The sequence below is a fragment of the Uloborus diversus genome, chromosome 5 (genome assembly GCF_026930045.1).
Source record: "Uloborus diversus isolate 005 chromosome 5, Udiv.v.3.1, whole genome shotgun sequence".
Taxonomy (NCBI): domain Eukaryota; kingdom Metazoa; phylum Arthropoda; class Arachnida; order Araneae; family Uloboridae; genus Uloborus; species Uloborus diversus.
This window is the reverse complement of record NC_072735.1, coordinates 57,092,830-57,237,008: the sequence shown is the minus strand read 5'-3', so window position 1 is coordinate 57,237,008 and position 144,179 is coordinate 57,092,830.

Below are 144,179 nucleotides of genomic sequence, written 5' to 3'. Positions count from 1 at the left end.
TGTCAAATGCGTCTCCATAAGTCTTCAAAATAAACATTCTGAGAAGTGTTCTGAGAACTGTTTCAGATGGTGTGCTTCAAAATGTTCTAAAAAGGGGAAAAGTGTCCGTGCTCAAAAATTAATAACAAGAAGTTCCGTCCAGAACTAGGCGTGCTTACTCGCCCGTATATCAATATCGTCTTTCTGGTATCTGATCAGTATTCTCAAAATTAGCTAAAATTGTAAATGTTTTCAAACATAGCTTATTAACATTTTAAGCTGATTTCTAGGAATAAAATATGCCATGCTCATCTAAAGAAATAGATGCGTAAAAAATAAATAAACGAATTAAAAAAGTAGTAGCGCTTTTCAAACATAGCAGCTTATTTTGCATTAAAAAAAACTTTAATCGCTTTCAAATAGAATTAAAAACAATAAGCTCATTACAATAAATACATTGTACTAAAAAGAAAAAAAAAACATCGTTTGTTTTTCCCCTGTTGCCAAAAAAAAAAAAATTAAAAAAAGTACTTAAAAAAAAGAAAAGAAAGAATTTTCATTATCAAAAAAAAAAAAAAAAAAAAAATCTTCTGCGCTAATTTTTTTGTTGAAACATAAAGGACTCCGAATTTCTCCGCCAAAAACTGAATACATAAATAAAATCTTTAGAGTGAAACTAAAAACAAATCATAGCAACAATACTTATTTCTCAGTAAAGACCATGGCTGTGGAGTCGGAATCGGAGTCCATCTCATTTTAGGATAAAAAGGTCGGAGTTGGAGCCGAAAACTTTAAAATTTCAAGAGTCGGAGTCCTTTTCCATTCGTGTCTAAATTTTTGCCAAAGTTACGGAGCCAGAGTCAGAGTCGGGGAATCTGAATCCGACTAATTTGCGGGTACAAGAGTCGGAGTTGGAGTCGGGACATGGTCATCAAGAGCTATTTCCAACAAAATTTGTTTGAAGCAAATTCGACTTTAAGTTTGGGATTTGTATTTGTCTAGAATTTCCTTGCAGGCGCTAATATTAAGTTTTTTGAACTGTTCAAAAGGGAACGAAGAATTGCTGATACTAAAAACTCAACTATGGGAATGAGGTGTCCTCGCAGAGAACTTCCGAACAAAAAAAAAAGTTGGTTCGAATAGGACAACTCACTCAAAAGTTGTTAGGGGGGGGGGATGGTAGAAGGACAGACCGACAAACACTTTTTCCCCATCTCAATATCCTACTTTCCAATTTTTAATTTTTCGGTACTTATTTAATAATTTTAATTGGCTTTTTTTTTTTTTTTTTTTGCGATATTTTTAAGATGCAGTAAGCCTTCTTTCAGGCTTTTTTTCTTCTGTTTCTGATTTTAACTGGGAAAGTAAGCTAAGAAGTATTTTAAGTTTTGCTGTATATTTATTCTTTTCCAAGCTCATTCACACCCTTATTATAATATAATGGATACCCTTCGTAGCAACAGCGATTTCCTTTTGTTTTTAAAAAAAATAATTTTACACATGTAGTTGTTGCTGATCCCCTTGGTCCAGTCTTCTAGACCAAGAGATCAATTGTACACACTTGATATCATTGATTTTCCGTGTTAAATATGAAAGAAACAGAGAGTTAGATCGCGGAAAAAATGGCATTTCATTTTTCTATACTGCAGGCAGAAATGCTCGCCATTGAGACCACCCTTCACTTATTATTATTCTATCGATAGACGCTATAAAAAAAAGCTCCTATTAATGTGTTAAGTACAGATTTAGTGATGTGATATCACGTCAACGCCTTGTCATTCTGCAAGTTGTTGCCAACTTCCCTCCCCACAGCTCGTTTGAAATCAACAGTTTAATTATAATGCCGCTATTATCAGTGTCAGCTCATCACAGGTGTTCGGAAAAGTGAAGGTTTCATATTTGGAAGATGACCAGTTTTGAGGTGTTATTACCACCTTGCTGAAGTCTTTTTAGAACAGCCGAACAAATTGTTGGAATTCAATAAACAGAACCACACATGTAATTTATATAGGAACAAGAACTCAATGATACAGCAGTTTTCTTTAAGATAATTGATACTAACCGATAGAGTGTTGAATTCAAACTTGTAGATTTTGTATTAATGGCTGTTTCTTTTGAAATGCCATCTAAAGTAGATGCTTTCAGTAGCTAATGATCTCTGTAATGATGGATATTGAAGAATTTAACGAAAAAAATGTTGGGTGATTAACCTTTGATACTTTCACTACATTGAGTTGAACACAATCCTATGAACACTAAGTATAATAAGCAAAGGATTATAAAAGACAGACGTGACGTATACGTATGTTCATTATTATTATTATGATTTTTTATGTTTTGTGCTAAAGGTTCAATTATGTAGTAGTTTCTGCAGAATGTGTAAAAATATCCTTGAAAAACACTGATACATATATCTTCACTTGTCCGCTTGCCTAGGAATGTAAATAAAAACTGTCATAATTTGCTTTAATTTTGGACAAACAGTCATGCATAAAATTGATTATGTGATGAAAAATATAAATAAATAAACAGATGGGAAGAAATTTAATTTTTATTATAGGAGTTTAATTTTAATTTCAAGGAAGGGGTCCGGACCCAGAGATCACTTAATTTCCTATGCCACTGCGTTGCAGCTTTACAAAGCTTAAATTTATTTCCGAGTAGAAAAAATGGTGGATTTGATTAGCGTCATGGTTTCCACACATGAAGCATTTATCCATTTGACTTTTTGAATGCATACTAACTAGAATATAAACAAACAAAAATAATAGACAAAGAAACAAAGCAAAAACCTTCTTGAACAACAGCTAACATTGAAGTGATTTTTAATTAAGGAGAAGCAACTTGTACGATTTCGAGTATTGTTTCGTGTTTTCGTTGCTTATAATCTATTTTCTTCATTAACATATGCAATTTTGTTGTGAATATGCCTAGAAATCTTGGTCGGGACTCGATCCAGGGTCCGAAGTTTAGCTCGCTGCCGATTAAGCCGCTTTGATTGTCAGTCAGATTGCGCTGTTTAGCAATATTAGCATGTGCACGAAATCTGTGTTGAAGGAAACCAGTGTCTTTACTTCAGACGTATAGTTTGATTGATGTTCGACTGTTTCAGTTAATAAAAGGAGAAGATTTCATTCGTTCACATTGAAAACAAGTTGGATATGAAAATTGGGTTCTGAAAATTAAATATTTCCCGAGGAGCTATGATTTATTTTAAGTAATAGTTACTTTGCTAGTTTTGCTGAAAGTGCCTTTTACTAAACGTTTCATCAGTTATTTTTACGATATAGCAATCAGTGACTATGATAAAGTGCAAGTACTTAAAATAACTCTGAAGTCAAAGCGCTCTCGGAGCTAAAATGGAGGATATGTATGCCAGTTCTCTGGAGGGGTTCTAGGACAAGTCATGGCTTATCGCGTTCGTCAAATTGACAGGCAATACAGCCCTTCCCCTAATTCAGTGCTTCCCTGCTATACAAAAGTTTCACCTCTATCGTGTGTCTTTACGACAGAATCTGTTCATTTTGTTTTTTTAAATATATATATTTTTTAATAATAGATACAGTAAATCTGTAGTTTTATTGAATATTAGACTACAAACGAGCTACAAAACAATGTTTAATGGGAATATTTGCTGTTCTGATTCTTCCAATTTTTCTCTTTGCTGGCGATTCCACGGGTAAATGACTGACATCTTCGATGCAAAAGCATAAGCATTTTGTCACATTCCTCTCAAAATACACATTATTTAAAAAATCTTTTCAGTGGTTTTTAAGCTAAATTTAATGGTGTAGTTAAATTTTGAAAATATCATCTGGTTGATTATTACAAAATAAATAAAAACATAGTAACTGACTGACAGTCAGTTATCATGTGTTTGACTATTTTTTTTAAAGGGCAGTTCTCAAAAGGTGGGAACAAAAAAGTTAACTTTGAGCAATTTCAAAAATTTTCGAATTTGACATCAATTTTGATTTTATTCTATATTATGCATACCTAGAACACAATATATGAACATGAAAAGACAGCAGGTATTTGTAAAAGTTGTTAATTAGCAAATTAAATCAGCAATCTGTAGGTAACAGATTTTGGACATTGTTTTCCTGTAGGTAACGGATTTTGGACATCATCATAACGTAAGTTTCACCATTTTTGACAATTGTTAATCTGATTTTTAACTTTTCCAATGAAAATTTTATTTACTACTTTTTAAATTTTGCAATTTAATAATAAAGAGGATATTAATGAAATACTTGAATGGCTATACATGCTGCTCCTTACATTTAATAAAGTTTTGGAATGATTTTGAAAAATTGATGCAAAGTTAAAAAAAAAGCTTCAAATTAAAAATAATACAATTGTAAAAAGTGACATCAGTTTTAATAATGAATATTTTTTCTAATGTCATAAGAATTAAAATGATGTCTAAAAAAATTATTGAAGAAAGAAATTCGTATTTCTATTTGGAGATCGTTAAATTATGTTTCCAAAAGAAAGAAGAGAAAAAGAATTCTAAAATAATAAAAGCGGAAAAAAAAAAAAAAAAAATGCTAGCGCAGGTGATAAAGTCGCCAAAACTGGTACAGCTGACGATAAACTACATTTGTCAAATTGGAATTCCCCTCTGGGAACCTTTAGCTTATCGTATACTGTGTTGTCGCCAACAGAGGTTTGCTTGGCGATTTTAGCGCAAAATGGCTTTCGGTTCGATCATAAGCAGCCATGTTTCTACTGTAATTTATGTATTGTTCAATGTGTAACATATTAATTATGCAGAATACCAATGGATTAAAGAAGATAACATTATAATAACGTTTTTTATTGAGGTTAGAAGACAGTAGATCATCAAAAATTATGAATAAATGGACAGAATTATCGGCGTCAAGATCGTAACGCCATTTGGACATCTCACATGTACGTTTAAAAAAAATTATTTTTCTTCTAAGATACTGCATAAAAGCTTATGAAAACACTTTTAAACAATTAAAAATTGATTCCGAGGCTCGATAAACACCTTTAAAATGAAAACATCATATACTTAGTTCTCAAAAAATAGCATTGTAAAGATCGTAAATTTTGGACATGCATCAAATTTGAAACTTACTATTTTCTAAAATCGTTTACAAAGTGAATAATCTGTCTTTACTTTTGTTATTTGTGTAAAATATTAACAAAAAATTATTCAGTGTAAGATTCATACCTTTAAATTTTTTTTGAAACGTATGGAAATAATTTTTAAAAAATTGTCTTTAATGGTACATTTGCTCAGTTAACGTTTTGGTATGTCCAAAATTGCGCCTTTTAGCAAAGAAAATATTTTTTTAAGGGCATTTAAAGAGCATTTTTTCCATAATTTATGTCAATTCTTGTCTCTATACAGTATTATAATTTAACTCAAACATTTTTGAGTTAATTAAAATGAAAGTTATTTGGTGTTGAAGCTTCAAAGTTGAGGTCTGTGTTTGCTCCCACCTTTTGAGAACTGCCCTAAAGCCAACTAAAAATATTTTCAAAACTAAATCATGCCATTAAATTCAGCTTAAAAGGAGCAATAAATCAGCTGAAAAGATGCTTAAAAAAATGTTTTTATTTTTATTTTTATTTATTTATTTTTTTACGTGGAATGTGAAAAAATGCTTATAATTTTGCTTCGGAGATGTCAGTCAATTGCCCGTGGAATTTCCCACAAACCAACATGAACATAGTCAGTACGTGTTTCTAATGACACATGTTTTTATTGATTAAATTTAGTAAGATTCTGGTTTAATTTGCATTCGAAAAGTTACCTAAAACCTCCCAATCTTTATTCACAGCAGTCCTTTCACATTTTTCTAGGATTTATGCTGGATTTAAGTAACAAATGGATAGATATGGAGAAAAAAAATAAACCTCATTTTTCAAATTGTTATGCTGATGGAAAGGATGTCATTATTGTTATACAGATTTTAGTATGACCACAATAGAGTGAAATAAATAAAATAAAAAAATATGTAATCACTTAGAGATACTTTATCTTCCTTATCCATTTCCGTTTCACGTAGTTTAAGTGCAGCGGTCAAATTTATGTCTTGTGAGGTGAGAGCGAAAAATTTTTAAATAATAAATATACAATGTGTAAAACTCCACCTGTATTTAAGTAGTTGCTCTTGCAGGGTCACGAGTTGACAGAATTTTTGAAAGATGTTCCGCCATACATCACTGCTAAGATCTTTCGCAACATGTGGCCTTTGTGACTTTATGTGCCATACATTGGCTACCAGAATGCTGATTCGCAACGCGTTTGCTGTTAATGGTTTATCGCCTCGAACGTTGGCTCAGTGTTGCTGTAGAGATAGGGTCGGAAGAGGCGAGGCACTTGATACGTATTCCCTCATCATTCTTTCATCATTCATTGTAAAAACTGTTATATTTCTAAGGACAAATGAACATTTTTACTTACAGCTTTTTTTGAAAGCAGTAATTTAGGGTCTGATCAGTGATTAAATAAATGTGTATACAGTCGAGCCCGCTTAATTAATAGACAATTTTCCTTAAAAATTATTCTAGCAAGCGATATACAGTTGAACTCGCTTATATCGAGAGAGAAGGGACCACGTTATTTGCTCCTTAAAACAAAGTGCTCGTAAAACGCGGGTTTACAAAAATATAATTAAATTTGTATTCTTGCTTTGTTTGTTTTCAATTTCTCTACAAGGCCAAAGAAGTTGGTAAATTTCTTTGAACTGTCTTTCTTTTTGTTGCGTTATTGATGTCTGTCGAGGAATATTCACTCCTCGGTAGACATCGCAAACATCAAACAACGATGGGCAAAACATCGTCATTTTCACCCCTGGCTTCGAAGAGCGGACGAAGCTTTTTTGCGTATTAAAAGACATTAAGTATTATGTTGGTGATAGTTCAGCTTCAAATTGTTCACAATTTTTGTTATCGTTGTCGCTTTCACTGACTTTTTTTGTTTGAACTTCTTAAATATGTCCTTCAATATAATCGGAAATAAGTATCTCGGAAGTAATAACATTGATGTCTACATATGTACAATTTTCAAATGCTTCTCTAACTACAAACAAAAAAAAACTGTCTTTAAGGAATTAAAGCTCATCATTTTGCTCCATGTCAATAGAAATTTTATGAATCACAAAAATATTGCTCGCTTTAAACGGGGTTTGCTCGTTGAAAGCGAGTTTTGCTCTCATAGACTTAACATTGTACCAGCCAAACGTTTCTAATTTCCTCGAAAAACCGAGATTTCGCTAAATCAGAGCTCGTTATAAACGAGCATTGCTCCTCGACGAGAACTCCTCGAAGGGAACATTGCTCCTCTAAAACATTGCTCTAAAAAGTGTAAAAGTGTTTTTACTGATTTTCGAGGACTTCAGTGACGAAGTGGTTGACAATGAGGAATTCCTTTCGACTAGGGGGAAGATAAAAGTAAACAAATGGGCATTCAAGACCGAAAATCAGGAAAAAAAACTTTTACACTTTTTGGAGCAATGTTATCCCTAGAGGAGCAATGTCCCCCCGTTTTACGGTACATTAAACTTACAACAATTTAATTGAAATGCCGTACGATTAATAGATTTTAAGATATCGCTCTTCAAAGATAGGTTATATTTTCGAAAATAAGAAAATCTTATGCTTTAAACTTGTTTTTGCCAAATATCGAAACAAACTCCTATTTTACAAGAAAAGTTATTATAATTTCGAGAAAGTAAATTTCGCTGGCTTTCATTTAAACTCACAATGAAGTCTGTAGGCTCAGTCGTTCTTTTTGTAATAACAAATAATTGGAAAATTCGATTTTGACCTCCTTTTCTCCTGCCAACCATAGTGGTACCTGCGATACGAATGGAATAAACTTATTCTTTTGATTGGGAAGCTAACAAACACGGTTCAGCTCCATATTAGGTGCTGTTTTGACGAACAACTGGAACCGAAGACTGTCACTGTGTATCATTGAATATATCCTCTCTAAACAGACCCACCAGTTCCATTTCTTCAGCTTATAGGCTACAGGGTTTTGTGACTGACCTCTGGAAGGAAAGCTATGGTGGTTAAGTCAACCCATCACCGGTTCGTTTGAAAAACACTGCACACATTTCTTTTTCGTTGCCAGACATGAGAAGATGTGGTGTGATATCCACTAGCTGCGTGAAGAAAGAATTTGAATCTAAGAGCAATTCCATTTTTCCTTCAAGTTGTAGAAAGCTGAATGCATATCGACTTTGTCTTGTCACTTTTTTGGAAGGATATATTTCTAATGTTTGAGCCCAAAGCGGCAGAAAAGAACAAGTAGGTTCACATTCTCTCCATCAACAATTACGTTCTATTGAGATGTAATTTTTTCGATGATGGTTCGAATGTTGCAGTCTGTTTCTGTCTAGAATATCGATAAAGTTTCGCACTTGAAAATCCCTTCTATTGCAATGGGATTGTTTCCTTCTGTCAAAAGTAGTACTTTTTGTCACTGAAATTTATAGAATAAGTAAAAAAAAAAAAAAAACATGGACTCAAAAAATACTTTCATTTTCTCAACAGTTTTTTTTTTAAAATTAATTTTTTAAAATGTCCGATTCTTCAAAGAAGGCGTGGTCTTTATGACGTCACAAATGATGCACTATGGCGCATCTTTCTACCGCATTTCCACGTTATTATAATCAAGAAGCTAATTACAATTGCGCTCTACGCTTGCTATCAATCATATCGTTGCCAATACACGTGAGTAAAGATGCGAATTAAATATTTTGGACCGTGAATGGCAACACTGAATGGCATTTCATCATTTGTGATGTCATCGGTGGAAGCGTTTAACGATGAAAGAGAACCGATTTAAGTAATTTTTTAAATGTATTAAACTTAAAGAAATTATTTAAAAAAATGGTCAGATTCTATGTTTTTAAGCATGCTCTTTCAGAAAAAAATACTTTTAAAATTTTGGAAACAACCCCATTGTGGAAAGGAATGGCAAGAAAAAGCAAAAATAAACACATATAATCTTGCTAGCCGTTGAATTTGTTTCTAGAGAAAGCCATGGGATGGCATTTTTTACACTTGTTGTTGAACGCATGGGAGACACGGGAGGTCACTGTGACCTTCAAAAAAATTTCCTTATTCAGGAAATTTTGTTTGACGTTTCGAGAAAATCATCATTCGGCAAAATGTGGAGTTCCATTCGACAAATGAACAATTTCAGCCCTCGAAAAGTTAATTTCGTTGCGCCCCTGATTGGACGAAGTGAAAACTGAAAATTTAAAATTGTTCCCACCTATGATTATATAAATATATCAAAAGCAACTCCTGTAATAAAATGCTTAGCTGTTATTTCTTCATTCTAACAACCTTTCTTCAACTTTTACGTTCACTTTATGAGCCAACGTCTCCCAATCTAAAACTAGTTGATGAAGACATGAAGATGTTAATTAAAATGTTTTCCACGATATCGAAAGAATTTCACGCAGTTGAAAATTCCTTATATCGCAATTGAGGAAAGGAATGGCGAGAAAAAGCAAAAAACAAACGCGTATAATCTCGCCAGTCGTTGATTTCATACGTGCCGAAGAACAGATTCGCTGTGCAGCGAGCATGAGATAGGCGTTAGGAATGACAGCTTTTGAAGGAATAGGCCAAGTTCAGGGTTCAAGTCGAATCAAGCGAGAACTGGGGATTGGTAACTAAATAATATACGATTGCATTTTTATCCCCTTGTGTGTAGAAACGACCAGAAGCGTGGTCCGAAATCGTAAATAGGCTCACAATGGAGCTAAGAGGTGTGGATCGGGACACATTTGAAAAACCGGGGTAGTAAATTTTCTTGTCACACTTCGTTTTCGCTACGAGAAGTTATGCCATCAATTGAATTCTGTTATATATTTTGTTACAGTATTGTGTTGATTTTTGCATGTGCTTATTTCGTTCTGAGATATCGGTTGAGATATTGTAATTAGGGGAGAGTAACTCTTCTGGGATACTTCATTACTACTTTTTTTTTGATAGTGATCAATTATTGTCAAAATTTTTACCTCGCATTCTTTTTACCTTTTCCTACACTTGAAAATAGATTTCAATCCCATTGCATCTATTATAAAAATCTTGTAACGAACAAAATATTTAGTAAACTCTCAACTTTGTCTCAAACTGCACTACACTGTTAAAAAAATTTCCTGAAAATAACGGATAAAGTACCGGCAGCAAAGTTGCCGTAATGTATTATGTTTCCGTTAAATTATTTTCCGTGACTTAACAGAAGTTCCATTTCTCATTTCTCCGTTTAGTTCTGTTCTTCCATTTATAAATTTTCCGTGATTTAACGAAAATTCCATTTCTCTTCTTTCCGTTGATCTATTTTTCCGTTTTTAAATTTTCTGTATCTTTACAGAACTTTCGGTTCTTGATTTTTCGTTGCGCTATTTTTTCGTTTCTCATTTTTACATATTTTACTGAAATTTCATTCTCGTTTTTCTATCCTATGTTTAAAATAATATATATTATAAAAAAAGTTAACCATTCAAAATCTATTATTTTTTTAATTTGTATTTATTACTTAAGTATATTTTAAGTGAAATTTTTGCTTGATAACTTACCTTTCAAGCATCTATCTTGAAATTTGCACCTTCAGATGAATAAAAATAATCGAAAAGTACCAGCAAGGAAATTAGTGGATTTGAATATAACACCAATTTTTGGTGCTGATACTGCTCGATATTTCCTTCCACATCTCCTCGTACATATTCTGGCATGGCATGGAAAAGCATACATGAGAAATAGAATTTTTTTTTTTGCAGAATAAGTCAAATAAAATACTATTAAAAACCGGTTGACTTTATCTTGGAATAATATACCTGATGGAGGGTACCGCATACCAATTTACTGTGTTTAAAAACAGAATCATTGACATACACGTGAAGAATTTTTTGCTCAGATGATGTATACCCCCCCCCTCCCGGTGATTTCTGCATTTTTCACTCATTGGAATAGCAATAAAGATTTTTAGTGCATAAGCATTATGATTAGGCTAAACATATCAATCAGTTCGTTTTACACGAAATGTTTTAACAAGAAACTTGCAATAATCTCAAATAAGTTGTTGGATGAGATCCTAAGGAAATAAATTAAATAATTTATATTTTTTATTATAAATGAAATCCCGAAAGGAGTAATGAATGTTTCTAGATTTCTAAGTAGTCAAGAAAACTTATTCTTGTCAAAATTGTAATTGTATTTTCGAAGATTAACAATCTGCTCTGCCTTTTCGCAAAAAATATAACAGCAATACATACTTTTATTTAGAGATTCAAAATGTTTACTTTCAATCTGTCAAAAAAAAAAAAAAAAAAAAACTGAGTGACTTTTTTCTGTCTTGCTCGCACACCACGATAATCTCCGGTTGATACGAAATGTTGGCATTTAACGTTTTAATGACTTTCAAGAATACAACGCGTTAGAGCAAAAACAGTAACTTTATAATAGTTCTATAAATTCTAAATCAGCTACCATCGGAATTCTATCAAATGCATATTAACAAGAAAAATACATTTGTACATTAACATGTACAAAGATATTCTACAATACTTACATGTGACCAGCGGTGCTAAGTTTAAATGTCTCCATTGCGTCTGTACACAAGTAATCCAATAGCCTTTATTTTAAATGGATAACACGAGATTCTAAAACTATTCTCACCGCTAGAACACACAATATGACTAACGAACAGAATTGTTCGAAATATTGAGCAAAATAATACACCGCAATAATATTCTAATACTGACTCAGTAAAACTCACATCAAATCACCAGGGCGATCAAAACACAGCTGCCTGTCTGAAAATGGCGCAAACATTTTTCCAAACTTACAAAGTCCAAAGGCGTAAAAACAATTTCGACATACATTACTTTCCAGACATGAAATAGCAAGCTATCTATTTTGTCTTCGACATCTGAGTTGTTATTCTAAATAAGCTTTTAATTAAAAAATGTAACAGTACGATTTAATAAGCACTATCAAAAAGCGATGTTTATCATAACTTGAAGGCTAATCAGGATACTAACAAAGTACAGCACAGCGGCAACCCTAGAAATGGAAAAATTCTGTTTTCGTTACTTCCTTTCGTGATATTTCTGTTTTTGGAAGGAAAAAATACGTTTTGAAGCATTACGGAAATATTCTGTTAAAATCAGTCAGAAAACTACCTGAACTTTCAGGTTTTTTTTTTAACAGTGTACCTGGTGAGACACCTTTGTACAGTTCAAATCAGAATTAAAATATAAATTCTATGGAATGTCTGTACAGGAAAAAAACGAGTATTTTGACATGCTTATAAAGTGATTAAGATCTAGTATAAATATTGTTACATTAAAGACAAGCTCCTTAGATTTGCAGCAAAAAATCATTATCAACTAAGGGGTGCACCCCCCCTCCCTCCGCTTGCTTCGTTAGCCAACCCACCTTTTTTGACGCAAAGTGATTGGTCCTCGTGCAAAAAGCGCCAACTGGGCTAGAAATTTCACCGTGTGGCAGAATATCCATCTGCAAAGTAGGTGGAAAATGTCCATTGCTCACCGAAATTCGCTAAATTTGGCAACTTTCTATAAAATTTTGGCAGACTTTAAAACCTCATATTTCGATAACGGGGACACGAGAGCAAATAATTTCTGCGTCAAAAACAAGTCTTACCATATCCTTTTGATTGCTACTTATTTAGATCTTTTCCATGATTACTCTATCGTATGATTTCCTGGTGAAAACACTCTCAATCAACTCACCTTTCGAACAAAAATTTTTTGATCAAAATCGTTTTATCCGTTTAGAAGCTACGATGCTAATCCACGGACTGACACACAAATACACAGACGCACCACGATTGTCAAACTTCTAATCCCTTCCACTTACGTCAGGGTTAAAACTTATTAATAGAATCAACAAGAGTATAAAACGTTAGCAACAACGAAGAAATGGTAGCAGTAGACGATTGTTTGTCACAGCGCTAAATTTTTGCGGTACGAACAGCTTTTTGAATTACTACGGTAAAAAAAGGGACATCGCTTATGATTTTTTTTCTAAGTCAGAAGCAGGGGCGGATCTAGAGGGGGGCCATGGCCCCTCCCAAAGCTTTGTGATTGTAAGAATTTTTTTAAGAAAAAAAAGAAAAAAATATTATGAGAAGATAACAAAATTTAACACATGCGTTTTACTGAAAAAGAAGTATAGGCCTTAATTGGGATATAAATTATATCCCTATCCTCAAAACAAAACTTTCATTTCCAAAATTTTTCTGCATCTTTTACATCATTTCTTGATTCCAACTACAGACACTTGGACGATCTCTAAATGCTGCTGTTCTCAGAGTATACTTATTGTTTACAAGACCAAAGAGAGCCTAAATTTTCGTTTTTATGGCTTTAATTTCGAAACTAGAGGGAGAACCCCCTTTTCCCATGCCCTTTCACAAATGCCTTGATAGGTAGCAAAAAATTGCATTTTAAGTCTTTTATTTGGAAAAAATGTCAACAGAAACTAACTTTTCCTGCCCTTATCATTAACTTGCTTAAAAGGCAACTTAAATGAAATTTTTTGGGATTTCAATTACAAATGATTTTTGATAGGACCTCCTCCCTCCCTAGTTTATATCGTGATGATAGCTTTAAAAGGAGGTTTTTGGATGAGCTCACGAATCTTCCATCCCTTTCTAAAATATGTATAAATATAGTTAAAAATCGAATTTTTAGAGACTCAAAGGCAAAATATTTCCAGGAAGGAAGGATTCTAAGCACCTTCACACTTCTTTTAATGAAAGCAAACATTACCTAAAGGTGCATTTTTTGGCTGGACAGCTGAAGAGCTAGAAGAGCACCCCTCCTCTTCTAACTTCTCAATGTATAATGACAGAATATTTTGGTTTCTAAGCTTTATTTTCCAAAAGTATTTTGGGGCCAACGTCCGAAACATGACCTTTCCCCGTATATCATCAAAAATAGACAAAATGCGTTATTAGTTTCCTAATTTTCAAAAATTACTCGGAAATTTAAATTTTGAAACATTTTCGAGGGAGATTCCTAAATCTACCTCCTCACCTAATGTCTCGATACCCCGAAAATTGAGTTTTTAAAACTTCATTTTAATAAAATTTCTGGGGAGTTATCAGGGCCCAATTTCTTAATCGGCAGAGTAGGCAGCTGCCTAGGGCGGCAAATTTGCTATTATAAAACACATTTTTTGAATGAAATTGTTATTCTTGAAAGTAAAATGTTAGCATTCCTTCATTTTCCACAGAGACAATATTTTCTTGTAATTTAATAATGATTACTTTCACACATCTTATGAAAGTCAAATGTTTTTCAATCATGGTATTTGCCGAATCGTCAGCACAATTTTGCGAATAAAAATTTTTTTTGGGAGATCACTGTGATCATTTCATCCGGGTGCCTCAGAATGTGAAACGTCATCATTTGTTCATATGTTTGACAGTTTGAATCTGGGGAACACTTTTTTACGTTTTTTTTGAGTCAAGGACATTTTGCTTCTTTTAGGAGTGGTAGGGGGTGGCAGATTTCAAATTTGCCTAGGGGTGGCATGGAGCTAAATTTTGCCTTGGGGAGTTTGTTCAAAAATTTCGGATTTCCCCCCTCCCAAAACAATCGGCTGGATCCGCCACTGGTCAGAAGCATATTTAAATTGCCTTTTATGAGAATAATTTAAAGTTTATCATCCCCTGCTTTTGTAAATGATTTTAACACTTGAGATAAGATGTTCATAACTTTTTGTCATGAATTTGAAATATATTGTTGTCAGAAGTAAAAAATTTAGGTCCGTAAAAACGGAACAAAAAGATTTACAGTAGAAAGGCAAAATCGTAGCCCATTACCTATTCTTCCTCTTCTCAGCATACAATTGCAATAAAATATCCTTCACCATTCCTTGAATATGGTATTTTTTTCTAAAATGCTCTACACTCACATTCACATTGATGAATAAAATGGTGAAATGATTTAGTGCCAATGGCACCCATCAACTGCGTTGCTGCTGCAGCAGTGCCTAAAAGAAAAAATAAATTACTCATATCAAATGTATACGTATTCATTACATTTGTTTTACATGGGATATAAATGTTGTTTTCGAGATATTCGACAAAGCAAATAAATAATCCGAAATGCAATCGATATCTAACTGTGCTGTAGTATTCCGACTTTAACTAGTTGGTCATAAATAAAACAGAACTTCATTACAGGCGAATGATGTGATGTTGCCTCAGATAGTGGAAATTAGCATCGCATGCTTTTCGTTATATTTATTGCAAAAGTAATATCTTATTCACCTGGCGAATTTCTTGTCGGTAGCACGAGTGTCAAGAGATCTCGTTTAGGTGGTGAGGAATTGGAAACGTGGGGGCTTTTCTTTTTCATTTTCTCTCATCGCAGCTGTGTAGATGCCTACTAAGACAGATTGCTAGACTTCTTAGTATTTTAATATCTTTAAATGCTTAGCAATTTTAAGCTAAATACATTCTTGGATTTTTTTTTTTTTTTTTTTTGAGTGGAAGGGACGTAAGTACAAATCACTATATAAGAAGTTTAGGTTTCTTCTTGCTAGCGTCGATTAAACCCTTGGCTTAAGTAGCGATACGTCCACCATCTTGGTGCTAATGCCGTTTTTTTTCCAATGTCTGCTATAATGAAGTAGCGCGTTTTGCATCTTGATTGTGGATTAACATGGAGTTAATAATAAACCACAATTAGGAAGCAAAACACGCTTTAATACTTCATTATAGGAGACATAGGAAGAAATCATTGTTTAGCCCCAAAATGGCGGTCGTGTCCACTACTTATTTTACGATACCGTTCATTGCTTTAGTGTCGATCTCATATTTTGTCATACAATGGTCTTGCAAAATAGTAATTCTCACTTGGGATCCTTCCGAATCCAAAACGGACCAAATACAACAGAAATAATATTTTAACGCCAATTTTTCTTTAAATAAAATAAGATGAATTAAAAAGTTTTCTTCAATGAATTTAATTACAACTATAAAAATGATATAGATTAATTTTCACTAGCTGTTCGCGGACCACATGAGAATTTCTCGCAGACCACTAGTTGTCTGTGGACTACAGGTTGAGAATCACTGGTGTATCTAGGAGAGGGTGGGACAGAGTGAGACGTGGAGGACAGTGAGACAAAGCTATTTTTGGATTTCTTAATTAAAATTGGTAAATAATGCTAGGTAACCATGAACTGCAGCAATTCGCCGGGTGGATTCTGGAATAAGAAGTTGGTTCATGTGTGAAGTTATAAACGGGGAAACTAATATTTTGCCAGATTATGCTGATAGGTGCGTAATTCTACCTTCTGGGGTTGAATAACTAGATCGGGAGATACTTGAGGAAGATACTTTGTTCTCAAAGAATTTGGCATCAAACAGAAATATTTTTACGCTGGAAATGTTTTAAAGGCAGCTGATAACGATGGAGAATTAGTTTTTTGCGAAGAAGTAAAACCAGTATGAATATTTTTATTTGACCATCTGTACCAGATGTTGTATCTGTTCCAACTAAAAACATTAAATTGTTGTTAACAGCTCTTATGAAAAGAAATAATACAAAGCGGAATCAATTTTTTTTGTGGTTCGAAAATTAAATTTTTATATTGATGTACGATGGAAAACAAACTTAAATTTTTGAAAACCATCTTAATTTTTTAAAATTAACTTGATAAACCATTAATAAGTGTCAATTTATAGTCTAGTGCACTGTCAATTTTTTGTACTTTACTTATCAAAGAATTGAAATGAAAACTATTTTGTAATTCTCCTACACTTATTATTCTCCTTCATGGAATGAAAATATAAAATTATTATTTTTTACATTGTATTTGTTCACTTTCCTTTTTAACCCCCGACACACAAAGAAAGGGGGTTATAAGTTTGACTTGTCTGTGTATCTGTGTGTCTGTCTGTAGCACTCTACACTGTTAAAAATTCAGGAAGATTTTCTGGTAATTGTTACTGTAAAATTGCATCGCCGACGCATCGCTGATTTTTACGGTAATTTATACCGGAGAAATAAGCGATCCCAGCGCCAACTGGTTGCTGTGGCCTACCGAGGAAACCGTAAAATTTTACAGTAACATTTGATTTTTACGGTAATAGTTACTGGCAACATGGATGCCAGTAACAATTACCGTAAATTTTCCGGAAAATTTTTAACAGTGTAGCGCCTAACGGATGGGCCGATTTCGAAGAAAAAAAAATTGTTCGAAAGGAGAGTGTTCTTAGCTAGGTTGCATCTTTGGATGACATTAATTAATGAAGATATTAATTTTAAAAATCTCTGAAAGGTTTTTCACGATTTTTGCAGTAAAAAAAAACATAGTTAAAATATTTAAAATTTAATACCAAAATAAAGAGAATTTTTTTCCGCGTCTGATAAATTGTGTTTGGAACTTTCATCTTTCATAGAATTCGAGTTATAACGTCTTTTTATAGCAGATTTTAATAACAGCTAAACCTTTATTCTCGCGATTGATAACCGAATTCATTGTTGGCCGACAAGGAAAAAACCCGCAAAGGTTTAAAATTTTTATATGTTGCCAGTTTCTATTTAATAGCAAAGAAAATACTTGTAATGGATTTTAATAGTACAAAGCTTTTAAAAAGATTTTCAATTTTCTCTTTGGATTATACGGTTGCGACTCAGTCAGGGTTTTTTAAAAATTTTAATTTTATCGTTGCTTGTTCTTCATGACACTTCCCTTCTCACAACTCTTTACGAAAATCATTAGGAAGTAAAAGCACCACCAACCATCAAAAACCACCAAAAAATTTCCAACATTAATTTCTATAAACCAACTTAATAAACCTTTTGCATTACTAGGCACTGTCAACTACTGGTCGAATTACTTTACTTATCAAAGAGCTGAAAACTATTTTACAATTCTTCAATACACATAATTCCTTTATATGGAATAAAAATACTAAATTATTTTTTACATTGTACATGCTCACTTTTCCTTTTGTTCTCGACACTTCCCTAGTCATAACTCCTTGCTAAATTCATTAGGAAGAAAAACCAACTTCGCACGATCATCTTTTGCACTTTCATTATCACATCTTGGAAAAAATTGCTTCTCATTGTTAGAGTTTATTTGATTTGTATTATTATTATCTTCATCTCTAGTCATTCTATTTCCGACAGCATCTTCTTGCCCTTGCCGACAACAGCAGACCAACGTGAGTAGAACTTCCAAAAGGGAACTGGAGGAGTTTCCGGTGAATGATTATTGCTCTCTGATGGCTCCTATGACAGTCCTCAGGATGTGAACGTCAGAATTTTCGCTGAACCCCCCATCTGGTGGCACTTTCACTTCACTCGGATGCATTGTAATTCTTAAAATTGCATTTAGTGCTTCATTCGAGAACCGCAGGAGTCCATCTTTTCATGTGGTTAAGTGACAATGGCTCTGATGTGCTATTGCGGGCGATGAGAGAGGTTGCGTGTTATTGGTGAGGAAAGAGGTTTATCTTTCTGAGCTGTTTCTTCAGAGAAAACAGAATGAGAAGTCTATTATTAATTTTAAGGTGTGAGAAAATCAAGAGCTCTCTTGATAAGGAAAGAGAGCTCTTTCTGAGTTGCTTCTTCAGAGAAAGCGGAATGAGAATTTTATTATTAATTTCAAGGTGTGAGAAAATCAAGCATGGGCGCCCATATGGAGGGACAGGTGGGGGTTCAAGGCCCCCCCTTGGAAATTAAAACTTCCTTGCTTTTAGTACTTTTTTCTTTGCAAAAATGTAAAAACGTTTCTTCTCCAGCCATTAACGAATAAGTCATTAAAAAAGTGTCAATTTTTAAAAACTCTAATCTGTACTGAAATCGGTTTCCATGGAGAAAATATCCTGCTAAACCATGGGGAAAATATCTGAGACCCAGCTCCTTAAAATTTTGCATATGGGCGCCGATGAAATCAAGAGTTCTCTTGGTAAGGAAAGAGGTTTATCTTTCTGAGTTGTTTCTTCAGAGAAAGCAGAATGAGAAGGCTATTAAAATTTTTAAATTGTGAGAAAACTTAGAGCTCTTTTGTATGTTCAAATCCTAATGTGTGCGCAATCTATAAATATCAAAGAGATATAGCATCATATCCCAAACAAACCCAAGTGATTCCCAGACTCAGTAAAAGTTGCTGCGGCGTCTCCGGAGAATCCATTCCTTTTCAAAGAAGTTGTTAGGTATTAAAAAAACTAAAGAATTAATGTGTTATTTATTAATATTGATACCTATATAAGGTGCACTAATTCTACTAAAATGTATACTAAAATTATTGTCATTATATCATGTCAAATGTTAGGTATTAAAAAAACTAAAGAATTAATGTGTTATTTATTAATATTGATACCTATATAAGGTGCACTAATTCTACTAAAATGTATACTAAAATTATTGTCATTATATCATGTCAAATGATCTGAGAAAACTTAAATAAAAGGTAGGGAAGAAAGAAATGTGCACTATTTTGATCCCCTAAAAGTATGGTGCCCAGATTAACGGACCGGTACGACCAAGCATTAATAAGGCCCTGGGAAGCATCACACAACCTAAAAATAGCACAATGAAGTCCAAAGATGTTATAGAAATTTATCATTGTTTGTGTTGATTGATCAGTGAATGATCACCCCCTCGCCTTCCTAGTGAATAAACAGTTTGTAATTTGTTTTGAAAAAATCGGTTGCATATGTCTTTTCTTTGTTGAAGTAGCAACCGTAATTTTCTTTTAATGTACTATTACATATAGAAAACGATCAGAAAATGCTGTATTTTTCTGTTGATTGGGAGCACTCATTTCTTGGGTTGGTACATTTTTTCTCTCGTTTGAACCCAACAAAAAAGAACGAAACAGAGTCATAAAAGTTATTTGCGTTTCGCTAATAGTTACACATCTCAATTGAAATGTTTTTAATAACATGTACCAAATAATGAAATTTTAAACGCTGTAATGTATTTCTGAACAAGAAATTATACTTGTGGTCACTAACTGGTCATACTATACTACCAGTGGCGGCTCGTAGGAGGGGCCAGAGTGGGCCCGGGTCCCCTCACTTTTTTAATTTTTTTTTCCGACAGTAGTTTATACCTTTTTATTTATTTTCCTTTTTCTTTTGTGCGTTCGTGCTTGAAATAAAAAAATGATTGTACCATATTTTACTGTGTACAATTCGCGGATTATCTGTACGACAACTCTCTATGTGTGTGTGTGTTTTGTTTTCCTCAACACCAACGCATTGAACCTCAATATTTGCAGTAGGATCCGCCGAGACCGTTACCCTGCCTGTATGTTGTTTATTTTACATAGCTTGAATCTTCTCCTTACGCAATTCAGGCTATGTAAAATAAACAACATACAGTAAAGGAAGATGTCTTTGTTTGCACAAGATAGCCCCTTCCTTAAAAAAAATCTCTCCTTCGAATGCCCTCCTCCAGCCAAAAACATTACGAAACATCTCAACTTTCATTTCTAGAGCTTCAATTTCGCAACGTTTCCAGGGAAAGTCTACGAATACCTTACAAAATCGCTTAAAATTGGGTTTTTGAGCATCAATTTCGAAAGATTGCTGTCTCTAATGTTATCAAATATGGCCCTACAATCGCGTTTTTAAGACTTTATTGTCAGAAAATATTTGGGAAAGAGCACACAAACTGCCTTCTTTTAATATCATCCAAGAATAAGTTTTTTAAACAGCCGCTTATGAAAAATTTAAGTTGAATTAGTCTCTGAACCCCTACTCATAATATCATAGAATATTAGGCATAAATTTTTAGGACTTCAATTTTGAAAAAAAATTCCAGAGGGAGCTCCAGAACCCCTTCCTGTAAAAATCTTTAAAGTTTGTCTACAATTGCGCTTTTGGAACTGTAATTTTGAAAGAATGAAGGGGGGAGGGATTGATTTATATTTATTTTTCAAAAAAAAAAAAAGAAAAAAAAATCGGGGACAGTCTCGCAGCTCCATCCCTTACCCTAACGTCAACAAATATGGCCTATAACTGTGTTTTAAGGCTTCAATTCCTACAAATTTCCGCGGAGTCCCTTGTACCGTTCTTTAACCTAACATCTCCAAAGACCATCTAAAATTGCGTTTTTAAAACGGCAATTTCAAAATTGAGAGATTTGATGAGCAAGTCAAATCAATCAAATTGATGAGATTTCTTTTTTCTATTTTGTTCCCCCCCCCTCTCCCCTTAAAAATTATTTTCTATTTGCGCCACTGTTGTGTTGTATGTAGGTGTGTACATATATCGTTAGAAGATAATACTTATTATTCAAAAAATGTCTTCCCATTGTTACACATAAATTATTACTTCTTTTAAATTACTGCTTATGTAGTTTTTAAGAAAATGTGGCAAGTTATCAATAATTTGAAGAAAACAAAAAATGTTCTATATTTTATTTTTCTGCGTCTAAAAATTCTGAATCTGGCCCAATGGTGCCAGCAGATTCATATGTAAAAGGGTACATCCGTATGTAAATAGCTAAAAAAAAAATTTTACTACTAGTTTTTTTAATTTATTTATTTTTAGTTTTTTTTTAAAAATTTGATTTATCTATTTTTATTTTATTTCTTTTAAAGCGAGTACTGAAATGCGTTTTCATCTTTGTTAAAGTTAATTAATTTATAATTTTTACATATTTCTCTGATCACAATATTTTTTGTACTTTTGTAATTTGGCCTTGCTTAGAATAAAATTAATTTTACTCATTCAAAATGGTTAGGTATCAAAAGATTAAAAATAATATTACTATTAACGCTATTAGATTAATACTGCTTTTTAAAATTTCTTTATTTATTTTGAAAAGCCAGGGAATGAAAGTGCCTCCTTTGTAGCCCCTTATCGGTGCTGCAAGGGAGGCGTACAGCAGCGCCGGAAAGCATACTGCATGTAAACGTGAGATTAATAATTTTTGTGATGTATTTTGTAGTTTTTCAATATCTGATTAATTTTATTTTTTAAAGTCAGGGTGTGAAAGTGCACCACCCTGTCTGCAATCATAAATATAAACATGAGATTAATATCTTTTCTGATTTACTTAAGAGTTAAAGTATTTTGTAGCTTGGCCTGTGTTTAAAATGAATTTAATTTTATTTCTTTTCACAAATAACTATTTTAAGACAGTTCAAACATTAAAAAAATATTCTAAAAATGTTTTAAACCGGGAGGGGGGGTGCGAGTACACCCTTGATCTGGCCCCCTCACTTTTTCAAGGCACGAGCCGCCACAGTATACTACAAAACTAAATGTGCGAACTTTGAACAAGCACGATCTAGAAACTTTTGGAATAAAATTATTAGTTCCTTAAAAAGCCAGTTTTAAAACTTCAACTAATTTCAAACATATTATAAAATCTGTTCTATGAAACAATCTTTGTACACAAAAAATTTTAGTCCTATGAAATTCCAAGTTAGTATCATTGGTTAAAGTTAAATGACCAAATGTAAATCTTCAACCAACAACAATTTCATTCTGAAGTATGCTCCATAAAACAATCCTTGTACACAAAAACATGCTGTCATATAAAATTCCAAATGGAGATCAGTTGATTGAAGTTTAATTGATTTAAGTTAAATAATTGAACATAAAACTTAAATCAACCACAAACCCTTTATAAAATCTGTTTTATGAACCGACTTTAGTACCCAAAAAATGTTTCGTCTTGCAAAATTTCCAACGAAGATTATATTTGAAATTCTGTAAATTGAATGACTGTTTCAGAAAGAAGGCATTCTGGAAAATTTTAGCAAACAGAATATCACATTTGAAGATCGTTGTGTTGTAAGATATTGTATCACATAACTAGTGCACCATAACATAACCTTTAGACCATGTTGAACATCTTCGTATTCATTTGCATATTATGAACAAATACGTTTATATCTGTTGTAGCAGAGAGTGATAGTTTGAAGAAATAAAAATCACGTCTAAAAAGTATCATGGGTCATTTTTCTCAAACTATTAAAGCTTTTGATAACTCACTCCCTAAATCCAATTTAATTTCCCTGACACTTGGGGATAACGATGACCGAATGAAGACTTCCAAAGTGCCCCAAACTTCGCGAATTTAATAGAGAAAACATGATAGATCAAGGTGCATAAAAAGAGTTCATAAATATACGCCGGTTTTGGGACGACACATTTTACAAAACTCACTGTAACTTTATTAGTTTTTAACCTAAAAATATAAAAAACGTTCGAACACTATTTTAATGCTCTTTCTGAATATGAAGCAAAACTAAGTGTCAGAGGTAGAAATCTCCCAGTTAAAAAAAAAAAAAAAAAAAAAAAAAAAAAACTACATCTTTCCAACATCAATAAAAAATGCTTTTTAATGGGATGTACGGAATGCTACAATTTTTAATCATATTAGGAATTTTTGTAAATAAAATGGTATTTAGTGTTCCTTCACTGTTCAGACTACCGTATTTTAAAACAATGACAAAACATTTTTTTCACCACTGCTTAGCTCCAAGATTTCTTTCTAATCCCTCTTGACCTGACATTTTAAACCACACTTCAATTTCTATCTCTTATTACTTCTCTAGAGCTTCCTGTCAGTAAACCCAGACGACATCTGGTTACTGAGCGGCATATAAAAAGGCCATAAATAATAAAACCAGGAGAGCATACTTAAAAAGGAAAAGTTTCGACCCTCCTGGCTTTTGTTGAAGGTACTTAATTGTGCACCTAACAAAGCTTGTTAGGCATCAAACGGCCATTGTGAGCGCCTTCAACGCGCCTGTCATGATAATTAGGGCTTTCAAAACGTGTTTCTAGTGACACATTAGGTGTCAACGTTACAACACCTGTTATGAACCTGTGCGGTAATTAGTTTTCTTCTCGCTTTGAGGATTCGGTTTCTGAATCATGGTTCTTCGGGGTTTTCTTTCGCTGTATCGCTGGCTGTATTGTTTGCTTTCGTATCTAAGACCTGCTTAGCACTAAATCAGTAGTCGAAGTGGATGTTGTACGATTAAACCAGGTTTACATTTTCAGTGGCACATTGGTTAATCTGAGAAAACGAAACAACACTTCTGTGGTAAGATCAACACATTTCCTGCTAATAAACGATGTGCATAAAATTACATGCTGTATATAATTGCATAATATGGATGAGTGATGTAGGCAGCACTGCATTGTGTGTAATACTGCTTACATAACAATATCGTGAGGCAGGCAGCTTTCTATTATGTAAGGTTGGGTGCGAGAAATAAGATCATGTCGACCAAAAAAGGCCCTTCCCCCTTTTTTTTCTATGCAGGTTAGTTTTCTCTAGATCGGGATTTTAAAGTCGTCAGAAAGCCCAACTGATGAAAAAGCGTTATCAACAAGCAGTTTGTTATCAACAGGTAAAAAGGCAGAAACAGTTACAGTGAAATCTGTGTAAATTGACCACTTGCGGTGTAGTCCTTTTGTGGTCAACTTTGAAAAGTGGTCAAGTTATGGATGTTGATATATATGATAGAGGTCTGATTCTGTACCTGACAATAGTAGTCAGCTTAGACAGGTGGTTAACTTACAGAGGGGGTCCACTTTACAGGTTTTACTGTACGTACTGCAAAAGAGTCTTGTCAAAACTGCCTGATCTTATTTTGCCGTAACTTTTGTTTCTTTCTGGTTAACTGTAATTTACTAATGAAAAAAAAAAAGATGTTAAGTGTTTCTAGAAAGTCATATTTATATATTATTTGACGGATTCAAAACTGAAAATGTCGCTGTATACCGCCTGTTTTCCTGTGGCTTGAAAATCCTAGAAAAGTAGACTGTAGCGAAAAATCGAGTGGAGAATATACAGGCGAGCCCCGACTTACGCGAGGGATGCGTCCCAACACTCCTCGCGTAAGTTGAAATTTCGCGTTATGGAAAAATATATGTGTAGAATTTTTTTAGAAGCATACCAAATTCTTTCAGACACTTATAAACACTCCTTAAACTGCTTTAAAGCATTCCTCAAATATACACTACAGTTTCTTACCTAAAGAACTGAACTTTTACTGTATTTAAAAAATGAAAAACTGTTTTATTCAACATGAAATACATACACAAAATGAAAGATCAATGGGAGGGAAAGACACAAAATAAAACAACACGGTACGCACACAATATGTAGTAATAATAAAATGCTGCACAATAATAGTACTATACAGTAGATACGGTAACATATTTATGAATTAAAAAATGAAGAAGATGATGATTTATGCTCTATGATCAGATTCGTATCTAATACATTTTTAAATACGGTTGCTTCGCCTTTTCTTTCATAACGTTTCAATTTGAGGCAACAGGCCCTCTTTCCGATTTCTTTGATCCATAGTAGAAGAGCAGCTTCCATTTTCATACTATTTACTTTGCTAGACCGTTCTGTAAGCTTAAATATTGAAACTAAGTTGTGAACTTTTACAGATATCTTTTTGTTTTGACTTTTAATTGTACGCATGGAAGATTCACTCATATTTATTGTCGCGCTATCATCGACGTTTTGTAGTTGTTCAAGCATCTCGAGAATCTTAGAATTTTTTTTTATCAGAAACTTTTTTTTTCTTCCTATCCTTACAAAGCTTAGATGAAGGTGCCACTAGGGTACCATTATATTTCATCAACTTTAATCTTTAGAAAGAAGAAAAATAAATAAATGAAGGATGCTGAGGGGTTATTTGATGCAATAACAACTCGATGCGTAGACTAGTTTAATGTGGGAACTTTCTCTGTCAGTGATGCTTAAAGGGATGTAATAACATTCACGAAACCAATATTTAGTAGCCAATAACGAAGCCGATACTTCTTTCTAAAGAATTCGTATTATGGACGAAAAATTCGCGTTAGTTCTAAAATTTGAAACTCGTGATAAATTCGCGTTATAGCCATTTCGCGTAGGTCAAATCTCGTTGTAGCGGGTGTCGACTGTAATCCAATGTTGTATATGCTGCACATATATATATGAAAAACAAAGAATATTTATGAAAAATTTCAACGTTGATAATGGTTGATATAATATAGATTAATGTGCTTCTTTGGAGGAAAATAAAATAAAAATATTACCACGGTTATAATATTGCAAGAAGAACAAAATTTAAAAAAAATCGGTTAGAACTAAAATGTAAAAATAATTGAACGTAGTTTAAATTTTGTGTTATGATTTTAAAATGGATAAAAGTGACAGTGAATATTACTATTATTTTTACTATGGATAATAATTTTTCAATTGTTTTAAAGTATGGACTTTAAAATATTGATACTTGTGATAAAAAATATTGATAATAGTATCGATTATTATTATTATTATTTTTTGGTATGGATTTTATAATTATATTAATAATGAAATAATAATAACAATTATTATTATTACTTCAAAATATGGGTTTCAAAATTTAAATAATAATAATAATAATAATAATAATAATAATAATAATAATAATAATAATAATAATAATAATAATAATAATAATAATAATAATAATAATAAGGATAATAATAATAATACCAAAAAGCCTCAAAATAAATACATCCCAAGTTTTTCTTAAAACAAACAAAGCTAACCAAGAACGGTTTAGAAAAAATATTGTAGCATTGTGCAGAATTTCTGTCATGAGGCAAAAATTTTCGTAGTTTAAATATACTGGGAAAACAAAGATAGAAAATTGCCCTAGCTTGATTTGTTTGGTTGACTTGGTTGTTTGTAACAGTTTTGAATTAAAAAGCAATATTTGACTTATTGTGACAAACATCCATTTCTATTATTTTTGTCATATGGCTCCCACTCCAGGAACTGATAAAAGCAGTCTTTGTATTTCAGAAAAAAAAGAACATATTTCTACCGTAGAATTATTTTTAACGCAACACTTTCTTTATTTTTATATTAGACAAACATACTGTCTAATTAATTCAAAAAAAAAAAAAAAAAAATCAAAAGAAATACAAGTCTCAATGGCTGGACGTTGTTTGCAACGATATTTTGTAAGAATTCTACCAGTGGATGGTGTAATTTTAGTAGATATACATCCCCCGAGACGGCAATATTTAAATCTAAACACCTCGGACCCTCTTCAAATGTGAGAAAGTGGACACGCCCTGTGCCAAAAACTGCAATTACAGACCGTGTTAGCAAAAGAGGAATAGGTTTTCAAAGATCCCTGTGTGAGTTTCGTTCTCAGTTTCATTTATTTTCTTTTACTTGGTCGTCACTTCTCTTCCCCCTTTTCCATCTCGTTCTACCACTCTTACACCGGCCTCTTGTTTCTCCTCCAGAAACCAATCTAAGTTGCAAAAGTGGCAGCTCCTAAAAGATATCAATCTGCCTTTATCCACTCTGACAATCAAGTAAACGTAATATTGGCACTAATTTAATACGAATTCGCCCTTCTCCATTTTGGAAAATGTTCACTTTTACAGCGCATGCGCGGGAAAAAATATCAAGTTTAGTAGAGATCAAATCTGATGTCGTTAATTATTGAGTTGATTTTTTTTTCTCTTTGCAAATTATGAAACCTGTTGCTCCTTTTCTTTCGATAATTGCTTGGTTTCCTGTTCGGTTCTTTGACGATTCGAAATGCCTTCAGTCGTGAATAGGTCAAATTAATTCTTTCCATTGTTTGTAAAACAATTGTAACGATACAAATGATGATCAATATGTACATTGTCGTTCTCTCTTGAAACCTTTTGTTGACAATAGCAATCGTTTTACAAATAAAAGAATAGCTTTTTGAAGGATAATTAAATTCGTTTGTGACGGCTAGACCTTTGCCTTAAGTATTAATCTTTTAGCTACTTTACGTATCAAATAGTATTTTAGTTTTAAAAATATTTTTCAGAACTAACTTTAAGTAATTTTACTTAGTTTCTGTTCCATCAAATTATAATGTTCTAATTTTGTTTTCAGTAAAATTTATTCATTGGCAGACTATTTTCTGTTGGCTATTTTTCAATTTTTGAAACAAATCTTTTTTCTGTTGCAGAGAGTCGCTATGCAACTGTAAACATTCTGATGGCAGTTAAATCAAAAATTTGGGTCGAAACTTGAAAATAAATACTGACAATGAATAAAATAGGGAAACATATATACATCGATAGAAGAACGTTTCAAACTAAAAGAAAATATAAGCAGGGTACTTTTATAATTAAATTTACCACTCATTTTTACTACGGAAAAACTTGCGGAAAACTTTGTAGAAGTGTGCACTGGGGCGTCATCTGTTTCGTATGGAGTGTTAATTTGGAACGTAATGCAGGTTGCAGACAGCCAAACTTTAAATTAAAATTTCAGTTTTTCCAATCAGGTTTCAGATTATGCATTACAATTATGGTTTCAAAAGTTTTCCTGTTTTATTAACGGATTTAACCAGCGTTTTAAATTTCTATACGTTTAGCAAGTTAAAATATCGTTAGTTTTGTGAGTTGAGAGGGCAGGTTCATTGGTTCGTTTTTTAGAACTAACTTTGCCTTAAGGTCTTAGCTTAAGGTCTATTTATTTTATGAAAAAGAAGCAAGTAAAATATAAAAAAATACAATCATATTTGCATCGATTCACGACATAAGCCAAAGGTGGCGCAATGCTGTGTTATTGCAGTGGAAAAAGAATGTAAGAGCTGTGCATTCTCTACAAAATATTTCCATTAATCTAAGTCTCAAATGTTTACATTTGAAAACGCTTTTAATGCAAAAGTTTTGAATGAGGAATAAGCTGTTTTTCCATTATTTATTTCCTACTACTCCTTCAAAACATTCAAAAGCCTTCTATCATTGGAATTTTGCATAAAGATCGTCCCATGTTCTGCAACAAAAAATGCGACCAATATTCAAAACATCTTTATAACAGTTTCAGACATTTCATTGACGATTGCACAAAAATGCTGTAAAATGTATTTTTTTAAAATATCGCTCTCAATTGATCAAGAGTATGATAAAGGACGTATAGCATGCAAACTTAGAAGGAAAAAAAAAAAAAAAACCCGACGATATCTGAATAATAAAGAATTGGCATTCTGCTGAGCGTTTTTGTGCCGCATCATTCTTTTTATACGTATTCTTTGTCGGAGCGCTGTCGCAAATTTTCGAATGGTTGTCTGACGTGATATTTTTTATACGTTTTATACTCAGCTTCGTAACATTCTTTTGTCTTTTTTTGAAATTTCAGTTTCTTTTCTTTTATTTCTTCATTTTGTATTTTTAAAATTGAAGCAAATGTATTAGGATTGAGTTGTTTCCGAAATTTTAAAGGTATTTTTTTTACATATAAAAGAGCGTGCTTAAAAGCACAGGATTTAATCATTTAAAAAACATTTTGACGAAGTTTAATGTTAAAAAAATATATATTTTAATTGGTGCGCAGGTTCAATTTCATTTTTACGCTTCCGCTCATGACATCATAACTGATGAAATGCCATTCACTGGCCACTCATGCCATTAGCCCAGAGCGCAATATTTTGGCATTAGATAAAGATAAAAAGATCAGATAAAGGTAAAAATACTATATCGCAATGAACAGTAATGAATTTCATGTTTGCTTCAGGAAAGCCTTCATTCAAAATTCTCGTTTGTATTGCTATTAATATTTTAATGTCAACCTTTTTTTTTTTTTTTAACAATGCCTAAACATTAAGGACGAAAATAGAGTTGTGCGCCAAAGTACGTCCCTTCTGAAGTCATAAAAACCTTTGCCTTTTGTAATTTACTATGAGTTCTAACGATGAAAATATAATTTCAGCATCTGCAGATGTTACTATTAATACAAACATATGATTTTCAAGGACTCGTTAAAACGGTCCTAAATAAATAATTGGAGCGAAATGATTTCCTAGGGTTGCCCAATTTTTCGTTCTTTGTGACGAACAAAAATTTTGGTTTTAAATTTCTTTCAAACCTAAAAAGAACCAAAAAAACATGTTTTGTCCCAGTTTTGTACATTTATTTCAAATTATGCGCTAACGCCCCCCCCCCAAATGCATTTAATTCGAGTTCTAGTTATAAAATATAAACAATATTTTATGCCGTTTCTCAAAAAAGTAAAAAAAAACTTCATACCCTTCTGTCGGGAAACTTGATGTCCCGCATTGATACCGATCTAAAACCACAAAATTTAGAGCTTCACTTTCCTTTTGTTCGATTGCAAACGAAAGGAATGGAATTCAGACAGGCAAAATTCACGACAGAATGAATGATTCTAAGAAATCATGAATGATGCTTTGGATTCGAATAAATATTCCTACATTGCCCCTTAAGACGGCCTATTCATCAAGACACATAGAACGAAGATCGGGAAACGCCGAAATAGATCACACTAGCAAAATAAACACAATAATTCTTCAATATCAGACGCCATTTCGACTGAGATTTTGGCTGGTAGAAATGGCAAGAGCCAACGACATCCATATTGATTTCTTGAACAATAGAAAGAGACATGTCAAACAAAAAAAGAAAGGAACGAGAATTTTTAGAAGCCGAAATATTTAAACAAAGGATAGCAATTCAGTTCTTCTATTTTTGCTTTTTGTCATTTTTTAAATTTTATTCTAATGAATATGCAGCTCATAACATTTAACGCGAAACGACTTTATGACAGCATTTTAAGAATATGCCTTGCTATTACTGCTAGAAAATTTATAGTTGAGTCTAATATTCATTATTTGCAAGCAATAACATTTTAATGTCATTAAATTTTATTACAATATGATTAAGACTGCGGTTGGTTGAAATATTAAATTCAGTTTTTTCCCCTGATCGCTCACAGATTGTTTCGTTCAGTAAATACCTATTAGTAACTTTCTACATAGAACTTCAAAAGGAACGTCCAAAACTATTATTGAACGAAAGATAATTTAGTGCTATTTGTTAATTGTTTAAAAAAGAAAATCCTCATTTTTGCCAAATTTTTAAAAACCTCTTCACATTTCCCTTATGAATTTCTAATGTTTATATGTATGAAAATATTTGACGTAGCGCTTTTTTTTTACTTTTTCGAAGATACCCTCCCTTCCCCCTTTTTTTCTGCTGTATTCTTTGCAGATCATGTTTCTTAATTGCGTCTGTCGAATTATGAAATTAAAGAGTCGATGATGGCATACGGAAAAGTAAGCTCGTTTAGTTTTAGACGCAACTCCTATTTAAATAGGAGTTGGATCGAATTAAAAGCAACTCAAAAAAAAAAACTTAAAAATTCATAAACTTGGGAAAGAATGATGAAAAAACTCCTAAAGGTTCAAAGAAGGTGCGAAGAAGAAGCTCTTGAACTTCAATTTGATTATCTTTTAACTTGCGATTCCTTGTTTAAACCCTTAACAATCGGTTTCGTATACTTTTGCAGCTTTGATATTCACTGGCTTTTTATTTTTGTTATTTCGCCATAAATACTCATGGCCCTCTTATCGCCCCTTCCGAATTATTGCCCCATTGAAGAACCTAATCGCCCTCACGTTGGGAATCACTGCTTTAGATGTCTTACAGAAATCTATTAGGGGAAACTAAATATATATTTTCCATTTTTTTTGTTGAATAGTTAAAACGAAATAAAAAATATGCATAAATAGTTTGTCATTTTGCGCATTATTATGGCCAAAAATAATAGCATAATTCTAAGGAGAAATAGTACAAAAAAAATTATATTCATCACGTCTGCAAATGGGTCAAGTGTCCCTAGAGCTAGGGACACTTGACTCAACACCTAGGGAGACATGACCCCCCGCATGAATGTAAGACGATTCAGAGATATTGAAATCAAAAACGCCGGTTTGATGGTGTTTTTTGCTTTAATAAGTGATACTTGAAGTGAATGAACAAATGTTCACTCTTTAGGTGAAGTGTTACAGATTTTTTAAAAATTAATCTTATTGCACATCAACAGAAAAGCAGAAGTCTAATTCAAAACTTTATCAGTTAAGACCTAAATAATATTTCTTTTATTATTATTATTATTAAGAAACAAATTATTGGGCTCAAAGATTATGCGTATTTTAGTTATTAATCAAATAAAAACAATTTATTAGACCAAAATATTTTAGTTATTCTTTAGGTAAAAAAAATTCCCCCTTCATATTCACAATATTAAAATTATTGCTAAAATAAAAACAAATCATTAAGGTCTAAACACAATATTTTAGCCTTTCATAAACAAAAACTCATTGAAAAAAAATCAAGTTGTTCGTTGGGTTGTCTCTCTAGTTAGCTTGAGTCAAAGCTCCCTAAACAGCTTTCTCTTGTTTACCTTAAATGTTTAGCAACTTAGATCAACAAAATCAAATCAGTAGGCCTAAATCACTATATGTTATCTAATCAAAAACTAGTATGTTGTGGCCCTCACGAAATTTTCCGGTATATCTTTCTTATAATTCTGATCCCTCTCCATGCTTGACGAAGAAGCAATATTCCCAACAAAAACAAAATTACACTCGCCAAAACTTGACGACAATCCAAATTCCCGATTTATCTCAAAAGCAAAGCAAAGAATGAAAATTGAAAGTTATTTTAAAAGGCTTGCATAAAATAATTACAAACATTTATTTGTTAACAAACACAAGAAGGCAACAGTTAAAAAGTTTAAATCATCACGATTTTCCATATACATTCTTTACTCTATGAAATAATTTCTTTACTCTATGCGATTTTCTGGTCATTTTACAACAATTAAAATCACGCGAAATACGCAGACGATAGTCTATTACAATTGATCTTTCTTAGTGTTACAATTATAAAGCTATTTTTATTCAAAAAAGCAGCCCCCCTCCCCATGGAGCGATTGGCGTCAAAATTGAACCAACGATGCCTGTTTACATATGGATTCACATTTATTCTAAATTTCAACCAGAACGTAGCATTACTTCTTGAAATATGGCACTCACAATGGAAAAAAAAAAGAACGTTCGATTGGGCCACCCCCCTTTTGCTGTTGACGAAAAAATACAATCAGCTCTTATATCCTCTAAGGGCTACTTGTTGAAAAGTTTTTGTTTGATTCCGTTCTTTATTTCTTGAGATACAGCAGTCACAATTGACGACAAAAACCGTTCTATAGCTCAACCCCCGTTTGAGCTATTGACACCAAAATTGAATCAGCACCTGTACCTGTTAGGGGAAACATATGGACCAAGTGAGGTTGATTCCGCCAGTTACTTCTTGGGGAATAGCAGGCACGCATAACTCAAGAAATGTCCCATTGCTCCACCCCCTTGGAGGAATTCGCGCCAAAAACCAATGGGCACAAGTTCCCATAAGGGCACATACCTGCACCAAATTTCGTTCGATTTCATGCGGTAGTTTTTGCTGCAGAGCGGCCACAAAAATCTGGTCACACACATACGTGACACAGAGACAGATAGACATTTTCCAACTAGTATGTTGTGGCCATCACCAAACTTTCTTCTATATCTTTTTTATAATTCTGATCCCTCCTCATGCTTGACGAGGAAGTAATATTCCTAACAAAAACAAAATTACACACGCTAAAGCTTGACGACCTTCCCGATTTATCGCAAAAGCAAAGCAAAGAGCGAAAATTGAAAGTTATTTTAAAAGCCTTGCTTGAATTAATTACAAATATTTTATTTGTTAACAAACTTAAGAAGTCAACAGTTAAAAATTTTAAATTATTGAGATAATATTTCTGATCATTTCCATGCAATTAAAATCACAAGTAATACGCAGACGATAGTTATTACGATTTATCTTTCTTATTGTTGCAATTACAAAACTATTTTTATTCACACACACACACACACAAAAAAAAAAAAAAAAAAAGAAATTAATTTGAATTTTGTCATCTTGAATTCAAATTATGCTTTTCGCAATCACGTGCGTGTGTGTGTATGTAGGCGTGTGTGTTTGTGTGTGTGGGGGGTATGTGTGTTTGTGTGTGGGGGTATATGTGTTTGTGTGTGGGAGTATGTGTGTTTGTGTGTAGGCGGTATGTGTGTGTGTAGGCATGCGTGTTTGTGTCTGTCTGCAGGCATGAGTGTTGGTAGTTGTGTGTATGAGTGAGTGTTTGTGTGCGTGGGGGCGGGGTATGTGTAAGTGTGTGTAGGCATATGTGTTTGTGTCTGTGTGCAAGCATGAATGTGTGGGTAATTGTGTATATGTGTATGTGTATGTGTTTGCGTGTCTGTATGTGTAGGTGTCTGTATGTATGCGCGTGTGTATGTGTTTGTGTGTGTATGTGTATGTGTGTGTAGATGTATGTGTATGTATGTGTTTGTGTGTGTGTTTGTGTGTGTGTGTGTTTGTGTGTGTGTGTGTGTGTTTGTGTGTGTGTGTGTTTGTGTGTGTGTGTGTGTGTTTGTGTGTGTGTGTGTTTGTGTGTGTGTGTAGTTGTGTATGTATGCGCTTGTGTGTATGGATGCAACCTGGAGGCGGTTTTCTCTGTAGGAGCAGCATCGTGAGGAGCCGGTCGACGGTGGTGCTGCAGAGGGTGCTGGTGGGAAAATAAAATGATAGCACATCGAAACAGTCAAATGAAAGCAATAAGCAATCGTTCACATTTATTCCAAATTTCATTCAGAACGTAGCATTACTTTTTGAGACATGGCACTCACAATGAAAAAAAAAAGAACGTTCGATTGCGTCACCCCCTTTTCAGCTGTTGACGCCAAAATAGAATCAGCTTTTGCACCCTTAAAGGGCTACTTGTCGACAATTTTTTGTTTGATTCCGTTCATTATTTCTTGAGATACAGCAGTCACAATTGACGACTAAAAACGTTCTATAAATCAATTCCCGTTTGAGATATTGAGACCAGAATTGAATCAGCACATGTACCTGTTAGAGGCAACATATGGACCAAATTTTGTTCGATTCCGCCTGTTACTTCTTGGGGAATAGCAGTCACGCATAGCTCAAGAAACGTCCCATTGCTCCATCCCCTTGGAGGAATTCACGCCAAAAACCAATGGGCACAAATTCACATAGGGGCACATATGTGTTCCAAATTTCGTTTGATTTTCTGCGGTAGTTTTTGCTGTATAGCGGTCACAAAAAACTGGTCACACACATACGTGACACACACACAGACAGACACACATTTTCCAAAAATATCGAAACGGACTCAGCACACCTCAAAACGTTCAAATCCATCAAAATTCGAAAATTTGCAGGAATTCAATACTTTCTTCTATATACACTAGTGTAAGAAATTAAGAGAATTTTCTGATTTGGTCGATTATTTTCAGAACTACTGGACCGATTTTAATCAAATTTGGTATGTACATACATTGAAACAATACAAAGCAAATAACAATCTAAAATTTAAAATATACGAGCATGATCATAAATAACACTCGTTACAGTCGGATGGTATGAAACAGCAATTGCAAAATTAAAGAAAGTGGGGGGTGTAGTAGAGGGTACGGTCCCCTCTAACAATCATAAGCCTCGCAATGCGCCTCAGTACTTGAAATGAAGCAGTTTACGGGATCCTGGAGCAATTGTTTCCACTCGTTCAACAACGTTGTAGTTGAAGGCTATCGAGAGTCCTCGGAGGGGTGTTGCGAGTTGCTATTGCCCTCCAAAGAGCGTCCCAGATATGCTCTGTAGAATTGGAGTCTAGAGTTCTACTTGGCCAATTCATCCAGTAAATAGCCTCCCCTTCAGGAAATTCGTCGACCGGAAGAGCTGTATGTGGTCTTGTGCTAACATCCATTAAAATTAACTCGGGGCTAACAGCGCCCCTCAAGAGGTTGTCATAGGGCTCCAAGATCACATCCCTAACCTCGCAATTGTCACAAAGCCTCTCTCAAAGGCACGGAGGGGTGTGCGGCCATCCAACATGATGTTAGCCCAGACCGTCAAACCTCCTCCTCCATAATGACCGACTTCGCGGATATTGGAAGGCAAATAGCGAGTCCCGGTTAAGCTTAAACGACTATTCTTGCCCTACGTTTACATGGATAGAAGCAGGGACCTGCTACCTACCCTCTAATATCGACAAAATCGACCATTATGGCGGTGGTGGTTTGACGGTCTGGCAGGCATCATGTTGGATGGCAGCACACCTCTCCATGTCTTTGAGAGAGGCTCTGTGACAATTGTGAGGTATAGGGATGTGGTCTTGGAGCCCTATGCTCACTTCTTGAGGCGCTGTTAGCCTCGAGTTAATTTTAATAGATGTTAACACAAGGCCGCAGACAGCTCTTCTGATCGACAAATATCTGGAAGGGGAGGTTATTCATTTGATGGATTGGCCAAGTAGATCTCTAGACTCCAACCCTTTAGAAAATGTCTGGGACGCTCTCGGGAGGGCAATTGCAACTCGCAACACTCATACGGGGACCATCTATACCCTGAGAACGGCGTTGTTGACCGAGGGGAAATAATTGCTTAAAGATCCCATGAACTGCTTCATTTCAAGTATGGAGTCACACTGCGAGGCCTATACGTCTGTTAGAGGGGACCATACGCCCTACTAACCTGTTTTTTTTTTGTTCAATTTTGCAACCGCTGTTTCATGCCATCCGACTCTAACGAGTGTTACTTATGATCATGCTTGTGTATTTTAAATTTTGGGGGGTTAATTGTTTTGTATTGTTTCCTTGTATGCGCATACCAATTTTTTTAAAAATCGGTCAAGTAGTTCTGGAGATAATTAACCAAATCTGAAAATTCTCTTAATTTCTTACACCAGTGTGTATTAGGTATAGAAGAAAGTAAAAAAAAATCATTGAAAAAACATCAAATTAAACAAAAACATGAAATTAGTCTTTGGGTCAAGTCTCTTTAGTTAGCCTGGTGTCAAAGCTCCCTAGTTAGATATCTTTTGTTTACCTTAAATTTTTAGCAACTTAGATTCAAGTTACATAAAACTACTGTACATCAATAGTTAGCTAGAAAGTGACTAAAACATGTAGGGTCTGGTGGGGGGAAGTGGTCAATGGGGTAAAGTGGTCACACGTCAAATAAATGGCTATAGCTGGGAAAAAAATGTTCGAATGAATGTGAAAATTTTATTTTAGAGTAGGGCGATTAGAAACTACATTTTGAATACAAAAGTTTGCACCTAGAAAAATGTTATTTGGTTAAAAAAAAATATTTTGTGGAACATGAAAAATTTTAAAATCTAAATACCTCTTTTAACTTCCTTGGGAAATTTTATTTGTTAGAATTATGAGCAAATTGGCTGCACGGGAAGCTTTTTACATGTCTCAAGAACACTTACTCATTAGCAGTTAGCTGAATCTATTTTGGATAATTTTTTACAGCAATTTAAGTAAGATGGGGTAAAGTGGTCATAATATTAAGCTTAACGAACATTGTTCTTCTATAATCACTTAATCTTTAAGTATAACGCAGATATAAATTATATATTAATTTTACTTAATATGTACTGTTTTTACAGTAAACGGAGTTAAATATACGAGTATATGCGTATGCATACGCATATACTCGTGTAGGCACGTATATACAGTGGCTCCCAAAAGTGTTCGTACACTTTGAAATTTTTTAGTAAAACCAAAATAACTCGAAACTGAATTCGAATATAAAATCCAATATTTTTTCACATCATTCCTATGTCATTCTAAATACAACCCATTGGTTTTTTCAAAATACTGACGGATCTTCTTTTTGAAATGGGTCAGAAAACGAAGAGACAGAGAAATAACACGCCGCAAAAGTCATCGTACACTCAACTATTTTCGAATAAATTCATGATTAAAATTGTCATATACCGTTTTATTTATATTTTTGTATTTTGTTTACCCTTATAAGCCATTTGGCTTTAATTTTTTGTTTATTTATTCCTTAATATTGTGCTTATTACTGTAAAATGGCTGGTATTCGTAAAAAACCGCAAACACCATTCAAAATTTGAATTTTTTCCCCACAGCAGTGGTAAATTGATTTGAAATGTCTCTAAATTAGTTAATTTATTTGTTTGTCTAGTAAAGTGCTTGATAAAATGCTTTAAAGAAAGAAATCGGATTGAAAACAAGGTAAGAAAAGGTCAACCAGCAAAGTTTACAAAACGTGACCGGAGATTTAAAGTTAAAAAAATTATGAAAATACACATTTGAGTGTTGTAAAAGTTTCTGTAGAGTTAAATGAAACATTTTACATTTAATTTTCACCTAAAATTGTTCGTCAAGTTCTCTGATTAGCTGGATTAAATGGGACCTCTTCCCGCAGAAATTTTCTTGGCCATGCGAAAAACAGAAAGCTTACGATTTTCGTCCCAAAAATCAATGATAAATAAGCTAAAAACGTTTTAGAATCACGTCTTACTTACAGATAAAAAGTAATTTAACATTTTTGGTTAAATTGTTGTATAACTGTAAGTAGAAGAAAAAATTAGGAATTTAATCTCAAGAACTTATTTGGATCAGTTAATCAGGACGGTGGAGGTGTTCTAGTGTGAGGGTGCATATCAGCATCAGGACTTGGTAGTTTGTAATTTTTTGATGAAATAATGAATCATGCTGTTCCTTTAAATATTTTAAAAACCAATTTTGAACTCTTAGCCAAAAATTTGGTTATTGGAAACAACTTTGTTTTTCTATCAAGATAACGCTAAGAAGCACACGGTTTTCAACGTTTGCGTCTAGTGCCTCGAAAATTGTCCTAAAGTTTAGAAAATACTCTCTCAATCTCCAGATTTTAACTTAATGTAACGTATTTAGAGATATCTGGAGACTAGATTACGAAAATTGGGCTTTAAAACGAAAATAAAGCTAGAAACAGTAAGACTCGAAGTGAGGGTGAACACTTACTCAGAAATTACGCAAAAAAAAAAAAAAAAAAGGAAAGAAAAAGAATGAAATATATTCCCAGACGTTTAAAAGGTGTTATGAATACTGTATGATATTCTACTAATTAATAACTTAATCAAAAGTTAGATTATTCAATAATACATAGACATTTTATAAAGTGTACGAAGACTTTTGTGAGATAAAATTTCCGGCACTTTTTGGTTTTTGATTTTTAAAAAATTAAGTTTTCATATTTTTTAAAAACTTGTCATGTAGTTTTGTTGAAAATTGATCATATAGCTTATAGTTAAATACCTATTAGTGAAATACCGATTCTAACCAATGGATTGGGGCCTATTTCGTTGAAAGTCGTAGGTGTACGAAGACTTTTGGGAGCCACTGTATACGTATTCACTTAAATGCATTAATAAATAGGCATATGGGTATCTGCAAATATTTTTTATCTATACAGATATACATTCGACTATGCACGTATGTACTCGCTTGTATTCGTATATACACGAACACTTATATACTCAGGTAGACACGTATATACGCATTTGTGCTCGAGTAGACACTTACATACAAGCATATGATATACATGCATACAGGGTGAATTTAAACTCTTAAAATTATTAAAAGTTGTTAGTGGGGATGATAAGAAGCGGGAATCACATAAGGAAAATATGGTCACAAACTTAATGCTGACGCGCTACATGCACGCCAAGCAAGAAACTGATGTACGCAAAACAGGTCACAAATTTATTACGTAAAGACAATTTTACACAACATTTTAAATCTTAAGAAAGTTTTAAAGCAACTGATGAAATTTACGGCCTGCAGCTGTAACACATGCGTCGCAATTACAAAGCACTCTCTGTTGCAATAACGAGACTTTTGAAAAACTCTCATCAGTCGCTGCGCCTTTGTTGCGATGCGTGTATTAGAGCTACTACAGGACGTAACTTTTAACAACCGGTCTGAATATTTCTTGAAAATGTTGGGTAAAATCATCTTTTGCGCAACAAATTTGTGACCTGTTATGCATCTATCACTTTCTGGCTTTGTGTGCATGTAATACGTCAGCGACCATAAATTCCTTATGATTCTTTGCTTCTTAGCCTGCCCTCTCACACCCCTTAGACTTGTGCCCAAGAGAATGGATTCACTCTGTAGGCATACCTGTATATAAGCGTATATACTCGTGTATACATACATGTACTGGTGTATACACGTAAATGTACGTTTTTTCTTCTATACAGGTACATACTAGTATTTACACGTATACATACGTATATGCTCGTGATTCCATACGTAGTAGACACGTAGAAACACGCACTGGATGTATCGACGAATTAACTCGTGTATACTCATATATGTATGTACACTTATATATGCGTATATACGTCTACTATACACATATATACTAAAGTATGCACGTATATACTCGTGATACAAGTGCATACACACGTATGATGTTCGTTTATACGCGTATATACTCGTTTATGCACTGGACACGTATATACACGTGATACGTATATGCTTGTGCAGACACGTGTAAACGCTTGTAGGTAATCACGTTTACATGCTTATATGCTTAGATACTCGTGCATACACGTATATACTTGAGTAGGCACGTGCATGCATGTATCTGATGTATACATGTATCTACTCACATAGGAACGTATTTACTCATGTATAAAACGACACATATATACTCCTGTATACTTTCATGTACTCGCGCATATACTTGGAACTCAGAAAACAACCGAAATATACTACAGGTACTAGGGATATTTATGATGGTTCTGCATCTATTTTTAACTATGACTACTTTACCCCATGCTATGACCACTTTCCCCCACCCTATGGGGTAAAGTGGTCATGAAAACATAGGGAAAAGAAAGTGCCATAAAACTACTAAAATCAATATTTTTTTCCTAAAATTCAATGTACCGTCTTCTTTAAGAATGCAATGTAAAATAACAACAAAAAACGTTGAAGTGTTTAAAGAATTTATTGTATTTATCATCCACCACAAAGTTGAAAGCCTACGATTTTATGACCACTTTACCCCACCAGACCCTATACTTTTAAAATTCATTACCCTCAAAACTGAAGGATATAATCTAAAAAATTCCAAAATCTTCAAAATTGTCTTGTTATGTGCAGTATCATTTAACACTGAATTTCTTGAAAGTCACTGATAATTCTGAAATGACTTGTCCCAGCCAAATACTGTTGTGTGACTGATCAACCAATAATACGACTAAAATTTTCCCTAAATATACTTTTCATGGAAAAAATCTTTACGGGTCAAGTCTCCCAAGTTTCCCCTACGCATGCGTGAAGTTTTGCTCTCACATTCGTTCTGCTTGCTAGTCAACCTCAAGAGTTTTGATAGTAAAATACAAACAAACATTCAATCTGGTGTCCTTTTAAGTTTTAAGCAAGTCTGTAGAAAATATTCTTTTTTTAGTAAGTTCACGTAATTACTTTTTTAGAAACTGGCTGTCCTACTGCCAGAGACTAACGAGAATACGTTAGGTGGACTTAAGCTATTAGTTCGTCAGAGTCAAAATGGCGTAGTTATTGAAAAACCACAAAACTTCACCTTAACGTTAGAACATTGTAATAGCTTTCAAACGCAACATGAACTGCTTTGAGCAGGAATGAAAATTTCAGATTGTGAAATCTGTTGGTTTGTGATTGAAATGAAACTTTTACACGGTTCTGCGTTAACAAGATTCGGTGACGATCGCAGCTGCACTTATGCCTGGATATCGTTTAGTTTTCAAACTGAAATGGTTCTAAAGGTGGCTAAGTAATACTAATGGCTAAACGCTGTTAATAGAAGCGTGATAGCTTAAAAATGCAAGGAGGAAACTTTTCAAGAAGAATACAACGTAATTGTTATTGACTGTTGATAGAAATGAAGTTAAAAACATATTTTCATCTATTCAAGTGTAAGGCTGTGTGTATCGACTTAAACGAGTCTCCTGGTATTAAGTTGGATGAGTTTTCAGCAGCACAAGGTAAGTGGATATTTTTCTACTGACATTAGACCGTTGTTTTTTGATCGCATTTCTTATTTTAATTATGAATGTAGACGTAATTTATAGTACTCTTCTTTGGAACGAGATTTTGTTGCGATTCTGTGTCATTGTGTTTATTTTCTGAGAATGTGGAACATAATTGAAATTACGATGGAACATTTTAACTATTTCAGGATTTTTCAAGTATTCAAAAATACTATTTGGAGAAAAATGGTTTGTCCTAAGTTATAATTTTTGTCCTACCTTAAAACTTGTAAAATTGGACAGGAAATTCTGGATTTATATCGTCGGTTGAACGAGGCAGGACTAGCGGACTATGTAACTGCAAATTTGGAAGTAATAGAATGTTCTACTTTCGCTGAAAATCTTTGTTCTTAAAAAGACATAAATACTTCGAATGGAATTAAATTTAGAAACAATAGTTCAGTGACATTTAAATCAGGTCTTCACTCTCCCCCAAAATCGGGTGAAACTTTAATGTGTTGTCTTGCTTGAAGGAGTATGGAAGCAATGGAATTATAAAGTTACCTTCTTGTAGCTGTATAAATATAATACGCGAGTGTATTTTCTGCAAAGCCTTTGCAACCCCCTTCACCGCCTCTAAGAATGTAATTTTAAACAGGAACACATTTCCTTATACTATTCATAGAAAATAAATAACTGATAATACAGTAAACCGGACTCGATTATATCGGATTTCGCTTAATCCGGTCACCATTTAGATGCACAAACAGCATAAATCAAAGGCGAGTCAGCACAATAAGGTATTTTGTAATGTACTTTTGCAATTTTCTATTATACAGTTTTAGTTTTCATTCTCTTGAATTTAAAATGCAATTTTTACTGTGTACAGTAGTTTGTTTATGCACCTTGGCTCAATTTTTAGGGGATTTTGTTGAATCCATACTCTTTTTTAAATTCTGTCGATCTGAATCTTCCATTAGTTTGGATTAATAAGGGCCAACTGTATTTACAACATGTAATGATAATTTGCAGTTCATTTCCGAGAACATGAATGAGAAAGTCCTGTTGATTAAATTTGACGCAACAGGAGTCGGATGCAAATTATTCTGTTTTGCTTTTAATGATCATTGAGGTTTAAGTAAGACTTCCCCATGGGAGGTCACCATGGCCTCCAAAAATATTTTCTTATTCGGCAAATTTTGACTGAAGACTAGAAAAATTTAAATAGAGTATTGCAATATTGGGGCAGTTTTTTAAAAATATTTTATTAGCCTAATGTATTTTTTCTTTAAATGTTGGTATCAATGGCGTTACATAGCAACCCCTAACCCCCGCGGTACGGTGGGGCGCAAAAGTATGAGGATTGAAAAAATAACTCTCCAAAAAAATAACAGCGTTAAATTAAAAAAAAAATCTTATGGAAGGGGGGGGGGCGAAATCTGTATACGATACTGGTTGGTGTGTTTGTTTGCGTGTACGTGCTTTTCTTTTTTTTTTACATTCGGTAAAATTCCGAATTTTATTCGACAAATTGAGAATTCCCCCCCCCCCCTCCCAAAAATGTAGGTTCCGGGCACCTTTGACTGTATGTTAATGTATTTGAGGCACAAATAAATGAATAGGGAGCATTTGAATTTAGCATGCTTGGAATTTATTTATAGGGTGGGATTATTCATTTCTGAGCAATTTTTACGATAAGTGAACTATTTCAGTAGTTTTGTAAACTGGAATTATGTACGATTAAATTAACTATCTTTCTACGTACATGGAAGCAGTTTATTCGTAAATTTCATTCTGTTTCTGATGGAATTTTTGATTTATTTTGAGAATATAGGTTTGCTTAATTAGTTACAGTAAAAATAATTAAAAGAACCAGATTGAGATCCAATGTTCTCAATTGCAGCTTATTATACACTCCAGTCATTATAATTGATGTAAAAGGTTCATGTGATATGAAATTATGGTAATAGAAATCGGTGTAATATTACTTTTTAGCTAAAATTTACGAGGTCTTAATTTGTTCGTATTATACTACGCAAAATTGAATGTGATTACTGCTAACTTTTCATAATAGAGTATTATTTCAAAATATGGTACAGCCAAGTTCATGTTAATGAATATGAGTGGAATTAAGATAAATAAATACCTTTGTGCTGAACAGTAAAGTAAGACAAAACAACGTAAGTAGAAGCACAAATTTGTAAATTACAGCAGACACGTGTTTCGGCGTTACAGGGAACGCCTTTTTCAATGCAAAAAATAATGAGCTTATGGATGAAAAGACATCCGACAAAAGCCAAGAGCAGATAAGCATGCAGCTTAAAAGATAAAAACAGCGGATTAGCCAAACACCAATGACAACGTTATAAACCGATCAGGAACCAATAGGAATGCAAGCAAAGGCCAAGGAACCCAGAAAGAAAGAATTCAATTGGACAAAGATTAAGCCGAAGCTTAAACAAAAAGAAAAGAAATTGTCAGTAACCGTGAACAGCAAGAAAGGAAAAGCTGAATGGAAAACCATGAAATAAAATAAACAGAAACAAAAAATATTCGGAAAAAGGAAAAATAAAGATAAATAGAAGAAAATTGGGGGGGGGGGGGGGGGGGGTTGTCAATGAAGACAAAAAGGTAAAAATAAACAAAGGAAGATAGATAAAAATGAATGGAAAAAAAGGGGGGAGGGAATGGGGAAAGGACAGTATTAAAGATATGGGAGCCAAATGTTAGAAAAATATGGAACTGCATTAAGATCGTTAACTAAGTTAGAACTGTTCCTTAAAATATGAAAGGATTCCCAAAAGTCAAGATCTGATGAATTGGGGCATTTTTGGATAATCTGATAAGAGTTAAAATCAAAAGAGGGATTCGAATCCCAACAGTGTTGAGCAATACTAGACATATTTAATTGTTGTTTTTTCACATAATTTTGATGCTCTTTCAAGCGAATTTAAAAAATATGTTCTCAGTTATTATAGTTTGTTCTAATCATTTGGAAAAGTTTATTAGAGTGACAAAAAAAAAAAAGTTCTGATAAAAACAAACTGAGATCGGCATGTTGCGACTTTAAAAGCAGAAAGCCAATACTTTATGCTTGTAACTTATAACTTGTAACTTATGTTATGGCACAGTTGAGTAGCTGTTGAAGCTGATTCTATCAGGGCGGATACCAGATACAAGGGGATGGTGGTCATACGGGTCATAAGCTCCCCCCCCCCGTCTAAACCGTCGACATTATTATCCGTCCTCATTCTGTTCAAACAGTTTATGAATAAAATGCAAACTATTTCAGTAATCTTTTCGATTTATTATTTACTAATTTACTAGTGGTACCCTCACGGCTTTGCCCGTTGTAGAAAATTAAAAGGTCTTTTGGTTCGCCTGGTATATTTACAAATAATGCATAGTAAATTTCTCGCCAATTGGCTTGCCCATGTTACGGTTCCACGTTATGATAACTTGGTAATTTACTCGTCCATCTTATGATAATTTTGCTCGGGAAAATGTTCTTGAAATTAGAATAGAAAAAGAACACAATCGAGTCTTCGAAAAATCGCTTCGAGGTGCACACCCCCACGCTACAAACTAATTTTGTGCCAAATTTCATAAAAATCGGTAGAACGATCTAGGCGCTATGCGTGTCACAGAGATCCAGACATCCTGACGAGAGATCTAGACAGACTTTCAGCTTTTATTTCGTAAAAATTCTTAAAAGTAAATATTTCAAATATTATTTTTTTTACTGCTTATGAAATTAATTAATAACGTTTATGCTTTACTAAGTGTCTTTTCCTCGCCATTTCGGTGCTTTTTATTGATACCTAAGCTGTTTCAGAAATGTTTTGTACTCAAAACCGTAGGTTCGTTCATGTGGATGTGAAATGGGGGTCCACCTAAAATCTTGGTTTGTGTTAACCCCGGGATAGTACTACTAAGTTTTAAATGTGAGTAATGCTTCTATTTTAATTCGAGAGCATGATCTTGTTTGATTTTTAACATTAAAACTCAAATGAATCGATTGTTTGCAGAAAGGGCGTTAGTACTGCGGAAATCCGTCGGACTTACGCTCTTTCTGAAATAATAGATTCCAATATGAAAAAATAATTTTCTATTACTCTCAGATGTTGTTCTAATATCTTAGAGTATTTGGTATAGATGTAGAACAAGACTTTTGTGAGAAGAAATGTAACTACCACTATGCACTATGATATAACTTCACCTACGAAATGCAAGGTTATGCAGAATATGCTCTGTAAAGTGTATGGGAAACTAGGGAGGTTTGATCCTTAGGGAGACTTGACCAATGAGGATTTTTTCCATGAAAAGTATATTTAGGGAAAATTTTAGTCATATTATTGGTTGACCAATCACTCAACAGTATTTGGCAGAGACAAGCCATTTCAGAATTATCAGTGACTTTCAAGAAATTCAGTGTTAAATGATACTGTACATAAAAAGAAAATTTTGAAGATTTTGGAATTTTTTAGATTATATCCTCCAGTTTTAAGGGAAACAAATTTTAAAAGAATACATGTTTTAGTCACTTTCTAGCTAACTATTGATATACAGTAGTTTTATGTAACTTTAATCTAAGTTGCTAAAAATTTAAGGTACAAAAAAAAAAAAAAATCTAACTAGGGAGTTTTGACTCCAAGCTAACTAGGGAGACTTGACACAAAGACTAATTTGATGTTTTTGTTCTATTCGATGTTTTTTCAATGAATTTTTGTTTTTGATTAGATAACATGTAGTTATTTAGGCCTAATGATTTGCTTTGTTGATCTAAGTTGCTAAATATTTAAGGTAAACAAGAGAAAGCTACTTATTGAGCTTTGACTGAAGCTAACTAGGGAGACTTGATACAAGGAATAATTTGATGTTTTTTCAACGAGTTTTCGTTCATGAAAGGCTAAAATATTGTGATTTAGACCTTAATGATTTTTTTTTTGTTTAATGAATAATTTTAATATTGTGAATATTAAGGGGGAATTTTTTTACCTAAAGAATAACTAAAATATTTTGGTCTAATAAATTGTTTATTTTATAAATAACTAAAATATTCATAATCCGTAATTTAATTTAAAAAAAAGAAATATTATTAGGTCTTAACTGATAAAGTTTTGAATTAGACTTTTGCTACTCTTCTGATGTGCAATAAGATTAATTTTTAAAAAATCTGTAACACTTCACTTAAAGAGTGAACATTTGTTCATTCACTTCAAGTATCACTTATTAAAGCAAAAAACATCATCAAATCGACGTTTTTGAGTTCAATATCTATGAATCTTCTTACATTCATGCGGGGGGTCATGTCTCCCTAAATGTTGGGCAGATGCTAGATAAAGTAGACGCACGCGCGCACACCGTGCGCGGATACATCCGCTGACGTGCGGGTACATCCGCTGACGTGCGGATACATTCGCCGCGTTGTTGCACGTCGCCGGATATTCGTAAAAGTTCTTAAACAAAAGATAAAGATCAGACCAATTGAAGATCAATTTGAAACGAATGAGAAGTAAAGATAATATCTTAACTTGTAATTTATTTTAAATTGATACTGATATTATTTATTTCGATTGTAAAATTTATTACAAGATCGAATATACGCCCGCACGTTCGGTGGATGTATCTGCTGCTGTGCGGATACATTCGCTGCGGTCACGCGCATCTCAAGATGATCTCGTTCACGTTCTTTTTTACTTCTAATTTGCTTAAAATTAATATTGCTAATGTAAAACGTAGTAATCATAGCTAGATAATATAGACGGACGCAGATACATTCGCTGCCGTAAGAAAATATTTGCGGACATATTCATTGCGGACACGCACATCTTGCCATAATCGCGAGTAATGTTCTAGTTTTACACTTGCCATTTTTCTCCTTCTCGTAAAAAATTACTAAAATGTTAATCCTCCCTTTTCTCGTATGCATTAAGTGGTGACAACTGAACAATTCTTTTCATGTGGCTTTGTATTTCCTTTTTTCCTCTTTTTTTATGCTCATATCAAATCACAAAAGCACCTCTGTGGCTTTAAAGCTTATCATATGGGGCCAGCCAGTTCGCACTTGCAGTATTTTTTGAAGTTTGCACCGCACTCGGCGCTGATTTTAGCTCAAACCTTTCAACTAAAAATTAAAGACATAAAACACATTCTGGCATAATGTTATATATTTTCTTCCCGTTCATTGAAAAGACTTAAATTACAGTCGAAGCTAAACTGTGCGAAAAAGGCGGAATACGCCGATTATGAATTCATCAATTTTTTGCATAGTTGATCGCTTGGGGAAAACAAAGCGTGTTTAATAATGCTACCAGAAATTCAAAATTAAAATTTTATTATTTTTTATTCCAAACACATTTTGAACACATTTTCGATCATTTCGTTTCAATTGTTTATTTTCTGTAAAATATAGTGAACTAAAAAAAAAAAAAAATCCCCCACACACAATATGCGTCGCATCTGCTGAATCCGCCGCATCGGCAATTTATAAACTTTTGCTATCTCGTAAGTGCCGCGGCGCTTACGTCCGAAGGTACGGTATAGTTTTGGAATCCTTGTGTGCATTTGGGTATTAAAGGACCAGAGGTAAATGGGGGACTTGCTCCTAGTGGTAACTCTCATCTTCATAAATAACAATTTTGCTACTAGATTTATTGCACTTGTTTTTGTCCCCTTTCCCAACAGAGAGTTCTCAAGAAGCAGCGAATTGCTAGTTTTTTCTTCATTCTCAGAAATTAGGGTATCCTGTTGATTTCTTGACTTGACAGCTTAAGAAAAGAGAAGTAATACTAATGTATGATCTGCAGTGGAGATATAATTCCCAAAAATATGTGAGCTTACGAATGCAAAGATATTTCCTAAAAGAAGCTTAGTTAAAATTTTTGAAATTTAGCTTAGGTCTTTGCATCCATAGGTTCACATAATTGGCATATTTGGAACATGCTTTCTGCAAAAATCTACAAATAAAAACTGCAGATTTTCTTTAGCAGACATGTTCCAAATATGCTTAAATTTTCTGCAGATTTTTTTAGCCCCGCCCCTGTAAAAAATGGTTTATGCTAATCTTATTTAATTTTCAGCCCCCCCCCCCTCCTTTATGTGATTTAATGAAAGTTTTTAAGCTAGCGAACAATTCGGCATGCCGGAGGTGGAAGGGGGAGGGGCGCAAAACTAAAAAGAACACCAACTTATGGGAACACCAACTTGTGGCGCCTCCCCAGCGGGAATTCTAACTACGTATATGATTGCGCTGCATTCTGCTACTCGTCTACATGTGTATATTTTTGTTTGTACTCTATGTAATTCCAAAACGTTTTGTCGTGTAATGTTAAAATTTTGTATTTAGTACTTGTGCTATGCAGCTGCTTTTATTTCCTTGTACAAAGTAAAGCAAAAATTACGATAACTAAAAATTTCTGACTCGAATTTTAACAGAAAGTTCTTTTTTGATCACCTCTTTCTTCACACCCACAAAAAGGGAGGTATGGGCAACCGACTGTTTACCCATTTCGACCATCTACGAGAAACTTAACTTGTTTCATTAATGCAGACGGAACTATCTTAATGGGGTTGTTTTCAAAATTTTAAAAGTATTTTTTTCTGAAAGAGCATGCTTAAAAACATAGAATCTGACCATTTTTTAAATAATTTCTTTAAGTTTAATATTTTTAAAAAAATTACTTAAATTGGTGCTCTTTCATCGTTTAACGCTTCTGGCAATGACATCACAAATGATGAAATGCCATTCAGTGTTGCCATTCATGGTCCAAAATATTTAATTCGCATCTTTACTCACATGTATTGGCAACGATATGGTTGATAGCAAGCGTAGAGCGCAATTGTAACTCGCTTCTTGATTATCATAACGTGGAAATGCGGTAGAAAGATGCGCCGTAGTGCATCATTTGTGACGTCATAAAGACCACGCCTTGTTTGAAGAATCGGACATTTTAAAAAATTAACTAAAAAATAACTGTTGGGAAAATGAAAGTATTTTCCGAGTCCATGTTATTATTATTTTTTTTGCTTATTCTATTAATTTCAGTGACAAAAAGTACTACATTGACTGCAGGAAACAACCCCATTTCAAGTAGCATCCCGCAAATGCAAGCTGAAGTAACGTCTTAAATTAGCGACATATCTACAAATTTTCGGAAAAATTTGTGACCAAAATTGACATGCTGAATCCAGAATTAATTTTGTGATATAACCGATATTTGGCACAAATCCTATAGAACGAATGTTAAATACTATCGATAGCTCTATTATAAATTTTTCAAAAACTGCCCTTTTTTTTGAGTGCAGTTAATGAATTTAATAAGGTATTTTGATAACTCTAAGGCATTTTTTTGTTGCACTTTTATTTTATGGGTTTTATTTAGTTTTTGATATGCGATTTCAGAATTCAGACGTTAACGAAAGCATCAATGATTTTTTTTTTTGTTTGAAGATTGACGCTACACTAAAATATTGTTGCCATACTTAACCCTCTTATGAAAGTGTATTAAGAATTCATAGAAAAGCAAATATTTCATAAAAAATACACTAATTTAGAAGAACAACTTCTAGCTCGCGTTTATGAGGGAACAAAACCATTTCTTATTCATTAAAACTATTTAGGAGGTGCACAAAAAGTAATTTCAAGTCCTTGTCAAATTTTGTTTCACTGTTGGACGATAAAACTAGATGTTCCGGCCAGAGTTAAACGAGCCTACTTTTCCATATACCAATATGAACTTTCTGTTTTTTAATCAATGCTCTCAAAATTAGCTATGAATGAAAATTAAGTCATACATACTTTTAACACTTAAAGCTGAGCTCTTGAAGCAGAATATGATTATTTTGTCTGATGAAATAGATACGTAAAAAGTAAATAAACGGAAAAATAAAGTAGTAGCTACTTTTTAACAATACAGCTGATACATTTTTTCCATTAAAAAACCTTAATCGCATTCAAAAAGAAAAAAAAGAATTTTAGCTCATTGAAATAAATACATTTTATCAAAAAAAAAAAAAGAAAAGAAAGAAAACCGTTTTTTAAGCTCTTTTTTTTTTCCGTGTAAAAATAAAGCGCCTCGGATTTTATTTTTCCTCCTTTGCTGAAAAATAATTAAAAAAAAAAATCTATGCAGCTCTTCATGTTAAATTAAAATTCCGAATTTCGCTTCATTTGCCGTAGCAAAAATAGAATACATGAAATAAAATTTTAGAGTGAAAACAGCACAGTAAAACCCAGGGCTACGGAGTCATAGTCGGAATCGATCTCATTTTGGGGTTAAAGAGTCGGAGTCGAAGATTTTAAATTCCAAAATTCGGATTCAGTCATTTTCCTTCCAAGTCTTAATTTCTGCCAAAGCGACGGAGTCAGACTCGAAGTCGGGGAGTCGGAGTCTGACTAATTTTGGGGTACGGAGTCGACGGCTCTAAAATTCCAGGGGTCGGAGTCGGGAGTTGCTCATTATTTTCCCACCCAACTCCACAGCTGGGTAAAAGCATTTGCTCTTTGAATTCATTTTATTTTGATTCAATCATATTTATTTCTAACTCGCGTCAATTTTAAGTCTACGGTATATTGTTTTGATTTTTAGTGGTAGCTTTTTTCCCCTTTCTTGAAACTAAAATAAAAGAAATATTCCGAATCAACACATTATCAATTTATGGTGCCAAAAATGTTTTTTTTTTTTTTTTTTTTTGCATCATCGACAGGGTTAAAAATTTTGGTTGAATTGTTAAAAAAAAACCCTAAAAATGACCACGACCACGTCAAAAAAAAAAAAATCTGCTCTACATTTCCTCATCAAAGCGCTATTTCTAGCAAAGCTTGTTGGAAGCAAGTCCGCCTTTAAATTTGGGATCTACAACCCAAATTCAAAATAATAGAATATCAGAATGTTTGAACAAAACTTGTCTCTGAGTCGGGAAAAATGAACGCATGCAAATTAAAAAGGGCAAAACTCGTCATTCATGAATGGTTAAGTCGATTCAAACAACTTTTCAGACATATTTTAACAACTTATGGTTCATTAACACATTAAAAAAATAGATTTTTTATATCGGTGAAAAAATTAGAATAATCTATTTATTCAATGTGAATCAAAAAAAAACAAAAAAAAAAAAAAAAAACCGCGAAAATATTTGCATACCTGTTAACCGATAGTTTGTCAGAAGTACGGAGCTTAGCGCCCGGATAATTTTACGCTCTTTTAAATGCCTTTTATTGCTCAAAATGAGTCGTCAAGGTGATGAATAGGGGAAAAAAAAAGAAGTTACATATCGTAACAATTCTTAGTTAGAAAAAAAACTATCCAACTCGATTCAAATAAACGTTTTACAAACGTTTTACGTTTGTAAGATTTTAAAGGAATATAGAAGGAGAGTGACCAACTAAAAAGTAACCGAAGTGAACGAGGTTAACCAAAATTGTAACACCTGACAGAGATGAACCCAAATTAAAGTAAATCGTCCAAAGTAATCGTTGAAAAATGCTTCTTACGTCGATAAGTGTTGGAAATAATGTATAGTTATCTTGTACATACCAACTACACTTGGACGATTGCATAAACTGCTGTTTTAACAGCAAATCTACGAAGTAAGACAAAAGATAAACATGAAGCAGAAACGTGCACGACTCTCCTGGAGCAAAGAGAAGCTCATACAGGGGAAACAAGGTTGGAAAAGTATTATATTCAGTGATGAATCTTTTTTTTTGAAATATCTGTAAACAAAGAAAGGTGTTCGGGTTTGACGTTTAAAAAGAAAAGCGTATGAGAAATCTTGTGTAAGACGTTCTCTCCAATTTGACGCATCCTTTTTGGTTTGTGGGTGCATGAGAGCTGCTGGACATATTTTATCTTTCAACGAGAATCTACTTCGTGTCATGTCTCTAAATCGACTCAAGATTTTAAACAGAAAGAGGAATTTTGTTATTAAACTGGTCAAGCAACTGTACCAATCTCAATGCAATCAAGAATTTGTGGTAACATCAAATCTAAAGAAAGTGCTTCAACGAATTGCCCGCCTACAAAATTGAACTCGTTGCCGCATTGAAGGGGGGGGGGGAGGGATATGGAAACAGTGTCAGAAACGATTAATGTAAACAGGTGGTGGAATCTGTGTGTGAAAGGATTAAAGCATTGAATCCAGCAAAAAATGACGAATTCAAGTATTGATATTTTTTTTTTTTTTTTTTTGAAAATGTTCCCTCCCTCCTTTAATTTGAATATTCTAATTTTTTGTCTCAAAGTAAACCTTTATCACTATAATCTTTTGGATTATTCTGTCTAAGATTATTTTCAATTGAATATATTTGGAATGAAATGCGCACTTTAAGGTCTAAGAAATATTGGCACGTTCATTTAAATACCTAATTTGCACTTATATTTAGTTAGAATAAACTTTTTTGAAGTGAGAAGCATTCTATTATTTTGAATTTGGGTTGTATATTGACTTTTATTTTTCCGTAGGCGCTATTTTTAAGGGGTTTTGAACTGTTCAAAACTGAACGAAAAAATGTTCAAATCAAAAAAAAAAAAAAAAATCTTTTTCTTTATCAAAAGTTCCAATATAGTTTGTTTCAAGCAAATCCGCCGTTAAGTTTGAGCTTTATATTTGTCTTAAATTTTCCCGCAGGCTCTAATTTTAAGCTTTTTTGTACTGTTCATAATTGAACGAAAAGTTTTTCAAATCAAAAAGTGAAGTTTGAGAATGAGGTGTCGTTGCCGAGATCTTTCGAACAAAAAAAGTTGTTCGGATTGGACTATTAACTAAAAAGTTATTGGGAGGGGGCGGTGAGCAGACAAACAGACTGACAGACATATATTTTCCCTATCTCAAAACCCTTCTTTTCAAAATTTCAATTTTTATTTAATCATTTTACTTATTTTTGACTTTTTTTTTTTGTCTTTAACTATATTTTTAAGATTTATTGAGCCTTCTGCATTGCTTTTTTGCATAGTTCTTTTACTTTTACGGGAAAGAAAGCTACACTTGTTTTTATATCTATATATTTTTGTTATTTTCTATAACGATATCATTCCATTCATCGCCAGCTGTCAAATTAATATTTTGTGAATCGTGGCTTGCGCCAGCGACATCATAGACCAGCCGATATATTTTTATCACTTTATAGTTCACATTAAAAAAAAAAAAAACTTTTTTTTTTCAATGGTATTCCGCTGAGGAAAGACATGTAAATTATTCCGTAGAAATAAAAGAAAGCCTTGTAAAGATCATAACAGATTTATTTCATCGGAACGCAGGGTAAGAGTTGCATTATGATAAACATGTAGTTTCTCCTCGACTAGTTTAGGTCAAACAAATAGCAAAACTTTAAAACTTCAACAATAACGCTTAATATGATATGGCTTATTAGTAATGAACTTTTTGTGGTGGAAATTTACATGTACTTAAATGTGGCAGTGGCGCAGCGAAGGGGGGCGGGGGCGGTTGAAAACACCCCCCACATTCATTGGTTTATCATAAATGCAAATTCTAATACAGTAGTTTATGAATTTGAAGGGACTGTTTTGTTTAAAAAAAAAACCTTCAGAAGGTATTTTTAATCAAAAAATTCCCTTCAGAGGATATTTTTCATCAAAAAAAAAAAAAAAAAACCCTCCAGAAGATATTTATAATCAAAAAACCCCTGTAGATGGTCGTTTTGATCAAAAAAAAAAAAAACCCTCCAGAAGGTATTCCTGGCTGCGCTAGTGTGTGGCACTATTCAAAACTTTAACTTGTGCTGTAAGCTACAATGAAATTCGTCAATCCTTTTATAAGCCGTTTCAGAATAAGGAAGAAAAAATTCGTACAGCAGCCATTTCGAAGAGAAAACATAATAAACAGTGTGTGATAAACATCGTGTGTAATAAATAATTACACAGGATGTATTTTCACATTTATATTTCCACTTGGATCCTTAGAGCAGGAATTAATAACATGGAGAGAGCAAACCAATCATTGGCTTAGCAAAAGCTGACCCAAAGACCCCCAAAGTCAAGTGATTGAACAACGACGAATGGTTGCCACGTTTTGCGTGAAACAAGCGAAAGGAACCTGATTTCTTCCAATGCTTTAATTTAAAATCTATCGCGTGACTTGGGGGTCCACGTTTCATGAATGAAAGTCTTCACTCTCTCCGTTTTATCTCTTTTCAATGCTTGGTTAAAAGAAACACTTGAGCTGGGCGTCCTGTACCAAAATCGGCAATTCAAATGTATTTCTGGCTCAACCCTCAAAATGTTAACACATATTGTTGACTTATCATTCCTCGAAAAGGACACCCTATTGAGAAAGGATAACTCCACTCTTAACTTTCAACTTAATTGCGAATAAGAATAAATTTAAAAAAAAAATATTTTAATAAAATAGAATGAAATAATTCTTATGTAATGTAGTTCTTAAATGCAGGTTGCAGCTCTTTTTCACAGGTCAAAAATTTTACCTATGAATTCCTCGCGGCACGTCTCATTGTAAAACGCGTTGAATTCGGGATAGGTGATATGTGTACCTTAATGAAAAAGAAAATCAAGGAAAGAAGATTAGGCTGCATGAAATACATGCATCATAATCTATATAGTAATGTCTTTGCATAAGATTCTTAAAACATCGTTATTTTTAAAAGTGTAATATAATGTGTTGTTCCTAATTTTTAAATTCTTAGAGTATTATTTTTCTGTTGAGTTTATGAAATATTAATGAAATATAATTAAACATGCAAAATTTTATCAGAGCATTCTCTTAACAGCGTACAGTTTCTAAAATCTTGCGATTGCCACAAAGAAAATAACTATTACCTAATCTCTCCTATTAAATTCTGTTCGCATCTGTCTGTAACCCTGTTTGTGTGTCTGTCTGTAACCTCATCGCCTGGAGAACAAAAGCGAATTAGTAATTTTTCGGGGATCCTCTTACGCTCAGTCTCCTGTTATACGACTTTAATTAGCGGATATTTTAGTTGAGATGTCAATCTTCAGTGACTCTTCCCTTACTCCGAAAATGCGGAATGCTACTGACAGATGGCGACAGAAGTAACCCGCACTTTTTTTACGAAAGAAGGGGATTAATTATATGTGTGCCGCTGTTTTTTTAATGTGCTACCTTAGGCGGCAAGAAAGGGCAAAGCCGGCAAAACCCACGAAGTATACAGGGTGTCCCTAAATGCCGTGTACAAAATTGCAGGGGAGATACAGAACACGATTACAAGTAAGAATCACTTAGAAACGTAATGGTCGCACACACAATCCTAACGCGTTACATGCACACAAAGCCAGACATTGAAAGATGCAAAAACAGGTAACAAATATCGATATATTATTACATAAATCAGATTGTACACTACAGTTTAGCTTTTTAGAAGCTCATTTTGTAATACATGAGGCTGCTGTTGTAATACATGACGCACAATGGCAACACACCGATCGTCGCAATTACGACTGAAAATCTGAAATGTTGAATAAAATCGTCTATGTGTAACACATTTATGTGCTGTTTCACATCCGTCAGTGTGTGACTTTGTGTGCATGTATCACGCCAGCATTGCGTTTGCGACCGTATGTTCCTGAGGGATTCTTGCTTGTTATGGTGCTCTGTACCTCCCCTCCAAGCTTGTACATGGCATTCAGGGACACCCTATATAGCCGGAAGTTGTACATACTTGGATGCTTCATTTTGCACGCAAAAATATGAAGTTTTTATTCTGTATTTAAAACAAGAGAAAATTTTAGTGTTTTGGCTCAAATTTTAAACTTTTGAGGCTATACTTCTCATAGAAGTTATAATTTGATTCGAAAAATAATTCATGTACGTAATGTCCGTGGATACTGGTCATTTTTAGCGTGTAATCTCTACTCTGGAAAAAGTTGCAAAACGAGGCAACCTAGTTGACAAATGTTGCTTTAAGCGTGAAACGTGGTAGAGATGATCTCTGTTCTCTCAAACAAAAGTAAAGAAAAAAGATTATGTTCCACAAAAATATGGGTTTAATAATCTACGTAGAAGATCTGGGGACACGGCAGTGTCCTTTTCAAGTCAAGCAAGTCAAGTCGAGTCAAACAAAAGCACAGCCGTACCATCCGTTTCTCGAAGCAATTCAGGGCACTTTAGCTCCCCTTGAACTTCATTGTAGGTAAAGCCGGATTTTTTATTGACTAAAAGGACATGCATATTAATGGGCTCTCTTTGCAAATTATGTACAATTTATGCCAACAGTTAACGAATTATTGCCAGTCGAAATTTTTGAGTTTTTGTCTCTGAAAATGCATGAAAAAAATCATCGAAATTCTAAGGTACTTCTAGCAGATACAAAAGCTTGAAACTTTAATTCAGTTAGTATTTAGCATGTAATAAAAGAGAAAATTGAAATATTCCGAAATTTCAGTCCCGCGGTGTAGTTTTAGAGCTGCTTTCCGTTAATGCTAATGAGTTACATACAGATTTCTTCTTCTTTCTTTTATGTTTAGTGGTAAATACTGTTCTTGTGTAGCTGTGAAATAAAATAAATATGCGTACACATATAATAGTTAATGAGTAACTTGCCACTACTCCAAAAATCTATGCCCTCCAGAGATTAGCAAATTTAGTTTAAAATAAACATGTCGTTGTCATCCGAAAAAAAAAGGAAAGAAACCTTTATTTCCTTTGCCGAACACTTAGACTTTATTTAAGAAGATTTTTACGTGAATTATAGTCACTGTTCACCTCAACATTTAATTATGTAATTTAAACAATTACAACTTGCGAGCTGTTACCTAACAATGATTACGAAATTAAGTCAAATTTTGCAACAATAATCAGGGGTGTCCAATGTCCATTCCTCCGCCTCGAAAAAAGTCTACAGCGCCCCTATTTAAATGCTACAGAGCATCCCTCCAAGAATGTGACCTTCCAAACTGAGATGGAAACGCCGTGAAAATTACCTACCGTCTGAAAACTTAAATGAACGCCTTCTTGCGGGCCCTCCTGTCATAACGTTAAAACGATTTCACTGGCTACTGCGACACACCATTAGAATTTTTTGACGTAATAATATTTAATGACTTTAATCTAGTATTATTTATTTTCTGGAAATATTTCCATAGCTGGGAGTCTTCGCAATTTTCCCAACTGTTAGCAATTTTTTGAAGCCAAAGACTGAGTTCATTTGAGCCTTCTTGATGCTACTAGAATGAGCTAAAATTCCCTATTTGGCGGCTAAGTCTTAAATAAACGCCAGGTTGAGTAGAAAGAAGCGGGGGGGAAAAAAAAAAACGTTCCATAATTTTTTCGAATCCACTTAAGGTACTTTCAATTTCCCCCTTCCTGTAACCATGTTGTGAATCAAACTTCCTAGCCTGAATTATCAATGACTAAGAGGACATACTACAAGTTGCTATACTCAAACCGTACCTACTATTATATCTGGGGGCCACGGCAGTGTCCCCTTCAAGTCTAGTAAAAGCAAGCGAACTCGTGTAAAACAAAAGTAAGCCAAGTTGAGTGAAACAAAGGCATAACCGAAGCGTTCTTTTCTCGAAGCAATTCATGGCAGTTTTGACGCCCTGTAACTTCGTTGTGGATAAAACTGAAAGCCTTTAGTGACTAAGAGAACATGCAATACCGAGCTATAATAGAAAAATTCGTTCTATCACTAATTGTATACGAATTATTGCAGTCGAAAATCTTGAATTTTGTCACTGATAGGATCATAAAAATCTAAGGCACTTCTCGCAATCACACAAGGTGAAATATTTAATACAGATAGCATTTAGCATGTAATGGTAGTAAACATCGAAAAATTCAGAAATTTCAGCCACGAAATGTAATTTTACAGCTGCTTTCCGTAATTGTTCCTTAATAAGTTAGCTGACAGGTGTGCTCTCTCGCTCTTCATTAGTGAGTCGAAACTTGGAATTTTTCACGTAATAATAAGATGTGCAGAAAATTGTGATGCCGTAAAATTTGGTGAATGCACCGAGTTGTAAACTATCGAGATAGACTGTTTTGAAGTTATTTTGGCTTTTCCAAGGTACAGGAAAATTTCGATAGCTGTGATTCTTGTCAATTTTTCTCATTGTCGCAAATTTTCTGCCCAAGTATTAAACTCTAATGCATTTCGGCCTATGTTTTTTTTTAAAGAGAACAAAACGAAAATTTGGTGATTGCGCCAAAATTGCCTCCTTATCTGCCTCATTTCCAACTGATAGCGATTGTATAATTAAGCACTTTATTTAAAAAGAAATGTAATCCCACCAATAAAATGTAGAAAAATAAAAGTCTGGCTCCCAACCGTAAAAGTTTTGATATCTCATGTAAAATTAAGTCAGTTATTTTAGTTCGTATCTAGGGAAACACCTATGTAACAATTTTGGAATAAACCGTTTTCTATTAAGTTACCTTGCAGCGTTTATGGTGTCCATCATAATATTCGACATCTTTATTTCTATAATAGTGAATATAGTGACTTCGCAGCCGCATGGAAACACACTAACAGCTAGCTAAAACAAGACGTATCTATACTATTACATATAGATGCATTCTAGCATGTAGCAATAAATGGTACTTATCTGTTTCACTGGTGCAGGTGGCTAACTCGCCAACCGACACCAAGCGAAATATCCGTCCTTATAACCTTTTAACTAATATTTTTTTTAATAAATGTTTTTATGCGTGTCCTGAATGTTGTTATGAATAAAGCCTGCATGACGAGGTTTGATCGCGTGAAATGGAAATGTTCAGAAAAATCTATTTGTTGTACTTGGGTGTGCTATTATGTTAGCATGCGATTTACAAGTAAAATTGTTACAGAAATAATATTACACACTAGCATATTTTTCAGTCGGGAAGCCAATTAAAAAAAAAAAAAAACTCTCAAAGTTTATGATCGCCTCATGGAAAAGGTTCTTCTCTTAACGGTATACGCTAAATATTCTTCCAAAAGAAATGTTTTTAGATAGGGAATTTTTCTATTTTTTAGAATTTTATAGCTTTTTGCTTAAGAAAGTGTGCTACAGTCTTTCTCTAATGTAAGATAAGTTGAAAAGTTTTTTCTAAAAGAGGTTTAAAAAATGAATTGAATCTATTTCTAATAATGTAGCATATTAGAAAAGGATTTTCTTTCATGTCGTTATTTGCCAACACGAAACTCGCCTATAACAGAAGTTGCATTAAGCATGTGTAACGTAACCAGTGTAGTAAGGTATTTGCATAGTTATAAATTCCTTTATTTTGAAAAAAAAATCATTCACTTTCCCGCCGGCAGTCATGTGCTATTTAAATTCTGTAGTTTCATAATTGTTAGGATATGTTGATTCTGTTCTACTCATTGATAGTTCATGCTTTCATGAAATATAAATAAAATAATTTATACTAGCTGAGTTTTTAGTAGAGATTCCTATTCAAATAAAAATCATTTCGCGAAGCTTATGACTGCCTCATGGAAGAGAATTATTCTCTATTTGGTAAACTTAATATTTCTAAAAGAGAACCATTGTTTCGGTCACTCGTCTGGTCAGTGCTAATTCTATATTAGCTACCAGTTTGTTTGGCAGGTTTCCTTAAGAGGTTTTTCACCTCCAGCTCAGTTAGTCCTATGCCGGGCTGATGAGTGCTAATAAGCACGAAACTGCAGTCCTCGGCAGGAATTGACTGAGCTGGCGGTGTAATTCATGTATTTCTGCCTTAGCCCTGACTATGGGGCGGTAACTTGCTGAATATAAATATTGTGTTCTAAATAGAGATTATTAGAACAAATGAAATGTATCTAGTGCGATCGATGAAGCCATTAAACAATGCTTACAGTGCGACAATGTGTTGTTATGAAGGAGTTCCTACAATACTTTAGTAGCAAAAGAATTTTTGTTTTGCCTGGTAATGTTTTTACTTTGAAGAAAAAATGAAAGGATTTTTTTTTGGTGTTGGACAAATTGAAAGTTTTTTATTCCGATTGGATATTAAAAAGACATAAATGAAGCTAATGCTATGTATGTAGCTTTTAAATAGAGCTTTAGTTGAGAGCCCGAAACTTGCCTAGCAATCCCTTGTGAGACGTCTTACTGTGTTAAGCGTGGAACTTGGGATAGGTAAAGTCTGTCCTCTCACTCAGGGAATAAAAAATGAAAAAGATGAGTTTACGTAAAGCGTTTGTATCGTAACCTGTGTAATAAAGTATTTGCATGATTATTAATTTTTCGTTTTTTTCGAATAAAAATAATTCACTTTCCTGCCAGCAGTCCTGTGCTTTTCCAAATTCAGTAGTTTCAAAATTGTTCGAATATGTTACTTCTGTTCTACTTATTGATAGTTCATGCTTTCGTGAAATATCAATAAAAGAATTTATACTAGCTGAGTTTTTAGTAGGGATTCCTATTAAAATAAAAACCATTTCGCGAAGTTTACGATTGCCTCATGGAAGAGAATTATTCTCCAATTGGTAAACTTAATAGTTCTCCATAGAAATGTTTTAAATAACTGAGGCACATTAATCTTTGGCTTCTAAAAGTCTTTTCCTTAAAAAAAAAATTTAAAAAAAGGTGATCGTAGTTAAGGTATTTTTTTGTGTGACATAGGACGAGTTATAAATGTTGTGTTCTAAATAGAGATTATTAGAACAAATTAAATGTATCTAGTGCGATCGATGTAGCCATTAAACAATGTTTACAGTGCGACAGTGTGTTGTTATGAAGGAGTTCCTAAAATACTTTAGTAACAAAAGAATTTTTTTTAGCCTGTTAATGTTTTTACTTTGAAGAGAAAATGAAAGGATTTTTTCTTTGGTGTTGGACAAATTGAAAGTCTTTTAGTCTGATCTGAGATTAAAAAGACATACATCAAACTAATGCTATGTATGTAGCTTTTAAATAGAGTTTTAGTTGAGAGCCCGAAACTTGCCTAGCAATCCCTTGTGAGACGTCTTACTGTGTTAAGCGTGGAACTTGGGATAGGTAAAGTCTGTCCTCTCACTCAGGGAATAAAAAATGAAAAAGATGAGTTTACGTAAAGCGTTTGTATCGTAACCTGTGTAATAAAGTATTTGCATGATTATTAATTTTTCGTTTTTTTCGAATAAAAATAATTCACTTTCCTGCCAGCAGTCCTGTGCTTTTCTAAATTCAGTAGTTTCAAAATTGTTCGAATATGTTACTTCTGCTCTACTTATTGATAGTTCATGCTTTCGTGGAAAATCAATAAAAGAATTTATACTAGCTGAGTTTTTAGTAGGGATTCCCATCAAAACATAAAAACTGTTTCGCAAAGTTCACTAATGCCTCATGGAATAGAATTATTCTCCAATTGGTAAACTTAATATTTCTGCATAGAAATGTTTTAAATGTCTGAAAAACATGATTTTCTGGCTTCTAAATGTTTTTTCCTTAAAGAAATCGTAGTTTAGGTATTTTTTGTGTGATATAGGAAAAGTTAAAAATTTTGTGTCCTAAACAGAGATTAAGAAAAAATGAAATGAAATAGTGCAATAGATGAAGCCCTTCAGCAATGCCTACAATTCTACAATATGTTGTTATGAAGGAGTTCCTACAATACTTTAGTAGCAAAAGAAACTTTTTTTTTGCCTCTTATTGTTATTATTTTGAAAAAGTGCAATTGTTTTTTCTTTGGTGTTTTGGTGTTGGACAAATTGAAATTTTTTTATTCTGATCGGCGGTTAAAAAGACATAAAGGAAGTAATGCTATGTACGTAGCTTTTTAATATAGCTTTAGTTCAGAGCCCGAAACTTGCCTAGCAATCTCTTGTCAGACGTCTTACTGCGTTAAGCGTGGAACTTGGGATAGGTAAGATCTGTTCTCTCACGCAGGGAATGAAAAATTAAAAAGATGTGGTTGCATAAACAATGTGTATCGTAACCTGTGTAGAGATAAGTATTTGCATACTTATTAATTTTTTTTTCCTAATAAAAATAATTCACTTTCCTGCTGGCAGTTATTTGCTTTTCCAAATTCTGTAGTTTCAAAATTGTTCGAATATGTTGCTTCTAGTCTACTCATGTTAGTTCATGCTTTCGTGAAATATCAGTTTAAGATTTATACTAGCTGCGTTTTTAGTAGGGTTTCCTATTAAAATAAAAACCGTTTTACGAAGTTTACGACTTTCTCAAGGAAGATAACTGCTCTCTAAGTCGTAAACTTAGTATTTCTCTATAGAAATGTTTTGAATATCGAAGAAACTTAATTTTTTTTGGTTTCTAAACGTCTTTTAATTATAAAAAAATGTAAATGTATTTTAAGTATTTTTGTATAGTGTAGGACAAGTTAAAAATATGTTCTGAATAGAGATTAGAAGAAAATGAAATGAAACTGTTGCTATGGCTATAGCGCTGCATCAATGCTGTGTGCGTCTTATGTGTTGCTTGAATGCGTTGCAACAATGCTTACAGTAGCGAAACTGTTAGTTTTTTTGTAGCCTCTATACGTCAATCAAATCATTTACACTAGCAGAGTTTTTAATAGAGAATCCTATTAAAATAAAACCATTTCTCGAAGCTTACAACTGCTTAATTGAAAATAATTTTTCTCTTATCGGTTATCTAAATCCCATCCAAAACCGAAAATTTTGCAAAAACTGGAAAAAAAAAAAAGGGATGTTATGTAAAACCAAGTCGATATTTTTAGTTTGTATCTTGGGTAACAACATATTTTACATCTTTTCTATAAATTGTTTCTGATTTATTTACCTTGAAATATTTTTAGCGAGCATATTAATATAAGACATTTTTATAGCTATAATAAATATAGTGACTTGGCAATCGTATACCAACATAATAGCATACACCTAATAGCCCACCCTAAGTCGTCTGAGCCAGCGAAACGGATAAGTAATTCCCAGTTATCGCTATGTTAGTATGTTGCGTGAGATGACTTTATTTATCAAAGAAATAAAGATTTCGAATATTAATATGATCACTTTAAACATTGCAAGGTAACTAAATAAAAAACAATTTGTGGCACTCTTGTTAAATATATGTTTCCCAAGATACTAATTAAAACAATTGACTTAGTTTTACATGAGGTCCCACAACATTTTAATGTGGAAAGGTGACTTGCATTTTTAATCATCATATGTTTTTGGAGGGATTTCATTTCTTTTAATATTTCATCCTAATACAATGAACTGGAGGCGGAAATGAAGCGGATAAGAGGATATTTCTCCCTGTGATTTTGGCATCATCGCTAATTTTTGCACAACTTTTCGTTTTATTCTTTCAATAAAACAGTGGCCAAAATGCTTTATTTTAATATTTGGGCGTCAAGAAAATTGTCGAAAATAAGGAAAATTGCCAAGAATCCTAGTGATCTTGGGAAAGCTAAAATACCTTCATACTAAATTCAAAACAGTCTATTTCGATAACTTACAATACGGTGCATTTAACAAATTTTGCGGCCTTGCTATTTTCTGTATATCTTGTATTCGTTGCGTATTACTCCACATTATCCGGCATGCCGGAAAAAGCGAGGTGGACCAGCATGCCGGAAAATTCGAATTTTCTGGATTATTCAAGGCTTATTTTGCAACAAAACAAACGTAAATTTCCCCATTCAGTTCCAACCAGAAAGCAAGCCACTAAAAGGAAAAAAAAATTAATCCCGAAAGTAACCTTCTTTCAAAAAATAAATAAATAAATAAATAAATAAATAAAAATGTATTGAATATAATATGTGCTTGTTATTTATGGTGGGTCGTTATTAACGGATTTAATTATATGCCAATAAAGTAATCGATTCAGAAGCAATTATCGTTACTGCGATTTGTTCATAATTTTTTAAATAATTTTTTTTAGGTTCCTTTTAGAGAGGTAAGTTTAATTTAATTTATTGAATAGTTATGGTAAATTCTTTTAACATTGGTTTAGGAGCGGTAACTTACCGCTTAAATGTTAGCTTAATTAGTTTTGATTTAACTTTTATAAAATTATTCGTTATTAGACAATATTTTTCTTGTTAAAACAACAAATGACATCTTTAGTCAATATTTTTACAAAATTAAACTGTTTATTAATGCTAATAAGATATGTATAGAACTTATATTATTCATTTTTAAGCTGAACATATATATTTTAATAGTATTATTTTTTTTCCCTAACCTCGATTTTTCCGGCATGCCGGAAGGGACCAAGCAAGTGTTATTGAGAATCTGGTGACTCCCGAATTTTGCGGCATGCCAGATAATGCAGGGTAAAACGGTAATTTAATGTAATAACGCCGACTGTTTGAAGGATTTTCTATTTGATAGAGAAGAATTTGATAGAGTGCCATCTCTTGGATAACTAATTGACAATAATGGAAAGCAGCTCTAAAATGACATCACGTTGGTTAAATTTCGGAATGTTCCTTAAATTACATGCTGAATACTAACTATTAAAAATTTCTCCCTGTGTGACTGCTTAGAAGTGCCTTAGATTTTTGATGATCCTGTCAGTGGCAAAATTCAAGAACTTCGACAGCAGTGATTCGTATACTACTAGTGATAAAACGAAATTTTTTAATATAGTTCGTTATCGCATGTTCTCTCAGTCATTAAAAATCCAGACTTCTAACTTTATCCACAACTAAGGTATAGGGGTCAAAAGTTCCATGAATAACTACTAGAAGGGGATGGCACGGCAGTATTTTTGTTTGATTCGACTGGGCTTGCTATTGCTCGACTTAGCAAGGAGCACTATAGCTTGACCACGAAAATAAGGCGGATGACCTTGAAGCAAAAACATCATGTGTATCATTTGTGATAGGTTGTTAGTTATTATTTTGGGATAGATAGGATTAGCGAGACCGTGCCTCTTGCTATTTGCTGCTTTCTGGCAGATTCTACCTATTACAAATGATACAAATGATGTTTTGCTTCAAGGTCATCCTCCGCCTTTTCGTGGTCAAGCTTTACCGTGCATCTGGATAAAAACATCAATGCATATAATAATGAAATTCAAATCTTTGAATAATTACACTCAAAATTTGAAGTTGGTGTGTCGCCTAGAAGTATGTTTCAAACGAAATCATTGAGAGGTTTTGACAAGAGTGCCCGTGAGAAAAGGTAAATGGAAATTTTCAACGAGTAAATAATTTTAATTACGCTCTTAGGGTGTTTTCATTTTATTTTGGGAGGTCTCATTCTTGGAGGGGTGCTTCGTAGAATTTTAATGAGGTGCGTTGTCTCCCTTTAGGACCGGGGGGGGGGGAGACTGGACACCCCTGTTTATGACGCTGCAAAATTAGACCGAATTTCTTAATCATAGTTAGGCAACAGCTTTTAAGTTGTAGTAGTTTAAATTACTTAACGAAACTGGAACCATAACCAAAGTGGCATCCAACATCTTTCAAATTGGCATGGGTGGGTGACAGTACTGAGGTGGCTATTTTAAACAAACTTAAATAGCTTTCCATCATTCATGAAATTCACTTGAAATAGATCCTGCCCTATGTCGACATATCTAGCAACGAGATTGCAGACAAACTTGTTAAAAGTGGTGCAGGTCTGGTCACGCTTATCTCTAGCTTATCTAGAGAACGCGCAGATCTAGCTTTTATCTCACTTTGAATCCTTAAGAACTATATTCCCGCTTCATCAATCATCGTTGCCCTACAATCTTACCTGGACATTCCTGGTACCAGGGAAAATGACCTGGTGGTTAACTGTCCCCTTGTTGCAGCATACAGGAGCAGACTCATACCTCGTTTTTGTATTGGTCATCTGAAATCTATGACATGCGAAGACAAAGTTAAAATTTTTCCTACGTGTCCAAACTGCACTGTTTACCAGGTTACACCGGACCATGTCCTCGACTGTCATGATTATCTTAAGAGGGTCTACGTATGGATCCACCCTAAGTGATCTATATGCTATGAGTCACTGGAGCATCGGTTTAGCTTTGCTAACAAATGAGGACTAGCAACAACAACTTAACTAAACGTTGAGGTAAACAATGACAATTTCACTATGAAAATCTTCTTAAATTAAGCCTTTAAATGTTTGGCAAAGGAAGTATAGACGACTTCTCTTTTATTTCGGATGGCAACAATACGTTTATTTTCAAACCTAATTTGCTAATATCTGGAATGAAAATTTGGAATAGTGGCGAGTTACTCGAAGACTATTTATGTACGCATCTTTACTTTTTTTTCGGAGCTATACAACCAGTATTTATCCCAATACATAAACAACAGAGCCACATGTAATGTAAACAAAATTTGAGAGGACATTATTCAATGGACTTCCATAGGAATTGAAGCAGAAAAGAGAGTATTCCGAACTTTCGGATTTTTTCGCCGTCGCCAACTTTTGAGCAACAATGGTTTTATTATGATTTTGTGGATAAAACGTAGGTCAAAATATATAAGTAATTAGTACTTGATCTTTGTGTGCCAAGAAAACGGATGGTAACAGAAAAATTGCGAAGAATCTTAGTTATTGAAATCCACTCAAAGGCTAGGAGAACCAAAATATCTTCATACTAACTGTAAACCCGAGCTTGATGCGAATTTGCTTCAAATAGACTTTGTTGGAAAAAATTTGTGATTAAAGTGCATGTATAGAAAATATCTTTCTGATTAGAACAATTTTCTGTTCAATTTTTAACAGTTTTAAAAAATCCTAAAAAAAAACTTTATAGCATCTTTGGGTAAATATATATAAGGCAAATCTATATCCCAGATTTAAAAAAGGATTTGCTGTAAACAAACTATGTTGGAAAAAGCACTTGATGAAAAACATGCGCAGAAAATTTCTTTTTCATTTGAACAATTTTTCGTTCAGTTTTGGACACTTCAAATCCCTTAACATTAGCTCCGACGAGAAAACTAAAAGTCAATATGAATTCCGAACTTAAAGGCGGATTTTATTCATACAAGCATTGTTAGAAATAGCTCTCGATGAAGAACATGAATAGAACGGATTTCTTTCATTTAGTGTTTTAAAGGTATTTTTTTGAACAATTCAAATTTTTTAACTCTAACTACAATTTGAAAACCTCTTTTTTGGCACCGAAAAATTAAAAATTGTGTAGATTCTAAATATATTCTCAATTTTTAGCGTATACTTTCCGTAAAAGTAAAAGAAAGAAGAACTAAATGAGCCAGTTTTCCTGTTGTACCAACATCGAATTTCTAGTATCTAATCAAAATTCTCTAAATTAGCTAAAATTGAAAATTAGGTCAAACAGGTTTTTTTTTAACATTTAAAGCTGATTTCTAGAACACCCTGCACCCTGAAAATAGCTAAATTAAAAAAAAAAATCTACTCTATACACATTGCTTATCAAGAGTTTTTTACAACAAAGTTAGTTTGAAGCAGATCCGTCTTTAAATGCGGGATCTATATTGAACTTAATTTTCCCCGTAGGAGCTAATGTTAAGGGTTTTTGAACTGTTCAATACCGAACGAAAAATTGTTAAAACCAAAAATACATTTTCTATATATATCAAGAACTTTTTCCAACGTACAGTTGAACTCAGTTAATACGAAATGTCAAAAATCCACGAATTTGTTCGTTTTAGCCGTTATTCGTAACAACCGTGAATGAGTGATACTGTGAAAAAACAAAGAAATGCTTATCTATGTTAAAAACATTGCTACCAAAAAACACTGTGATCTAAATATTAGTATATTCCGAAAAGAATCACTTTTTTCTTATGAATGAATATTTTTGTAAAATATTATAAAAAGAAAGTGATACTCGACAATCGCGGAATAGGTTGTAATCCAACAATGGAAGATGAACAGTTTTATTTCCGAGTAAGTTGAAATGTCCACAGGTAAACAAATGTACTGGATTTATTTTCTATGTAAAATTCTTCTCTTCACTCAATGGGACTTCTACTACCTCACAAAATGATGATTTATTCCTTAAAAAGCAAAATATAGTATTCAACCACGAACATTTTAAGTAAAGATTTCAGAAACTTTTGTTCGTCTTAGCCGATACTTTTAACTTAATGTACGTATATTATACCTGAATCATTTAATGTAATTGGATAGCAAACTAAACTTAACGAACAAAATGTTCGTTTAAGCCGTGATTCGTATTAAACGTGATCGTATTAAGAGAGTTCAACTGTAGTTTGTTTGAAGCAAATCCGTCTTGAAATTCGGGATTTAGATTTGCCTTATAATGTTTTTTTTAAACCGTTCTAATAGTGAAATATGTGAATGAGGCGTCCTCGTCGAGCACTTTCGAACGAAAAAAAGTTTGTTCGAATTGGACTATTTTACAATTTTTGTGAAGGGGGAGTGGGACAGATCGACAGACAGACACATTTTTCCCATCTCAATACCCTACTTTTCAATTTTTTTGATATTTATTTCACTATTTTTTTTATTTTTGACTTTTGTTTTTGATGATATTTTAAAGATGGATTACCTTCTTTCATGCTTTTTTCTTCTTTCTCTTATTTTAAGGGGGAAAGTAGGCTAAAAAAGTATGAAGGAAGGCTTATTGCATCTTGAAAATACCGCTAAAAAGAAAATAATCCAAAAAGGAATAAAACAAATTAATATCGAAAAATTAAAAATTGGAAACTAGGGTTTGAAATGAGGGGAAAGGTGTGTCCCTCTGCCCCCGCTCTCTTCCTCCCAATAACTTTAGAGTAAATAGTTCGATTTGAACGAACACTTTTTGTTCTATATATCTCGGCGAGGACACCTTGTACCCATTTTCCCCCTTATGATCTGAACAATTTTTCGTTCAATTTTGAACAGTTCAAGAATACTTTACATTAGCACCTATGGGAAAATTTAAGGCAAATATAAATCGCGCGAGCAAAGAGGCAAATATGCTTCAAACAAATTATGTTCGAAAAAGCTCTTGATGAAGAACGTGTTTCAAAATTATGATTTTTGATTTGAACAATTTTCCGTTCAATGTGTTACAGTTCAAAAAAACATTTGCACCTATGGGAAAATTTAAGGCAAGTATAAATCCTGAACTGAAAGGCGAATTCACCTCAAACAAACCTTGATGAAAAAAGCTTTTTTTGGTGAAAATGTACAGAAAATATCTTTTTGATTTGAACAATTTTTCGTTTACTTTTGAACAGTTCAAAAACACGTAACAATAGCACCTACGAGGGAACTAAAAGTCAATATAAATTCCAAACATAAAGGCGGATTTGATTCAAACAAGCAATGTTAGAAATAGCTCTTGATGAGGATCATGTATAGGGCAGTTTTTTCTTTTTTTATTATTTGAGGTAGTGAGAAGTAAAGGGATGTAAATAGACATTTTCAAGTTTTGAGCAAAACGCGCATAAAGATGAGCTCCTATGTAGGCTTTTGTTATGGTTCCTTTTAATGGAAACTATGCTCGCTGGGACATGTAATGAATTATTGATCATTCAGACATTATAATACTAGACTTTACTATTCTAATTACTACATTAGTTATATATATAATACTATATACAGCACAGAGCGTGTCGCCAATGCGCACATCTCCGGAGTTCGTTCCGATATCATCTGTTCAGAGTGTTTTTCCCAGTGACGTCGGTGGCTTCTGACGTCACTGCGATTATGATAGCGGAGTTCGATTAGTTCGATACACCACAGCTTTCATTGAATTTGTTTCCTAAATAATGCTATATAACCACCACGCTCGACAAGAGAAATCTCAACCAGTTATTAAATTTAGAAACAATACATAGTTACAATCTTTTGATAAGCATTTGAATTTATTTTAATTTTTTTTTTTTTTTGTATCACGCAGGATGCTTATATTAAGAAAACAATACAAAGTCTTTGTTAAAACAAACATTGTATGAGATAAATAGTAACCAGCGTAATAAAAATTAACATGATGAATCATGCTGTATAGCAGCACTTACCAGAGCTACTAATACCAAAGAATATCGTTGCTAATACAATCTCTTGTCCCAAGATAGAGAAGTGGTTCACCCATCATTTGTGCTGGTTATCTCCAAATTTTTAATTTTGCCACTTACATCCCTTTGCTTCTTACCGCCTCATTTAGTTATTTTAAGGGTATTTTTTGAACAAACCAATTTTTTTTTTTTGACACTAATGACAATGCCAAAAATTAATTTTGGCCCTGAGAAGTTGAAAACGTTGTGTAGATTTTAAATTCACTCTCAATTTTTTTGTTTTAAAAAACGAAAAAAAAAAAAAAAAACTGATGAGTAAAAATCAAAATACAATAGTTCGTAAACTTGACTATGACAATAAGTGAGAGGTCAATACCACTGAGTCAAAATAAAATGAATTCAAAGAGCAAATGATTTTACCAGAGCTATACTCTCTGTTTTAAAGTAATGACCAACTGCCAACTCTGACTCCTAGAATTTTAGGGACTCCGACAACTGCACCCGAATCAGTCCGACGGCACCGATACAAGCTCGGGGGGCGAATAAGAGACTCCGGCTCCATTATCCTAAAATCAGTCCTATTCTAGAGGGGGAAATAACCTACTCTGCCCCTGACTTTGACTCTAGGTATTTTCTGGTCTCCGAGTAAGACACTGCCAAGCACTGGCAAAATTGTGAACTTTGAAGGAAAATGACTTAACTCTAATCCCGCAGTCCTATATTCATAAAGAAATGATTGATGACATGATTTGTTTTTATTTTCATTCTAAAGTTTTAATTTGTTTATGATTCTTTCATGTACGGGAAATAAAGGAAAATTTGGAGCCCTGTACGTTTCAGCAGAAAGATTTAAGAAGATTTTTTGGTTTTGAATGAGGAAAGTTAAAGATTATAGTGGACAATTTATTGTTAGAAATTCATTTTCCAAATTGTATTTATTTATTTCGTCGTCACGGTTTCAAATCGTCTGCTTTCATTCAAGGCTCAACTCAAGCAGATTTTACATTAAAAAATGGGTTTTCTTGGCAAAATCAAGTTTTTACAGGAAAAACACCTTTACAGATGAACTTCATAGCGAAACTTCATCTAAACACAAAATTTCCAGGTTACTAATGCGTACCATTGATGTTGATAAAAAGTATAAATACCATAATGGTATTATGCATTGGGGGATAAATACTAATCTTCATAATAACTGTACGGGTATAGAAATTGGCCGAGAAATCATGACATCTTTATTACCTCATCCTAATTATCATTTATTTTTAATGTTTTTAAAAATTTTTGATGAATTTACTATTGCTAATTATTTTTTTTCTAAAGACTTTTTATGAAAAGATATACATTAGCTGCAATGTTTAAAAGGTGCTACTACTTTAATATTTATCGTTCATTGATTTTTCATGCATCTATTTCATCAGACTAACGAGGAATTTTCAGTAAGTTACCGCCCTATAGCCAGGACTAAAGCAGAAATACATGAAATACACCGCCAGCTCAGTCATTCCTGCCGAGGACTGTAGTTTCTTGCTTATTAGCACTCATCAGCCCGGCTTAGGAAGTGACTCAGCTGGAGGTGGAAAAACATCTTGAGGAAGCTAAGAGAGCCAAACAAACTGGTAGCTAATACGGAATTAGCACTGACCAGACGGGTGACCGAAACAATGGTTCGGTCAACTCGAAGATTGAAGGCAAGGCATGGTATATTCAGTAAGTTACCGCCCTATAGCCAGGGCTAAGACAGAAATACATGAAATACACCGCCAGCTCAGTCATTCCAGCCGAGGACTGCATTTTCGTGCTTATTAGCACTCATCAGCCCGGCTTAGGAAGTGACTGGCGTTGTATTTCATGTAACGTGTAATATAATTTTTCGTTTTAGAAATCGGCATAATAGGTATATCAGTTATAATTACTCTTAGATAATTTAGAGAATATTGATTAGATACTAGAAAGTCAATTATGCTATACAGGAAAGTAGGCTTTTTTAGTACTGGACGGAACTTCTCATATTCATAAAAGAAAATGTTATAAATCGATGCATGCGAGAAAAACAAAATATAAAAAAAAAAAAAGAAAAATTTGAATTTTGACCTCTTGAACTCAAATTATGTTTCTCGCGATCACGAGTGTGTATGTGTATGTAGGCGTGTCTGTTTGTGTGTGTTTGGGGGGTATGTGTGCTTGTGTGTAGGGGGTATGTGTGTGTAGGCATGTATGTTTGTGTCTGTGTGCAGGTATGAGTGTGTGGGTAGTTATGTGTATGAGTGTTTGTATGTGTGCGGGGGGGGGGGGGGGAATGCGTATGTGTGTGTAGGCATATGCGTCTGTGCGTAAACATATGTGTCTGTGTGCAGGCATGAGTGTGTGGGTAATTTGTGTGTGGGTGTGTCTGTATGTATGCTTGTGTATGACTTTGTGTGTGTATGTGTTTGTGTGTGTTTGTGTGTGTGTAGGTGTATGTATGTGTGTAGGTGTATGTATGTGTGTAGGCATATGTATATGTGTTTATGAGTACGTGCGTGTATGTATGCGTGTAAATGTAGGATATGGACGCAACCTGGAGACGGTTTTCGCTAGAGGAGCAGCATCGTGAGGCGGCCGGTCGACGGTGGTGCTGGGCAGAGGGGGCTGGTGGGGAAATAAAATCATAGGAACATCAAAATAGTCAAATGAAAGCAATAAGCAATCGTGATTGCTCAAAAAACATTGCTTGGCTGAAATCAGAAAATTAACGATCATTTGATTGCAAATACAAGCAACAACTTCATATTCCAAAATCCACCCGGCCAAGTGCTGCAGATTCATGGGTACCAAGCTTCATTTACCGATTATAGTTAAAAAAATCCAAAAAATAGCTTTGTCTCACTGTACACCACGTCTCACTGTGCCCCACTCTCCCCTATTGTCAACCATTTGTTCAGACTTTCTTCACACACCAAGGTTACCAGTACTTAACACCGCCATAGGTTTTAATAGTTGTCAGGGGTCCTGAACACAGATCTCCTTTTTTTTTTAAATTTTTTTATTAAATTCCAAATCAGGAGCCAAATAACTTCTGATCCGATATCCCCAAAGGCATTTACAGGGGAATCTCACGCTTTTTGCCACCGAAATATTAAATATGGGGAACCACTCACGTCTGTCCTTCTTCACTTTTCGGCTTTATATTTCTTAGAAATCGTATGATCACCTTTTTCTTTACGCAGCATTTATTAAACAATGGATAATCTATTAATTTCCAAAAAGCAGTGTCGGATCTAATTGGGAGGAGGGGGGGGGGGGGGGAGAGGCTTGCTCCGGGCGGCAAATTCACCCTTCTTTTGTGTTTTTCTCTGAAACTCAAAGAAAATAACTTGAAAAAAAAAAGGGGGGAGGGTAAAGTCGGAAGTTTGAAACTTTGTCCGGACTTGGAAAAATTGTAGATCCAGGTTTAATTGCAAATACATAATTTTCCAAAACAGCTCAGCACAGGAAAAATCGAAGTAATTTCAAGGTATTGAATGCAAAGTTTACAAAAGGAATCAAATAGCAAAATCTAAATCTTATACTTTGAGAATAGAAGACATATTAAAAAAACACCATTACTGCGAGAACTAAACCTTTGCAGAAATCGCTATCGTTAAAACGAACCTTCTACAAAAACTATTATCGCAAAAGAAAAATCTTAGGATTTTTTTTTCTAACATTCTCTGAAAATCCCAATTAACAGTCGGATAACATTTTTAAAAATCAAAATTATAATATAAATAAAAGTACCCAAAAACTTACATCAAACAATTGACTACAATATCTAAAAATATCTATTGGAATAATTCAGCGTCATTAGTAGCCATTGAAGATACAGTTTGAATAAGGACATTTGTCCCTAAAATTTGCATTTAAAGAAAAGCTTCTTATAAAACATCAACAGTCCTTTTTGAACCAAAGACAACTTTCTTTAATTTTTTTTTTTGAGTGAGTATATCTGTTCATAAAAAAATTGTTTTAGAAAAAAACAACAGTTTCAAAAAATACCAATTAGAATAGGATCAACAGTCCCATCAAAAATTTCAATAGAATAAAGACAGCTATAATTAAAAATCCCCATTGAAATTCCTAATTATAAGTCTCCCACGCGGGAAAGAAATGGTTTTACCTAAGGTTCGATTACGTACTCTCCAAAAATAAGCTTAAACATTTTTTTCAAAAACAAAAGAATCAGTATGACACGAAAAAAAGTGTCGTTTGCAAAAAAAAAAAAAAAAAAGACGGTTGCTGACAAAAGGAAATAAAATTCCCGTAATGTTTAAAAATGTAAAATTGCAAAAGAAAACGAGCAGCTAATTACTGATTTGTTTTAAGCAAAGTTAAAAACTCATCACTTATGTTTTAACTAAATTGGAAACTTTGAATCAAAGAACAAATTATACCTGATGTGAATAAAAAAACTCTTTCGACCGTGAACAATTCATACTCTTCTTTAACATATTGAAAAAAAAAAAAAAAAGCTCTAATTGGTATGATGGAACGAGGAAATCCTCAAAAAAAAAAAAAAAAAAAAATAACTGAGTAAAAAAACACCTGACTTGTGTTCCACACGACTTAGAAATTTCGAGCGAACTTCATTTTATGCAGAAAGTTAAGCCTTTCGGTTGATATGTAATATTAAAGCATGTGACTGTGCTTTTAATTACTTTAAGAAATTTATGTGAACATTACACTAAAAATTGAAATAAAAAAAGGTGAGCAAAATAAAAATTTAAAAATCAGGCATCGAGGAGCGCATTCTCGGTACTTAAAACATATCTGTGTCAAATTTGGCAGCTGTAGGTTTTACGATCTATACTCTAAAGAGGTAACCGACATACGTGCATTGCGTTGTCTTACTAGTAGAGATATTTTAACTTGGTCCTAACAGCTAACACCTTCATTTTCCACAGGACCACAAGTTGAATCTCAGTGTTTAAAAAAAAATGAGCAATAGTCGCATATTTTGAAAGTTATTGTAATTTGTTGTGTGCACATGAAGATGAAACACTTCTCTCTTTCTGTAACTATTTATTTATATATTTTTTTCCCGTTGACTTTCGCGCTCAATCATCAAAAATACTTCTTTTAAGAACCCGATTCGTACGTGCTTAAACTCTCAACACGCTAAACCCATTACACGAGGCCGCTTTAGCTGGAAACATTCAGAGCCGGGGTGTCAAAAACTGTCAAGATTCTCCAAGACACGCTGAGAAAAGTTGACGAACCTGGCATCACGTCCAATAAGTGTTTGGCTCGGCGACTTAGGCTGACCTCCAGCGGCCACAGGTGTTACTTCTCCAGCAACTTGACTTCTTATTGCCTCGGACTGACTGTCAAGATGTATTTTTGAGCTATTGGATCAAGCCTTCATCTGACTGCGTGCTGAGGAATTGCGGTTTCATAAGCTTGATATATTTTGCTCGCCTGTTAGGGTGAAAGTTCGGGGTTTGGGTTTAAACAAGGAATGCAATGTATTTTAGGTTTTCCAAACACTTACGGCACGGCCTTTTTAACACATGAGCACAATTACCATGCCCATTTTGCACTCAAAAAAGTTCGTTCTTTTAAAGTTAGATTGATTGATTTCAAGTTCTACTTCCTTTGAGCTGGTAATACATGTTGGTTTTTTAGGTATTATCTGTTAGTAGATATTCTCAATATTAATTTCATCTATACTAATAATATAAAGCTGAAGAGTTTGTTTGTTTGAACGCGCTAATCTGAGGAACTACTGGTTCGAATTGAAAAATTCTTTATGTGTCGAATAGTCCATTTTTTGAGGAAGGCTTAAAATCATATTGACCGAAATATTTGTAATTTAAAATTAAATGTTTAATTAATTGTTTAGTTCTATTAATTCCAAAAAGATGGCGGAATAATTTTAGTTCTATGAATTTCTAATAGATCGTGGGGTAAGCTAACTCATCGAGAGGGCGCTGGTCGACAGTGTCAATGGCTGCGAGGAACCATGCCGCGCGGCTCAGACGCGTAGTCTGTTGTGGTCAATGAACTGATGTTTGAATGCGTTATTTTTTAGATATTCAGGTACATAATTTGATTTTATAGGATTTTTCTATTGGGTTTTGTTTCCCTATTTTTTCAACGTTTGTTTTTCTTATGGTTGAAGACAGTTACTTATCTAAGTAAATAATTTGATTAGTCGTATTATTCAATTGTGATTGTTCTTTATAACGTTTTTATTATAGTACTATTCGGCCGAAACCCGGGGTAGCCGGCTAGTTGGAAATATGAATCTTGTATTGTTTTTCTTCCAATGACGTTTTATTTATAACTTTTTATTGATTTTATGATTTAAATTAAAAACCCACCCATTAAGTTCCAAGCCACTTCAAGAAGCGCATCGTGTTCAGGAGCTACTCTTAAATATTAATTGTGAGCGTATACTTTAATTTAAGGTTGCTGTTACTTTATTGCTTTAAAAAAAAAAGAAAAAAAAAAAAAAGAAAAAAAAGCAAGAGGAAAAAAAAAATCTTTTAGAAGTTTCGTGTTTTAAAGCTTTAACAGCACACATCACGAAAGAACACGTCAATTTATGTTAATGTCTTTCATTCTAAGTTGACTGTGAAAAAGTAACTTCGTTGAATACTCGGACTACTGTAAGTTTTAACAGACAGTACTATTTAATAACAATAACTCTTTTGTTTCGGTTTACGACTAACTGCATGGTTTTCCCCATTTTTCCCACAAAAATATCGTAACAAATGTGCACCACTTAGCACAACTTTGCTTTTAATTCTGAAAATATATGTAACTCGGGAAAGCGCTCGGATCCATTAGGTACTCACTAGCTCATAAAAAGTAAATTATCTATTTCAATCTCTTCAAAAAGTGAAATTTTTCGTTACCCTATGTAAGAAACTTAATAATTGTTTCCTTGTTGTAATAAATGTTTCCTTGACACATCACCTTTAACAGTTAAATTTTATGTACTCCCGACTACTAAATTTACTTACATACATTTTTTAAAAGTAGATTACATAAACCGTGAAAATCAAGTAATATATAGAAATATCAATGCTCAATTATCAAGAAAAATAGGTCGGCTAATCTGAACTTCATCTTTGCGTCGTTTCAAGAGTTCTCAGCAATGTTTTACTCAGGTGCTTCAACATTCCACCAGTGAAACCTGTGAGAAAAATTGTTTTTATAAGAGACATGTCATGTGAGTTTTGTCCCCCTCAGAGAAGACCGTTATGATCTCTACCCGATTTGAACTGTAGGTGACAAATACCATTCCTCCATACTTCATGCTCTCATACGTATGACAGCTTTATGTATAACAGCTATAATTTACTTAAGCTGTCGAACGTATGATAGTTTAAGCAAAACATGAAAATTTCAGCAGGGACCAGAGGGGTTTCTGAAGTTAAAATCCCTACAAGGCTATATATTTTTTCCATTTTTATTTATACTCCTACAGCCCCTTTCCCTTTGTAAAAAGGACGATATGAGCGAAAATACGTAAATAATATATTATTATTTTAATCACGCAGTCAATTGAGTTTCTGCAATCAAATTTTTGCCTGATATGAATTGAAAAATCTTGGTCAAAGTTGATTTTAATTAATTTTTACTTTTCAAATCTCTCCAAAAACCTCGACAAATAACATCCAGATAAGAGTTAATCCGTAAAATTGCCCTTCTGTTAATTATTTTGTTAACTGTCGTTTGTAATTTCATTCCATATCGCCGACCTCTGACGACGTTATATTTAACTCCATCTTCTCAACACTTGAAACATTTATCTTTAAAGAGTTAATAAAAGAAAAATAAATAAACATAATAAACTAATTCTTTATTCAAGTCTATGTAAAGTCGATGTCTGATTAAAAGCATTTTTAGAGACTCAAATGTGTTCATCCGTTAACTGGCATTAAGTTGTCTCTGTACAAACCCGTAACGAAATTCCTACGCCTGGAACATTTGCGATTATGTTCGACTTGGATTAATTTTCTTCAAAATTTCGGGCTGTAAGCGCTATAATCGATTAAAATACATCATCAGTATCTGTCGGCATCTTCTACTAAAAATTCTTACAAGAAGCGTAGCTACTATGTCTTCGAAAAAAGTATTTTTAAGTTTAGAAGAGAAAAAGTAATAATTTTCCCCATTACTGTTATTTATGTCTAATTGGAAGGTTTTCGCACAAAAATATCATTACAAGAGTATTACTTAACCATAAATTTACTCAAAGCATTCAATTTGTTTAATCTCCAATGCAGTTCATATGCTTAATAGATCGGTTTCCAATAAAAATCTGAAGTAGAAAGCATTAAAAAATTCAGAGTCATAATAACTCAGTTTTTTTACATTCCCGCTGCTTTCTGTGAAAAAGATTTATACTTTTGTATTCATCATGCTAATTCATATCCGTTCGGCCATTAAAAACTAATCAGAGAATAGATTCTGCAGACGAGAGCTCAGAATAAAAAATGAGAATCGGAGATGAAAAAAAAAAGAAAAAAAAAGAAAAAACATCTAATCTTTCCAGAGTTTTGTATGCAAAAGAAAACTTAGTTCATCGACGTGTGTGTGTTTTCTATCTTCATTGTGTGCATTCTCCTCACCCTTTTATTTCAATCAAAAAGAAAGGTGCATAACGATTACGATTATGATGAGCGTCTAAAGATGATGAGTGAGAAAAGAATCTTTGCCGCTCTAATGACAAAGGAATTCTTTTGGCAGATCCAGGGAAAATCATTTTACCAATAATTACATTTTCTGTTCTGTTTTCCGTTCTTTTTCTAGACAGAAATCTTTTGCAACGTTCTCCCACCCACTCCCCGTCGTATTTTCTTGCGTAATTAAGCCGTGGAAATTTCAAAATCACATTTAGATCTTTTTTCTGCCTCGTTATTGCGATTAGAAGTAATTTTTCTTTTCATTTCTGAGTTATAAGAATCGAAGGGAAATGAAAAAATATCGAAAATATCCAAACTTTAATTTCTTTGTTATGAGATAAAAGAAGAAAAATGGGGGAAAAGTCTAATGTTTTTCTGATACTGTAATTTACAGAAAGTTCGCTACTTTAATGGCAGAGCTTAAATTTGAGTCAATTCATTTACTATCCTAGTTTATTTAATTGCTATTTGATTCTGGAATGATACGTATTTAACAGTGTTTTGTCTGCTTTTAATGTTCATAATCTGGTGCTTTGTTTATTTTCTAAGCCAATTAATATTTATTCGCAAAATAATTAATAAAAATAAAATATTAAATTTAAAATTATAATGTTCATTAAGGGTTATAAATGAATGAAATAGATTATTTTAAGTTTTAAATGCAAACTTTTTCTAATTAATTATGCAGTTTTCATAATAATTAATTTTTACTTTAAACATTTTCTGACTTAATAAACAATTAACGTTACATTCATTAATTATCATTTCGCTTGCGAGGAGCAAATGTTTTATTTTATTTTTTCTTTTCTTTTCTTTTCTTTTTTGAGCTTTGAGGACTCTTTAAGAAGCGGGAAAGAAACCCATATATTTTTGAAGATTTTCCCAGAATGATAATGAGTTATTCAACATCAAAATAATTAGTAGTTAATTCTTGACGACATTTTAAAATCGGGTTTGACGCTATCTGTTTTTCATACAGCATTTAATTTTGAATTTCCTCAAGACATCAAGACATGTTTTGTTTCATTTTTGAGCTTATAAAGATCAAACTTATTACTTATTTTGTTTTAATTATTGGTATGAGGCATTTAATTACTCGTGAAACATTTGTAATTATAAAAATGTTTTAAAACAGAAATTACATAATAAAACCGATAAGCTAATGATTCAGCTTGGGATATTCTGACATTAAATTCCTCTTTTCTTTAAATGCCTAAGTTAAGCTAAAAACTAATAAAAATGGTTTATTTCTTCTGTCATACTGCGGTATAAGCGGTGATTAGCTTTATATTAGATTTTTCTATTTTAGAATTTCTCTTCTTTCCACTTTAATGAAGAAAAATAAAATAATTGTAAGAATATTTAAGTATTGCTTAGTGAACATTTCAAACAATAATATTAACCGCAGATTCAAATTTTAGTTAATTTGTTGTTTAAAAAATACCAGTAATAGTAATTTTAGTAAAAAAATTTCACTATCAAATAATGTAACACAATCTACTGCATAATAATCTTGAAAATATTCTAGATAAATTATTTCCAACTTTAAATTGGGCCACCTTTAACATGCCAGCAGCCGCGGAGACATGGGGGTCAAACATGGGTTAGGTACAACATTCAACATGAGTTAGGTACGCAACACGGCGGGGGTGCTACCCAACGTAGGTTATTGTTAATAACGGGTTCGCAATAAGGGTTCCAATCCCGAAATCCCGATCCCGAATCCCGCATGATATTAAGTTGGATTAATTTCACGGGATTGAGAGCAAAATCCCGCGGGATTTCCAGTCCCGCAAATTTTTCCACTCTAGCGTTTACCAGCTTTTGCTGCTCTTAAAATGATTATTTTCACAAGCATCATCAGTAGTTTGAATCACCTTCTTCGTGTATCTGCGAGAAGAGCGAGAAAAACTGTCTCATATGACGAACTGTGATTTACAATTTAAGAACACAATAAAAACAGAGCATATTTTTCTGCGAAAGAATATATATACTCTCATTCGAGGTTTCATTTTCATTCGTTCAGCAGTTGAGAAAATGCGTTTAATTTGAAAGTATTTTTGAAAACTATCACTAAAATTTAAAATCCAGAAAGTTACGCGTTAGACAAAATAGAAAAAGTGTATTACTAATTGCGAAACCCGCTGTAGTAACCTAAAAGTAACGTTGGGAACACTTCTGTAAGCTTAAGGAATGCACTCAAAACCTTTAACTTCATTACCTTCTGAGATTTTGCTTTTCTTATGGATGGTTTTTGCTCAAGGGAACTGCAAATTTTGGACGCAAACGATGTCTATAAATCTCACAAGTTTTATTGTCTATGTGCAGTTGTGTGCTCGCGCGTTTTTTTTTTTTTTGCTTTTTACTTATTAACTAGTACGCTAGTGTTCGCCAACTTCTTTCGAAGTTCGGAAGGGGTTCGCAAGGGGGAAAAGGTTGGGAACTGCTGTTCTAGGGGTAACATTAAATAGGGATCCTTTTGACGACCAAACATGACCGATAATAATTTCCAACAAAAATGTAGATCCTATAAGCGAACAAACTCCGTTATTTCCGATCGGAAACATTAGCGTGATCCGCTGTGCAAAACTAGGCAATTTACGCCGCACGTAAGTTCTGTTATGTGATTAGTAAAAGCCTCAGAATTGAAAACAACCTCTATACTATTCATGCATCTAAAAGCATGTGACATTTCGACCTTAATTGCATCTTAAAAATATCCCTAAAAAAATAATAAATACGTAAATAAATTCTTTAATTTAATACATTTTGAAAATTAAAATTGGAAATCAGGGTATTGAAATGGGGAAAGTGCTTTCGTCGGTCTATCTGTTCCCCCCCCCCCCCTAAAATACCTTTTCAGTGAATAGAACAATTCAAACAATTTTTTTCTGTTCGAAAGATCTCGGCCAGGACACATCATTCCCATATTTCATTTTTTCATTTGAACAATTTTTCGAACAATTTTGAACAGTTCAAAGAAACTTAACATTAGCGCCTACAGGGAAATTCAAGGCAAATATAAATTTCGTACTTAGTGGCGAATTTGCTTCAAACAAATTTTGTAGAAAAAGGTTTTGAAGAAGAACATGTACAGGAAACATCTTTTAGATTTGAACAATCATCCGTTCAATTTTAAACAGTTCAAATCCCTTAACATTAAATCCCACGGAGAAACTAAAAGTCAACCTTGATCCCAAACTAAAAGGCAAATTTTACTTCAAACAAATTTGGTTGGAAATAGCTCTTGTTGATCAACTTCAGACTCCGACTCCTAGAATTTTAGAATCGTCGACTCCGACTCCTGTACCCGAAAATTTGTGGGACTCCGACTCCCCGACTCTTACTCCGTAGCTTTGGGGAAAATTTAGACATAGAGAAAAAATGTCTGACTCCAACTCTTGGATTTCATGTAATTGGTATCAAATTTTTAATAAATTTCCTCAAAAATACATATTTTTTTTCCTGTTTTTATATATCTTGAAACATTTAACATTTGAAATTGATTTGAATGTGAGGAATAGTATCATATATATCAAGCGTTTCTGCATAAATAACAAAACTGAATTTTTAGCAATCGTAAAGCGTATTCGATTGAAAGTCTTAGTAAAAAATTTAACGTAACACGCCAATGTTCCCAAACAGGAACATGCCCAAAATATTAGATAAAAAAAATTTTTCTCGAAAATTTCTTCTTGCATTGTGTAAAGGGATGCCTAAGAGGCCTATTTTTATGAACTAATTCAATATTTTGCATTTGGAACAACAGTTAAGCAACAGTAACAGATCAAGTAAAAAAAGCAGTCATTCCTAAGAAGCACAACTTTTTCCATTTGACATTAAAATTAAATTTTTAGGAGAATTAAGTCAATCCCGCGGGATTCCGGGATGCAGCGGGATTGGCTCCTTACAATCCCGAAATACTGTGGGACTGAATTCGGCGCGGGAATCCTAGTTCGCAATCTAGTACTAAAAACACTTTTCTTTTTAGTCTGCATTATTTCTTACTGGATGAACCGATTTAATGATTCGTTTTTCCCCCAGTCAATGCCGAGTAGTTCAACTTAGGTAGGTACCATGTCATTTTTCGACCATATTAACTCTTTAGAAATAAAATTACGAGTAGAAAATCGCTAGGACAGAGTTGGGAGGAATGGGATAGCTTCAATTTGTGCCGAAATGAATTTAATGCGGCAAAATTTGAATTTTATTTATGCGATAATTCGCATAATTTTTAATTATTCCCCTCGCATAATTTTTTTAATTACGCGAGGTTTTTTTTTTTTTAGTTTAAAAGCCTTACAGAGTTATATTTGTTTTTCATTACTTTTTTTCTGTACGCCATACCAGCACAGCCCCCCCCCCCCCGCATGAAAAAGGAGAATTTGAGCGAATACAACTAAATAATGTACTTTTGTTTAACTATTAAATATTTTGAACACGTGGTAGGTTGAACTTATGCAATGAGTTTTTTTTTTTTTTTTTTTTTTTTGTCTGATATGAATTGAAAAATCAATGTCAAACTTGGTTTGAAGTTATTTTTATGTTTTAAATTTTTCCAAAAACCTTCACAAAAAACATTCAGATAAAATGAGTCAATATTCATTGCCTTTCTGTTAATTACTTCGTTTTCTGTCGGTTGTATTTTCAAGCATAATTTACGAAGACAAACATACATTTATTTAAATTTTCTCTATTAAAGTAATGAAATTACAGAATTTTGTGCAAAATCGTAAAAATGAAGTTAATTTAAGAAAATATCAATTGCTCTCCATTATTGTAAATGGAATTTTCTCTTTGCTTTGCTAAAACTTCTCGGAATTCTAGAGTAAGAACTACCTACATTCAGTCCGTTAATCTTCATTACAGTCATACCTATCACTTGCGACATTATACACCTTTATGCCCCTTAAAAAGCTCTTTATTTATGATTATAAATACAATCGTAATTGGAGTTTCCCCTGCAGCCACTATTTCATCTTGATCTTATTCCGCGGCAGAGGAAACGATTTCATCCAAAAAACAACCCCCGAAATCCGCACGAAATCACTTCCCCATCCTCTTCTTTCTATAAATCAAGAAAATGTATGTCCGCTATTTCTTGTTTCCAAAACTGAAAGGCGTTGCTGCCATTCACAATCCTTGATTTAGCGTATTGACTAACTTCGTTTTTCCGGATATAGATTACAGGCGATAGTTTTGTTGTTTTCATTATTTCCCCGCTTTTTTACTTCGCCGGTTGGTTTCTTGTGCTTTTGCGAGTTATTACCGGCCGGCCTCACGGAGCTCTCTCCAATATATCATGGATACTGTGATTCATAGCCCGGCGTCACATATTTCTCTGCTATCAATTTTCCACTTGGTAGATATATAGATGTGCGTGAGAGTTGCTGTTTTTAGAATGTTTGCTTTTTAGGATAGTCGTTGGACGAAAAACTTTTAAGCTTACGGGAAGGTCTTTGATCGCGGGTTACGTGGATACTGGTGGTACTTATAACTGAAAGGTGAATGCTACTCAAATAAATTTTTTTACCAAGTTTTTATTTTCAATCTGTGTTGTAATTTCTTTCCTTATCAACTATCTTTTGCAACATAGTGTACTCCCGTATTGACAAAAATCAATTTGTTTTGGACAAAAATATTTGAAACATGATATTTGCACTTAAAATATGTCTTTTTTTTTAATCATATAGAGTTTTGAATAAAAAGAAATTTGGTAGTGCAATGTCGGGTGACTGTGGTGGGAGTACCATTTACTACATTTTCCCAGGGTTCGTCTCGAGCAGTGTGGTCTCTCTTAATCATGTTTCAAGAACATGAAGGTTGGCCAGTTATCATGATTAAGAAAACATGATTAAGAAAGAGCAGTGTGGTCCTTTTTAATCATGTTTTCTTAATCATGATAACTGGCCAACCTTTCGCAGCTCCATCTAATACATCATGGATACTGTGATTCATAGCTCAGCGTCAGATATTTCTCTTCTATCAATTTTCCACTTGGTAGATATATACATTTGCGTGCGAGTTGCTGTTTTTAGAATTATTGCTTTTTAGGATAGTCGGTGAACGAAAAACTTTTGACTTTTCGGAAAGGTCTTTGATAGCAGGTTACGTGTATACTGGTGGTACTTTTAACTGCGTGCATAATGCAGTTTAGCCAATTTTGAGCCAGTCCACGAAAAACGGTGATTTTGTCCCGCATGTGAAGCTTCATACATTTCATACTTATATATATATATATATATATATATATATATTATATATATATATATATATATATATATATATATATATATATGTAACAGTGAATGATCGAGTAATGCTCCTGGCCTCACCAACAATGAAACTCGCGCCACGGCATGATAATTTGATAATATTTTTTGCCAATGTTTGACATGGCAGGAAAATGCTTTATTTTGACAAGGCTGAACTGGGTCCGGTCACTTAACTGTTTTACTGGTAAAACTGCTATTTCAAGAGAATGAAGAAACGAAAAAGTGGTCAAGAATGAACGGTAGTTACTGGAGTTTAGGGTTTATCCACTGGAGTGAGGGTTAAAATTTCTCCTGTCAAAATTTCCCCTGGTAGGCAATCGCTTCGTTCAAATAAATGTAGAAGCAATTTTCGCGATTTTATAGTTAAAAATCATAATCTAAAAGGGTAATGAGCAAAATTTTGTTTCTTAAGAAATCACAAACGTATATGTGTGACTAGCGAAACGTTTTTTCATTACTTTTTTAAATTATTTCTTTTTTTATGAAATACCAAAAAAGCCGGTATCCGCACGGCTTTGCCCATAGTTGAAAATTAAAAAGTCATTCGATTCGCCTGTATATTTACAAATAATGGATGACGAATTTCTCACCAATTGGCTATGTTCATTCGCTTTCCCAGTCCACGTCATGATAATTTCGTAATTTACTCGTCCATCTTATGATAATTTTGTTTCGGAAAACGTTCTTAAAATTGAAATAGAAAAAGAATAAAATCGAATTTTCGGAAAATCACTTCGAGGTGCACACCCCCATGCTACAAACTAACTTTGTGCCAAATTTCATGAAAATCGGCCTAACGGTCTAGGCGCTATGCGAGTCACAGTCATCCTACAGACATCCAGACAGAGAGGCTTTCCGCTTTATTATTAGTAAAGATAGGAACCGTCACGTGCGGAGCAAAATGGCTGTTTTCTGAGGAATGGCTAGATACATAATTTTTTTTAACGGTTTAAATTATTATGAACGGTTAAAATTATGTACGACAAATGAGATATGTTTCCTTTACGTTGAAACCTTAGCTTTCGAAACCCACAATTTGTTTCGTCATTGCTACATTATTAGAGCAAAATTATTAAGTAATGCGAGCTACAAACTACAGAAGTTGACTTTGGATGTCCCGCACGTGACGCATGAAATTAATTAAATTTTAAGCAATAAAGTTATTCAATAAAAAATAATACTCTGTCGGGAGTATATATCAAATGTAAATGTTAAAAAATGTGCTTACGCCTGTTTTGTTAAAGTATTAAGATCCATAACAAAATGTTGGTGAAATTATCGTGTCAGATTGTCCCATACGTGACGGTTGAATGGCTCTATACAGTGTGTGCAAAAAGTCTTTGACACATTTTAAAGATTCATAGAAAAGCAGCCAATTGTCATAAGAATATGCGGTTTTGTCATATTCAGTGGCGGCGCGTGCCTTGAAAAAGTGGGGGGGGGGGGGGGGGGGGGGGGGCAGATCATGGGTGCACCCCCCCCCCCGGTTTTTGAAAAGAAAAGAAATTTTTTAAACATATTTTTTTAACTGTAATAACTATTTGTGTTAAATAAAACTAAAATCGTTTCAAACACAGGACAAGCTACAAAATACTTAAACTACTAAGTAAATCACGAAAGGTATTAATATCATGTTTATGTCCCTGATTACCGGCAGGCTGGTGCATTTTCACATCCTGACTTTCAAAAATTAAATTTGATTAACGAATAGGGAAAAGCTATAAAATACATCTCGGAAACAGTACCATTTTCGGCGCTGCAGTACGCCTCCCTTGAAGCCCCGTTAAGGGGGTTACTCACCCCTGGCTTTTCAAAATATATAAATAAATTTTAAAAATAAATATTAATCTTAAATTTTTAATATGATATTATTTTAAATCTTTTAATAACTAATAATTTCGTGTAAGTAAAATTAATTTTATTTTAAGCAAGGCCAAATAACAAAAGTGCAAAAATATTGCGATCAGAGATATATGTAAAGATTATAAGCTAATTAACTTTAAGTATATCTCCGTATTCGCTTTAAAATAAATGAAACAAAACAGATAAACTAAAGTTTAAAAAAAACTGCTGCAAATATTGAGGTTCAATGCGTTGTTTTGGAGGGAGGGGGGGACAGATAATCCGCTGCAGCGTATAATAAGCACCTCATTAATTTAACACTTTTTTAACAGATAATCCGCGGATTATACGCAGAAAAATACGGTGCAATCCATTTTTTTTTTTAATTTCAAGCACATACGCACAAAAAGAAAAAAAAAAAGGAAAATAAATAAAAAGTTATAAATTAATGTCTGAAAAAAGTGAGGGGGCCCGGGCCCCTCCCACGAGCCGCCACTGGTCATAATACTTCACAGGTTCAAGAATTTTTTATGACATCGTAAAAACAGTAAAAAGAGGAAATCGAAACTAAGAAAGAGACGTAATTATAAGTAATTTACATTGACGACTGAAACATCACAGTAACGAAAACAAACGTCATGTGAGGTGTTGAATAATTTTACTAAATAGAAAGCATTTTCATTTCTAGAGTTCAATGTGTGCACCGTAAGTTGCTCGAACCACATCTAAATGGCACTCAAGTTCGTCCCATGTCCACGATCAGTACACTCATTGAGCTGCGATAGTAAAAGGTATTGATTTCTGTTCAGCAAAGTGATTAAATACCTCACATGATGTTTGTTTTTCATATTGTGACGATACACCTCTCAATGTAAATTACTTACAATAACTACGCTTTTTCCTTTTCTTTCTTTATTTTTTTTTTATTATTTTATTATTTTTATTTATTTATTTATTTTTTATTTTATTATTATTATTATTTTTTTTTTTACGGTGCCATAATTTTTTTTTGAACCTGTGAAGTATTATATCTCCGCATATTTATACGACAGTTTGTTGCTTTAAAATGTGTCAAGAACTTTTCGGACACCCTGTATAAGTTTTAGCAAATATGTAGCATTTTTGGTTTTCATGCGTTAGGGTGACCAGAAAGTAATGTCTTATTTTTCTAAGAAATAAATTTTTACCATCAAATCAATGATGTAATTTTTCTCGTTATCAACTATGGTTTAGAATGTAGCATGCAAATTTTCAATGACGGATGGATAAATATGAATTGGTTCCAGGAGAAAAATACTTATAATAAGAAAATTTTATGAATCGCAATAAAGAGAAATTTGATGGTGCAATATCAGGTGATCAAGGTGGGAAAGGCAAACCATCGAAACTCATTACATGTTTCCAGGGTTCATCTTGTGCAGTGTGATCTTGTATAATCATGCTACAGATTACTGGCCAACTTCATGGAGCTCTATCTAAAATATCATGGAAACTGTGGTTCATAGCCCGGCCGGCCTCACATTTCTCTCTAGTGGTTAGATACATAGATGTGTGTGCGAATTGCTGTTTTTTTTAGACATTTTTGCTTTTTAGGATAAGTGGATGAGAAGCTTTTCAGCTTTCGGAAGGTCTTTGATAGCAGGTTACATGTTTTTTTAGAGTTCTCCTAACTCCGTGCAGAATACAACTTAAATGATTTTTTCTTTTTAATCAAATATATACTAGAGAAGACTAACCAGTGAAAAACCACTTCAGTGCAATTTCATTTTCAAAAAAGCACAATATCGCTAAAAGCTAACGTTTGGCATATGACAGTAAAAGTAATGTTACTGACAGCATATACGAGTATATAATTATTTAAAAAACTAGAAAATTGCCCGTCGAGATATGACAAGTGAAAATTGCTTCTACATTTGAACAGCAATTGCCTATCAGAATGAAGCAATTGCCTATCAGAATGAAGGCTTTCACGGCCGGTGTCAATGATGTTGTGAGATTCCGGGCTGTTCTGCCGTGGTCTGAGCATTGTTTCCCCAAACGTTTCGACCGCATCTGTGGCGGTCATCTTCATCGTTTACGTGATCAAAGCTTCCAGGGAAGCGACTTTTTTTCAACTGATGCAGATTTCGAAGGGTTGTCACTATTTATGTGGGAAGAGGTAGCTCTCCTTTCGTTTTGGGCCAGGATTGGCTGATGAAAAGCCAACGTTCAGTTGTTCAGCCCTTTCAAAATAATGCATTTCCCTTCATGTCAAACATTACCAGAAAATATTATCTAATTATCACGCAGTGGCGCGAGTTTCATTGTTGGTGACGTCAGGAGTGTTACTCGATCATTCGCTATTATATATATGAGGATATGTAAGTAGGGGAACGTTTATGATTCTCCGTTAGGTATTTTGGGGTGTTGAAATGAAAAAAGTGCGCTAACCCAGTGAATGAACACCCCCAACCGGTGGATAACTAAAGCATTTCCTAGTAGTTTTCCTTTTTGGAAGTGTGCAGAAGAAAGTTAACTGCCAATTCCAATGCAAGAAAAAAAAAATTCTGTAGTTAATTTAAAAAAAAAAAGTCAGCTGTTCATTCAATCATCTGTTAACTCTACTTTTGTTTTTCACATTAAATGTCTTTGGTCAAGAAAAATAGTTGCAAGTAGTTTGAGAATAACATTTTAAAATATGTAACCTAGGTTGCAACTAACATGGTGATAATGGAATTAGAATATTTTCTATTGAGCTTGCAAGTTTTATATGCGTTTTGACTCAATATGGTTTACGATATTTTTCGTGTACCCGAACATCTACACCAGTATTTGGCAACTAGCGAGCAACTCCGGACGCAGAAGGTTAAAAACTAGACTCAAATAAATTTCACTGAAAAACAAATGTTAACGAGTTTTCTGTTCTTCATTGTATATTGGGTGTTTATTATGGATTTCGAGGTGCTGAAAAAGAATGTTTGCAAAAATTTTCTATCACCCTCCAATTTTAAGAAACTTTATTTATAAGGTTTGGATTATGTAGGTTATCTTATAGCAGTTACAAGTTTACTATACTTTTCTTTCAGATGCATCTGATCCATAGACACATGTTTTTTACTCATTACAGCGATAGAGCATGTAACAAGAAAGTAGAAATCGAATTCACTTTTTTACCCGACTGCACGTGAGCGACGCAAAGGAGGGTAATGTGTTTATAAGTCTATGCATGTATGTCTGTTCCTATGAGGCGTTCTAGGGGCTAAACGACTTGGCCAATTTTGGTAATTCTTACATCTATCGATTTGTCTTAACCTTTGGAGTGTCACTAAACGCATGACAGTAATCAAAATTCACCATATCAACAACCAGTTGCCATATTTTGTCAGTTCGGATCGTCGCACGTTGGGTGTTATACACTGTGTCGCAAGCTACCTGCGTGAAAGTTATGTGAGAAAGATTTGGCTGACGACGTTTCCAATTTCGCGTCATCATGAATTAAACAGGCTGTTTATATAGCTGTGCTGTGGTTGACTTACGTTCGCGAATTTTTGCCGAAGGTCAAGTACATGTAGCTTTAAGCCGAGTTAGGTCCCTAGAGGGACTAATTATCAGTAGTTTGGACCACGCAAGTTACTTAACAAACCTCACGATACAAACAAACTCTCTCAATGAAATGACAAGATTGCGAAAACTACAGTCTTATAATAACTAAGTCAATGAAAATTAACTAAAAAGTGTAAAATAAAAAATTTATTAAATAAAAACAAAAAACCTGACTGCGTAAAAACCAAAAAAAACTAAAAAGAAAAATGTATAAGCCCAGTTTAGAATGTTATTAAGTACTACTGAATAACTACACCGTTGAAATAGTTTTATAACCGTACACAGATAAGACAAATCATAAATTCAAAAGCAGAATAGAGGGATCAACAGTCGGGGCTCAGTCAAATTTTACGGGGTTCCTTGAATCAGAAAGGAATTGGCCTCGACTGTTGGTCCTTCTATTCTGCTTTTGAATTTATGATTTGTCTTATCTGTGTACGGTTATAAAACTATTTCATCGGTGTAATTATTTTAATAACATTCTTAACTACTGGGCTTTTATACACTTTTCTTTTTAGTTTTTTTTAGTTTTTACACAGTCAGTTTTTGTTTTTATTTAATAATTTTTTATTAAGTTTTATTTTGGCGACATTGAGCAGATGGCTCTAGGTGTTCCGTATTATTTTTATCACGGTAGTTGAAGCTGTCTTTTGGCACATGGAAATGCCCTGCCATCAGTTCCCGTAGCATATCCTTGCATATTGAAAAAAAAATATTACGAAAATATGAATATGAAATGAAATTGACTATACTCACTTCAGAATTGGAGCATACGGGCAATTTTTAAAGTAATTGCCATGCTAATTGGCCTGCAACTCGATTATACAAAATACTTCTATTCCCTCTGCGAGTAGGACACAGGGCAAAACATGAACATTGTATCAAAAGAAATTGCCAGAGTGCAAACAAATATTGCTGGTGAAAAAAAAAATATCCAAAACGTTCCTCTAATCAATTAAACAAAGATCTCCCACCTTTGCACATAAAGATAGAATCGATGAAGAATTTCGTTAAAGCAATGGATAAAAAGGGAATGGATTTCAATATTTGCAGAAACAGTGCCCATTACTCACTTTAGCAAAAATTAAGGAGAGTATTTTCATTGACCCGCAAATAAGAAAGCTTATGAAGGAGCACAATTTTGAAGCTAGTTAAAGTGATTTAGGGAAAACAGCATGATTGATTTTAAAAGTGTTGTGACACAACTCTTAGGAAATATAATATAGTCTCTCTGTCTGTCAGGATCTCTCTTTGTCCGGATTTCTGTCAGGATCTCTGTGATGCACATAGAGCCTGCCTAGACCGTTCGGTCGATTTTCATGAAAGTTGGCACAAAGTTAGTTTGTAGCATGGGGGGTGTGCACCTCGAAGCGATTTTTCAAAAATTCGATGTTGTTCTTTTTCTATTCCAATTTTAAGAACGAAATTATCATAAGATGGACGAGTAAATTACGAAATTATCATAACGTGAAACCGTAACATGGGCACAAGCCAATTGACGAGAAAATTCACCATACATTATTTGTAAATATAGACGAACTGAAAGACCTTTTAATTTTCTATTACGGGCAAAGCCGTGCGGGTACCACTAGTAGGAAATAAAAAAAGTCCGAGCTATGAAAAATTAATTAAAAACGTGTTACAAAGTAACAAAAAAAAATATGTTGTTCAATGTAACTGAAAATTTATTATTAGTTTTAAGCTGTGTAGTTTTAAGCATATAAAATGATAAATGACAAAAATATTGTACATGTGTTGAATAAATGCCATTAAATTGAGATTTCAAAATTTTGGATTTTTCAAAAACCTTTGGGTAATGGAATATTTTTATTGTCATATTCTTTTTCAACACTCTCTAAAATATAAAAGTCAGTACTTACTTACTGAGGAGCAGAAACCTTATTTACCGGTGTTATCTAAAACATATTTTTATGAAAACAGCATGACTAATTTTAGTTTTAAATGATTAGTGTATAATCTGAGGGTTTTTTCTTGTACCTTGACGAACATTTTTCAAAAGAAATTAAAATTACTTGCCGATCTATAATAAAGAGCACAAGAATTATTAATCGTAGTGTAGATAGTTAGTCAAACATAATAAATAAATTGCTGGTCTATTAGAGCTAACTATAAAGCCAAAATAAGCAGGTGCTTCTCTCCAAGAATTATCACAAGTAAAATAAGACCAAACCTTTTTATTACACCTAACTTTGGAGGAGAGTTAGGCAAGCAGCTAACAGAAACTCATTAATTAAAAAGCAGAGTTTGTCAACTATTTTTCATGCTTTGCAGTCGGATGAGTGGTACATTCCTACTCCCCTCTTGAGAAATGCTGCTTAATTGAATTACTCACGGCTGGACCCATCCTTGGTTGAAAAACCATTGATGAAGAATAAAAAGATCGATGGACCGGTGTGAGTTGCTGTTTTCAAATTGTTTGATCAACGACTTTTGGAAAGGCATTAATCAAAATTTCAGGGCTTAGAAATTTGATTATATATCTTGTGAGCAATGATCTCTTGAAGAACCATTAATTGCTAGGAAGAATTTTGCTCTATTGCTTTTTCTTAAGCAGTTGAGTAAAAGATTTTGCACCTTTTATAGTACTTAACTTTGTGTTGTGTCGCCTGAAGCACTGCTGACAAATAAAAAAAAACGGAAAACTTTAGATTAACTTCAAAAAGACTATTAATTACAGTATATGATTGCTATTACAAGTGTGAAAGTGAAACATGCACCGTATCTTTTATTAATACACCTAAAAATGATTATTTTTTGCTTTAGAAAAAAAAAAAAGTAAAAGCATCGGGGTTTTATGATAATGAATCTAACTAGTGAGATTTGGTTTTCTAAATAGTAAAAATCCAATGACAAAAAATAAATTCAAAAAAGGATCGGGTTTTCTTTTAATGAAAAGATTCAACCACCCGATGGTGATTTGAATGTTTAATATCTATGTCTCTCAGAACCACAGTGATGTAAGTCTAAAAATTGGCATTTTCCCGCTTATTGGTGCACTGTACGCAGAAGCCGATTCCGCATCGAGCCAGGTAAACGTAATTCTTATCTCATCAAAAACAACCCTGTTGTAAAAATTTCCCCGCCATGAAAACCTTTAACTTTTCCGCATAAAAAAGAAAACCTGCATCCTAAACCCCAAAACCCTCAGCCATAAAAAGTTATGCTATCTAGTTTGCCCGCCAAGTATCTGCCAAACTATCATCCTCCCTCTTCTCCTTTTTTGTCACAGCTGCTTCCATTAGAACCTCCTCCCACCTTCAACTCCTCAGAAATATGGATAGATCTTTTAAATTGTTATCTTGTTTGGCGGGAAGCTTTTTGCTCACCAAGCAACCACTTCACTTTGAATCATTCAATGGCCCCCCAAGAATATGTATACAAAAAATCATTACCGTAGCCCCCGGGGGGCTGTGATAGAACCCCGGGAAGGTACAATTTGGGGGGTAAAAACGAGGGGGAAAGGGAGAGGGGGGGTCAAATGGCACAAAGGGCACATCAGTAGGGCACAAGGAATGTGTGTGCGAAATTTCAGCTCGATTCCTTTTTTCGTCTGGGCTGTAGCCCTGTCAAAGAAAGCGAAAACTTTTTTGAACAGCGATTTTATAACTTTAATACCTCCTCCCCCTGATGGTTCAGGGGATTGTATTTTGGTTTACGGCGTCAGGGGCCACTAGAGATTGAGTGTACCAAAAATCAACTCCGGGGGTCTTCATGGGGCTGAGATACAGAGGGGTGAAAACCCCAAAAAAACCCAACTAGTTCTGTCGTGTAATCTTGTTCTTGGTCGCTTTTATTTTCTTTCGTCTTTGGCGGTGGATTTGCTTCTGTTGGCTGCTGACGTTTGGTTTCCTTGGCGGGGTGGGACGCTCCCGCGTCCCGTGAAAAAAAAAATCTTTTTAATTTTTTACCAAAGTTTAAAGAGCGCTCGCCCCATCCTTTGCATGAGCCAGAAAAGTTTTTCCCTCTCCTGCTCTCCTGTAAAATTATCATAATGTGACGTACATTCTCCTGACTATGAGGTACAGATATGTAATTAATTCTGATTTTTATTCTAATTTAGAAATTAGTAATTTAGAATAAACTGCCATGTTGGTTTTGCTGATACGATAATAAATGCATTAAAAAGTTAGAAATAAAAAAATACCTTTGGGCAAAGAAGTAAATGTATTTATTTCTTTTATACAGAGAAGTAAATATCAATAACGTTTAAACGGAATAATCAACTTGCATATAACAATGGTGTTTCGTTTATTTCAAACAATATTCAAGAATTAAAACAATGAATTTTCTTGAGACATAGTTAAACATTTTCGAAAATGTGTGGATGTATGATCTTTTCAGTACGATTATGGATCAGTTGATTTTTTTCGAGTACAAAATGGTTTGATTTCTACAGGAAGTCGTAAGAAAGGTCACGTTGCCATTCTGGATATTAAAATTTTTTTTAAATATTTTTTTCATGGAATATGCTGCTTGTGATGAATCCATGTTTTGTCAAATTAGTTTAAACGTTCATTAGCTATCTTTTTAAATTCTTGCTTACACAACAAAGTGAAGCGCTGTCATTGACATTCTTTTGGCAAATTTGAACTTCATCAGCAGGTGACAACAAATTAGTGCTAGGTCATGGGTTGATACGCGCAGTGGCGGAGCCACGGGAGGGGTTTCGGGTTAAAACCCCTCCGAGAACTTCAATACATTTATCCCTTCGCCAAAAAAAAAAAAAAAAAGGGGGGGGGGGGGGACAGGATTTAATTCTTTCCAAACAGAATAGGTGTTTGCAAAATAACTGTACTCAGGAAGTAAATACAAATTGCTTTCCAATTAGTCATTCAAGTGATTTTTTATGATGAATATCCCAACTGTTTAGAAAAAGGTTTAACTAAAACTCAAAAGAGGAGCTTGGACACTCAGTCCTTCCAGTGCTGGACAAATTATTTCTATGGAAATCAAGACAGAGGATGCTTACCACTCCGGATTTTCTGTGGTTGCTTTTCAATTCTCATCTACACTGTTAAAACTACAGGTTGCATTCGGCACCTTTAAGGGGTGAAACGCTTGTTGACCAGCGACACCCAATATGGAGTCGAAATGGCACCTATAACTAGGGTGAAAAACAGGCACCTTTTAAAAAATAGGCAGCCGAGGTGAAAAGAATGAACCTTCGGAGAGAGAAATGGCACCCTTACTGTAGATCCTCCCCCCCCCCCTCCACCGTATTGTGTGTGTTTTTGAGTACAGTTGTGTAATTTTTTTTTTTTTAATAGTTTTGTTTTGATTCATGATATTCTACGTTTTGGACACTTTTCACATTGCATGAATTCAGTACTGGAAATGATTGAAACTAGTAATTACAGCATTTGATCATATTTCAGAGTTTTCAACATAGTTAAGAAGAGCTCATTGCTTTAATTCATCTGATCGTGCTCTAACTCAGTGTTTCTCAATCTCTTTTGACCCACGGGTCGGTATAAATAAATGAAAAACATTGCGGACCTGTGAAATTTTTATCCTTTTCTTAAAAATAAATAAAATAAATAATAATAATTTTAATAACTCTCGGCCCGTTAAAAACTTGTGAAAAAATTCTGCGTACTGGTGAGGTTTTTTTTTTACAAAGTAATATTAAAAATGAATAAAACAATAAATATCTACCCACTTTACTTGGTATCAAAGAGTTAAGAGTTGTCACAAATATATTTAAAGTTAAAGACGAGTAATTATTTCAATAATCATAGTTAAGTTATTGATCGTTTGTGAGAAATAACCGCACCGAAAGTAAAGTGTAGAGGTACTTATGGATTATTAACATGAAGAGCCAAAAATATTCTGGGACATTAAAGTTACGGAAAAACAAAATCATTTCTCCAACGTTCAAAATTTTAATCAAGAGTAACAATAAAATAAAATGCACATATGAAATTTTTCGACAGTTTAAAATCCTAAAGAAATTTCTAACGCTATCGAAATATTAACCGCTAACAGGAAATGATTCAAATACTTGAATGAAAAAGCAAAAAAAAAAAAAAAAAGCTAGACGGAGAGAGATTTCTTTTTTTATTTTTTGCACTTGCTGTTGTGTAGTAATCTTCGAAGCACAAGAATTATTTTTATTTAGGTTCTCACTTGTTGATTATTGATAATCTTACTGTGGTTATTATTTTGATGATTAAATGTTGCTTATCGAGTAATCAAGAAAATAATGATAAATATATTTAGTAGAGTTTTGAATGATGGAAATTTCACGACAGTAACGGTAAACTGATACCAAACAACTAAGGGTACTACGGACTAACGGTAACTGAAAAGCAGTAAACGTACTTTTAACTATGTTTAAAAGCCCTAAAAGCTACAAAGTGATCAAAAGCTGTACTTACTTGTTAATTGAAAGAATTATCCTAGAAAAGTTGAGATTTAATCCAATAGTGTACTTCATTCGATGTGAAAGACATAGAAGGCCTTTCATAGATGCAACCTATTATTCGTCCGCCATTTGAATGGTGAATGTATGCCGGAAGCGCATGCGCCAGCGAGTCATTTAGCGATTGCTTGCTGTTTTGGCACCCCTGCTCTATTTCCTGGCCAGCATGGCACCCTTGGGCACCATGCTTTCACCTTAGGGAGAATAGATTCACTCGTCTGGAACCCCTCGTTATAATAGTGTAGATATCGAAATCGTTATTAGCCTGCATTTTAAAATGTGATCTTAAAACTATTTTGATTCCAAACTACTTGTACTTCGTGAAAGTTTTAAATAACTACAACTTAAATAAAAGAAATGCTTCTCCTTAAGGCTTATGACATTCTTCCCTTGGATTTAGGACTTTTATAGTGTGATTTCGGAAGAACAATTAAATGGCCTAGCTCTCATATGCAAAAAATATTGACAAAACAAATCTCGCAAAATGGATACAAAATTAAAACAAAGGTAACGATAAATATATTATGTTTCCCTTAGTCAGCATGATATCAGTACGAATTATTAATTATTTTAAAGCAAGAGATACAAATGAATAATCACCAAGCCATGGAAAGTGTTAGGTTATACATATTGAATAGTATTTTACGCATTAGAAATAAATGAAGGAAAGTAATAATTTCCGATTTTGAAAACCCCTCCCAGGAATTTTTTCTGACTGCACCACTGGATAGGCGTATGTGCTGTTAATTTTACTTTTGCTGTTACTTATTACTTTTGATTCTTTTTAACTACTTTATGCTTCGTTGTAGCAAAATTTCCTTTGAGTTTCATAGTTTTAAATCTACTATTTGTTGTAACAAAACTAATATTGTATAGCCATAGAACTTGAATTTTGTCTTCCACATTAACCATTTCTTTACCAACTAGCATAGAAAGTTAGGATGTTTCTTCCGCATTTATATTTAACTTCTCATTATGACATTTTACTTCCCAATATTTTAACTCATATCTTACCAGGTAATGCCGTTAATTACATATATAAATTTTACGTATTGTTTCTATTGACATCAATTCATGCACTTTAATGCAATTTCAGAGGAATAAGTTAGAAAATTTTATTTAATTTTTCAATTGTAAAAGCTTACCACATTTACCAACAACTTAGGCTGCTGGTGCACCAAAAAAGTGGGGGAACAAAATAAATGTTGGGGTTAGGGGAGTGGCCCCATATGCTGATTTTTCTTTTTGTAAAATTGATCTATATTACTGGCTTTTAATACTATAGATTTAATAACTTCTAAAAATGTGAAATATGGCATGAAAGCCTGGACAGATGGCCACCGTAGATTTCCATCTTCTATTTCAAAGTTCCATTAAATAATTCCGAAATAATATGAGAAAAGTTCATTTATTTGGAATTTTTAGTTTTACTTTCGTAAAATACATACATCCACCCTACAAAAATCTTTTTAAAATCAATCATTAGTTTTTAATTCTGAAAAGTGAGGGGGAAAGGCCCATTTACTTTTGGAAGTGAGGGGGCAGTTGCCCTCCTTGCCCACCAGTACGAGCCACCTATGACCCACGAATTAAATTCCAATTCGTTCAATGAAACATATGATCTCATTGTCAACATTTCCCATGAAATGTATTAAAAAAAAAACCTTTAAAAAGTAATAATATTCATAAACGCGTTTTTAAAGCAAAAAGTCGCAAATCTGACAGGGTTTTCAGGGATGAGTTAGAAGAATAACGGTTTTTTTTTTTTTTTTTTTTGCAAACAAAGAACTTATTTTATGTTATGTGATCTAGAATAGATTGATTTAAGTACCAATCGATAACAAAAGTCATCTGAGAAAAGCTCGGATGACTTTTCATCCAAAAGCTCACACTTCTTTGCATTGAAAAAGGTGTTCCTTGTAACACCGAAACACGTGTCTGCAATCATTTGCAAGTTTTGTGCTTAATAACGTTGAATTACTGACATTTTAATGCCTACAGGTTGTTTTTGAATTTAATATCCAGGCTACGTTTAAGCCGTACATGACCTGAGATCAGAGATGGGCAGATTCATATTCGTAAATCCGAATCCGAATTTGATTCACAGCACCTTATCGTGTCAATCCGAATACGAATACATTTGTATTCACAAGTGCGAATTCGAATAGATTCATGTTTGCTAGTGTGAATCCGAATACGAAATTCGGATTCATACCTATGAATCCGAATCCGAATCTATTCGGATTCAGACCTATGAATCCAAATCATTTCTGATTCACATCTATGAATACGAATCCATTTGGATTCACACGTGGATTCACTGAAAAATTCAATTTAAAAGGCCAATATAAATAAATAAATGTTTCTTTGTACCTCACTACAGTTCGAGTTTTGGGTGTTAGCGAGTTTTTGGATGTATATTTATTGGCGTCAAACCAAGTAATTGACCCGAAAATGAACTTCCTACTATTTGGAGCCCCAAGTCGAATACTACTGAACCCAGGTTTTAGAAGTCCATAAAAAGTTAAAAATCACGATTTTATGGTCATGAACACTAAAAATGTTCGCTAAATTTTCGTACAGTCAAGTGTTCATACTTGGAACAGGTTTGAACTTTTACCTCTAGTAGCATATTAATCATACGTTTTCCATTCGAACGAAAAATTCTATTTTCAGGATGTGCCTTACTACGTCCTTTCAAGACAAGTTATAAGTGTGTAGATTTGTCCCTTTAAAAATAAAACAAAAAAAAAAAATGTTCATTCTCCCAAGTTAGGGACTTCCCTAGGGGGTTCGTGATAACGAATTCTTCTCTAGCAGATATAAGACTAGCTTTGAATTCTTCCACAGTATCAGTGGAGTGGTATCGCTGTAAATGGCGTATTAAATTCGAAGTATTCAAAATGTTCACCTGAACTTCTTTAGCTTTTGAGGAAACATTCGCATCACATTTTAAACATAAAGCTCGAATAGATTTATGAGAGGCTCTTTCCAGGGAAATAGCATCGGCATTATCACTCACCGGCTTAAAAAAATCACCACTTAGTGCCACCACTTATTCCGAATTCAAAGAATTGTCCTCGGAATAATAAGTAATCTTACAAAAGAAACAAAAAAAATTCATATTGTTATTAAATAAATGTAACTGAAACCGAAGAAAAATATAAAAGAATCATAGTAGCAATTAACATTAAAAAAGAAAAAACTTGCAGATTACCTTTCAATGAAATTAAAAATAATAAATTAAATTGGATACGTACCTATTAAGAGTTAAGCTTAGAGTGGTTCAAAAAAACTTTTTTTAGCTAAAGTCCAGGACACACCCTATTTTTTTTTTCAGACTTACTAATAGTATTATGCTGTAAAAGTTTTAGTTTCTTACTCAAATTTTAAGAGGGTGCTCAATTTAACATTAGTCGTAGCATGGAAAATGTCACAAATTTGGAATCATTTAATTTCCCCAGCTGTGTTTTTGTAAATATTTTTTTTTTGCAATGTATATGCATATTACTTTTGTATATTATAATATGTAGCATTGTTATTTCAGTTCAATGTAATTTTTAACGTCCCTCCCCATACTCACGATGTTTGGGGGAGGGAGTTGAGCACTCTCTTTCAGTTGAAATAAGAAGTCAAAATTCTTCCGGTATATTACTATCCACAAGTCTAAAAATATTGAGGAGTGTCCTGTTGTCTATCAGAAACTTTTTTTACATGTATTTTTCAACCACCCTAGTTAAGCTATTTACTTAGTCACTAAAAAATAAACATACAATCCTCCTCAACTTACAGTAAGTCAAAACTGTGAGAGAAAAAAATATGCATGCGTTTTATAAGATAATAATTCTAAAAAACAGTCTTCTTTTCAGTCCTTGATGAGTTTTATTAAAATATTTAAAATACAAGAAGCATGTGGTTTCCTTTTTTTCTTCGTGCATTTTATTTCAGGTGTTATTTTTCCAAAAAAAAAAAGGAAAATAATTCAATGTTCTACGCTATTTTTATTCTTTCTCAGTTTATGTACTTCCATATTATTTCCTTTTTTTCCTTAGGAAAAAAAAAGGTGTAATTTATTTTGATTGTTAAAAAAATGTCTGGGAATGCACCCATAATGTATATGGGACTTTATATTGTAGCAAGATTTTATCAAGCTTAGGTGTGTAATTTTTTACTGATTTCTGAATAACTCAAACTTAGATTTTATGAATTTTTAACCATATATAGGAAAATAACTATCTAATTTAACATCTAACTTGAGCATTTCAACTTGTTAGTATCAAATACTATATTTAAATAAATTTAAATTTCAAAAATTCTGTTTAAATCAGAAAAATCCGATTTAAATAAAAAAATCCGAGTTTTTATATATATATTTCTTAAAAATCCTGATTTTTATCAACCCTGTTATGAAGTAAGATCCAACAATTTAAACACTATTTTATAATCTGTTTAATAAAATATGTAGGGTTTTTTGCTGTTCTTGAGTACTGATTAAAAATTTCCCAATTTATCTGTTGAAAATCACTGTATTCTGTCAGTGTGTTATGTTTTTATACATCATGCATTAAAACTTTTTATACAGTTTAACCTCAAATTATTTGAGAAAAAATTCCAGCAGATTTCATCGTTATTTCCATTTAAAATTGCATTTGAGGAAAAATATCAGCAATTTGACGCTAAAATACATTTATCGCCGCTTGAATTTCATTACGTTTCATAACGAAACTACCGTTCTTGACACTCTAATCTCTCTCAAATCGGTCTTCGTGCTTGGTCATCGCGGCCAATGGAAGCAGTATACGAGTCGTTCCTCTACCCTATTATAGAACTCATTGGTACGGAAAAAAAAAACGTTTTCGCAGTAGTCAATGATTGCGATAGTTGAAAATAAATGCGAAGTACAAAATGCAACCTAGCTTTCTTTTACGCATTTTTCTGTTTTTTCGTGAGAAATTTGGTTAGTAGAACTATTAGTAAATAATTATCTTTATGATCGATGCTTCCTTCCGGAGACGGAGTGTTGAAATGTATGTTTGTATTATTGAAAAGTCGTTTTCTTCCATCATAATATATTTGTTCTTTTAACGAAACGTTTCAGAGAGAATCTGCATTTTCAACGGTACAAGTATCTATAACATCAACAAATTTTTACAATCAAATTTGGTCCTTTGTAACATCAATCACTGAACATTCATTACATTTTAAAGTTGTGAAATTGAGATAAATTATCTGTGGTAAAACTATATAAACAAATCAAGTTTCAATTTACATGACTTTGGTAGAATTCCACTTTTAAAATTTTTGGACCCATAACAATATCGTCACTTTTCTTCAGAAATCCCTAACACCAAAAACTCGACCTGTAGCGAGGTACAGACAGACATTTATTTATTTATATTGGGCTTTTGAATTGAATTTTTCAGTGAATCCAAGTGTGAATCCAAATGGATTCGTATTCACAGATGTAAATCAGAAATGATTTGGATTCATAGTCTGAATCTGAATAGATTCGAATTCGGATTCATAGGTATGAATCCGAATTTCGTATTCGGATTCACACTTCTGAATACGAATGCATTCGTATTCGGATTGACACGTTAAGGTACTGTGAATCAAATTCGGATTCGAATTTACGAATACGAATCTGCCCATCTCTGCCTGAGACAAATTTATCCGATAAGTAAAAAAATTAAATGACTAAATAGAAAACAAAAACAAACTTAAATATTTAAAATATTACTTTTTTTTTCTTGACCATTAAAGTTGTTTCTTTTCTGTAGAGGACCTCAGTATATATATATTTTTAATTTCTTTCTTCCTTTTTCTTTTACAAAACTGGCGTCGTTTGAGATTATAAAAATGGCTTAGATTTAGTATAATCTTCTCTCAAAATTACTTTCAGAGACTGAGTAGTTTTCAAGAGGTGAAAAATGATCTATTTTAAATGAGCATTTCCTTCTGTTCTTCATACACTTTTGCATTTCCCCCTTCTTTTTGGGGAGAAAAAGCTAAAAATTCTCAATGAATAAAGGACCCTACTACTTCCTTCTCCTCCTGTAGGCGTCATCTTTGTCGCTTCAGGCCTAGTACTTGCTTCATGAAAGGCTTGTATTAAATGTATACTCCAAACAAAGTTTACACCTAATTGGAAATAGCGATATCTTGTTAGTTCTTTGAAAAAGAGCTGTGCCATTTTGACAGTTTTATCTTTAAAAAGCTTCCGCTTAGTATAGTTTCCTTGACGTTACATTATTAAGATTACTGACGCAAAACTAATTTCCTCCACGGCTAAACGAGTGCTCAGAGATCTTTCCCACCCTTCAATATCAAAACGAGTCAAATGAAAATTCTCAGAAAGAAAGTTCAACCGCTCATCAACGAAAAATTCTTACACCCTAAATGGAAAAATTCTCTATCTCCATGTGATCAAGACAAATCATACAAAACATTTGAAGTGAGAGGTGAAAAAAATGTATTTCAACCACTGGAGGAGGAGTGTCGGAAGATCAGTCTTCTGGTCCCCCTTCACAGCATCTGAAACGAATGACTCGGAAGAGGTGAATTCTCTCCAGTCGAGTCCATTTCCAATCGCACATCTCTGGGTGTTGCAGAGAAGGAAATGAGATGTCAGTGCAGTGCATTAATCAAAACACGCTCAGACCCTGATTAATGAAAGAACGAATGCGTTGGTTTGAGATTACTTTAGCTGCTTATCACAGGATCTTTCACTACATTTTTATTCGTTTTTCAGTTTGGTTTTCCTTATTCCATTCTGTACCAGCACTGGCAATCATGTGCTACTTTAGGAGTGTTTGTTTTGTGATTCAGTGGATGATATGTAAGCTCATATGTATGAAGGAGTCTTTTTTTCACTTAGATGTTGTTGAGTTGTTTCCAGTACTTGTAGAGAAAGAAATTATGATTTGCCAAAAAGTAATGAGATTCGGCTTCTTATGCGTCCAATACGTTTTAATGCAGCCCTTAATAGTAAGGAAGCATATTAAAGAAAATTCCTCAATCAATATAACCATTTGTATTTCTAGTTTGAATTTTCAAATTGACGAGAGTTGGAATAATGATAGTGGTAATTATTTAACTATTTATTTACATCTAATACGAAAGTGATACATGCCTCCAAGTTTTACTGTCACCAGTATCGTGAGCCTACTGTTTCCAGCGACGTAGAAGTCGTAGGTCATCTGTAGTATTCCCTGTCCGGCTGATAGTTTGAATAGAGCGGTATACGGGTCGCAAAAATATCTGAAGTGGTTCTAAAACGAAAGTCACGAAGTGGTTCCCTCATCTTAGGAATAAAGTCGCTCTCTGGAGTAGATCTGAAGCGAATGCTACGAAGTGGTTCCTTCATCTTAGGAATAAAGTCGCTCTCTGGAGTAGATCTGAAGCGAATTCTGCGAAGCGGTTCCTTCATACGAAGTGGTTCCTTCATCTTACGAATGAAGTCACTCTCTAGAGTATTTCTGAAGCGAAAGCCACGGAGTGGTTCCTTCATCTTGGGAATAAAACCTAGATGACTTTATACGTAAGATGAAGGAATCATTGCATGGCATTAGCTTCAGATATTCCTGAGACCGTAGACCGCTCTGTTCGAACTATCAGCAGAACAGGCGCTACTACAGATGTCCTACGACTTCCCTGAATTTGGGAACGGGCTGTACACAGCTCTGGTGACTATACTGAAATACTGTAAAACTTGGTAACGTATTTTTTTATTTGATGAATTAAAAAAATTGTCACAATAAAAATTCCAACCGTCGTATTTAACTGCGTCGCTAAAATCTAACGATGGTGTTGATAAAATTGTTGAAACACTATGACGTAGAAAAATCGGGCTGACTTTCATAAGCGTTGCTTGGCAACAACGCACTTGTTGTGACTACTTAAACTTTTATTTAGGAATAGGTAAACCGATTCGTATAAAAATCTTCATAAAATTTTAATAATTAATTTTTTTAATTAAAATTTATTTGATTATTTAAATTTCGTTTGGGAAATAGCAAAGAGGTAAGCCCGTTTACATGAAAATATTCACAAAAAAAATAAATAAATAAATAAAAATAAATAAAATAAAATAAAATAAACCTTTTCAAAAAATAAATAAATAAATAAATAAATAAATACAGGTTACATTTTCTTTGGTCGGATGCAACGATATGTTTATCTTCAAAGCAAAATCTCTAACTTATGTACAGTAGGTATTTTGCGAGTTTCACGTTGACTACATTATTTGGATGTGTATATTTATTTTATTGCAACGTACGGGTAGCACTTGTAATATTTTTCACAATTAATCAAAGTAACGAACACCGTATAGAAATGAAACTTGAGATACAATCATGTACTGAATATCAGTTAGAAATGAAGCATATTGGGGAATATTTCGATGGTTTGGTATCTGGAGCAATCGCCAAATTTTTGGCAGTAATCGTTTGCTTCTTCCGGTAACAGCAATCCTGAAAATTAAATACTATTTTCCAAACACAACTAAAATGCGCAAACTTCGTCATACTTTTAAATTTCTTGTTGTATGCTATAACACGAAGCATAAATCATCATCATCTTCTTCATTGTTTAAGTTATCTGTATCTACCGTACATATAAAGTACCGTAGATATACCGTACTATTAAAGTGCAAAAGTTTATTAATACTACACACTGTACATGCAGTATTGGTTCATTTTACGTCTCTTTCCCATTGACCATTGATTTCATGCATCGTATCTGTAATTTACGTTGAATAATACAGCTTTTTTTAAATAGAGTAGAAAGTCCGTTCCTTATGTTGGAAACAGTAACATACATCTAATGAATGATTTAAAACAGTTCCAAAGGTGTTTAGAAGTGTCTAAAACACAGTTGAATATGTTTATAAAATTTTATATACATACCTTTTTCCACTGCGCCAAATTTCGATTTCCCCAAGGGGTCTTGGAACGCATCCCTCGCGTAAATCGAGACTAGACTGTATTCGAAATATTTTTAACTATTTTGTGTACTCTTCTTTTTTAACTGTTTTTATTACACACAACTTAAGCATTTTGTTAGTTTTTGGTATACTTAAAAGAAATGTGATTAATCATAATTTTTTGCAGTAATTTTCAGAGTATATATACTTTCGATTCAAATTTATTTTCAGCTACAGAAGTGTTTTTCAGGCTTCCAATTTTCTTTCCTCAATTTTTGCTAGTTTAGTGGCAAGCTAATTTAATTTTTCAGTCAAAAGCAAAACATATTCGTTTAAAAAGATCTCTCTAGTCATGAATGAAAAAAATCTGTAAATTCTTCAGATGAGACATGAAGAAAATTTCATCTAAAGCAAGGGCCAGATTAAAAATGTGTAACAGCATAGCATTGGTCAAATAAAAAATAAATATAAATACGTTTTTTATTCATGTGTTGTTTGGTTCGACAAAATGCTTCCAAGGGATTTTCAACTATTGTTTTTTGCTCAAAATTTTGATCTCACTAACTTTAAGAATGACTAAGTTTGCTGCTCGAAGTGCATCATTTCCTAACATGATTGTAAAAAATTTAAAATTACAGGCATCCCTCCGATAACACGGTATTTGTACAACACGGTTTCGATATTACACGGTACGAAACTTGAATTTAATACTTCACGGTTCTGATATAACACGAAAGTTATGTTTAAAAAAGATATAATTTTTAAAAATCTTTGTTTAATATATTCTGTTAATGTTTGATAATAACTCTAATAAGTTTTTACTTTGTTTTTATGAAACTTGGTTTCGATATAACACGGTACAATCCCTTGATTTACAATATTTCTAACAAGGAGACCTTACGGTTCGGAAATTCAAATCGGGATAAAATTCAGCATATTAGTATTACCCCTCGAGTGTGTCTACACAGTGAAGTAATAAAGCGCACTAGCCAGAACATTCCGAGAGAACAAACTCTAAAGTTTTATGCGCTGGTAAGGATTTTTGCCAGCGGCAGCTCGGTGGCTATGTGGTCAGCGTACTGGGTTTCCGTTCAGTCTATCCCGGGTTCGATACCTTTTGAAGAATTCTTTTTCTCACCAAAATGTACCTCACTTGTTCAACCTTGCGACGTCTATTTTTATAGTCAGATAAAGAATCTAATATAGCGTATGCAAATTGTGCGTATCTCGTTGAAAATAATAGAAAAATGAACATCCGCGAAAACTGCATAAAAATACAATCAGTAGTCCATTATCAATTGCCATTGCCATTTTTTAATAAAATCACTCGGTATGCCTGGTATACTTCCAAACTTTCGACAAAAGAGAAATTTTCAGAAATCTTAATGAAGTATGATTTCCTACGAATCTTTTACAGAAAGGTTGCTTCTGTAAACAATCTTCCTGTATACATTGTGCAAGATGTCAAAACAATTTTTGTTTTTCATGTTTTTATGATAATTATCATTCTGATGTACGTATATAAATACATAAATGATAAATCAAAACTATATTGTTAATTTTCATACATAAATTAACAAGTTCTACCCTAATTTTGTTGCCGTGGTAATTCAAATTATAATTTATAATCGATTGAATTTATCTCTATTTTCTCTATTAAAAATACATTACGTATTTAAAAATAAAGTATTTTCTTCAATTCAAATTTCAATTAGCTGTAACATTCGCTTTATAAATTTTATGTAAAAAAAAATTTCGAGAGGTTTCGATCCCGGGATGAATTGCACGGGAATCCAGTATGCTGATCATATAGCCACCGAACTGCTGCTGGCGAGAAATCCTTGCTAGTATATATAAAGCTGCGTGTAAAACTTTAGAGGCTGTTTTTTCGGAATGTTCTGGCTAGTGCGCTTTATTACTTTACTGTGTGGATACTTTCAGGGGTTACTACTAATCTGCTGAATTTCATCCCGATCTAAATTTCAGATACTGTAAGGTCTCCTTGTAAGTCTCGTATAACACAGTTTCGATAGAACACGAAACAGTTTCGACACAGCACGATACATATTGACATGATTTTTACTATTTATATGATTAATTAGTGTAAAAAATAAGTTTGAAAGTTATATTTTAAAAAGTCGCGTGTAACACGGTTTCATTACTACACGGAATGAATTAACCGTGTTATACGAGGGATGCCTGCATCAATTTCTTTTGAAACAATTAGATTCCTCTGTTGTCTTGCTTTTTTCTATGCAATTCACTAATTCACCATTTAAAGCAAAAGCATTTATGTAGTATTTAAATGGCAATTACGACATCCTTTATCTCCTTAATCTTATGTACCTACGGCAACGGCTGCAACATTAATAACACACAACGCAAATCACAAGACAGAATTTTACTTTTCTTGCTCTCCAATTTATAACCCTTCACTTAGGTTAATAATGGTTTCAGCAACTCTCTCTCCAGCCGTGACACAAAAGTTTACCTTCATTTATCACTCTTGATATTCTTAATATATTCTTTTCTCCAACATCCCTAAAAGTTCTATTAAGCTTCAATAGCTCACAGCGCACTGAAACCTAAATGCCCTATATTCTTTCATCAATTCCCACCCACAAGCCAATCCCTTATCGTTGTATTCTCCATTACCTAACAAGAATAATATATTTTTTATTTTTCACGGCTAATGATGCTAGGCGTCCTTTTCATCACTTGCGCTGCTTTAATAGACGGTTAAAATATAGTATCCGCTTTCGTATTCGGTTTTAAATAAGGGCTAAGTTGTTAACCGATATCGTATCGGGCGTTATTTCTCCCACACATAATAGGAATATAAGGAACGCGGAACTGTCTTTGCGGCTTGATCTCGTTAAGATAAAAATTATGTTGACCTTTAAGGCTTTCGGAAAGGCTTTTCTGGGCAAACATTTTTCATGTCTTGTCTTTTTGTAACTCAATTCATATATCAAATGCGTTTTTAGTTTCCATTATCTGAAATGATTTTATTTCTTAAATTGATGAGACTAATGATAAGTTTAATGTTTTTGGGGAACATATGTGTATTGTCTGCAAGAATAAGGTGAACAGCTTTGTTTAGAGCAGGGATTTCAAAACTCTTTTGAGTAGTCAAAGCGGCTTTCTATAACTAATATTTTCCCACAGAGCTCTTCCTTTTGTTAAAGTAAGACAAATCATAACTATCTGACAAAAATAAATAACAATAGTGTAATTGCATAGCACATAATTCCTACAGCAGGGGTAAGGTCGCCGAAAGCCAAGACGGACCCCTTGTCATTTTTGCTCTAAGAGTTTGCTCTCCACCCCTCCCCCACCCCCATTAAACTTATCAAACTTGTACTACACAGCACGGGCCGTCATAAGAGCCGGGCCACCAGTTTTTGAAAACGTTGATATGGCCTCTCGTCGGTCCTGTGCAGGGCATCGTGCAATATGACAAAAATGATTCACTGATTTCTCCAAGGAAAGCAGAGACACTTGCCCAAGATCCCAACTGTTTGCCCTACATTGTTATGAAAAGCAGTTCGTACGCTGTGTTTGTTCACTTTTCTACAGTTCGGTTTCGTTTGTTTCCAAGGAGGAACATATTTGCCCTATTTCACTTTATTTCCCGATATCAATGAAGTTCAAATTGTTTTCTTACGTTAACAGCAATGCTTAAAGTATTTCATCTCAAAAAAATTCAGTGAATACATTTGTACATTTGAAGTCTGGTTTTATTAAATTTATTACAAAATATCGAAGTTTCAATCGTGCACACACCCAAAAGTTTGACTTTTAAAGCAGGTTTGTGCAGAACTAGAAAAGTTTAGAAGGTTAGGTTAATTGAAAGGTTAGTTAATAGTTATACAGGATTTCTCGTAAAATACTACGTACACGAAAAAATGTGCTTAGTACTACTTAAGAGGCTCATTCAACTCTAACAGAATTCAATCTAATCAAATACAACCAATTGTATCTATCAGTCCGCGCAGCGAGAAATTTCCGTTGCCGCACCCAGATGGAAAGTTTTTCACTACGCTACTGATAGATATAATCCGATCGAATCAAGCAATTTTGAGTTGATTGATCCCCTAAATATCTTTCGAAAGACTAAGCTTGCGAGTTCTCATCTCGATTGTCCGTGCTTGGTTTTAATACATAACAATACAATCAATTTCTAAAGGATATGAAAATACCTTTTTTTAAAACAAAAATCATGATGTAAGATTTTGCAGTATATGGGAAGTTGCAATATTACAATGCAAGATGTCATTGGGTCCTTCAATGTTTTCTTTTCCACCCCCCCCCCCCCCCCCCCGTCTCTTCTAGAAGTCAAAATCAAGCCACGCACAAAGTTTAATAAGTAACGTAGTAAATCTCTAATTGTTTGAAGATATTGAAAATTTTCATGGGATTCCCCCGTCAAGACTTCACGGTTCTCAAAGAAGTCACGGTTCAGTTTGGGAATCACTGGTTTAGCGTCACACGCATTTTTAGCATCATTTTGTCACATGTTGGAAAATTTCTCCAAGTGTTTTATTCGATTACAGAGATTTCTTTCCAAGGCTACTTTAATTTCATCTTAAATGCAAATTACTTTATTTTAGAAGCTTAAAATTATCGAAAAGGAATCATGTTCACTTCAAATTATTGGGTTTTGTTTTTGAACAGTTTATAACATTCTTGGGGTTTAGGGGAAAAAAGCAAAAAAAAAAAAAAAAAAAGATTAAGAAAACATAAAATTTGTTTGAGTAAATTTAAATACTTATAGAGCGTGTTTAATTACTGCAAATACGCACTTTACAAAAAAAAGTGTGTGCTGTTGTTGCTAAAATAATACAAAAAACATAATTGAAACAAAAAAAAAAGTATACAAATGTCTTTATAACATGAATAAAATAACAAAATAACCATTCCCTTTCCTCCTCTTATCCTCCCCCCCCCCGATAGACTTGAGAGAGTTTCTTCAAGCCCAAATACTTATTAGAGAAATCAACTGTATATTTATACTACCTTTAAAATCAAGAAACATTTTTTTTCTTTTCAATTTCAACGATGATAGTTATATTTGTTTTAAGTGTTTTATTTATAACAGTTAAATCATGTGTTTGAATGAAATGTGCTTTTAATAAGACTGTAACGTACAACAAAAGTACAAATTTAATTCTGTCAGTCGTAGACTGTGTACGTGTAGTATAGAATTGATTCTGAGAAATATCGAAAAACTTATCAACTTTAATCCACAACAAAATATGATTCGTGCACTCTGTTTTCCGAAATATACTTGGTTACGCTGCACATTGAATTAAAAACTGTATCTGAACGCGCTATGCTTTACAAAATGAGTTTGCACATTGTTTTACAAAATATGCACTGCAATATTTCACATTGCGTTTCAAAATTTGCATGGAAATTTTGCACATTACTTCCAGAAATATGCATTGTAACATTGTACTTTTTTTGGTGATAAAAATTTAGATTTTTTGCACAAGCATATAAATGAATTTCCTAACAAGGTACGAGGAACTTGTCATTCTTGCAATAGAAAATAAAAATATGTTTTCACTGTCATGAAAAACATTCCAGCTGTCAGATAATCATTCATAAAAGAGTAGGCATCATGCTATTTTGCATTTCCGTACCAGAATTCTACTTCATTATGCCAAAGAGTTCAGAAAACGAGCAATCAAATGACTATTGTCTCAGTCAGTTATGTTTTTAAAAAAAAGAAAAGGAATACACGGTGGAAACGCATGTTTCCCGACATCTGATTCCAACTGATTGAATATTAAACAACGAGTCAAACCTTATATAGACACTTTTTACGAGTTAAATGACTGACATGACGTGAGACGCGATCTTACGCGCGTTTTCTCATTTTACGCGCAAAAAAACTCAGGTGTTCGCGCTTCGATCGCAGCGGGACATCCCAGGCTAGGGTGTGAAACAGGTAAAACAAACTGTAGGAGTTCCGTCTTACCACGGCGGGGCACACCAGCCCTCCCCCCTTTCGCCCTCCCCACAAATCCACGGGGTGCCTTGTCTGTTCCCGCAAACATTTTACTGGGATGACCCGACCCCGAAATAGCTTTTTAACGCAGTGTGAGGACTATTCGGTGTTTTGTTCTTAGCTCTGACTCCTACCCTTCCCCCTGCTTTAAAAAAGAACCGCTGGATATCTCATCTTCCTTATTTGACCTCACGCCTTTGTGAATTTATTTATTTTATTTCTTGGAGATACAGGGGGGCGCAGGTGAGTTGATTTTCGGTCTTTTTTTTTCCCTCGCTCATTTTCTCCGTTTGCGAAGAAGATGATGAGTTATTAGGCTTTTAAGGCGCTGTGAGATATTACGCATGTAAGACTACTCCGCCCTTCAGGTAATTCGATTTTCTCCCTGTCCTTTGCTACTTTCAGGTAAAAAGTAGCACTGTTTTATTTGTTGTAGCAATGTTTTCAACTCGGAATCCTTGAGTAAAGATAACCGTATCAAAGCGAAGAATCATTCTGTACGGTGGCAGGTAGTAGTTTAGTCGAAGAAGATGGAAATTTTATTTGATAGAGGTTTATTAACCTGTTTCTTTCTTAAATTTGTCTTCTTGTAGAAAATATATTCTAGTTGAAAATGCATTTCAGCTTGATTTTACTGGACACATATGCTTTCTTTTCTTTTTCTTTCTTTTTTTTTTTTTTTTTGTTCGTTCAGCTGCAACCCGGTGCGGGAGGTCGCGGTGGGTCACTATGACCTCCAAAATTTTTCTTATTCAGCTAATTTTGTGTTACGATTCGAGAAATTTGGAGACAGCATTGCAAAATTACTGTTTTTAAAAACAATTTATAATGATGCTATACTGATATTTTATCGTTCGGATTAATTCGGAGTTTCTTTGGCAAATTGGAAAGAAAAAAAAAGTAATAATAATTCCGATCGCCCTTGAATTCGCACCTGCGAATGGACTAAAGCAACTAGTACAAATCATTTGACATTGTGCACCTCGCTAGTTGATTTTTGATAAATTAATTGGAAAAAAGTTGTTTCAAGGGACGATGGCTGGGACGTTTTTGACCATCCTCCGTACTGCTTCGACCTCGCTCCTAGCGACTTTCATTTGTTTCCGCATCTGATGTCTTTCCTTTTTGGTCAGCGGTATAACAACGACGACGAGAGCTAAAAGAACATGTTACCTCATGGTTGACAACAAAGGCGACACCTTCTACGAAGTTCTTCCACAAAAACTAGTACAATTCTATGACAAATGACTGGAAAATCAAAAGAGATATGTCGGAAAATAGTATAAGAGTACAGATTTTTGCGCGATAAATTTCTTCGCTGCATCTGTATTTGTTCTTTTTATTATAAAACGAAGTTTTTTTTCCCAAAAGTCTATGGTATTATGCGATTTTTATCCCGAACTAATTGCTTCAGACAAGTGTTTTTGTACTCTAGTGTAGGAAATCCGATTTCAAACATGATGTGATAATTTCTTTTGTCTTTTTTTTTTTTTTTTTTTGAAAGTAGGCTGATGTAAAAAAAATAAAATTAATTTTTGAAAAAAGCATTGCACCGGATTTTAATGAAACTATTTTTTCCCGAGAGAAAAGTATAAACCCTAATCTTTCATCTCTAGGCGTGATTAAATGGAAACATTTCACCCTCTTCAGAAAGAGAAACTTTTAAAAAAATTGCTAAGTTTTTTACACAATTTTGAAAGTACAGAACATGTGCATCGCCAAAATTTTCCACCTTGCAGATGATCTTACTATACTTGGGCAAACCTAATCTGGCAATGTCGCAATGCTGTTATCCGGATCTGCAATGTCTTCATACTTTGCTCCAGCTGTAGATACACTTCCTTATTTTTCCTTTTCCTTTTTAATTTTTTTTTATAAATATCTCTTCGTGTTTTTCCTTGCTCTTTCCTATTCATTTGAAGGAATAAAATTGTTGTCTCTACTTTGCGTGGAAAAAGACGAAGTTTTTATTACTTAAACACATTTTCTTCATTTTTAAAGGTTGTTAGTTGAAAAAAGGATGATAAATATGGAGAAATTTAACTACCCGCAATGGGGTCAGTCAAAATGTAATATAGATATTAGTAAACGGATAAACATGGAGAGATAGATAGTTAGATAAGTATGCTATATTGAAAAGGATAGATGTACATAGGCAGATAGATAAGGAGAGATGGATTCATGTATATATACTAATAGAAATACATACGGTCAAGTACCCATACTTGGGACAGTATTTAAATAATAATCATATGTTTTCCATTCGAACGAAGTATTCTATTTTTAGGACGTGCCTTAGTTCTTCACCTCAAGACTAAGTATAGATGTGTAGATATTTCCCTTTAAAAATAAAACAAAACAAATGTTCATTGCCCCAAGTTAGGGACCCCTCCCCCCTCCCTAACTTGGGATACTCATTATTTTGTAGGTAACCAAAGTTATTTCCATAATTAAAAATCGCATATTTTTTCGAATTTTTCATAATCATACAAATAACCCATAAACTGATACAGCAAAGTTTAACTCACATAGCCTCATAAGATAACTATTAATTTTTTCTGTAACACCATTTACTTCTTACTGGTGAAATACCAATAAGTGTACCAATTCGTAAAGCTAAATTCGGCAAAATGTCCCAAGTTGGGGTACTGTCCCAAGTATGGGCACTTGATTGTACTATATACTCATAGAAACATTATAGAAATTGATATTGAGGAAGTTTTCTTGAAAATGACTATATTGATATAGATTTCTTTCTTTCTTTTCTTTTTTTTTTTTTGTAAAAACACACAATCCTCAGTGTTTTTTTTTTATTTTTTATTTTTTTTTTAACAATGCTCCTTTTCAACTTTTTATTTTTTGAAAGTCATAAGGACAGTTTGTCCTACTACATAAATCCGCTTCGTTGTAACAACTCTTTGATGAACACGGTGTATGAGAGAACTAGAGCAACCAGAAGTCACTAGGGTTAATTCTGGTTATCTTGCTAGGCAGGCTATCGGGTAAGAACGCGAGATGAAATGTACGTCTGGAAAATTGGCTTGAATCAGTCTTTTCTCGTTTCGCAGTACGAACAATTGTTCCGTCACACGGTGGTTGTTACACAGTCAATTTACCTCATCTTAGTGAGGGCGAAATATTGCACTTATTCTGGAAAACGAGCTTTACGATTAATGATCATACTTTCTCGATCAGAAACATGTTCACTGCAAATAAAAATTTGAACTATCGGTATCATTACCTTCATAGAAAAATAACACCAGCTGCTCATTGTACATCATGTTTTGTCTCATCCTTACTGATACGTTGCGTAAGGCCGTTGACAATGAGGTAGTATGCTTTTAGAATATTATTGACCGGTATAGTGGACTCAGAATACAAAAGTGTGTAAATAAATAAGATATTTTGTTGCACTCTTTGATTTTTTTACTTGTTATTTTTTATACGTTAAACACCGCCTGGTGACGAAGTTTTTAACTATTTTTTCGAACAAAAATGTCATCTGTGTGATCTATATAAAGGGTGTCCCAAAATTAACGCAAGATTTGAATTTGCCACAATTTTTGCTATGAATTGTTGGCAGCCACGGAAAAAGAACAATTTGACAGCTGGGAGTTTAGGGCTAGTAAAAATGGAGTGTTATGCTATTATACAGTCAGCGAAACAATTCAATCACTGCATAAGGAATTTCCTGTTCGTGTACTCTCTCGTTTCGGTGATATGAATTGTACCCTAGATCGTGTGATTTTATATCATTAGACTTCTTCCTATGGGGTTATTTGAAGTCAAACGTCTATGTCAGCAATCCCACAACCACCTGCGCATTACCTAATTGCGATATCGAACACCAATAACAGTAAACTGCTTGACCCGCCCATACTTTCATTATTTTTCAAATAATTGTTCGATAATGAAAACGCATTATAGAATCGAAAACGCTCCATTTGTAATAACCCTAGACCCTCAGCTGCCAAATTGTTCTTTTTTCAAGATTGCCCACAATTTATTGCGAAAATGGCGGCAAATTCAAATTTTGCGTTAATTTTGAGACACCGTTTACATGACATTTATTTGAAGTTTCATTCTGATCCGTGCAGTAGAACCGGAGTAGGGTAACGGCGCCAGTAACAGACATGCTTAAGACATCACTCTCAGATTAACTCAGTTTTCTGAGCCTTTTAATGTATTTAGACTTTTCAACTATTTTTCTCTCATACAACGACATCTCATCTAACGTTTGGCTGCTTCTGCATCCTCTGAATGAGTTAATTCTAGTTTTATTTGCTCAATTTCGAAAAAACATCCGACCTTCAGTAACAGACACCGAAAAATCTGATGATACCTAGTAACAGAATGAAGAAAAGATAAAATTCTCTTTTTCTATTCAAAACGTGCAAAAGTTTTTTATTTTTAGAACTAAAGCCTTGTTAAATTCAAATGAACATGAAACACCAACTGAACTCATGGTGGCTGATCATAACCTTCCACCACTGCCTTGCAAATACCAACTGGCTCACAAAATTCACTCTGATAACACTAGATGGTTGCACTGTATTCATGGGCCCACAGCAACATCAGTTTTACCCGCCAAAATTTCTTATTTAAATCCAAACTTATGACTGTCTGTAACTGGACCCTTGTCTGTTACTGGTGCCGTTACCCCAATGAGTCTCTGAGTACTGTCAGATTAATTTTAACCACCCTGTTGATTTGTAGTTAATTTTAAGCAAACTATTGGTTTATAGGAGGAAAATAATCTTTCATGAGCAAATATTTAGTATAACTTTATTTTATAACTTTGTCAAGACCAGTGAATTTTCTTTGCAGAATATATTAGTATCAATAAGTTACAAACCTTGTTGTAATTTACATAACACGTCAATGGATAACTGCCCGAAAGAATCCAACGACAAGACACGTAATTGGCTGCTGGCATGTAATAAAAACAGCCCGGACACCACGCTGCGAACAAATAGCCAGAGACAAGGCCAATTTGTCTATCCTCTGCAGTGCCCCTGCACCTCGAGGGGGCGCCGTTGCTGCTGGTGGTTCCCTGGGGCGAGCGCCCCCTTTTTTTCGCACTTTTTCTAGATTCGATAGCAACCGAATGCTCCATTCATCACAGTCCTTGCTGTCATGGAGTCTGACCTTTAAAAGAGCGGGCCCTTAGTTCTTGCAGGAAAATGTTATTTATTGGGGTGGTTTCGAATTTTTTCCTTCGTAGGATATCTTTGATTACCGCACATCTGGAGAATGCAGTGACTGGTTTGTGTAAAAAGTATGGACAAGCTTGGATGGTTGAAGGATTCGGATCATTAGCGATTGAATGTATTAACTTTTCCTAAATTGAATGAAATCATTTCAAACACATGAAGCATTCCGAATAGGAGATTTACTGATTTCTTGGGGCCTCTGTGGATCTGTGGTAGAAGCTTCGCTTCATGTGTCGGAAATAGTGGATTCGATTCTCACCAGTTGCCCCCCTGGATGTTATTTCGAGTTATTTCCCCTCTATGTTCTACAAATATTTTTTGTGTTTTGTCTTACCTGTAAATAAATGAAGAAGCTAACCTGTCGAGACAATAGCTCCAACCTTTCCGTAGTGTTTATTAACAGCGGACACGACAACAACATTTGATTTCGTAGATGGTAATGAAAAAATGTGGTTGATTTTTGAAAGATATTTTCATCGACTCTGAAAGCTCAGCAAAGTTACTTATCGAAGATATTTTTTACTATCTTTATAAAATTAATTTATCGTAAACTATGATAACTTGGAGTCAAACTAGTATTGAATGCAGACTGGTAATAGATAAAAACAAAAAAAAAAATATATTTTCAAAATTAAAAATGTTAATTTCCTTATCTTTAAATCGGTTTAACTTGAACTCTTCATTTTTCGAATATTTTAAAGTTTCATTCATCTAGACGTTATAAATAATCTCTTTTGTTTAGTCTCCTCCAGCAAGCTTCCAAGTATAAATTATAATTTACTTTAAAATAGGATAATTAAGTTGCTCGAGAATACTCGCAAAATTTAAATTAGTAAACTTTATAAAATGTAGGGTCTGGGGGGGGGGAGTGTTCAATGGGGAAAAGTGATTATACGTCAAATAAATGGCTATAGCTTGGAAATAAATGTTCGAATGAATGTGAAAATTTTATTTTAGGATCGGGGAGTTAGAAACTGCATTTGAATGCAAAATTTTACAACTGGCAAAATTTTTATTTGGTAAAAAAATATTTTGTGTAAATATGAAAATTTTAAAAATCTAAACACCTTTTTTAATTTCCTTGTGAAATTTTGTTTGTTAGAATTATAAACAGATTGACTGCACAGGAAACTCTTACATGTCTCAAGAACTCTTATTCATTTGCAGTTAGATGAATCTATTTTGGATAATTTTTTTAGAACAATTTAAGTAAGATGGGGTGAAGTGGTTAAAACATTAGCGCAACGAATATTGTTCTTCTAAAATCACTTAACCTTTAAGTATAAGGAAGATATAAATTAAATATTAATTTCATTTAATATGTATTTTGCAGTAAACAGGGTTAAATGTACAAGTATATGTGTATGTATACGCACTGTTGCAATAAAGCACTCTCTGTTGCAATACTGTCAAAACAACAATAAATGTTATTTTGAAAAACTTTCATCAGTCGCTTCGCCTTTGTTGTAAGCGTGTGTTAGAGCTACTATTGGCCGTAACTTTTAACAACTGCTCTAAATATTTCTTAAAAACTAAAATGTTGGGAAAAATCATCTTTGTGTGACAAATTTGTGACCTGTTTTGCATCCATTAGTTTCTGACTTTGTGTGCATGTTGCGCGTTAGCGACCAAAGTTCCTTACAATTCTTTGTTTCTTATTCTCTCCCTCTCACACCCCTTACATTTTTGCCCAAGAGCTTGGATTCATTCTGTAAGCATACATGTATATTAGCGGATATACTCGTGTATACATACATGTACTGGTGTATACACGTAAATGTACGTCTATACGTCTATACAGGTATATAATCGTGCTTGCACATACGTATATACTCTTGCTTCCATGGGAGTAGACACGTACCCCCCCCCCCCCCCAAACACGCACTTGATGTATCCACGTATTAACTCCTGTATACTCATATATGTATCTATACACTTATGCGTATTATACTCTCTTAAAAAATTCCAGCGATTTTAACTCAGACTGAGTAAATTTTCACATCCTTTCTAGTTTCGAAAACGCACTTTCCTTATAGGAGTGAATTTCATTCCTTTTGCGGAGCGGTTATTTTCACTCCTTTTGGATAAGCTAATTGCACTCCCTTTTGATAAGTTATTTTCACTCTTTTTTTAAGACTAAATTAATATCCTAAATGAGTGGCTGCTTTCCGTATTGGAATGTCGATATTTCATGCTTTTTTAGAAATAAAATAGGTAAAATTATTTCACTCTCATTTGGTTAAATTGTTTTTTTAAAGGTGTTTTCATGTGCTTATGCTGTGTATTTGAATTTAAAACTGTTTCTTAAAGTGTTATTTCATTTGAAAAATAAAAAATTTTAGTTTTTAGGTTATAAAAATGTGGGGGGGGGGGGGGGGAAACTGTTTTTAGTGTTTCCGAAGAGGATGCACAAAAACTCTATGGTAAGTACGAAGAATTTTCTTTTTTATTAAAAACTTTAACTGGTAATATTTCTTGAACTGCTCGTATATCGTTACAAATCACCCCACGTGCAATATTACGTACATCTCTGAATCTAAAGATTGAAACAAAATTAAAAAACCCACACACAGTTCCAAATAAATAGACTTAAAATTTTAAAACTCTGTATTAATATTCGCGATGTGTCTTTTAACATTAATAATGTTTTAAAAGTTACATCAGTCCAAACTAATTTAAAAAATCACTCATAAATTATGACAAGATACGTTTGAATTCAATTTTGTTTCTTTGGGGCCATTCATTAATTACGTAAGGACAATTTTGGCAATTTTTGACCTTCCGCTCCCCCCTATGTAAAGGTATGTAAGATTCCTCCCCCCCCCCCATCTTACGTAAGGTCTTTTTTTTTTCTTCATAATAAGATAACAAATATTACATCACTGGGATTGTTCTTAAATAAAACTATCAATTTTTTAAAAACCTTCTTGAGTAAAGAAATATTTACTGTAAGGAATCTAGACCGAATGTTTTTTCGACAAATAATTTTTGTATATGATGCGGTAATAATTAAAAGTAAGACATGCTAAATACAGTGCGATTCTTTTTTATATTTTACACGTTTCATTCTTTGAAACACAAGTAAAAAACAGCTCATCCTGTAATACAACCTTTTACCTTCCTGAAGCAAATGAAATATAATCTTTGCCAAACCGCTTGACCACGTGATTTCTAATATAAAATATCGGCTGGAAAATATTGCGTAAGAATGAATAAAACCCCCCTCCCCTCCAAGCAAGGTTATGTAGAGAATTTTCCACCCCCTCCCCCTCAGGACCCTTACTTAATTAATGAATGGCTCGTTACAAGTAAGAATGAGTGTATTATACAGAGTTTATGATACTCTTTAAGTTTATTATACACACAAACAATATTTGATTAATTTAAAATATATATACAGTACTCACAACACCAAAGACTGTAATGACTGTTTCAAATGTCATATTTTTGATTCGATGAACGAAACAAAATTGTTGAAAGTTTCATTAATTTGGAAGAAAAAGTTACAAAAAGTTCGCCGTAAACATTGCCACGTGGGTGATTTGTAATGTTATACGAGCAGTTCAAGAAATATTAACAGTTACAAGTTTTAATAAAAAAGAAAATTCTTCGTATTTACATGCAGATTTTGTGCATTGCCTTCAGAAACCTCATTTTGCAACAAAAACTTTTAACTCATGAAATGAAGACATTTAGATGGCGACATCCACTTGGTACTCGCGACCAACTTTAGTTAAGCCGAACATAGAGGTATGGAAGATTCTCCCTAAACAAAATCACGTGACAGAATCGGGCAAATGAAAATGTTTTTGAGTCCTCCTTTTAAAGAATGTTTTTATTTTTCGCTCATCAAAAGGAGTGTTTCCGAATTTCACGCCAATAAGGAAAAGTTTTAGTCCTTGGTTTTTCGTAAAAGCGTCTTTTTTCGATAAAGCTAGCACTCAGAAAGAATGAATGCACCCGCCATAGATTTCTCTCTTTTTAAGAGTTATTTTTTCGTTCTTTTGAATTAAGAGTGTACGTCTACTAGACACGTATACACTTGGTATGCACGTACATACTCGAGATACAAATGCATACACGCATACAATACGCATTTATGCTCGTATATACATATGACACGTATATACTCGTGTAGACACGTATACACTCTTGGTAGGTAATCACGTATACACGCTTATGTACTCGTGTACACACGTACAGTGGCTCCTAAAAGTGTTCGTAACCTACGACTTTCAATGAAATAAGTCCTTATCCCATTGGTTAGAATTAATATTTCGGAATAGGTATTTTATTATAAGATCTATGATCTATTTTTAACAAAACTAAATGAAAATTTTTAATAAACATTAAAACTTATTTTTTTAAAAATCAAAAACCAAAAAGTGCCGGAAATTTTATCTCACAAAAGTCATTGTACACTTTGAAAAAATGTCAAAAAATTAGTAAATAATCTAACTTTTTACTATGTTATTATTTAGTAGAATATCATGCAGTAACAACAACAGCTTTTAAACGTCTGGGAATAGATTTCAATTGTTTTCTCTTTCTTTTTTTTTGTGCAATTTCTGAGTAAGTGTTCAGCCGTACTACGAGTCTTACATTTTTCTAGTTTCGCTTTTTGTTTCAATGGTGTATTTTCGTAATCCAGCCACCAGATATCTCCAAATATGTTTCATTAAGTTTAAATCAGGCGATTGAGGAGATATTTCTAAGCTTAAAGACAAATTTTGAGGGCACCAAACGCGAACGTGTGCTTCTTATCGTTATCTTGATTAAAAAAAAACAAAGTTGTTTCTGATTACCCAAATTATGGGCTAATAGTTTAAAATTGTTTTTTAAAATATTTAAATGAACAGCATAGTTCATTATTTCACCAAAAATTTCCAAATTTCAAAGTCCTTATGCTGAGATGCACCCTCACACAAGAACACCTTCACCGTCCTGATTAACACTCGACGTTAAATCCCGGTTATCACAAATTTGCCATTTCAACTGCGCTTGCGCACGGACTTTGCTGATTTCAGAAATCTTGCTAAAATTAATTACAAACATTTTAAATTTATTAATAAATACGAAATGGCAATAGATAAAATTAGGAATCACTAAGCTTTCTCTGATTTAGTTTTTAGGGCTTCGGTAAAGATTGAGTTTTGCGTCTTAATTATTAATGGATTCGTTATCTGATTTTTCTACCCCTTTTCAGAGCCAAATTTTTAACCTCAGAGGAGCGTATTTGAATTTCAGCATTTCTAATACAAAACCGAAACCCTCAACTTAAATAAAAATGTATAATACTAAACTGTTTAAGCATAACGCAAACTATCCGCAAAAGACGGATATCTGTACTCATATTCCAATCATTTTTGAAGTACACAACGTGTTTTACGTTTATGTTAAATAAATATTTCCAAACCAGTAAATATTGAAGCGTCATTTTTCTCTTTACATTATATAGATTATCAGTTATTCATATCCGTAGTTTCATATAATGTATCACGAAATCGCTGTGAAAATATTCTAATCGCATTCATTAATTTGTTGGTACTCTAGCTCAGCCTAAATATAAACAAGCAACACGAAATCTTAAAGCAGAAAGCCCAAAAAGCAAAGTCCCGTGCGCAAGCGCAGTTGGAAAGGCAAATTTGTGATAACTGGGATTTAACGTCGAGTCTGATTAGCTGACAAGTAAGTTCTTAAGATTAAATCCCTCATTTTTTTCTTCCATTTACAATTATACAACAATTTTAACCCAAAATTTTGAATTTATTTTCATCTATAAGTAAGACGTTGTTCCAAAATGTTTTGAGCTTATTTATCATTGAATTTTCGACGGAAAGCGTAAGCTTACTGTTTTGTCGCACGAACAAGAAAAATTTCTGCGGGAAGAGGTCCCATTTAATCCAACTAATCAGAAACCTTGGCGAACAATTTTAGGCAAAAATTAAACGTAAAACGTTTCATTCAATTCTGCAGAAACCTTTTCAGTTCTGAAATGTGTATTTTTCATGTTTTTTTTTTTTTTTTTAACTGTAAACCTCCAATCACGCTTTGTTAACTTTGCCAGTTGACCTTTTCTTACCTTGTTTTCGATCCGATTCTTGTCTTAAAAGCATTTTACCTAGCACTTCACTATTGAATGGTATAAATTAACCAATTTAGAGACATTTCAAACCAATTTACGGCTACTGTGAGGGAAAAAATGAAATTTCGAATCGTGTTTGTTGTTTTCTACGCCATACTTGCCATTTTAAAATAATAAGCAGAATATTAGAGAATAAATACACAAAAATTAAAGACAAATGACTTTATAGTATCATTACAATGCAAAAATAATAAAAAAAAAACCACATATGATAGATTTCATTAAGAATTGGTTCGAAAATATTTCAGTGTGCAATGACTTTTGTGGTGTATCTTTTCTCTGTCTCTTCGTTTTTTGATAAATTTCAAAAAATAAAATCTGGCAATATTTTGAAAAAAACCTACTGGGTTTTTATCCAGAATGGCATAGGAATGGTTTGAAAAAAAATTGGACTTCATATTTGAATTCAGTTTTGCGTTATTTTGGTTTTACTACAAAATTTCAAGGTGTACGAACACTTTTGAGAGCCACTGTATGTACTTGAGTAGGCACGTACATGCATTTATCTAATGTATACATGTATCTACTCGCATATGAACGTGTTTACTCATGTTTATTCGACTCGTATATAATCGTATATATCTGCATATACTCGGGCATATACTTGTAGCTATAAAAATAACCGAAACATACAAATATTAGAGTTTTTTGTAACGGTTTTGTACCTATTTTTAACTATGACCACTTTACCCCCATGCTATGACCACTTTCCCCCCACCCCATGGGGTAAAAGAGGTCATAAATACATAGGTAAATGAAAGTGTTATAAAACTACTTAAATTCAATATATATATATATATATATATATATATATATATATATAATATATATATATATATTCTTTTTTTTTTGAAATTCATTAACCGTGTTCTTAAATAATGCAATGTAAAATAACAACAAAAAAATTGAAGTGTTTAAAGAATTTATTGTATTTATTTTCCACCTCTTTGAAAATCTACGATTTTATGACCACTTCACCTCCACCAGAGCCTATGTTTTCTTTTACAGTTGATGTTTAAAACTATGAAATACTAGAATAGTATGAGATAAAGCAATTAGTTTTTCTTACATGACTCTTCGGTTTTTCAAAACTCTGTCTAAGCAAGGAAAGAGTAATTTTTAGCTTTTAAAGATTTTTTGTAGAAAAAATGTCCCTATCAGTTATGTATTTCAAACCTTTTCCTTTCCTTTGGAACTTTATTTTTGTTCATCAGCATGCAATTTTACTTCTTTGAAATGTCTGTATTGTGATTGAATTGAAAATATATTCAATTATACTCAGCACTCGACTGTTCAATAATTCATGAGGCAGTCTGAATTTAATTTCTTAGATATGGTTAAAAAAAATTCCTTTCGTCATACAAACGTCAATCACGTCAATATTAATCAACATATGTTTTATTTTTGTACTGGATTGGTTTTACACTTTAACCATGACAATTTTGACAGAAAACGCATCATTGTTCTTCCCTATGTAGAACTATTAAGCTTTTAAATGCTTGATAACGTGTACATGATTTTTATATTAAAACTTTTTCTCATTGAGCTCAATTACTTTAATATCCAATAACTTTAGAACTTCGTTTGAATCCTTACTAATATTATAAATGTGAAAGCAACTTTGTTTAATTGTTTGTTACCATTTCACGCCTTAACTACCCATCCGATCATCATGAAATTTTGTATACACGCTGACATGGGTGCCGGAGTGAGAAATAGAGTACTTTTCATTTAGAAAAAAGTATTCCATAACTTTATTCTAATTTTAAAGAAAATCATAATTTTTAAATATCTCATCGAAAAAATTTCATACGTATTTATCCTAATTCTGCAACGTGTTAATTCCTTAAAAAAGTGCACATGGTTAGCTTTACCCTAAGTTCGAGGGATAATTGGGGCTCCCACCTAGTTCGTCATTTTAAGTTGATTTCATAATCTAAAACGAGGTTTATCTTGGTTATTGCACTGTATTGCGAAGTGTTTTCACCAAGACAGGAAGTAGTATTTTCACATTAACGAGTGTAAAACGAGGGTTTTATACTCGTAACGTTTTATACTCAAGGATTTTATACTTGTATTTCGTACCGGTGTAAAAGTTTGAACATAAAAATATCACCTCCAGTAAAACATTTTGTGCTTCGAAAAAAAAAAAAACGAATCACATGACTGCCTTTTACTCTAATTTTAATGTCATTTCCGCATTATTGGCAATTTTAATGATTTCAATAGTTTACTCTCTAAATATCACCACCAGTGGCCAAATTGAAACCAGTTTTTAAAAAAAAATATCAAAAATTGTCGCCAAGTTAGCGACAAAACTTGGCGACCAAAAAGACTGGCGATATATCGCCAAATTGTCCACCAAATTATAACATCACCTGAGTTTATATCGAAAGTAACAATGATTTCCCCCCAAAAAGGGGCAAAAGATCCCTTTAAAAACACCCGAATGCAACCAAAAGGGGAAGTGCACAACTAGACCACACTTAGAGTCTACGTACAAAATTTCAACTTTCCAGGACATACCGTTCTTGATTTATGCGACATACATACGCATATACATACGTACATACGGACGCCACGAGAAAAGTAGTTGTAATTAACTCGGAGAATGTCAAAATGGATCTTTCGGGTGTTTATACGTTCTTAGGCAATTATACGTTCATTCAATTTATACGTTCTCATCCGCGTGTGGTGGGGTTGAAAAAAAACTCAATATTAATTCGGGGGTAAGCAAAATGGAAATTAAGGCCGAATTTTGAGTGAAAATTTTTTCGCGAATACAATACTTCCTTTTTTGTAAAAGGAAGTAAAAAGCAATGTCTGACATCACATTTATATTCAACATTTAATTTAAAACTCGCTCTTCCTCCATCAGTTCTGTGCTCCTTAATGAAACGGACTCATTACGCGTCACCAGTGTTGAGTTATGACTCGCAATGATGGCTCCGACCCCACCGCGAATAAGAGGTCCTTCTTTATCGGGCCTGCCGAGGCTTTTAAAAGATCCTATCAGGAGCCTCTTCAATCCTTTTAACAAAACGCTATCCTTCATTTTCACTTTCTAATTGAGACGTTCTCCGCATCGAAGCCCAAGATAGTGGCTGGTGATAAAAGTTTTCCAACTCCTAAATCAAAGACAGCAATTACGGTTGGATTTCGACCCGAGGGGGCTGGGTGGCGAAATTTAGAGACACTTCTTTGTAGAACTGGTTCCGAATTAAGTGTCTATAACTGGTGGTTAGCAGCTTGGAACGGACAGAAGTAGTAGTGTTAGCTCAGAGAACTTGTTGGAGTTGCAGAAACCCCAGGAGTTTGAAGACATGGGAATAATTTCGGGAATAAACTCTAAATTTTGGGAGCTTTGATGGAAAGGAAACATTTTAACAGTATTTTAGGTATATATTCGCAACGGTGTCTATAGAACAGAGTTACGGAGTCGGAGCAAAAATGACAGACTCTAACCCCGGGAATTTCAGAGCCTCCAACTCCGACACCTATACCCAAAAGTCAGTCCGACTCCGACTCCGCAAGCACTGGCAGAGTGGTAGACTTTTAGGGAAATGATAGACTCCGATTCCTACTCCGACTCTTGGTATGTTCTGTTTTCGATTCCCGACTCCAACTTCGACTCCTTACTCCAAAATCAATCTGACTCCACATCCCCGCTATCTGAGAAGTGGAATGTTTCCCCCTGTAGTATTTTTTACTCTTTGAAAATGTTGAAGTTCATAACGCTTCTGGGGAAACATATGCTACGTACGGGAAATAATGAGTCAAGTTTTGGGTTGACGCGAAAGATTGTTTAAATTTCTCCTACTGTATGCCTTATCAAATAATTCAGGCAAAAAGTATTGTATTAAAACAGGGGCGTAGCTAAGGGGGGGGTTTTGGGGACAAACCCCCCCCCCCGAAAAGTTAGTCTCAAAAAAAAAGAGAAAAAGAAGAGAGAAGAGAAAGAAAAAAAAAAGAAAAGGAAAAAATTCCAAGCGATTATACATATATATATATATATATTATATATATATGTATATATATATATATATATATATATATATATATATATATATATATATATATTATATATATATATATATATATATATATATATATATATATATATATATATATATATATATATATATATATATATATATATATATATATTATATATATATATATATATATATATATATATATATATAAGAAGTAACCCCCCCCCCCCCGAAAGTCGGGTCTAGCTACGCCACTGTATTAAAATGCAACGATACAACTGCTACTGCACTAAAAAAAATTTTTTTTTGTCTGAAATGTTTTGCTGAATTATTCTCAAATTTTCTATTTTGTTATTTTGACGCATGACTGACCCTATGGTATTGAATTGAAAATATTTTCCTGAAGTTGCTCATTACTCGATCATTTTGAATTCGTAAAAAAATCCCAACCTTAAAATTTTTGTTTCATATTCACAACGAATAAATGTTTTTAAAAAAATAGGTTGGAGAAGAAAAAATGTGTCATTGGGGTAAAATCAGCAAAATATATTTCCCCCAGTATTGGGAAATATATTCCCATGGATTGGAAATTTTCTAAAGTTCCTTCTCACGCAACCTCTCCTCCCCCCCCCCCCTTCCAACAAGTCGCCTCACATGTTTATTTGTGAACTCATAACACTTTCTTGGTAAACATGTTCTCATTGTGCGTTCCTGTTTTGAGACATTAACGACGAAGTTAGTCTTGATTGCATTACTAAAGAATTTTTTTTATGCTTTTTGTTCTTTGCGATTGATTAAAAACATTTCTAAAAATGAAGAATTGTTTCTTCATGTGTTAAACTTTGGAATTGTAATTTCATTTAACACCCTGCAGAATAAAAGGAGCTCTAGAAGTATTCATCTGTTTAAAATAACAATTTTAAGTTCAATCGAGGTGGTATTCACCTACTACAGACAAGATAATATTCTCAAAAACTTAATGCATTTATCATTTTACTGCACTATCACGAAAAAAGATCGATAGAGAGAGAGAGAAAAAAACACACACTTTTTAGTGACAAATTTTAATAATAACGGTTCTTTCTATTTGTCGGTTAATTACAGATGCAGCAAGAGTAATTTATCAGAGCCGAGATCTGAATGACTGAAATTAAGGCCCAGGTCCGGGTACAGGCCTCTCTTCAACAGCGATACATGAAAGGGGCATACAAGTAATGCAATAGCGTACCTAGCATGTGTGATACTGACACCCGGGGTGGTAATTTGTGGTGACCTACCCCCCCCCCCCTCCTTGTTAAAATTTTCAAATTTATAGTTTTAAAAATGCGTTTTAGCTTAATATTTTTCAAAAACTTGCAATTCCACTTGGGGTGTTCCCCCCCCCCCCAGACTGGTGACATCCGGGGCAGACCTCCCCCCAACCCCGTAGCGACGTCACTGAGTAATGAGATTTAGCAAAACTTTAATTAAACTAGATTAAATGACGTTGAAAACTCAAATAGGTGATAAAAAAGGAATTAAATCATTTTGGGGCCTTTAAAATCTAGGGGCATGGCTGTGGCATTCGAAGCCAGTGTGGTAATCAGAACCCTGATCAAAACATGAAAATAAGTAAGTACGCCAGCTACTTATCCTATTTTTCATGATGATTGGAAGAGAAAAGTATTTAGTAAGGGTATTTTGTTGTATAATTTAGTATTCATTTGTACCAAAATCAAAGCATGACAACATTCATACTTGTAGAAAATATCGCATAATAAAGAATCGCACGAATTCTTCAATGCGTTTGAGAAAGGGTAATATTTTCCTTAATATAATATTGTTATTTTTGAAATAGAAATGCATTGATTAATAGTGGAATAAACCAAAGTTGAAGCTCTTAGAGCTGCTAGTCTACATTTATGATATGAAATTTCTTTTATGAAATATCAGAAAGTTGATCGCTCGGGCAAGAAGTATTTTTCAATCCAAATCTATATTTTGTCTAACTTTGGATTTTACTTGTCACATCCAGTTTAAAACAATGAATAAAAGGCGTATCAGATTTTGACTTTCAAATGAATGCAGAGTTTTGGTTACAATTTACAGATAGATACACCACAGTATTTAAAATGTATTGCACAAGTTAAACTTGTGTTAATTTCATCACCTATAGTAAGATTCAGTATGATTTCAATCTTAAAATTATTTCCTAAATACATCAAAGTGAATGAGAGAAACTTTATACTATTGAAGAGTTTTACTAGAGGAGGCATATTCATGAAACTCTTGCTGCCTTTTCAATATCGAAATTACCCAAGAGATACATCAACGTAACAAACATTTTTATATATTTATCGACGGAAGGCTTACTTTTGCTACATTTCTCTGTTAGATGGAACAGGAGGATCTGCTTTACTTCAATATTATAGGAAAAATAATTTCATTTTAGGTGAAGATACTATTTAAGATAAACATTCTCACCAAAAAGGTTAAATTAATTTATTTGTATGGCAAATGAGATCCCTGTTTCATATGTATTTCTCTGCACATAAGGGATAAAAGTTTGTATGTATTGTAACAAAATATGTAGCTTTTTATACGCCTACATCGCGGATGCTTTACTCAGTTCTTACATCAACGCTGATTCGGGGGACATTAGTCCTAAAAAAGCTTTAGACATTTACCTTTCAATTATTAACATTATAAATTTTATCAAATTTATAAAATTTATTATGTGAATATCTTTTGTTGAAAAGAACCTTTTTTCTTTGCATCAGTGCAAGTTTTGTTTCACACATAAAGTAAAAATTGAAGCTTTTTTTACTCAATTTATGGATCAAGAGTAACACACTCGATTTAATTTCTGAATAGCGCATTATACGTATTTTTCGACACATTATGTAATTAAAGCAAAATGTGAAGCTATATATACACTAAATGGTTAATGAATTAGAAACCCACGATCAATATTTTATTGGACCACCTTTTGCATAAATAAATGCTATGATTCGTTTAAGCATCGAGTCTACAAGCTTCTGGAGTGCATTTATATCCAGAGAATACCATGCATTGGCTATGCAGCTTTTTAGATCTTGTAAATGAGATGGAAGAGGAGAGTGCTGTTGGATGCGTGTTTCCACCATGTTCCACACATTTTCTATGGGGTTAAGATTTGGAGTATGCGGTGGCTAGAAAAAGTATTGGAAGTCAGACTGATGCTCAGTGAACCAATTTTCAACACTACTGTCACGATGTATAGTTGCGTAATCGTCCTTGAAGTATCCGTCGCCATCAGGATGAGAATGCAATATTGCAGAGTGCACTTGATCTGCCAGTATATCTAGGTACCTCATAGCTGTTTGTTTTCCCTCGTGGAACACCAGGGCACCACTTCCTTACCAGAAGAACATGCTACATATCATGGTGCTCCCTCCAGACCCAAATTGAAATCTCAAAACTTTCGAATTCATTGGTAAGTGAGTGATCAGACTGCATGGCAAATATTTCATGGAGTCCTTACAGCAATGTTAATTCTGGGACGCGAGCCCAAAAATGTTTCCCCAAAGATATTTGACCCTTGATCGCCTAAGCAATCCAATTTTGTGATTATTTTTATCATCAACAATTAGTTTTAATTTGAAGTTCGAGTCGATCATTTTTTATCATCTTTAAATGTTCAGAAGTTGTAGAATAAGGTTTACTTTCTCTGAAAAGAATATGAATGCGTTGTTAAATATAAGTACGACAATTGTGATCCAATTTCACCATATTCGATCTTGTCACTCAGTGACATCTAAAAATCAATTTTCTTCCAAAATATTTTGGAACTAACAGTCACAGTACCGCAATACATTCCCAATAGATTTAATGTTCTATAAATTCCGTGAAAATTGCCTCGATTCCTGTTACGATCGCTGCAAGTATCAAAACTATTGATTTTTATCAGACATATGCAATACGAGCAATATCGAACTGGATAGTGAAATGTATCTCGATTATCGCTTTTTAATATTATTGATGTTCTATTATGTTATGTACATTTGAGGATAATGATACTTCTGCTCGGAATTTTGTGCTAGAATAGGTATTAATCACTGTAATTTTAAATTAGTAGGCAGAAAGGTAAAAAGGAAATTGTAGTTTTTCTCTTTTCTTTGGTGCTGAGTCAAGACATCATTTCAGATTTACTACTGCGATCAACAAGAATATATAACAGAAAATAAATTTGCAAACATTTAGCACTGGAAATTTTAATTCGATTGCATAATGTCGTGCAGATCTCAAATTATCCGAGCGAACAAATCAACTTACTTTAAATGTTTTACTTTCATGCATTCAGTCTGAATCCGATGGTATAGTTTTGATGTATTCTGCCTTCCTAAGAAAACACGTCCTAACCAAGCTTTTCATTTAACATCATGAAATAAGTTAGATTACTATGAAAAACTACACAAAAGTGACGCAATTATTTTCACTATTTTTATTCCTGTTTTGCTTTTGCTTCCATGTAAAGGTTTTTTCTGGCAATAAGTGTAACATTGATAAGGAGTCATATTGATAGGCAAATCTGATTTTCATGGACCCATAATATAAACTCCAAAAGAGCTTACAGTTTAGATTTAAAACCTCTTTCTTAAGGCTAACGGTTGGAAATCCATTTTGTTTTGCATGAAATTAGTTCAATTACCATAAAATCAATACAAAGTGACGTAATTGTTTTCACTATTTTATTCCACTTTTCCCTTAGTTTCCACGTGAAGGTTTTTTCTCAGCAATAAATGTATCATCGCTCAGAAGTCAAATTGACAGGCAAATGTGGTTCTGGTAGACACTTAATTTTAACAACAAAATGGCTTACGATATAAAATTAAAACCTTTTTCTTTAAGTTCACGGTCTGAAATTCATTTTGTTTTGCATGAAATTAGTTCAATTACTATAAAATTAATACAAAGTAACGTAATTGTTTCCACTATTTGATTCCACTTTTCCCTTTACTTCCACGTGAAGGTTTTTTCTCAGCAATAAATGTATCATTGCTCAGAAGTCAAATTGACAGGCAAATGTGGTTCTGGTAGACACTTAATTTTAACTACAAAATGGCTTACGATATAAAATTAAAACCTTTTCCTTTAAGTTCACGGTCTGAAATTCATTTTGTTTTGCATGAAATTATTTCAATTACCATAAAAAAAAAACAATACTAAGTGACGAAATTGTTTTTATTATTTTTTTCTAGTTTTCCCTTTGTTTCCACGTAAAAGTTTTTCCTGGTAATAAATGTAACATTGCTGATAAGTCAAATAAAACAGGCTTACGGTAAAAAATTAGAACCACCTCCTTAAGGTTAACGGTCTGAAATTCATTTTATTTTACGCACATTAAGTTAGCTCGATTTCTGTAAAAACACAATACAAAGTCACGTAAGTGTTTTCATGATTTTTATTCTAGTTTTCCATCTCTTCTTTCCTGGCTATAAGTATATCTTTGCTAAGGAGCCTCATTGACAGGAAAATCTGAAGTTCGTCCATCCGTAATGATAACACAAAAATTGCTTACGATATAAAATTGAAATATCTTCCTTAATGTTAACGGTCTGAAATTCATTTTATTTCAAGTTAAATTTGTTCAATTATTATAAAAACACAATACAAAAGGGGTGAAATCATGTTCACTATTTTTACTCTAGTTTTACCTTTGTTTCTGTGTAAAGTTTTTTTTCTTTAAAATAAGTGTAACATTGTTGAAGAGTCATATTGACAGGCAAATATGTTCCCGTAATGTTAACTCCAAAATGGCTTACAATATCAAATTAACATCTCTTTCTTAATGTTAAAGCCCTTTCTTTAAAAATATTAAGTACTTCTTGATTGCCTTGATTCTTATTGGTTGAAAACCTTTCAATCCACCATTGGAACTAGGAAGTAAAATTAAGAAAATTAACGTAAGACCTCTTTTAATGCAATCTTCATAGGACAAACGCTCCTTTGTCAAGTTTTTTTTTTAACGAAAAGTCATTATTCTCTGAAATATGAGAAGCTTTTAAAATTCAAATGCGAGATAAAAAAAAGTTTTGTGGATTTCAAGGTTTATTTTTTGTAAAGCTGAGTTTTCTTCACTCACTTTTGACGTTTTCGTTTTTAGATTTTTTTTTATTTATCAACTTATTTGGGGATGACGAGGCTTGAAATACGGTCATACATACATAGAGATCACGAAAAAATCGTCAAAATGGATTCTTTTTTTTTTTTTTCTTTTTTGTTACACATACCTTACAATCCACGTACGTGGTGCAAAGTAGTCAGAATTAATTCATGGATAATTATAATAAAAATTTAGATTTGAGTTTAAGCGGGAATTGTTTCAAAAAAAAAAAAAAAAAAATTTTTTACTACTTCGTGTTAGTAAATAAAAATAGGATTTGTACCCTTCACTTGCGCAGCAAGAATTACCTTCTGGAGGGTTTTTTTTTTTTTTTTTTTTGACCAAAAATACCTTCTGGAAAAGGGTTTTTTACTTACCTTCTGCAGGTTCTTTTTAAAATCAAAACCGTCCTTTCATTAGATTCAGGGATGTTCCCATAGGGTATATATACTCCACATACGCCGTATACTCTCAAACATATTTTAGATATATACCGTATACCCTCAAGCTTCAAAGATTTTCATATTATGATACATTATTTACATCATCGCATACACATATCGTGCGCAATGAATTACTGGGAGTATACCCTCAGAAAAATTGATGGGAACATTACTGATTGGAATTTGCATTTATGTTAAAACCAATGCCTCTTGGGGGGGAAGGATACCCTTCGCTGCGCCCTGCTCCACTGGTACTCTTTAATTGATATCTTTGAACAAGAATTGCAAGCTGAACTGAACCACTTTTACCTCAGATTTATAACGTCTGATTTGTTAAAAAATTGAGCCAAATTTCACTGCATCAGGACTCCCCCGGAAATGTGCATATTTCCTTAGAGTCATAGAAAAGTATCAAGTATTTCTTAGAAAAATTGCTTAACATGCTCCATAAAATTTATCATTGCAACTGAAAATATTCCAACCGCAAAGCGCAATTTTTGCGACACCCCTATCCTTCTTGTGATCATTTCAACGGTCATTAGCCACGAAAGGTGTGTGTGTTGGGGGACGGCTCGGAAACAGATAACGCCTTCACTTGAAATAAAAATCACGTCAGGTGCTAAAATTGTCAAGTAAATGAGACAACACCCCCGATACTCCTAAATGGACTCCTATATCTCCTTGCAGCCGCGACGAGGAGAATGATATTTTTTCATTTTTAAATAACGTGCTCTTATCTAACTGCCGATAATTCGTCATAATACGGCTCTCCTTTGCCGCAAAATGGATCATTAGGAGAGAGAGTGAGAGAGAAGAGAGCTCGCGTACGAAGAAGAAGAATCTTGTCTTTATACGAGAAGAAATCATGAATTATTAATTGCAAGGTACTAACATCTCAGTGAAGTCTTGCTTATGACTTGATAAGAAGGTGTTTTTTGACTTTATATCGCAGCAACTCAAAGTAATTTCATTCATTCTTGTGATTACAAAAGCAAAAAAATACAAAATATTGTGTATAGTAAGGACATACAGGACATACGATAGAAGTGGATCTTTTCTTTTTTTTTTTTACATTCTGAACTGTTCTTTCACCAGCATGTTTTCTCTCACGCCACGCTCTTGTTATTTCTGCGCCTGACTTAGGCATATTAACAACAATATTGTATAATTTAATGAAGAAAATAGGTTATAAACGATGAGAAAACTGAACAATACTCGAAATCCGCTTCTTAATTGTTTACAAAAGCAACGAAACATAATATTTATTACAAAGTTAATTTTGCAGATAAAAGTTAAACTAATTTCTAGGTGGACTTAAATAATGTGGATTACGCTTCTAAATTGATAACTTGACTTAAATCAAAAAAATCCTCGAAAACCTGCATTATTTGAAAAGTTGAAAATTCCCGAAATCCAGAAATATATGCCTGATTAAGCTCTGGCTTGAAATAGTTTTTTTACGTTTAGTAAAAAAATTAACTTTATAACTTCTATTGTTTTTCGTTGTTTTTGGCAACAATTAGAAATCCGAAGTATTTTAATTTGATAACTGCTATTATTTATCATTGTTTTCGGCAACAATTAAAAAACAACTACGTCATTTCCATCACATAAACTTACAGATCAGAATTCCAAAGCTCTCTCTTCTCCCTCTTTATCTCTCTCTCTCTCAAAAAAAAAAAAAAAAACTGACAGCTCAATTCCTTCCATACCAATTACCTACTAAATTCCCCGATGATTGGTTACTTTCCTTGCAATACAACTCATAGCAGTATTTCGAGAAAGATTGTTTCTTATTGGCATAAAACTTGCCAATAATTTATAAATTCTCTCGAACGAAAAAGAGTTGTCATCTTTACTAGTAATAAAGCTGAAAGACTGGATATCTGTCTGGATTTCTGCGGCGCGCATAACACTTAGACCGTTCGGACGATTTTCATGAAATTTCGCACAAAATTAGTTGCTAGCATGGGGGGTGTACACTTCGAAGCGATATTTCGAAATACGAATTTGTTCTTTTTCTATTCAATTTTAAGCCACCTTTTTGGGATTTAATTCCTCTGAAGCAATACCGAGCGAATTACCATAACATGGACGAGTAAATTACCATAACATGGACGAGTAAATTACCATAACATGAACGAGTAAATTACCATAACATGGACGAGTAAATTACCATAACATGGACGAGCAAATTACCATAACATGGACGAGCAAATTAACATAACATGGACGAGCAAATTAACATAGCATATTCGCGAGAAATTCATCCTCCATTATTTGTAAATATACAAGCGAATCAAATGACCTTTTAATTTTCTACTACGGGCAAAGTGCGAGTACCGTTAGTTGGTAATAAAATTGTATGTCCGGGAATATTTCTAGAAAAAAAAAGAACAAACTCAAACTCGCTACCTCTGTCATGCAGATTGCAGCCATTCCACATTACTACTTCAGCAAAACACTTCCACTTTAGTCGCATGTTTAAACAATCCATAGTCACGTGCAATGATACCTATTCATCACAGCAGACATGTCTCTGCAGTTGGATGCCCTCGGACGGTTTTCTGTATGTATTTGCCAGCCCAGACCACGGTAAACTTTATTCATCATCCTCTAATGAATCCAGCTTTCTGTCCGCTTGACTAATCATGGTCCACGTGTTTGGATTGCTGAAGCCTAGCAATGGTCTGCACCTAATGTAATGCGCTGCGTTTCCCGTCAACCGTAACTGTATGGATTTAGTTTGAAATGTGGGCGGGCATGCTCATGGAAGCTCATCTGAAACATGGGTGATGAATTGCCTTCGAAGTTTCTCACTTACTGTAACAGAGCTGGAGTTAATTTTTTACGCATGGATCGCTAAGGGCATTGGAGAGCTGTGAAGTAAAATCGTCTATTACCTATAAAATGACAGAACCTTTGTACCATGAATTTTTCATAGGAAATTTCGATAGAGAATAGAAGTGGGAGAGTTAATTTTTCATAGGAAATGACTTATTCATTCCCACAATTAAACTGAATCTGCAAACGAAAGCTACTGTAACTTATTTTTAAATCCGTTAACCAATTTTTTCGATACATTGAAAACAATTTAACGTCCCCCAAGGACCCAGAATATTTTTGACGCTGTAGTCAAGTGATATTATAGACGATCGTCATTTTTATTTTTGGTCGAATGAAGGGACTGAAACTTTTTGACGGTATAACAGAGTTGTAACTATAACCAAGTTCAACTAAAAAAGTACAAGCTTTATAGTGAATTTCATCCGTATTTTGAACTTTTCAGCTAAAAAAAGAAGTCCTTATTCCAAAAATAACCAAATTAACTTGTATAGAAACAAAATTGACGTTAGAATGCTTCAGCAACATGTTTTTATGTTGATAAAATAAGCTAAAAAAAGCTCTCTATTATTATTATACATTTAAATAATGTTTTACGTGATAAATTTCATTCCCCTGTGCGTCCCTACTTCCACCTTAAAGCAAAATTAGCTCAAACGATTCAGAAAGCCATGCATATTTGTGCAGAAATTGTTGCTTAACCTATTAGCAACTGTTATGCAATGTTGTGTAAAATAATAATAATAAAGACTTTTCAAGGTTTGCACTGTTTTGAAAAAAATAGTAAAAAATATCTTTTGAATTTTTGTCAATCCCCTGTCAAAGAATGGAGTGAATGTTTCTCACATCTGATAATAGTTGTATTAACCCGTAATTTAGTGTTTTAATTGTGGCCTCATCATCAAAGTGATCTTAATTGGTTCTTTTTGCAAAAATACACAAGGTCGAGGATAATTGGGTGATCTCAAGTTAAATCTCGTAAAGTATTTTTATGACTGTCATTACCTTGTCTCTGATAATTAATTTAATTTTGTAATAATCACTCAATGAGTGATTGACTCTTGTTTGTACAGAGGTTTTCGACCTTACTTTAAGTGACATTGATTTTTGTTGTTTGCACTTATTACAGTATATAAGTTGATTTTAATTTTTGTCATTCCTCTGTCGTCATTACCTTCTCACGTGTAAGGGAAACAAATGACCACAATAACTACTTTTTGCACAACACCACATTGGATCTTTTTAAATTTCATAAAAAGAGTGTTTCCTTTTCCCACAGAAATTATAATACCGTCAGTAAAATGCATTACTTCCTCTAAGTGTCATTCCCCTGTCACATAACCTATTGGAAAATGGTTCAGTTTGAGATTCCTTATTAACATCGGACCATCCTTTCCCCTGTCACAGTGAATGCCATTCCTTGTCCTGTCCAAAATGCGCTGTTTAGGGAAAATGACCCCCATGCGAAATCTTTCCGTACGTAAAGTAGCAGTGCCGGATTTACAATTTGTAGACCCATCGCATCGCATTTTTTGGGGAGCCCTTTGACTATCACAGAACTACGTAAAACATTACAATCGTGACATTTGCGACATGGAAAAATGCGCCACTGTAAAGTGTTACGTACAACACTAAGTAAAACGGGGGAAAAGCAGTAAAAAAGTGCAAGTTTTAGAGAAAAATGAAACAAAACGAAACACTTTTAATTTAGCGATCGGCCCCCCAAAACTGATCATACCTTTCGAAATCTGGTTTAAAGCATCCCATCGGATATACCATTAAAAGCCACCTCATTGGCTCGCACGCATTTCGTGAGAGTTTTGAATTGATACGGGCCTTCTTCCTTCCCCGCCGAGTCCCAGTTGATCCCTAGTTAGTTGTGCGCGGGGTTAGGGTATGAATATTAAATCAATTCCCACTTCACTCTTCATCGTCATTGGTTAGCCCTTTTAAAATATTAACCGTTGCTTGGCAACGAGGTTTGTGTTTAGATTGGACTCCTGCCATGCTGGTGTCGTAGACAATTGATCCTATTTTTTTCGTAACTCTTCGTGTTGTTGAGGGTGTTATTGGTGGGATAATGAATTGGAAAATGGCCTGGAGTAAAGAATGTTAGATAAAAATTTTATCAAGTTTTTAACGTCTATATGTCGATTATTCGATTGCTTCTATGGAAATAAATCAAAACTTTAAGCTTGAATTTCTTAGCAGTAGAAAATTCAAGCATAGCAAATCATTTGCTTTCTCCCCTGAACCCAATCTTAATTGGAAGAAGCTAATTTAGTCAGTTTCAAATGAATCATTTGTTTTATGAAAAATAAATAAATGAATACTTTCTGAGGAAAAGTAAAAGCTACTGATGCAACATCGAAATGCCCAAATATGCCGGCAACTACAGACACGTGTTTTGGGACTACAAGAAACCCCGCTTTTTAGTGCAAAAGATAAAAAGATAACCTATCCGCGAAACACGAGTCTATAGTATCCTGCAAGTTTGTGTATTTTAACGCCGTGTCATTATATTTTACATCTGTTTTATGTTTTAAAACTAGTATTTACTAAAAGTAACTATTTGTTAATTTTAACTAACTAGTCTTTCAATTTTGAAAACAATTTTAATTGCATAGTTTCGATTATAAAATTGCTTAATTTCAACTATAGTTATCTTGGAAACTGAAAAATTTAACTTGTAAAATTGTCATTTGAAATAGAAGCTAGTTTCACAACATAAAACAAATAGTTAAATAGTTATCATTTATATATTGCAATTTTGAAAGAAACGTCACGCGTAAAATTTTATTCAGTTGATTTCAATGATATTTCTATTATGAAACCCAGTTTCAGTTTAATGTAACTATTTTTACTCAATCCTTATTAATTAGATACTTTTATCTTAAACTAAATAACTTCCGTGAAATATTCCTGCATGATTTTTCTTCACATCAATGCTAAGTTGTAGCTAAAAACAAATATAAATATATTTTTTCAATATTTCAAGCTAGTACTACAACACACCCAACTTTTTTTTCATCTTAATGTTTTTTAGGATTATTTCAAGTAGTTAGTTAAATTTTGCCCATAATGAAATATTTTAGACTTTCTTCGAAAATATGATTCATTGACAATGCATTTTCTAACCTCGGTTTTTAAGATTTGTGTTTTATACCTTCCATATAGCGTCAGATAAAAGTCTAGAAAAATGCTTATTCTTATAAAATGTTTTCAAAAAACTTGAAAATTTAAAAACCCAAGCCCTTTTGTCACTTACTTGGACTTAAAGTTCAAATCGCGCCCTATCAGACCACGAAAGCATGTTTTTTCTTCAGTTTCAAAGGCATCAAAAAAATAGGCCAAACAAATGAAGTTTTACACTTTAGTTGGTTTTTTAGTTATAGTTGTTTTTTTACATCAACGCAACAATATGTTTACTCATAAAATAAATTTACTTCTTTTTCCAAAAAAGTTATTTTCCGTAATAAGCACGTAAACAGTAGATTTTTTTTTTCAGAAGGGACCAACTAGCATGACGTCAACTACACGATCCCGAAATTCAATATTAATTACCGTTTAAACGCCTTCTCTGCTTTTCAATCATCCGAAATCGAAGTTTGTAAATATTACAAACTTTTCCCACGGATATCCTTAATAGGTTCAGGCTGCCCACAATGGGAAAACACTTGCCCTAGAGGGCAGTGGGAGTTAACTGAAAGTGGTTCGTAGAAGGGCGCTCTGGGGTCACTTGAGCAGTCATTAATTCTCTTCACAGCTCCATAGCTTCACGTAGGTATTAGGTACTGAAGAAAAAAGGATTTGTTAAGAGTGTGAACAATGAGGACTTTGAAAAATAAGCTACATTAAAATGAAAACAAAGATACTATAAAATTATTAAGTTTTTCACCAAGTAAAGATCTGTTGATCACAATGGTAGATTTTAAGAAATACAATGTAACTTGCAGACAACAGTTTTGACCGAAGGTTTTTTTTTTTTCCAGCTTTTACTGATTTAGTTGTTTGAAAACCAAATTGTTTGCATATTTGTCACATTATTGGACAGTACAATTAGTCGTTTAACATATTTTAACAGATAAATATCTATTTAGTTCCCCGAAACAGCAGACTAGAGGGAAATTTCCTATTTACGCTATGAACACTCAAGCATAATTATTTTTTCCGAAATTCATAACATCATTTAAAACTAGCATTTAATACAGGTCAAAAAAACTTTTTTTTAAACAAATCGATATATGAAATTATAGGCAATTATTAAATGAAAACCGGCAGATATTATATGGCTTTGCTTCTGGTTCTTCAGAGGATTGAAATAAAAAGCGGTGCAGCAATGCCGTCAATTGAAGATGTCTAACCAGTGAATAAAAACAAAATTCTCTGGAGGAACATGTGGATATTTATAATTTTAACAAGTTTCATTGAGATTTCTTCATATTATGTATTTGTTTTAAACATATTTTATTTCATAATCTTTTTATTACCCCTTTTGTTTTCATTGCTTTCTGGTTTAGTTTTTCTTTGTTTTTACTTTCCCAAAATGGTTTTATAGCATTTTTTCTTGACGCGATTGCCCATATTTGCATCTGTGAAGATTCTTACACCTTTTCCTCTAAGTGTTAAATGTGTTTCAGTCATTTTCTGTAAGTTACCGTCCTATAGCCAGGGCTAAGGCAGAAATGCATGAAATACACCGTCTGCTCAGTCATTCCAGCCGATGATTGCAGTTGAGTGCTAATAAGCATGAAACTGCAGTCCTCGATTGGAATGACTGAGCAGGTGGTGTATTTCATGTATGTTTCAGTCAGTTAGTTGAAATTTTCCGTTTGCTTTTGAATGTAGAGGTAAGTATTCATAACTGGATGTACAGCCAAAACTTTGCAAACTCAGGTTCATCTTAGAAGCACCTGCTATTAGAAGCGAAATATAGATTCACAGCATTGGACAAATTTGAACTCTTCTCTTTCATGAAATGCAATTTGGATACACTTATCCTGATACTACATAGGATATAATATTCGTCTTTTTTTATCCCCAGCATGTTCACTGTTCCATCTCTTCTGACCGCGGTTACAGTTTCCTTTCTCTTCTCCGACCCCTCTACGTGACCGCATATCGGATGTAAAGACAAAAGGTTGGGAGTACTCTACAAAAATGCTCTTAGGAGATCTGCTTTCATCCAGTGAAAGAGAGAAATATGTGTGAAATAAAGCTCTTCTCGTAACAAGCGTTAGGTTTTTTTTTTTTTTTTTGAAGACAGCCGAGAAAATGATATCTTTAAAGGATATATTACATTAGAATAAGCGATTGAATCCCTACGTGAAAAGTGTCTTCAATAGTGCAGTCGAAAAAAGAAAAGAAAAAATAATTGCGTTCTAAAAGCACAAAAGAGCAATAAAAATTTCGTGTTTCACTTTTTCTATGAATTTTCGAGTTAATCATTAGAATTTTCACCCTGCTTATTAAGTCTCTTGCTATAATGTTTTATCTTTTTTTTCATTCCCTGATTTTTTACTTAATCATTAGAATTTTTACCCTGCTTATTATGTACCCTGCTATTATTTTCTATCTTTCTTTTCATTCCCTATTTTTTTTACTTAGTCTTTAGAATTTTTCCCGTGCTTATAAGGTTGCTCCCCTTTGTTTCCAGGTCATAGAAGTCCCCCAAGTTATTAAAAAAATTTCTCCACTTAATAATTTTTCTCACTACATTTCTTCCCTTTCTTTACCACATTTGATTAGAAGCAATTAATTAATAAAATGTATTTTCTAGCTCTCGGTCACTAATAGGACTTTCTTCTAAACACCTATGCCTACACAATTTTTTTCTTGGTGCATGCAGTTTTTTTACTTAACTATTGTACTTTTTTTCAGCACATGAACTTTTCTATTGTTCTTCGAATTTTTTCTTTGGTAAATAAAATATTAAAACATAGTCTTAGTACCTGTTTTTATCTATTAGAAGTTTTATCTTGGGTTATGATTTTCTCCATTATCTTCATCATTTCAAATATTTCCTATATTTGGAATTCTCCGGCGAAAATATTTTCTTCCAAAATTCTTGAATTTTCTTCTTGGTCAATAGAAATTTTCTTGCTTTACATAAGTTTCCCTCATTCGTCCCAAGAATTTTGACTAAGTCAGTAATAAAACTACTCTTAAAAATACGGTTTTCTCTTCAATCTTTAAAATTTTCACTTATCCGTTAGGATTTCCCACTCAAGATTTTATCATGTTTGCATTTTTTGCCTTTACTTTGCCCTCGTCATGTGCAATGAGTGCACGAACGAATGAACAGCACATCCTTTTGCAAGCAGACACAAAATAATCGTAGCAATTGTGTTTTACGTATTACTACGGGATCTTTATTTCCATGGTTTCTTCTGCTTACCGTTCGTTTTTAATCCAAGACTAGATTGCGTTAGATACCTTTTGCTTCATTTCATGCCGTTATTTTAGTTTGCCGCTGTATTCAGTCCTTCATCAATCTGTCATCAGTCATGTTTTTTCCTAATCTTTTCCCAATTTTTTACAATCTCATTGCAATCAAAGGGTCTCTCATTCGTAATCTGAAGCAATATTTTTCTCTTTCAAACTTATAAAAGAATAAAAACCATACAAAATAATCAGCGTCTTCTGAGTCCGCATCCCAATGGTTAAAATATATTTTTATTCCTAACATTACCACCTTTTCAAATAAACACTAATATCAATTTCTAGCAACTTAGCAACTTTTACTCCCTGAGATGTGAAAGATATCTCAAGCATATCAAGAGTTATATATGGATGCCTCAATTGCCAAATCGATTTACTCCACTTTTAAAAAAAATCATCATTTCTGCTTTAATAGTACTTAATCAATGCTTAGCATGTGAATTTATATTGAAGTTTTAGTTCAGTACATTTCTGACCCTATGATGGCAGAAAATGTAACACGAGGGCCTATTCACTCCTATAGATAACACTATATTCTTCATAACTTTTCTCGACTTTTTGTTTTATTCAGTTAATCTAGTTGGCAAGTGACGCATCCATGTATTGTTAGATTTCTTTTATTTCAAATTCGTCATTGTCCTGATTTCAGTTTGCCCTTGTATTTAGTGCTTGCTGGCAGTTATTCCTGTTAATAACCTATCACGTCGGTCACATGTCTTTTCTATTTTTTTCTATTCTTTGATCAAATATGCACGGATTTATTGA